At 44.9% G+C, this 144,179-nt stretch overlaps 2 protein-coding genes across 6 annotated transcripts in view; both read left to right on the top strand.

The window, feature by feature from the left end:
- Positions 1–39,397: 39,397 nt before the first annotated feature.
- Positions 39,398–91,190, top strand: slc37a1 (solute carrier family 37 member 1). Of its 5 annotated transcripts, none has more exons than XM_034109994.2 (21): positions 39,398–39,547; positions 40,807–41,137; positions 42,732–42,813; positions 53,508–53,634; positions 53,898–53,976; positions 54,563–54,698; positions 57,397–57,473; positions 61,414–61,580; positions 66,791–66,843; positions 78,687–78,767; positions 79,245–79,283; positions 80,262–80,384; positions 81,272–81,362; positions 86,983–87,045; positions 87,300–87,385; positions 87,738–87,786; positions 88,714–88,787; positions 88,889–88,967; positions 89,271–89,368; positions 89,727–89,791; positions 91,115–91,190. In XM_034109994.2, the coding sequence occupies exons 2-21, from the start codon at positions 41,082–41,084 to the stop codon at positions 91,128–91,130; spliced, it is 1,641 nt and encodes a 546-aa protein (XP_033965885.1). In that variant the 5' UTR covers positions 39,398–39,547; positions 40,807–41,081; the 3' UTR covers positions 91,131–91,190. The 5 variants fall into 5 exon arrangements, with proteins under 5 accessions (XP_033965885.1, XP_033965888.1, XP_033965886.1 ...); XM_034109997.2 differs by having other exon boundaries at positions 78,690–78,767; XM_034109995.2 differs by having other exon boundaries at positions 40,869–41,137.
- A 38,183-nt stretch (positions 91,191–129,373) lies between these two features.
- pde9aa (phosphodiesterase 9aa) overlaps positions 129,374–144,179 on the top strand; it is a 56,388-nt gene continuing 41,582 nt past the window's right edge. The window contains 1 exon segment of the mRNA XM_034110331.1: positions 129,374–129,722. Within this exon segment, the coding sequence (XP_033966222.1) occupies positions 129,660–129,722 (63 nt within the window). The 5' untranslated portion in view covers positions 129,374–129,659.

Below are 144,179 nucleotides of genomic sequence, written 5' to 3' on the forward strand. Positions count from 1 at the left end.
CGATCAGCTGCTGATTAGCTGTGCAGACGACAGGGAGAAGAGAGAAACACACGAGGGAAGGAAAACCACACATGTACAGCCTGCCTGGCACGTAACACCCCCACACATATAAATCCAAACAGTATGTTTGGCCCTTACAATGAACATTCTATTTACATAGCACGAGCTAGTGCATCGGCAATAACATTATCGGACCCCTTTTTATAACCTCTCTCTTAACTGGGTTAACTCTGTATGCATGGTGTTTGATGGGCGAGGGGTTGGTCAAAACCACATCATGAGCTAGGACAGAAGTTTGTGTGGGAGTGTCATTAAAAAGACATGCAAAGTCAAATATCAGTTTCTGTATATCACTTCCTTGGATATCAAGAAGATGAGACAAGTAATTGGGCAAATCAGCTAATACCTCAGTATTGCTTAGTCTTCCCCCCTGTGGTGTTGCACTGCGCATCACCAACTCATCCTCATCCTCATTTGAGCTCACCTTTGAGACTGAAGCCATCGGAGAGACGGTTGTCTCCACCTGGTGAGCTTTAGAAGACTCACTTTGGTCTTCCCTGGTGCAGTACTTCTTTAGCATGTTGATATGACACACTCTGGTAGGACGTCTGCGGTCAGGTGTTTGAATGACGTAGTTTGTTTCACCGAGCTTCTTATCTACAACATAAGGACCAGCAAATTTAGTAGACAGAGCAGAACCAGGTACAGGCAATAGAACCATCACCTTGTCACCTGGCTGAAACAAGCGCTCTACCGCCTTCTGGCCGTAGCGTTTCTTCATGTTCCCCTGGGTAGAGGTCAGAGCTTCCCTAGCCAAGGAGCAAGCACGATGTAGACGATCCTTAAGTTTGGCGACATACTCCGGGATACTGCAAACTGTTTTCGTGGGCATGATCAAATGCTCTTTAAGAACTCTTAAAGGACCTCTGACCTCATGTCCAAACACTAGCTCAGCAGGACTAAAACCTAGAGACTCTTGAACAGCTTCACGGGCAGCAAATAACACTAAAGGAACACCGTCATCCCAATCTTTATGAGACTCATGGCAATGTTTTCTTAATATGCATTTCATAGTCTGGTGAAACCTCTCTAATGCCCCCTGACTTTCAGGATGATATGGGCTGGATGTCACATGCTTGATACCTAAGGTGTCAAGTACCCGGGCAAACACTTTAGACATGAAGTTGGTACCTTGGTCTGTTTGAACTACCTTCGGTAGACCAAACATGGAGAAAAACTTCAGAAGTGCCTTGGTGATGACCGGGGCAGTAATTGTCCGTAGTGGGATGGCTTCTGGGAACCTAGTGGAAGCACACATGACAGTTAAGAGAAACTGGTTTCCAGTTTTAGTTTTATGTAAGGGTCCCACACAATCCACAATCACCCTTTCAAATGGCTCTCCCATTACCAGAATAGGAATGAGAGGAGCAGGGTGAATCACCTGATTCGGTTTACCAACAACTTGGCACACATGACATGTTCGACAATAAAGAACTACATCAGACTTAAGTCCTGGCCAAAAGAAGTGTTTTAAAACTCTTTGATATGTTTTTGTTACCCCCATGTGACCTGACCATGGATGATCATGAGCCAAGGATATCACCTGAGAACCTCCTGTGTCCCTAAGTACCTGTACTGGCAGCTGGTCTTTAGGATCCCCTGTTAAAGAAACAAAGCCCTTGGAAATAAAGGGTTTGAAACAGGGATCAGGTACATTATCTTCCTGGGACATTTCTATGTCTGATAGGGAAACTCCTTTAATGAGTCCCATGCCTTTTGGCGTTTGAAAGCGTTGCGAAAATTGTTGTTTACACTTTAAGAAATGACACCCTGAAATAAGGTGTCCTGTTTTATGGCAGTAGTTACACTCACGGGGCCCCCGTGGAGGTGATGGTGGTCCTCTAGACCTTTCAAAAGTTGTTGGGCCAAGATCAGGTCTTCCGGTTAGTGATATTGAAGCACTATCTGGGCGCAAGGGTGAAGAAAACACAGTCTTGTGAGTGAGCATAAATTCATCTGCTAAAACAGCTGCCTTAGCCAGTGAAGTAACCTTCTGTTCATTTAAGAATATCACCATCCTTTCAGGCAAAGAATTCTTAAAATCTTCCAAGAGAAGTAACTGACGAAGACTCTCAAAATGATCCTTCACTTCATTAGCCGCACACCATTTATCAAAGAGAATGCCCTTCTCTCGCGCAAACTCAACAAATGTCTGCGTAGCAGACTTTTTATGGTTTCTGAACTTTTGTCTGTAGGCCTCCAGCACAAGCTCATAAGCACGCAATATCGACTCTTTAAGCACTTCGTACTGCAAGCTTTCTTCCAAAGAAAGTGAAGATACCACTTCCTGAGCCTTACCTACTAATTTGCACTGAAGTAGGATTGGCCACATGTCTTTAGGCCAGACCAGTGCGGTAGCAATTCTCTCAAAAGCACAAAAATATGAGTCAACCTCTGACTCTCTAAAAGTTGGCACTAAAGCAATATTTTTACTAACATCAAAACTCTTTGTATGAGAGACTGTCTGTGAAGGTCTTGACCTCTCAAATGTCTGCTCTGAAGAGATTCTCAGGGCATCAACTTCAAGCCGCTTTAACGTGATTTCTTTCTCAGCTTCTATCTCTAACTTGGGAATCTGCAGCCTGTGTTCATAGTCCGCTCTACGCTCCTTTTCCTGGCCCTCCATCTGAAGACGGACAAGACGAACTTTTAGTTTGGCATCACTACTTGCACCTAAGCTACCCGGAGAGAAAGCCTCAAACCTAGGAAGCGTTGCAGGAGGAGCTTGAGGACTAAACTTGTCAACTCTAGGTGTAGCTAATACTCTTTCCCTATCATCTTCAATAGACACCTCAGCCCTAGGCTGAGTTGACATGCTTGGGATTACAAGAATCTTTAACTCCTCTAGTTTTTGCAGGATTTTCTCTCTTATCTCTTTTTTTACTTTATACTTGTCTACTGTAATGTTAAAGTGAGCTGCGATACATAACATGTCATCTTTGCGACAGGAATACAACGTATCAACACTTGGACTTTCAATAAAGTCCTGTAAGTCAAAACCCATTTTTCAGCCAATGTACAACACCTACAATGACTTCTCAATTATTGGTTGTTTTTATTTCAGGAAAATAGATATCCCGGACGAGCCCCCATTTGTTACGTCCCCACTAAGGTCTAGGGGACCTGGAGACAATAACGTACAACCAATAATTATGAGAGAGTCAGAGTAAAGGTTGACAAAAGGTTTATTCCTTGTAACCTATCATATAATACAATTAAACAGAAACTCTGTTTGTGAGGAGGAGGAGGAGTCAAAGGATTGTGCCAAACAAAAGAAACAAGCATATGAAAACCAGGCCTATCTCTACAACTATCCTTTGAAATCAAACTCAAACAAAAACCCTCACTAACTAACTACAAAGAATTTGACAAAACAATATACAGGGGTGGCAACAATCCGCTTACCTAGTGTGTCTAAACAATAGTTAGCTCGGTGGTGAGAAATGTACAGGGTACCCCAGACTTACCTAACTCCTCCACCTCTCAACAGACACACATTAACAAAGTTCAGATTATTCAAATAGCTTTAGTTGCTAAACACAGCCGTGTTCCTTCCTCAGCAACAGGCCCAGAGTGAGAGAGAGAAGACTTCCTGGGTGCCTCCTTTATGGTCGGCCCTGGTTGCTGATAGGCCAGCTGAGGGTGAGAGGATCCAATCAGCCATCAGACTCAGGTGCACAGGCAGATACCGATCAGCTGCTGATTAGCTGTGCAGACGACAGGGAGAAGAGAGAAACACAGGAGGGAAGGAAAACCACACATGTACAGCCTGCCTGGCACGTAACATGCTCTCACGGTCATGGCTTTTCTCCATGGAGATATTTTCTTCCCAGTCACTTCCTTTACCTTAGTTGGAGCAATGGCATCTATAACATTTTTTATTTTTGAATTAAAATGATCTACTAGCTCAGTACACGAGCTGCAGCATTTTGAATCAGCTGAAGCGACTTGACTAACTTCTTGGTACACCCTGATAATAAGGAGTTACAATAATCCAGCCTTGAAGTAACAAATGCATGGACTAGTTTCTCTGCATCGTTTTGAGGCAAGATATGCCTGATTTTTGCAATGTTACGTCGATGGAAGTAGGCGGTCCTTGAAATTGATTTTATGTGGGCGTTAAAGGATAAATCCTGATCAAATATAACACCAAGATTCCTTACAGTCTCACTGGAGGCCAAATTAATGCCATCCATAGTTAGTATATATTTAGATAATTTGTTTCGTAGATTCTTTGGGCCGAGTACAATAACTTCAGTTTTAGCCGTGTTTAACATCAAAAAGTTTAAGGTCATCCACGTTTTTAAGTCCTTAAGGCAGTCTTGAATTTTATTTTGATGATTAATTTCATCAGGCTTGATGGATAAATATAGTTGAGTATCATCCGCATAACAGTGGAAATGTACAAAATGATTCCTTATAATATTGCCTAGCGGAAGCATGTATAGGAGGTGTCACAATCTTAAGGAGAACCCAAATGCAGCACTCGAGAAACCAAGGAGAATTGGTAATATACTTTATTGGAGATTCCACTGGATCGGAGGAATACCAACCGGGCAGTATAACGCACCGGAGGACAGCGGGCAGAAGGTGAGTCAGGGACAAGCAGAGGGTCAGGGAGTAAGCGAGGCGGTCAGCGTGGATACAGGCAGGGTCGGATAACAGGCCAGGCAGGATAGTCGAGGGACAGGCAGGATCAGGAAACAGGCAGAGCAGGCAGGTCGGGGACAGGCAGGGTCGGAACCGGGTAGGCAATCTAGTTTTGAACGCGGGAGAGACAAGCATGAGGCAAAGTACAATCTGGCAAAGAGTGTGTGTAAGGTGCGGGTTTAAATACTGGCAGAAGCTAATGGGTGCAGAAGAGAAAGAGAGTGAGTTAACGAGTGGGTGTGGAAAACAGGTGAGTCAGGTGAATGGAAAACTACTGGTGAATGATGGAGCAGACTATGACAGAACCCCCCCCTTAATGGACGGCTCCTGACGTCCCTAAATGCTAATCTACAGATGAGAGTGGGAGGTGGGATTAGTACTCATCTGAAAAAGTTCTTTCCGCCTCCCTCTCCTGCCCCCTGTGGGAATCTGCATCCTCATCAGAAGCCTGCCCCTCGCTGTCCTCCTCTGAAGAGCTGACGGTAAGAGGAGAGACTCTCCCTGTGTCTCTGCCCATCGACGTGACGGTCTTAGATGGTTGCTCGGGATTACGCCGATGGAACTCCCTGATGAGCCGGGGGTCCAACACATGACGAGCTGGAACCCAAGACCTCTCCTCAGGGCCGTAACCCTTCCAGTCCACCAGGTACTGGACTCCTCTTCCTCTGCGACGGGAACGAAGAAGTCGTCGGAGAGTGTACGTAGGCCCGCCGTCAATCATCCGGGGGGGTGGTGGGGGAGGGATCGCAGGAACCAAGGCACTCTCTCGGACAGGTTTGATCCTGGAAACGTGGAAGGTGGGATGGATCCGCAGAGTCCGAGGCAGTCTTAGCCTTACTGCTGCAGGATTGATTATCCTGACAATCTCAAACGGTCCAATGAATTTAGGTGCAAGTTTCTTCGAATCCACCCGTAAAGGAATATCCCGGGAGGAAAGCCATACCTTTTGGCCCACCTGGTAGACAGGTGCTTCGGAACGTCGGCGGTTGGCAGAGGAGGCGTACCGGTTGGCCGAACAGACGAGAGTTCTCCGGGCTTGATTCCAGGTCCGTCGACAACGACGGATGAAAGCCTGGATGGACGGACAGGTAACCTCCCTCTCCAGGGCCGGAAACAGAGGGGGTTGAAGCCCATAAGCACACTGAAATGGGGACAGCTTGGTGGCCGAACTGACCAGAGTGTTGTGGGCGTACTCGACCCAGAGCAGCTGTTTAGCCCAGGCCGCTGGGTTCTTGGAGACTATACAGCGTAAGGTCGTCTCCATCTCCTGGTTCTTTCTTTCCAGACTGACCGTGGCCCCAAGGAGCGTGCAGAATTCCCTCCAGAACACCGAGGTAAATTGAGGACCACGATCGGAAACCACATCAGTAGGCAGCCCATGGAGCCGGAACACATGGAGCAGGACCAGCTCCGCCGTCTCTTTAGCTGAGGGGAGCTTGGGTATCGGCACAAAATGAGCCATCTTACTGAATCGGTCTACCACCGTCAAGATGGCAGTGTGTCCGTTGGACGGTGGCAGACCAGTAACAAAGTCCAAAGAAATGTGAGACCAGGGGCGATGAGGGATAGGCAGAGGTCGTAGGAGACCAGCAGGAGCTTGGTGAGAAGACTTGTTCTGATTGCAAACGGGGCAGGCATTAACAAATTCCCTGGTGTCCTCCTTAAGTGTTGCCCACCAGAACCTTTGCTGGACTACCTCCCATGTGCGTTGGATCCCAGGATGGCAGGTGAGTCTGGAGTTATGAGCCAACTGGAGAACATCAGACCTCAACGTCTGCGGAACGAACAGGCGGTTCGGAGGACAGGCACTGGGTCCCGGCTGGTCCTGCTGGGCGGCCTTGACCCTCTCCTCCACCTCCCAGATGAGGGCGGCGACGAGCTGAGAAGTCGGAAGGATGGTGTCCAAGCCCCTGGGAATCTTACCTCCCTCTCCAAACTGACGAGAAAGAGCGTCAGCCTTAATGTTCCGAGAACCAGGGCGGTAGGAGAGGGAGAAATTGAACCGAGTGAAGAAAAGGGCCCATCTAGCCTGTCGGGAATTCAGTCTGCGGGCCGACCGGATGTACTCCAAATTCTTGTGGTCGGTCCACACCAGGAAAGGTTGACTGGTCCCCTCGAGCCAGTGACGCCACTCCTCCAGAGCCAACATCACTGCTAGCAGCTCCCGGTTTCCCACATCATAATTCCTTTCCGCTGGAGTCAAACGCTTTGAAAAGAAAGCACAGGGATGGAGTCTTTGGCTGTCCATTGCTCACTGAGACAGGATGGCTCCCACCCCCATATCAGAAGCATCCACCTCCAAAACAAACTGTCTTACAGGATCAGGTACTCGGAGGATGGGGGCGGAGGTGAACCTGGCCTTAAGGTTCTGGAATGCCTCCTCAGCCGAGGAGGACCACTGGAACATGACCTTAGAGGAGGTCAGGGCTGTGAGAGGAGCGGCCAAGGTATCCACGAATGAACCTCCGGTAGAAGTTGGCGAACCCGAGGAACTGTTGTAGCCGCTTCCGGGAATCTGGAACCGGCCAGGAAGTGACTGCATCAACCTTGGAAGGATCCATCTCGATGCTCCCTTGTCCCACGATGTATCCCAGAAAAGAGACAGAGGATGTGTGAAACTCGCACTTCTCCGTTTTAACAAACAGCGAGTTCTCGAGTAATCTCCTGAGAACCGCCTGGACGTGGTGCACGTGTTCTTTCAGCGTCTTGGAAAAGAACAGGATGTCATCCAAGTACGCATCACTAAGCCACCAGGGTGGGAGGAGGGGGTCAGGAGGACGGGACTGAACTGACCGCCCAGGGGCACGGCAGAGGACCAGGAAGGGGTCTCGGGCGGACGGCCCGGGGGCAAGGCAGAGGACCAGGAAGGGGTCTCGGGCAGACTGCCCGGGGGCAAGGCAGAGGACCAGGAAGGGGTCTCGGGCGGACGACCCGGGGGTAAGGCAGAGTCCAAAAAGGGGGATTCGGGCGGACGGCCCGGGGGAAAGGCAGAGGAGCAGGAAGGGGTCTCGGGCGGACGGCCCGGGGGTAAGGCAGAGTCCAAAAAGGGAGATTCGGGCGGACGGCCCGGGGGCAAGACAGAGTCCAAGGTGGGGACCATGGAGGGGCGAAGGCAGCGGCAGGAAAAGTCAGGGGGCCGGGCCCGAGGCCGAAGACCACTGCACTCAGGGGGCCGGGCTAGAGGGCGAAGACCAGACAGCTCCGCAGGCCGGGCAGGAAGGCGCTGACGGGACAGTGCCGGAGGCCGGGCAGGACCCGGTGTCGGAGCTGGTGGGACAGGCCTCGGCAGGATCCCCCACCGAAGTGGACCAGGACACGGGATTGGCAGGACCCCCGGCAGGAGAGCAGTCGGCGGGGCCTCAAACAGCACAGGACAAAGGGTTGGCAGGACCCCCGGCAGGAGAGCAGTCGGCGGGACCCCCAACGAGACAGGACAAGGAGCCGGCAGGACCCCCGGCAGGAGAGCAGTCGGCGGGGCCTCCAACGGCACAGGACAAAGGGTTGGCAGGACCCCCGGCAGGAGAGTAGTCGGCGGGGCCTCCAACGGCACAGGACTAAGAGTTGGCAGGACCCCCGGCAGGAGAGCAGTCGGCGGGACCACCAACGAGACAGGACAAGGAGCTGGCAGGACCCCCGGCAGGACAGCAGTCGGCTGGACCCCCAACATGACAGGACATGGAGTTGGCAGGACCCCCGGCAGAAGAGCAGTCTGCGGGACCTCCAACGGCACAGGACATGGGGTTGGCAGGACCCCCGGCAGAAGAGTAGTCTGCGGGACCTCCAACGGCACAGGACCTGGGGTTGGCAGGACCCCCGGCAGAAGAGTAGTCTGCGGGACCTCCAACAGCACTTCAGTAGGGACTTGAGATGGGACTAGAGAAGGGACTAGGAAAGTGACCTGAGGAGGGACTAGGGAAGGGACTACAGAGGGGACTAGAGGACGGACCAGAGGAGGAACTAGAGAACGAAACTCGAGAGGAGACTCGAGAGGGGAACTAGAGAGGGGACTCGAGGAGGGACTAAAGGAGGGACTAGAGGAGGGAACTCGAGAGGGGACTCGAGAGGGGACTAGAGGAGGGACTAGAGGAGGGACTAGAGGAGGGAACTTGAGAGGGGACTCAAGAGGGGAACTAGAGAGGGGACTAAAGGAGGGACTAGAGGAGGGACTCGAGGAGGGAACTCGAGAGTAGTCTGGAGAGGGGACTCGAGAAGTGACTAGAGGAGGGACTAGAGATGGGACTAGGGAATTGACTAGAGGCGGGACTAGAGATGGAACTTGAGAGGTGACTCGAGAGGGGACTCGAGAGGGAACTGGAGATGGAACTAGAGAAGGGACTTGGGAAGGGACTAGAGGAGAGACTAGAGGAGGAGCTCGGGAAGGGACCAGAGGAGGGACTAGAGAGGGGACTAGAGAGGTGACTAAATGGGGGACTGGAGAAGGGACTAGGGAAGTGACTAGAGGAGGGACTTGAGAAAGGAATTGAGTAGGGACTATGGCAGCTGGGACCAGGACTGGGGCCGGAACCATGGCTGCTGGGGCCAGAACTGGTTCTGGAACCCTGGCCCTTTGGGCTCGTGCTGCCAACCTGGCCTTGCGACCCCTTCCTTTAGGAGCCGTTTGGAGGCTCCGTGGACCTCCAAAGGCCAGACGAGTACCAGCGAATGGCTCCTGGACAGTAGCAAACACTGGGTGAGAAGCAGGGGCTGACGCCAGACGGACCACACCGATGCGTGTGGTGTCAAAGCAGGAGTTGGGAGACCTGGGTCTGTCAGGATCGGGAAAACAAATTGTGAGGTAATCTAAAAGCCTGGCAGGTAAGAATTTCACCAAACTTTGATTCCTCAGTGTAAGGTGGACTGCTTCTGCCAGAGCAGCATCTCGCTGCTGAACCCTGACCGCTCCTATCCATAGATCAGAGCAGGTAGCCAAAGAAAAAGTAAAGTCCAATAACTCCTGCTCAAAAGGATCTGCTGGGCCCATATTTCTGGTCGGGTTGTAATGTTACGGTGTGTGAAGCAAGTAGGACCCAAATGCAGATTAAAGTCAAAATAATTCCTTTATTTCAAGGCTATACAGACAGAACACTCACCGAGGACAAGCCAAATCACAAGACAACCCGACAAAGAGAGACAGAAAACCCAGAACTTAAATACACCCAGGACTAATCACATAAACACGAGACAGGTGAGGAGGGAGGAGAAAACACATAGGTACCAGGTGAACACAATTGGGTAATCAGAGAGGGAAACCGACAGAAAGCAAACAGGCAGGAAACGGGGGTGAACACTTTACAAAATAAAATAGGAAACCCAAAGATAGAAAAGGACACGAAAAATACAAACACAGACAAATCCTAACACCTGATGAGGACGGGCGAATAATCCCAGCCGCCAGAGCGTCATTGATATAAGTCTCCATGGAAACTCTTTCCGGAGCAGACAGGGAGTACAATCGACCCCTGGGAGGGCTGGTGCCGGGATGCAGGTCGATGGCACAGTCGTAGGGCCGGTGTGGTGGTAGGGAAGTAGCCCTTGACTTGCTGAATACTTCCTTGAAGTCCAGATATTCCGGTGGAACTCCTGTAACATCCAGAACTTGGCTGGGGTTCCCCGAGCGTTGAGGCGCGGCAGCCTGTTTCAGACAGATCTGATGACAAGAGGGGCTCCATCCCAAAATGGCTCCCGTCTCCCAGTCAATGTTAGGGTTGTGGCGGCGGAGCCATGGGTAACCCAGGATAAGCGGGATATGTGGAGACCGGAGAACATGAAACTGAATAGTCTCGTGATGGTTCCCAGACAGGAGCATGTGAACGGGTACAGTCTGATGAGTCACTGTCCCCAGCAGGTGACCGTCTAAGGCGTTGGCTGGAACTGGGCGAGATAAGGGAACCCGGTCTATTCCCAACTGCAGCATAAGCTCTTCATCCATAATACTCGCGTCCGAACCAGAGTCAATAAAAACTGCAAGAGCCTGAGAGCTATCCGGTAATAGCAACCTGGCGTGGCTCAATGGTCTCTGAGTGGGAACAAATCCAGGGGTTTGGCTCACCAGTATGTTCCCCATTACTGCTGAGCCTTGCCTTTTACCGGGCAGTGAGAAACAAAATGGCCGGCCCGGCCGCAGTAGAGACACAGGTTACGACGTCTGCGATGCTCACGTTCATCCAAAGTGAGGTTGGTGCGATCAAATGATCAAATGACACCAGCTCGTCTTTAATGTAATCCGCCAACCCACGCAGATAGGCGTCACACTGGGCTGCAGAATTCCAGTTGCTGAGGCGGCTCCGGGTGCGAAACTCAATGGCATAATCCACTATAGATCCATTACCCTGGCTCAGGTTCAATAGTCCTCCTGCAGCGTCTGGACCCACAGACACGGGTCCAAACATCTTGCGCAGCTCCGCAGAAAAAGCGGGGAACGAAGAGCAGGCGGGTGTTTGTTGCTCCCATTCCGCTGTGCCCCACAGTCGGGCTTTCCCAGTCAAATGATTGACCGTGAACGCCACACGAGCAGCTTCAGAAGCGAAAGTGTGTGGCTGCAGTGCAAACAGGATAGAACAGTTCGTAAGAAACGGGCTGCAGGCCTCCGGTTCCCCGGCGTAGCGCTCCGGAGTTCCCACCCGAGGCTCCGGGGGGAAATCCCATCAGAGGTGATGCAGAAGCGGGTGTCGACGGCATAGGAAGAGGCGCTGGAGTGGCCACTCCTGCCACTAGCTGCTGCACCGTAGCCGTTAGCTGCTGTAGCTGCGCAGCTAAATAGGTTAGCGTCTGGTCCTGTGAAAATGTAGCATGATGAGCCTCGGTGGCCAGGATGGCTATCGAGGCTTCCTGCCTCTGGAGAGCGTCCTCAACTCTCTCGAAACGGTCTCTTGGTGAAAAGGAGTGCGCTGGGTCCATGTTCTGGCCAGATTGTTCTGTCACAATCTTAAGGAGAACCCAAATGCAGCACTCGAGAAACCAAGGAGAATTGGTAATATACTTTATTGGAGATTCCACTGGATCGGAGGAATACCAACCGGGCAGTATAACGCACCGGAGGACAGCGGCAGAAGGTGAGTCAGGGACAGGTCAGGGAGTAAGCGAGGCGGTCAGCGTGGATACAGGCAGGGTCGGATAACAGGCCAGGCAGGATAGTCGAGGGACAGGCAGGATCAGGAAACAGGCAGAGCAGGCAGGTCGGGGACAGGCAGGGTCGGAACCGGGTAGGCAATCTAGTTTTGAACGCGGGAGAGACAAGCATGAGGCAAAGTACAATCTGGCAAAGAGTGTGTGTAAGGTGCGGGTTTAAATACTGGCAGAAGCTAATGGGTGCAGAAGAGAAAGAGAGTGAGTTAACGAGTGGGTGTGGAAAACAGGTGAGACAGGTGAATGGAAAACTACTGGTGAATGATGGAGCAGACTATGACAGTAGGGATGTAACGATACCATAAAGATTGAGATTGCTATGACTATAGAATAAATAGACACAATCACTAATCCCAGGTTCTGATGGGTTAGATACCAACGAGGGGAATAGTCAGAAGAAAGTTTGGCTTGCAATATTGAAAGTAGCAAGGTCGAGTGCAGAGACTGAGAGAACACAAAGAGGTAGTCAGAACAGCACATTGCACCGGCCTTGACTTTGTATGGTTTCCCGCTATATCTGAAGAAACGTTAGAGAAAATAAATTAGTATGATGGTGCCAGAGTAGGGAGGGACTTCCACAGGCCGGCCGAATGCCGATTGGAGGATCGTGTTGCCAAGAGACTCTATCTGAGTCTGCGCACCAACCAAAGAGAACCAAGTCTAAACCGTGGTATCTCTTCAGCTAGTCTTGACCAATCATAAATGTACGGGCAACGCCCTGTGTAATAAAATGTATTGTCGCACGAGGTTCGAGTCTCTTGACGTATTTGATGGTTACAGATTACAGCTTTGCTGCCTGTGATTCCCAAAGATGTGATGAGTCCTTGGCCAAGTAATATATATATTTTGCTCTCTTTACAATAAATAGTTCAACTTAGAAGTTGTCTCTCTTTTCTGGAATTCTGAACCCAACAAAATGGTGACCCACGACGTGATTCCAGAAAGACGATTGGGAACTCCCGTCTTCGAGTCCGAGGGACTGAAGGACACGGAGACCTCCTTCGGATTCCTATCAATACTCATAGGGCCAAAATCAAAGGTAAGCAGAAGCCTGTTGCTTCTGCACATCACTTTTTTGCCCTGGTTCTCAAAGGAGCACCTGGAGATGTTGCTTGGTGCTCATCCTTAAAATGAAATAAACCGTAATTTTGAGGGGGTCTTGACTTTATTTGCCAGACACACATCACTGAACACATGCAGAGGTGAACACAGAACACACATGCAGAGGTGAACACAGAACACACATGCAGAGGTGAACACAAGACAACATTAGCACGACCAGTAATCCTACAAGCTGTCATCACTCCCCTCCTGACTGTTCTCCTCTCTGTTCTCCTATCTGTCTTCCTCTCTGTTCTCCTCTCTGTTTTCCTCTCTGTTCTCCTGACTGTTCTCCTCTCTGTCAGACATGGTAGCTGATGATGTAGGCCTACTTCTTTCTCTCTGGTTGAGTCTGCGATTAGCTGCTTGCATCCACAAGTCAACAGCTGGGTTTGGGTCGAAAGTCTCTGTTGTCATCTTAGACAAGTGGATGTAATCAAATAAGTATGTGAACATAACCAATAACCTACTATAGCCAATAACAAATGAATGCAACTTATTTTATTTGTGTTGTTCATTCATATCTTATTTTACCTTAACATTTATTTATGCATTTTTTTTTTTTAATCTCTCCAGTTTTAAAGGATATTTTTGCTTACTGTCCTATAGTATGCATTGGAATGATTTCACACCTGTTTATCCCAATAATTATAAAGGAGTGCCTTAGAAATATGTGTTTACATGAATTGTGACCAAACTGTTTGAACTTAGACTAAAGTGAACTAAACACTCAAGAGTCCTTTACCTCACTGACCTGTAGTTATCTGCTTCTCAGTCTGACTGGAGAGGACTCTCCCTCCACATTATTGTAGAAACATCTTCTTCTTACATCCGTTAGAGCAGCTAGCACCAGCTTCTAATAACGGTGCGCCCTTCTCTCTCTCCCTCGCTCACTCGCATTTTGGCTGTGAGCTGCGGGCGCCAGATAAGCCAACATCCCCCATTTTCATCACTTACAGCGCCCATCGTACAGGGAAAATAAAATATGTAACCGGGGTGAAAAGGGTGTTACATTTACTTAATTATGAATGTTGTTACATCAAGGCCGACAATTAGGATGAGCCCCAACGGTCAAAAGTGTTTTTTTCCCTCCCAGAGCTGCCAGCGCAGCGCCTCCCCAGATCTAGCGCCCTAGGCGAACATCTATAGCGCCATAGGCGAACATCTATAACGCCAGTGCTACGGGCCGACCCTGAGTTCATATGCAACTCGCAAATATCTCTCTCTCCTCTCTCCTCTCTTTTCTCTTCTCCCTTCTCTCTCTTCTCTCTCGCACCTGCGCACCAGTTATGTGCAGCCCTGTATAACTACCAACATTCTGCATAGGTAGAATAGGACTGTTAGAACTGTGAGTGTTGGTGGATGAACAGAGGAGGTAATGTAAAACATATGAGACAACTGAAGTGTTCAACCTGATCACGGGGTTTGTCAACTAATTTAATAAAAAAAAAAAAAAATTCGTCTGTAGTCCCTGGACAGATGTTAAAAGTCATCCTAAAAACAAAAATTCACTTCAAATAACAGGTAAATACAATCAGTAAAACAACATTCAACAGAGATACTTATATTATGATAAAAGCATATATAAAAACATAAACACTAAACTAAAATACAAGCATATACATAAAAACTAAACTAAAATACAAATTCACAAAGCAGACATATACAGGTCAAGGCATATAAACAGAGCGTTGTCATGTACAGATTGTGTCAGTGTTGACAGAGCTGACTTTCCACTAACCATGTTTTTAAGTTAGATTTAAATAAACTGCAGGTGTTTTGTTCTCTAATCTTTACTGGGATTGAGTTCCACTGTTGTGCAGCTTTAAAAGAAAAAGAAGATTGGCTGAATGAACTCTTCCTTAATGGAACAACGCATTCTCCTCTTGTTGCAGCTCTTGTTGACCTAGTTACAGGTGTGCGTATGGTGATAAAATGTCTGAGCGGAGGTGAGGTAAGGCCGTGTATTATTTTGTACATGAGGCAAGCATTTGCATATCTCATTACATTTTCCCAGCTCAACAAGTTATATTTTGTGAGTATTGGGCAATGATGAGAATAAACTGACTTCTTATCTACTATTTTAAGTGTTTGTTTGTATAATGATTCCAGGGGTTTAAGAGTGGTTGTACAGGCATGTGACCAGGTTGTTAAGCAGTATGTGATATGAGATAGAACCATAGAGTGCATGTACATCTGAGCGCCTCTGTTGACATGCAGTTCCGGGTAAACCTCAAATTGAACAGACTGTATTTGACCCTGTTTGAACCTTTTTCACCTGAGCCTTAAAATTGAGTCTTGAATCAATTAAGACCCCCAGGTATTTGTACTGTGAGACCACCTGTAGCCTCTCCCCGGACACAAACACATCTGGCTCAACGCAGGAGGACTTGGTTTTGGTGAAGAACATACATACAGTTTTACTGACATTTAGTTGCAGACAGCATTGCTCCAACCAAGCTGTTACATGAACCATCTTGTTCGTCAGTTCATTAGCCACTTGTGTCAGACTGCCTCCGTGAACATACATGACAGTATCATCAGCATACATTTGGATGTTTGTGTCAGGACAAATCGATGGTAAGTCGTTTATATACAATGAAAATAACAATGGACCCAGAATTGACCCTTGTGGGACACCTGTGGACAGCTGGAGGTTAGATTATTGATTATTCTGTACTCTGACATACTGAGAATGGTTGAACAAATGTGATTCTATCCATTTAAGTGTTAGTGTGGAGAAGTTAATGCTGGATAGCTTAGATATGAGTTTGTTGTGATTAACAGTGTCAAAGGCCTTCTTTAAGTCGAGAAACACTGCTCCTACAACACCACCTTTATCCATTTTGGATTTGATTTCTTCTGTGAAGAAACAGTTGGCTGTTTCTGTAGAGTATTTGGCCCTAAAGCCAAATTGCATTGGATGCAGAGAAAAAGCACTGTTATTCAGATGGTTCATAATTTGTTCAGCTACAAGTTTTTCAACGACTTTTGATACTGTAGGAAGGATACTAATTTGCCTGTAGTTATTGGTAGACATTGGGTCTCCACCTTTAAAGATTGGGATAACTACAGCCGGCTTCCAGACATTTGGAAACATTCCTTGACAGAAATAGAGGTTGATGATATTGGCAATAGGATGAGAAAGAGTTGTACTGAGGTCTTTGAGCATAGCTGCATCCATACCAAATATATCCTTTGCCTTAGATGGTTTAAGGGATTTAATTACTCTTTTAACTTCTGCTTCAGTTGTGTTTCTTAAGCTGAAAGCTGGCTCCATTGTATCAATTTGACAATTACTTGTGCAGTCAGGAGAAAAACACTGTGCAATGTTAGCAACAGAATCAATAAAATAGTGATTTAAAACTTCAGCTACATCGCCTGGAGTGTTTATAAGCTTCCCATTTACTTTAAGTTCAAACTGTTTTCTTTCCCTATGTTGATGACCAGTTAATGTTTTTAACTGGTCCCAGATCAGTTTCGAATTACCTCCTGCCTTGTCTATTATAGTTAAAAAGAAATCTGCCTTAGCTTTCCTTACTTTCTTTAAAACTTTATTCCTAAGCATAGTAAAATGACTTCTGTCATGACTTAATTTAGTTTTGATTGTTTGTCGTCCAAAATGTAGAGTTTAAAATAAAATTAAAAACAGTTCAATTTAATTTTGAAAAAGCAATTTCATTGGAAGTAAACAAATGTGGGGCCTTGGATCACCCATTGTAATGGTGCATATTGTTGACGACCAATAAGGAGAAGGGGTCACTCGACCCACCCTGCAGTGGTTTTTAAAATCTTACTTGCAGCTTCACAGGGAGCGCACGGCACCAGATTATGAGTTTAAAAGACAAGCGTCACCACCTCCTAATGGACATCCATTTAATTAGTAATTAACTGACATTTAGAGATGTTAAAGAGTAAAAACATACCTACCATAAGTGATCATTCCTAAATTCAACTACAAACCATTGATGAAATGACTTCTGTTTTTAAATCCTTGACAAAGGAGTGATTGTTACATGTTCGTACACCCAAGGTTCCACGCACTGTTAAAGAGGTTAACATTGTTCTTTAAGTGGACCAGAATTGAAGATAAATGAATATGAGTTATGAAATACATGGCAGAGCTTTACAGATCCTAATAATGTTTTGACTCAAGAATCACATCACATCACTAAGCCACCATGGTGGGTGGAGGGGGTCAGGAGGACGGGACTGAGCTGACCGCCCAGGGGCACAGCAGAGGACCAGGAAGGGATCTCGGGCGGACGGCCCGGGGGCAAGGCGGAAGCCGAGAAGGGGGACTCGGGCGGACGGCCCGGGGGCAAGACAGAGTCCAATGTGGGGGTTATGGAGGGGCGAAGGCCACCGCGGGCGAACTCAGGGGGCCGAGCATGAGGACGAGGGCCCCGGCCGGGAAAGTCAGGGGGCCGGGCTCGAGGGCGAAGAATGCGGCTCACAGGGGGCTGGGCTCGAGGGTGAAGACCAGACAGCTCCAGAGGCCGAGCAGAGCCCAGTGTCGGCCGAACAGGAACTGGAGCCGGTGGGATAGGCCTCGGCAGGATCCCCCACGGAAGAGGACCAGGAGAGTAGTTGGCGGGGCCTCCAACGGCACAGGACATAGGGTTGGCAGGACCCCCGGCAGGAGAGTAGTCGGTGGGACCCCCAACGGGACAGGACATAGGGTTGGCAGGACCCCCGGCAGGAGAGTAGTTGGTGGGACCCCCAATGGGACAGGACAAAGGGTTGGCAGGACCCCCAGCGGAACCTTCAACGGTACAGGACATAGTGTTGGCAGGACCCCCGGCAGGAGAGCAGTCGGCGGGACCCCCAACGGGACAGGACAAAGGGTTGGCAGGACCCCCAGCGGAACCTCCAACGGTACAGGACATAGGGTTGGCAGGACCCCCGGCAGAAGAGTAGTCTGCGGGGCCTCCAACGGCTCAGGACATGGGGTTGGCAGGACCCCCGGCAGAAGAGTAGTCTGCGGGACCTCCAACGGCACATGAGTAGGGACTTGAGTGGGAACTCGAGAGAGGGCTTGAGAGGGAACTCGAGAGGAAACTTGAACGGAGACTCGAGAGGTGACTGGAGAGGAATTTCGAGAGGAGACTCGAGAGGGGACTCGAGAGGTGACCCGAGAGGGAACTCGAGAGATGACTTGAGAGGAAACTGGAGAGGGAACTCCAGAAGAAACTGGAGAGGGGACTCGAGAGGGAACTTGAGAAGGGACTAGAGAAGTGACTAAAGGAGGGACTGGAGAAGGAACTAGAGAAGGGACTTGAGAAGGGACTATAGAGTAGGACTATAGAGTAGGGACTAGAGATGGGACTAGAGTTGGTACCTGAGAAGTGACTAGAGAAGTGACTAGAGGTGGGACTGTAGAAGGGACTAGAGAGGTGACCTGAGGAGGTACTAGGGAAGGGACTTGGGAAGGGACTAGAGAGGGGACCAGAGAAGGGACAAGAGATGGGATTATGGCTGCTGGGGCCAGAACTGGGTCTGGAACCATGGCTGCTGGGGCCAGAACTGGGTCTGGAACCATGGCTACTGGGGCCAGAATTGGGTCTGGAACCATGGCTACTGGGGCCGGAACCATGGCTGCTGGGGCCGGAACCAGGACCGGAAACATGGCCGCTGGGGCCAGAACTGGGTCTGGGACCATGGCTGCTGGGGCCGGAACTGGTTCTGGAACCATGGCTGCTGAGGCCAGTACTGGAGTCGGAACTGGAGCCGGAATTGAAGCCAGAATCATGGCTGTAACGTCTGGTTCTGAAGCCGGAAACATGGCTGTAAGGTCCGGTTCTGGAGCCGGAAACATGGCTGTAAGGTCCGGTTCTGGAGCCGGAAACATGGCTTTAAGGTCCGGTTCTGGAGCCGGAAACATGGCTGTAAGGTCCGGTTCTGGAGCCGGAAACATGGCTGAATGGGCCGGCTCTAGAGCCGGAATTGAAGCCAGAATCATGGCTGTAAGGTCCGGTTCTGAAGCCGGAAACATGGCTGTAAGGTCCGGTTCTGGAGCCGGAAACATGGCTGAATGGGCCGGCTCTGGAGCCATGGCTGCCGGGACCGGTTCTGGAGCAAGAACCATGGCTGCTGGGGCCAGAACTGGGTCTGTAACCATGGCCCTTTGGGCTCGTGCTGCTAACCTTGCGACTCATTCTCTTAGGAGCCGTTTGGAGGCTCCGTGGACCTCCAAAAGCCAGACGAGTACCAGCGAATGGCTCCTGGACTGTAGCAAACACTGGGTGAGAAGCAGGGGCTGACGCCAAACGGACCACACCGATGCGTGTGGTATCAAAAAGGGAGTTGGGAGACCTGGGTCTGTCAGGAGACCTGGGTCTATCTGGAGACCTGGGTCTGTCTGGAGACCTGGGTCTGTCAGGATCGGGAAAACAAATCGTGAGGTAATCCAAAAGCCAGGCAGGTAAGAATTTAACCACATCCTGACTCTTCATCGTAAGGTGGACTGCATCTGCCAGAGCAGCCTCTCGCTGCTGAACCCTGACCGCTCCTATCCATTAGAGATGTTAAGATTCACCGATTCGCATCGGTGCACCGGCATAAACGTTCAAGATGCGAGTGCACCGGTTGAAAGAGTGCACATCGGCTACAGTTTGGGTTGAACTCGCGATGCATCGATTGCGTAGCGTCTTTGCATCGGTAAAAAACCGATTCAAAATCCCCTCATCTTGTCAACGCTCAGCAGAGACGATCTTTGATATTTGCTTCGCCACTACGGAGGCCGAGAGTCTCAGTTATCAACACACACGGAAGTTGAGGAGAAAGAGAAACACAGCGCACCGAAAGATACCTACAAATCAAACGTTTGGTAACACTTCGGATTGTTCCAGAAAGACGGTGTAATAGTCCTTTATGCTATATAGTTGACCGCAGGTCATGGAGAGTAATAAGGTATCCGTAGACCTTTGTATGAGGTATCTTTATTACTCAACAGGTCTCCAGCCATGATACATAGATCCGTCCTAGATGCGGGCTTGCATACACACAGTATCACTCCGCAGCCGCACCCCATCAGTAACGTCCTGATGGTATGTGTGCGCGGCACTATATACTACAGACGGTCAACTTGAAAAATCGCTCGCAAATTGTTAACGATGCCGAGCCGCTTTAAAGTACACACGTAGTACGAGGAACTTAGCGACGCACATAAGAGGCGACACGGGGTCTGCGGCTGAAAAGAGAAACCTGAAAGTTAGACATGAGTTAAATCACTCAGTGAGGCGTTCTGTCAGAGAGAGGTGTTTAGTTTACAGCAGCCTGTGACGGCCAATCACAGCTCAATGTCTTCCTTACTGTCAGCAGTTATGAAAGAGCTGTTTGTGAAAGAGGTTATTTGTATTCTTTATTGTTCCCATAGAACCCACTGCTTCCTGCTCTCTGGTGAGTCAGCCTCTGGATGAGTGTTCAGCACATCAGGCTGGCAGCTGGATGGGCATGGCTCTGTGGTAGCTGTTATTTGCACATTGTTAATCATGAGCAATGCATCCTTACATTGTGTAACTATGAGGTGTTATCACATGACCTCTGGAGAGCTTTTAAAGGTAAAAAAATAAACGGCATGATGGGATGTGAAGTATCAAATATGTAAAGCACTTTTTTGTTAATGTATGATTTGCTGCATATAAGGAATAAAACTAAAATCCTCTGTCGTACCAAATTGAAGTATCATTATTTTTGCATAGTGTTGAATCGCATCGTATCGCATAATGTTGAATCAAATCGTATCGAACTGTATTGCAACAGGGGTGAATCGTATCGTATCGCATCGCCTGGTGTTTCAAATGTATCGTTAATGTATCGTATCCTGGCAACGTATCGAGATGCGCATCGCATCGGCCTCAGTGATGGAGATGCACATCCCTACTATCCATCGATGAGCGCAGTTAGTCAAAGAGAAGGTAGGCTGGGCCCATATCTCTGGTCGGTTGGTTCTGTTACGCTGTGTGTAGGAAGCAGGACCCAAATGCAGATTCAAGTGACAAAAATAACTCCTTTATTTCAAGGCTAAACGATTTAACAAAGACTGAACAGAACACTCAATAGAAAAATATAAACAAAGTTACATTTTAGAAACATAATAGTCCACCTTACTGATCCCCACAAAGAAAGGACCCCAAGGCTTTCAAACAAATTTCAACAAAATCTCAGCTTACATGAAGCATTCTCAAATATAGCAGAAACATGTTCAAACCATCAAGTACTCTATATCCCATCTTCCATTTCCCACATCTCTCACAGTCTCAGTAATCGCACATATTGTTTTCAATTCACCATCCCCAATTCCCTTCATCCACGTCTACCCGAGTGACAGCTCTCGCCTTTACTTCTCTCTTTCCCCACATGTCCCTCCACATCGCCACGGTTTCCCCTCCCTCCCCCCAAACGCCCTTTGCCTAACCCTGAGGTGACGCACGTCCTCCTTGCACTCCACCCAGCAACACATCCTCACTCCCAGGTCGGCCTATGTTGACGTTATGTCAAGTCCCCTGCCGGCTTTTTCCAACGCAAGGGGGGGGGTCTTAGCGTCCATTTTCAACGCAAGGGTGGGGGGCCTTAGCGTCCATTTTCAGCTTTCCGGGATGTCCATGTGCTTCTATGGACGCTCATGGAAGCACGGCATTCGTTTGTGTCGACTGCCCTTAAAGGCAATGTGAGCGTCCATTCTCATTGGATAGCGGAGAATTGTACACCCGGAAGTAAATATTCCCCTTACTGACGATTGATTTTACAGTGATATCTGCACTACTCATCGACTAAAAAAACACCAGATTATCCTTGTTAATTACACAACATTGATTGGTTTAAATTGTGTGCAATGCTTTTGTATTTTTCCCCTTCGATTCGGAGAAACAAATCTTTTTTCGGAGTAAAGGATGGCAGAAGACACTACACTACCCAGAATCCCCAGCTATCATTTCTCCCTGCAGAAAAAGAAAACATGGCCGAACTTCGTTTTATTCTGGGTGTAAAATGCCTATTTTAAAGTTAGTTTGGCCATTAAAATGCGTTTTGATGTCATTTGATGAGAGAAATATGAGTTGTTATTTCAGATTATGTGTGCAGTGGATGTACATGATCTTTAGTTTGCTAGTTATTACGAAGATTACTTCAGGAAATTGCGTCCAACGTTTTCATTGTTACCAAGGTGGTTGCTAGGGACGCTGCTATCGATATTATTTCTGTTATGTTGTGTAACTGTTTAATGGTGTTATCTTTATTGCTACCCCCTTCCCCGTCAATGTATAGTGTTGGTCCACAGCGCAAACATATTAGTTTAACAAAATCCGCATCTAAAGATACGTTATTTCCCCCTCTGCAATTCCAGTCTCACATCTCACAGCACATCGTCATTAACAAATACCGGAAACAGACCGAAAACATTTAAAAAAAATAAAATACCTTATTCCGAGTGTGCTTGCTTTTCTCTTTGAAAGTCATCACATAACGGCATTGTAATACACGGTTCGGCTGCATTACATATTACATATCTGCTGTAGTTCTGTATTTATAGTCCTGATGAGAAGACAAACATGAGGAACTGAAAACGTGACGTGGATCATAAATATATCAGCCATTAAACAACATCTTACATTTCTTTTCACACAATACGTCTCCTTGCCGCATCAACACTAATTCGGCTCACTTTTATATTTGATCCAATTGGTAGATAGGCTGTATTTACACCATAAAGGTGCACAGATGATATAAAGAGACACCTGGTGGTTAAAGCATGTTATTGAATTTCATTATTTTTATTATTAGATATTAATAGGATCCCTATAAAGTATATTCATTACTCGTTATTCTCTACTAATAGTTAATTAAAGACTGTATATAATGACTATTTTGCACATCCCTTTCAAGATTTCAAGATGTTCTAAGGTTTATTGACATATCATATAGGCCTACACAACTATGGTGTAGTTCTGCACTGAATGAAAAACTTGGGTCGCAGGTTCCTCAACAGTGCATTACAAGACATCTATCAATATGTGTGCATACCTCCAGCAATGTTAACTATGTTGAAGCACTTATTTTAACTGATATTATACATAATGTATAATAATTATACTCTTATGATGTATGCAGATATTTCATCTCCGGCCTTGTCAGGTATTGAACAATCAATAAATAAAGAACACAGAATTGTTAAATATAAAACACAGAATTTGTGTGATTATACTAAATGATTTTCAAATAAACACCACTGCATATTTAACTGTTACACATGCTGATGTAACGCAAATGTTCCAACTTGGGATCAATAAAGTATATCTTATCTTAAGCTGATCGATGGCTACTGCCATATTTGCAAAATGTGCCTCTGAACCTTGACAAGTGCATGTTTCAGGCTTATCAATTAATGTAATGTAATGTTATCAATTAACAACAGGAGGGGTCACAAACATAAGTCCAGCTGTTAAATAAAGCTCTTCTGACCTTAGCTGGCGTGTGGGTATATATATTAATACTGCCCATTATGGGCACCAGCAATTTTCACCCATTTATTAATGATATGTTTTAAATGTGAGTGTTTCCTGTCCCCTAAACCTCCAGGGATGTACACAGTTTAATACTGGCAACTTCTTATTATGGGAAATACGAAAACGTCTTTTAAAACTACAACTCCCAGTAGAGACGTGCCATAGAGAACATGTTGCGAAACAGAATAGCCAGCATGTGTAGTTCTGGGTACGGGGTGGGGGAGGGGGGGGGACGCGGTGGACCCGTTCAAATCCAGTTTTGAACAGTCTGCCGTGGTTCCATCCCATTTCAAGTGCTGTTCGAGGCTCGGTAACCCTCGGAGCACACTCTCCAATCACAGAGCTTGAGGACTATCACGGGGTTTGTCAAACAGAGCACATGGTGTAGTCCAAACGATAGCTGGGGATTCTGGGTAGTGTAGTGTCTTCATTGCCTTTAAGGGCAGTTGACACAAACGAATGCCATGCTTCCATGAGCGTCCATAGAAGCACTTGACATCCCGGAAAGCTGAAAATGGACGCTAAGGGCCCCCCCCTTGCGTTGAAAATGGACGCTAAGGCCCCCCCCCTTGCGTTGAAAATGGACGCTAAGGCCCCCCCCCTTTGCGTTGGAAAAAGCCGGCAGGGGACTTGACATAACGTCAACATAGGCCGACCTGGGAGTGAGGATGTGTTGCACCCAGACACCTTCCTCATTACCTCCCCTATGTTCACTGAGATGCGCTTCCAGCCCTTGAGCTCCTCCCTCCTCGCCTTGTGGCTGCTTTCTCTCTTTCCTTCTTCCCCCCCCCCCCCATCTCCCTCTCAAATAGAAGGTCCTTTCCTTCTCCCCCCCCCCCCCCATCTCCCTCTCAACTAGAAGGTCCTTTTCCTTCTTCCCCCCCCCCCCCCATCTCCCTCTCAACTAGAAGGTCCTTTTCCTTCTTCCCCCCCCCCCCCCATCTCCCTCTCAACTAGAAGGTCCTTTTCCTTCTTCCCCCCCCCCATCTCCCTCTCAACTAGAAGGTCCTTTTCCTTCTTCCCCCCCCCCCCATCTCCCTCTCAACTAGAAGGTCCTTTTCCTTCTTCCCCCCCCCCCATCTCCCTCTCAACTAGAAGGTCCTTTTCCTTCTCCCCCCCCCCCCATCTCCCTCTCAACTAGAAGGTCCTTTTCCTTCTTCCCCCCCCCCATCTCCCTCTCAACTAGAAGGTCCTTTTCCTTCTTCCCCCCCCCCCCCATCTCCCTCTCAACTAGAAGGTCCTTTTCCTTCTCCCCCCCCCCCATCTCCCTCTCAACTAGAAGGTCCTTTTCCTTCTTCCCCCCCCCCCCATCTCCTCTCAAATAGAGGTCCTTTTCCTCCCCCCCCCCCCATCTCCCTCTCAACTAGAAGGTCCTTTCCTCCCCCCCCCCCCCATCTCCCTCTCAACTAGAAGGTCCTTTTCCTTCTCCCCCCCCCCCCCACCCATCTCCCTCTCAACTAGAAGGTCCTTTTCCTTCTCCCCCCCCCCCCCCCATCTCCCCTCTCAACTCACCACCACGTCATCATTCCTCTTCCCTCACCACCACGTCATCATTCCTCTTCCTCCTCTTCCTCCTCTTCCTCCTCCCTCACCACCACGTCATCATTCCTCTTCCTCCCCACTAACTCAACTTCGTCCTTTTTATGCCTCAAAATCTTCATTTCCATAAGCTCCTCCTCTCTCTCTCTCTCTCTCTCTCTCTCTCTGCTCCTCCTCATCTTCGTCCATCCCTTCCCCCCTCCTCTGACTGAACCTCCTCATCCTTTCCCCCTCTTGTCCTCCGCTCTCCCTTCCTCCCTTACTTCACCACCTCCTCCCCCCCTCAGTCTCCTCCATCTCAACATCATTTCCCCCCCAGTTCCCATATCTTCAGCTTCTTCTTCCTCCTTCTCACTCCTCTTTTTATCCTCCCTCTCAACAGCATACTCCCCACTCCTTCCCCCCGCATTGGCCGCACCCTCTTTTCCTTCATTTGACATCACATCCTCATCATCATTTATCAACTTGAACTTCTCCCCCATGTATTCATACTGTACTCCAATCATTCTCCCTCACCATCATCCTCACCCTCCCTTGCTTTCCATACCTCCCCTGAGTTGATAAGTATCGCCACCCCCCTAGCATGTACACTCCACCCATCCACTCCTTCTTTACCTCCTCCACCACACTCTCCCCATCCCAATGTGTTCCTGCAGACATGTGATGCTGGCCCCACATAGACGTAGCACCCGTTCTCTTCTGATCCTACTTTCGAGGCCATTGCCGTTAAAGGAGGAGATGGTTGCCATCAAAAGGGATGTTATTATAATAAGCGTCCTTAACATCGTTACCTTAAGCTGATTCCTTTCCCGAGCTCCCCCTCTGTTGAGCTCGCTCTCCTTTTCTCCATCTCCCTCTCCGCTTTGCGTCTAGCACTCCGCCCGGCGTTCTCTGCTGAGGTCTTCTTCTCATCCTCACGCTCGTTTCTCCTCGTGCCGCGGCCCCTCTGCTCATCCTTAGGGTTCCCGAAGACCATGGCGCCCACAGCGTCCTCCTCCAGCACCCCCTCCTCCATCTCTGATGCCTCCGAGATGTCCTCCACCACTCCAGGACTCCGACTCTTCTCCCCCCCGTCGCCGCTCCCTTCGGCGCCTCCGCCGCTCTGCCTTGCACTTTTCTTAGCTCCATCCTCACCTCCCGCCGCTCCCCCCAACTCAGGCCTTCATCCTCCTCGCTGACCTCCTCAAAGGGTCTTTTTTTCGCTCCTTCCGCCCCTTCCCCGTCCTCCTCATCTTGCTCCTCGTCTTCCTCCTTCTCTTCCTCCTCTTCCTCCTCTCTCTCCTCTCTCTCCGCCCTGAACCTGCACTCCCTGGCATAATGTCCTGTCTGGCCACACTTGTGGCACTTAAACTCCGGGCACTCCCTAAAGAAGTGACGGGCTGGATGCACAGCCTCCCCCCCCCCCCTCCCTCACTGTGTCTAACTCTGTGGAATAGGGGAGGGAGCTGACCTCGTCATTGAACCTTACTCTCAGGAATCTGGTGCCGTCTGTGATCTCTGTGCCCGGCCACACTCTTTTTTTGATTGCCGAGATGGGCTCGACCCCCCACTCTCCCAGTCTCTTGAGTATCATCCCATCAGGTACATATACCGGCAGATTTAGGAACGAGACAGTCAGATCTTTGTTCAAGAGGTCCTGTGCGTGCACCATGACCCCGTTCACCCTCAGCCCCTCCATTATTTTCATTTCCCCAGACAGGTCCTCATGGTGACTTCATATAGCCGCTCCCCTCTCACTCTGCACCCGTCCACAACCCCACACTTTGTTTGTATTCCCTTTAGTAAGTCCATCATTGTTACTGCGGCTCCTCCATCCACAGTTAGTTGTACCTCTCACTCCCCTTCTCCTTTCTCGTTTCCTCCTCTCCTGTTTTCTTGTTTTGTCCTTGCTCTTCGTTGGTATCCTCCTTTCTGTCCGTGTTGCCCCCCTCTTTCTCGTTGTCCATGATCCGCTTTGCCGTGGTCTTGTCCATTCCTGGCTCAGTTGCCATTGAATCTGTCATCAAAAAAAACCCAGCTCAGGGGAAGAACCCCCAGGGGGGGCGTTCAAAGAAACCCCACACCCGTTCGCCAAAGCAACGAATATGTAGGCTCCGTGAAAAAAACCTCACAAACGCTTTAAATCGTACTCTGTACACCACTTCTCCGTTCTCTACCACTCGTCAGCCGTTGGATCTGCAGGACCAAGTCATTGCACAAGACGAACCGACAAAGACAGACAGAAAAACCAGAACTTAAATACACACAAGACTAATCATACAAACAAGACACAGGTGAGGAGGGAGGAGAAAACACAGGGACACCAGGTGAACACAATCGGGTAAATTAGACACACCAGGGAAACTAACGACAGGGAACCACAGACAGATCTAAACAAGACAAAACACAACGCAGACAGGGAACCACAGACAGATCTAAACAAGACAAAACACAACGCAGACAGAAAACCAAAGACATATCTAGACAAAACACAACACAACACAGACAGATCGTGACACTATTAGACATGTTAATATAGATTAGGTGTTAATAAACTCAGTAGTAGTACTATGAGGAAGTGACATTTTTGGCTAACACATTTCAGGGTATGTGGGAAACAGCTGTTCTGATGAAAAGTTAGAGATATCTGGAAAATTATAGTTGTAATCGTGAATTAATAAATGATGGCGCTCCATATATGACAGATTTTTGTAGACAAAAGATACTGGCCTATGTTGACATGTCAAAGTCTCTGCAGAGCACGACACATGGCCAAAAAGACTGAGACCAAATGACCTTTGACCCTGACCGACAGTGTAACTTGAGAAGGCACTGTCAATGACTGACTCTGGGGTGAACCTGACCAAACTTGACTTTACAACCTGACAGTGTGAGTGTGAGTGTATGTCTGCATGTGATCAGTGCAACTGCATGATTTAAAACAATGACTAATCAAGCATGTTTTTGGACTTACACAGTATTCTGGCGCTCTGTGGGAAATGAGAGGTTTCCTACAATTCCACAGAATTGGAAAACCGCACTTGTGACCCGTTTCTAATCTACTTGATGATATGTCACTCCCACAGGAGGTGGCAGTTTGCAGAATGTGAAACTCAAACTAAAACATGAAGATTCTGTTTCTTTTAGGACTGAAAGATGGAGAGAAACACTTCATTTCACTGGAGTGTTTACTGTGGAAATGATGGATGTACATTTGTGAATAATGTTTGGTATTTTCTTATAATGAATTATTACCTGAAGGTTTTCTTCCCATACAGGATTTTGTTACACATGAGTTCATGTGTAAAAAGGGGGAGTGTGGGTATGATGTGTTATGTCAATATGGCTGTCAAATTCACAATCTACATCTTTCATTTAGGGACTGAAAGGAACCTGCCGCCCCAACTCGGATGTTCAATCTGACCATTGATTGACAGTTCTAGAATGAACCTGCTTCATGTCTGGGGATAAGATACTGTTTGATGGATGTTGACATGTCTCTATATTGATTGAGTTATAGCAGGTAGCACAGATGCAGAATCAGTGGCCAAGGGGCTACTGAGAGATGTAAGTCCAGAATGGGATACTGAAGAAGTTGACCTGATGAAACAATTTTGTAATGTAGATTTTTTTCAACAGATATTAGAGTAAGTGGGGTTTGAAATGTAGAACGAACATATTACAGTTAATTTAAGCTAAAACAAAGTAATGTAATGAGACCGAATTTAATTTAGACAACATCCTGTCTCTAGTCTGGTAAATAATTAGAAGTAAAAGCCAGACTTTATTATTCAGGTCATTATGGGGATAGAAATTAACACAAGACTAGTTTCACAAGGGCAATTTTAATTCATAACAGAAAGACATTTGATGACAGTTTGTTGGAATTCTGTATTCATGTTCTCAGCTTGATAATATCTAAGCACTGACAGGTAGAAGCAGTATCACCAGGGAATCATTCACTTTGACAGCATCATGATTCTAGTTGTTTTTGAATCCATAACATGAGTGTGTTTCTTTACCAGAAACATGAGCAGTTCATATTATATTTAGATTTTAAATAGGATTTCAAGGACTTGATTTCAGAATAACACAGATGCTCATCAGAAATTCAGAGCTATTTAAATATGTTATTTAGTTCACCTAAAGATGTTGAAGTTTAACTTTGTTGGCACAGTCCAAGTATTAAGATTCTGAAGCTGCACTGGCAGATAGGAGGTCTACAATTAATTTAGAAAACATTAACATTAGAAATAATAAGCACACCATTTATAATTTACAGAGATAAGAAAAGACGTGGTCTAAACAGAAAATTAAGATGAAGAGAATGTGAGATTTAAAGCGAAAAGTGTAAATGAAAGAGCAAGTGTTTGACATGTGAAAGTATGAAATGATACTAGAATATCTAATGAACAATCAAAGGGCTGTAACTCAATCTTAAATGAACCATACTCGCAGAACACCCCACAGACAGCAGAACACCCCACAGACAGCGGAACACTCCACAGACAGCAGAACACCCCGCAAACAGCGGAACACTCCACAGACAGCAGAACACCCCGCAGACAGCGGAACACCCCGCAGACAGCAGAACACCCCACAGACAGCGGAACACCCCACAGACAGCAGAACACTCCACAGACAGCAGAACACTCCACAGACAGCAGAACACTCCACAGACAGCGGAACACCCCACAGACAGCAGAACACTCCACAGACAGCAGAACACTCCACAGACAGCGGAACACTCCGCAGACAGCGGAACACCCCGCAGACAGCGGAACACTCCACAGACAGCGGAACACTCCACAGACAGCGGAACACCCCACAGACAGCGGAACACCCCACAGACAGCAGAACACTCCACAGACAGCAGAACACTCCACAGACAGCGGAACACCCCACAGACAGCAGAACACCCCGCAGACAGCAGAACACCCCACAGACAGCAGAACACTCCACAGACAGCAGAACACTCCACAGACAGCAGAACACTCCACAGACAGCGGAACACCCCGCAGACAGCGGAACACTCCACAGACAGCGGAACACTCCACAGACAGCGGAACACCCCACAGACAGCGGAACACCCCACAGACAGCAGAACACTCCACAGACAGCAGAACACCCCACAGACAGCAGAACACTCCACAGACAGCGGAACACTCCACAGACAGCGGAACACCCCACAGACAGCAGAACACTCCACAGACAGCAGAACACTCCACAGACAGCAGAACACTCCACAGACAGCAGAACACTCCACAGACAGCGGAACACCCCACAGACAGCAGAACACTCCACAGACAGCGGAACACTCCACAGACAGCGGAACACCCCACAGACAGCAGAACACTCCACAGACAGCAGAACACTCCACAGACAGCAGAACACTCCACAGACAGCGGAACACCCCACAGACAGCAGAACACTCCACAGACAGCGGAACACTCCACAGACAGCGGAACACCCCACAGACAGCGGAACACCCCACAGACAGCAGAACACTCCACAGACAGCGGAACACCCCACAGACAGCAGAACTACATGATCCCAGGAGGGAGTTTTTAAGCTAAAGACAGCATTAGGGACTCCTGATGAGTTTAAAGATAGAAACCAAATATCAGCAGGTTTTGAAGTAATATTCCTCTGTCCCACAATCAACAAGGATGTGGGTGGGCTGAGCTATATCTACTATAACCAGCAGAGATTCATAAATTACACCAGAGACGCAGTAAAAATAGACGTAGATTAGATTCACACCTTAAAAGGTGTCAAAGGAGAGATTTGTGGAGTCTATTTTTATATAACATTACAAGACTGATTCTTATTATTACATGATACGCTTATTGTGCTCATGAGATTGCTATGACTATAGAATAAATAGACACAATCACTAATCCCAGGTTCTGATGGGTTAGATACCAACGAGGGGAATAGTCAGAAGAAAGTTTGGCTTGCAATATTGAAAGTAGCAAGGTCGAGTGCAGAGACTGAGAGAACACAAAGAGGTAGTCAGAACAGCACATCGCACCGGCCTTCACTTTGTATGGTTTCCCGCTATATCTGAAGAAACGTTAGAGAAAACAAATGAGTATGATGGTGCCAGAGTAGGGAGGGACTTCCACAGGCCGGCCAAATGCCGATTGGAGGATCGTGTTGCCAAGAGACTCTATCTGAGTCTGCGCACCAACCAAAGAGAACCAAGTCTAAACCGTGGTATCTCTTCAGCTAGTCTTGACCAATCATAAATGTACGGGCAACGCCCTGTGTAATAAAATGTATTGTCGCACGAGGTTCGAGTCTCTTGACGTATTTGGTGGTTACAGATTACAGCTTTGCTGCCTGTGATTCCCAAAGACGTGATGAGTCCTTGGCCAAGTAATATATATATTTTGCTCTCTTTACAATAAATAGTTCAACTTCGAAGTTGTCTCTCTTTTCTGGAATTCTGAGCCCAACAATCAGAGCATGGTGCAGAGTCTCTAGATGAGTTTACAGTAGTCCCTCGTTCTTATTGAACATCCAAGTTGTAGTCCGCTGTATAGAAAACTGTGGTTTCCATAGTTCCTCCACAGCAGCAGACGCACATTCATGACGTCCGCTGGCGCATCATAAACACGTCGGATAGTGAAAGTGCAGTCGGATTCTCTAAAGTACCGCATTCTTCTCCTAACCCCTCATTTCCACCGGGTCCGTCTGCGTCGCATTACGGCCGCACCGCGGCGTTCGCAGAGATCGCGGCCATTCTAGTCAATGGGTGCTATTCCACCACATGCTGCGCGTTGCGGCTCAGAAGCGTCCCAGAAGCGTCTCGGTGCAGGGCTTCTCTAAAATTAGGATGAATCCTATTTTTGACGCAAAGCAGCCGTAAGGGAATGTCGGGCAGGCAGGAAGTGCACGTTCAGAGCATATATATATATATATATAGCATATATAAATATATATACACACACACACAAACTAATGTTGCAGACCCTATCCCTCCGTAGTCTTTCAAGTAGGAGGAGAAAGGCCAGTGTTCTCCTCCGATTTACAGGCACTGTGTCAATTATATATATAGAATCATTATGACGATGAATGCATTTTTTTACCACTAAAATACAGCAACACATCTTTGATTCATGTCGTTTATAACTGGGATATTACAATTATTATTAACTTTGTCTGCACAAAGTAGTCTGTCCAGGAAATATGCCCAAATCAACAAAAACTGCGAGCCGGCAGGCAAGACGCTCCGCTTCTGAAATGCTTCTGAAACACGCCGGTGGGTTATGACGCTGGAGGAGGTCGGACCAAAACCACGGCGCAGCCGTAACGCGGCGCAGACGGACCCGGTGGAAACCAGGGGTAAGTCCATTTGAATTCTCCTATTCACTATCCCTTAACCCTGTGACGTTTCACACAGAGGTCAAGGGATAGACGATAGGAGCAGATTTTTGGACTATTCGACCGCAACCTGCGTCTCACTTCTCTTATTTTTAATTTCCTCACTCCTCGGTCTCGGTATCACCAGAAGTTGATTTGTCTGCGCCATCTTGAGTAGCGTCCCAGTGGTCTTATTTCTGCCGGAGGAGCGAGGAGCGATAATCGAGGAACTATCAAACCATCCTCCGGTGAAATCCTCAGACACTCGCCCCGCCCCCTTACTGTGTATCGCTCACTGATTGGACGATGCAGCGCATGCACTGATCTGATGCTTCTTGACATGAGAGCAGTTTCCCAGCGGAGTGAAGAAAACACATGAACCTCACGAGAGACTCTCCTCAGTTTATACCGTGCTTTGTTTCAATTCATGTTTCATTTAGTTACAAACATGTGATATATCTGAACAACAACGTGGTCAACAATCATTTTATTCATTTTTTGGAAACATTTTCATGATCGCTTTTTTTGTTTTACATTTTCATTTATTGTCATTTCCATTCAGTCATTAAGTGCTATTAAAATGTTAATGTGCTACATATCCACACAAACAGACAAAGGGTGCAGTCCAATGAATGTTAATCTAACTGGGTTTTGATAGATAACATATCTCTTTTTCTTCTCTCTATTATTTTATTTATATTGTGCACTCTAATCAATATTAATCTAACTATTGTTCGTTTATACATTTTAAGAATGGCGTTTATCTTTTTTGAGAATGAGTTCTTATTTAATTGGGTCTACAACAGATGATACAAATGTTTGTGTCAGTAAATGTGTTATAACAGAGGCGGGGGCCCTTTCTCATTTCACTAATCCCCCTCCTCGACTCGACTCCCCTCCTCGACTCCCCTCCTCGACTCCCCTCCTCGACTCCTATCCTCGACTCCTATCCTCGAGTCTTAGGCCCTTTCTCATTTCACTAATCCCCCTCCTCGACTCGACTCCCCTCCTCGACTCCCCTCCTCGACTCCTATCCTCGAGTCTTAGGCCCTTTCTCATTTCTCTAACTCCCCTCCTCGACTCCCCTCCTCGACTCCTATCCTCGAGACCTAGTCCCGCCCACAGGAGATGCGAGCGGAGTAGCCGAGGAGGGGAGCCGAGGAGAGAGGAGGGGAAGCAGCAGGTGCTTAGAGAAATGAGAACTCCTCTCCTCTGAGCGGTCATTTTAAAGAGACGTCCATTAATGATGACAGGAGGCACAGCAGCCCTCTGTCTGATGGACAGATGTGTTCATGATGACTTATATTTACTTTGATTCATTCACAGTGCGGTGTAATGAGACAATAACAGGCTACAGATGCGGACACACATATACACACACTCCCTAAGCGTCCAGGAGTGACGTTTGGCGTGCAGTTGTGACGCTCCTAGGCTCCTTCAGCTTCATAAAGGGACGCAAATAGCTTTCAACTGATTGCAATGTATTCCCATCTGCGTCGGGATGTGACGCTCATGGAAGCACGGCATTCGTTTGTGTCGGCTGCCCTTAAAGGTAATGTGAGCGTCCATTCTCATTGGATAACGGAGAATTGTACACCCGGAAGTAAGTATTCCTCTTACTGTCGATTGATTTTACAGTGATATCTGCACTACTCATTGACTAAAAAACACCAGATTATCCTTGTTAATTACACAACATTGATTGGTTTAAATTGTGTGCAATGCTTTTGTATTTTCCCCCTTCGATTCGGAGAAACAAATATTTTTTCTGAGTAAAGGATGGCAGAAGACACTACACTACCCAGAATCCCCAGCTATCGTTTGGACTACACCATGTGCTCTGTTTGACAAACCCAGTGATAGTCCTCAAGCTCTGTGATTGGAGAGTGTGCTCCGATGGTTAAGCCGATTCTCGAACAGCACTTGAAATGGGATGGAACCACGGCAGACTGTCCAAAACTGGATTTGAACGGGTCCACCGCGTCCCCCCTCCCCCACCCCGTCCCCAGAACTACACATGCTGGCTATTCTGTTTCGCAACATGTTCTCTATGGCAAGTCTCTACTGGGAGTTGTAGTTTTAAAAGACGTTTTCGTATTTCCCATAATAAGAAGTTGCCAGTATTAAACTGTGTACATCCCTGGAGGTTTAGGGGATAGGAAACACTCACATTTAAAATGTATAATTAATAAATCGGTGAAAATTGCTTGTGCCCATAATGGGCAGTATTAATATATATACACACATGCCAGCTAAGGTCAGAAGAGCTTTATTTAACAGCTGGTCTTATGTTTGTGACCCCTCCTCTTGTTCATTGATAACATTACATTAATTGATAAGCCTGAAACATGCACTTTTCAAGTTTCAGAGGCACATTTTGAAAATATGGCAGTAGCCATCGATCAGCTTAAGATAAGATATACTTTATTGATCCCAAGTTGGAACATTTGCGTTACATCAGCATGTGTAACAGTTGTAAATATGCAGTGGTGTTTATTTGAAAATCATTTAGTATAATCACATAAATTCTGTGTTTTATATTTAACAATTCTGTGTTCTTTATTTATTGATTGTTCAATACCTGACAAGGCCGGAGATGAAATATCTGCATACATCTTATAAGAGTATAATACATTATGTATAATATCAGTTAAAATAAGTGCTTCAACATAGTTAACATTGCTGGAGGTATGCACACATATTGATAGATGTCTTGTAATGCACTATTGAGGAACCTGCGACCCAAGTTTTTCATTCAGTGCAGAACTACACCACAGTTGTGTAGGCCTATATGATATGTCAATAAACCTTAGAAAATCTTGAAATCTTGAAAGGGATGTGCAAAATAGTCATTACATACAGTCTTTAATTAACTAATAGTAGAGAATAACGAGTAATGAATATACTTTATAGGGATCCTATTAATATCTAATAATAAAAATAATGAAATTCAATAACATGCTTTAACCACTAGGTGTCCCTTTATATCAGCTGTGCACCTTTATGGTGTAAATACAGCCTATCTACCAATTGGATCAAATATAAAAGTGAGCCGAATTAGTGTTGATACTGCAAGGAGACGTATTGTGTGAAAATAAATGTAAGATGTTGTTTAATGGCTGATATATTTATGATCCACGTCACATTTTCAGTTCTTCATGTTTGTCTAGAGGTCTTCTCATCAGGGCTCTATAAATACAGAACTACGGCAGATATGTAATATTTAATGCAGCCGAACCGTGTATTACAATGCCGTTATGTGATCACTTTCAAAGAGAAAAGCAAGCATACTCGGAATAAAGTATTATTATATTTTTTTTTTTAATGTTTTCGGTCTGTTTCCGGTATTTGTTAATGACGATGTGCTGTGAGATGTGAGACTGGAATTGCACAGGGGAAAATAACGTAGGCTATCTTTAGATGCGGATTTTGTTAAACTAATATGTTTGCGCTGTGGACCAACACTATACATTGACGGGGAAGGGGGTAGCAATAAAGATAACACCATTAAACAGTTACACAACATCAGTGGCGTTTCTATATGTACAAAAGTGGTGGGGCACAAAAAACTCTGCAGAGAGGTTCATGGCTGGTGAGGCACTGGCACTGACTCTTCAGGTTTACAAATATATTAAATCAAAATATAATATTATTTTCTAAAGCTTTTTTTGTCTGATGCTTCAATTACTTTTAAACAGACAGTTCAACAGAAGGATACCCAAAAAAATATAATTTTATCATTTAAATATTGAATTGTTCTCTCTTTGTAAGATCCCATTTTCAATAAAATTGCAGTCTTACCTTGACATGAAGTCCATTTGCCTATCCTTCTGGAGAAAAATCTCTATTACTTTTTTGTAAAAGTCCTCCTTATCTTCTTGTAGTTTCAAAAGTCTATCATAAATCTAATCTAATCAATAGATTTTTGATTCGAAAATGATAAAAGTAGGGTAGACATGTGGATATTATCCGGCTGAACAAAACGTACATTTATCTAACAGCTACGTTTCCCACAGATCTTATTTTGAGCTATTTTCTAAAATCCTATGGAGAAATCTCGTTGCTTTTTTGTGGAGGGAAGCCATGCACAGCTTACTTCCTGGTTTTAGGACGCCTCACTGCAGCTCTCTCTCCTCCTCTTCACACACCACACTTTTCGCGGCACACGTACTTACAGCCAATCAGCTCTGAATTATGTGAGATGACGTATGGATGGCAGCACTTTGCCCCTATGGTCATTATTTTTTGCCACACACATTAAATAGGAAAATACTCTGAGCATGCGCAGTGTAGTTTTTGCAGTCACCGTTCACTTAGACAGTCAGAGGGAGGGGCAGGATCAGGTTTTGTCCCACATGGCTCTAAACAGCTCAATAGGCACACACTGTAGACACTAATTAGAAGAACACATACTAAAACAGCAATGTGCAGACGAATCAGATGATTAAACATGAACTTAAAATATATTTTATATATTTTTTAATTAATGTTTTGCATTTTGTTGTAATCATTATTTTAATACTTTCTGCTGACACTAGGTGGGGCTGTGCCCCACCTGCCCCTAATGACCAGTCGCCACTGCACAACATAACAGAAATAATATCATAGCAGCGTCCCTAGCAACCACCTTGGTATGAATGAAAACGTCGCGATTTCCTGAAGTAATCTTCGTAATAACTAGCAAACTAAAGATCATGTACATCCACTGCACACATAGTCTGAAATAACAACTAATATTTCTCGCATCAAATGACATCAAAACGCATTTTAATCGCCAAACTAACTTTAAAATAGGCATTTTCCACCGAGAATAAAACTAAGTTCGGCCATGTTTTCTTTTTCTGCAGGGAGAAATTTGAAGATCACGTGACATAGACGCCAGCCATTGGAATGAATGGTGAAAAAAAACGGGGTTTATCAAACAGAGCGCATGGTGTAGTCCAAACGATAGCTGGGGATTCTGGGTAGTGTAGTGTCTTCTGCCATCCTTTACTCAGAAAAAATATTTGTTTCTCTGAATCGAAGGGGAAAAATACAAAAGCATTGCACACAATTTAAACCAATCAATGTTGTGTAATTAACAAGGATAATCTGGTGTTTTTTAGTCGATGAGTAGCGCAGATATCACTGTAAAATCAATCGACAGTAAGGGGAATACTTACTTCCGGATGTACAATTATCCGTTATCCAATGGGAATGGATGCTCACATTGCCTTTAAGGGCAGCCGACACAAACGAATGCCGTGCTTCCATGAGCGTCAAATCCCGACGCAGATGGGAATACATTGCAATCAGTTGAAAGCTATTTGCGTCCCTTTATGAAGCTGAAGGAGCCTAGGAGCGTCACAATTGGACGCCACGGACACTGACCAAACGTCGCTCCTGGACGCTTAGGGAGTGAGAGTGTGTTGATTTAGGAGCTAGATGTGTGTGGTACAGTGTGTAGGTGTGTGTGTTGTACAGTGTGTACTTATATTTTAAATTTTTGATGACAATCAAACATGTGGGAAGAGGGGGGGGCGGCGCCCCTAGCGCCCCTATGGGCCGGCCGCTACTGGGTATGAACCAATGAGCTTTGTTCTTGAAAGTTGACCATTAAACTAAAATATATTATAAAATAACTAAATAAATAATAAATTATTATTAACAAACAAAATACAAGAACCTTGTAACCTTGGTTTATCCAGTCAGTGGGTTACATACAATTTATACACCATGAATAGGAACCATTTTTATCGCCATTTATTTTGCCCCAGAATTGCCTTGATCTAATTCTGGGTCCTGTTGATGTATTCTGCACATGTCAGGGTCATGTCAGATCAGGCCCGGTTCCAGAACAAAATGACTCAGGGTGCATCTGAGATTAGAGAGGGTGCAGGGGTAAAGTGCTATTTTTATAAGTGGGGAGTGGACCTAACACCTTCTAGGAGGGTCCTCACTTCCTCTAGGGGGGTCCGGGGGCATGCTCCCCCGGGAAGATATTTTTTACAATATTGAAGTTAAAAGCATCAATCTGGTGCACTTTGAGAGCAACATTAAGAGATCTATGGATCTATGTGCTCTTTGCTTGATTCATGCCTTCTCAGTCCCTTATCACATAGCCTATAAGAGCATGGTGCCAGTTGTTGTAGCAAGTTGTGGTGAAGGCATCTGACTTACTTGAACTGAAATGTCTACATGCATAGCAGAAGATGGCATATTTTTTACATGAATATTCCAGCCAATCTCTGTTTTGAAACCATGAGCTGCAAAATGAGCGCCTCACCCCACTGTACAGGCGAGTTGAGTACTTTTTTAAATATACCTGGGCAGGCTCTGTTTTGCCGAGGTCTTCTGGCATTTGCGGGCCACTGAGGGGTGGTGGTGTTTGGAGCAACGAAGACGGCTGCAGCTGCTCCGCCTCCGTGGGCGAGGCGAGCAAAGCCGGCGAGACGGGCGGGAGGACTGTCCACGACAGTGGCCGCGGGTAATGTAATGTCCAGATGATCTGAACTGTTATTACCTGCAGTAGATGCAGTGTTACTGCTGGCGATAAGGGCTGGTTGTTTTAACCATTTTCTGATGTCCATCATTGACTGCTGTGTAAGCACCTTGCAGATGATGAACGTGCAGCGGCACAGGTCACGCGCACCTGACATAATAACGTTACTTACCGTTTAAATTGACCAAATAAATGCAGCAGACAATGTAACCATAATTAAAATTTATTTTATTTTAACTATTTTCTTCTTCTTATTATTATTACTACTATTATTATTACAAACATGTCATATTTTTCACTTTTTTTTTTTTTTTTTCACTTTTCAAATGAGGGTGCACAACGACTCAATTGAGGGTGCAATGCACCCTTATGCACCCCCGTAGAACCGGGCCTGTGTCAGATTCTGTGGTGTCGGCCTGGGCTTCAGGAACGATTGCTGTGATGCGGTTATATTGTAAAGGGAGTAAGCCGCCATAATGATGGAAACTATGAATGACTCAGAGAAAGGCTCTGGTCAAAGATCAGAGAACACTCTGAATGTGACGTCAGAGCAGCGCGTGCGCCGCCTGCTCCCTGCCCAGCTGTGTGTGTGTGTGTGTGTGTGTGTGTGTGTGTTTGTGAAAAAGTGTCTATGTATGAGGTGACAGTCGCTGCTAGCTTTCACACAACAAGGAAGTAGAAGATATATCGCTCAACTGAAGGCACAAGCATCACAAAATCTTCGACTGTCCCGTCCGAGGTAAGCTCCTCAGAGGTGGCGGGTTTCGGGTCGGTTCTGAGCAGAAACCAACCGCCGGACCGCCGCGGAGCGTGTGATCCGCCGCGGTGGTGTAGCAGCTAGCTGTGAACGAGCAGGAAGCGTATTGTTTCCAGCATAGGGACACACGTAGCCTAATGTAGGCTACGGTCTTTTTACGTCTCTCCTTTGATATGCATTCGCTTTGTCGATACATTATTGATAGCCGGAGCTTCTGTTTTGTTTCTAAATATTTGGTGTACTATTCGACATAGAATACACAGAGGGAATAACCGTATAGTTCCTGCTGTAGCTCCGGATACAGCCAGATGCTCTCAGCCTCAGTAAACACTGGGGGGCTAAGTCAACATAATGATCTAAGGTCTCATTCACTGCCAGCGCTGTTTCTCTGGATGGGTTGTATGTCGTTTGGGCATTATTGCCGGGAGATAGACACGTTGCAGCACAACACACCAGTTTGTTGGGATACACCCCCCAAGCTAAAGGGCTGTGCTTTGGAGTTAATTGCCATCAAATCAAGCTTCACTGGTAAAGCAGGGAAGGTATGGCAGGAAGCCGTGTATGTCACTGAGATGATCTACAGTGTATATGGCAGCAGTGATTGAGCTCCCGGACTGGGATAGATTCCCCGGCTGTTACGTGGCCTCGCTGCCTGCTCTCTGCTGCAGCACAGAGGAGCGTTTATGCAGCTAAAGCAGCTTCTGGAACACCAAGTCTCTCTGCAGAGCATTCCAGGGCTGCTCGGAGACCAGCTGCTCCTCCCCAGCAGACTGTAGCCCAGACTGTGTTTCACTATATTCAGGTAAGGGGATAAGGATTCCCTAGAGTCTAGACGATCATTCAGGGTCACCATTGTTAATAACCAGTTTACATTGCACATTTCCAATACACGACTTTAAAAAAGTAACCAATTATTAATATGTTCTGATAGCTCCTCGACATCTCAGAGCTTTGCTTTCGGCTTTATTACAGACGGTAGTGGTCCTTCTCAGAGTTTCACTGTCCTTTAATAAATGTGTGACACACTTTGACATGTGAGTCTGATCTAGTGCTCTGATGGACACAGGCAGCATGTGGGCTGAGCTATACAAACCCACATGTCAAATGACTCCAGCTGGGAAAACGTGCACTTGCTTATTGTGTGGTACATCCTCAATTTCTTCATTCCCCGTCTACCTCTCACTTCTCTATCAACTCCACCATTTCTCCTCTCATCATTTTTTTTCTTCCTTCCTCCTCAGATCCCTTTTACTCGCCCCTCTCCCTGTCTTGTCATCTTCTCAGACTCCGATTCTCCTTCCAGCTCCAGCGCATTCCGTGTCAGACATGTGTCCTCTTGCTGATGATCTCCCAGGAGTGTCCTCTGAGATGTAGTTGAGCAGAAGCGCCATGTCTGCATGTACCCCATCAGCCTCTTCATCCTGAGCCCATCAGCCTCTTCATCCTGAGCCCATCAGCCTCTTCATCCTGAGCCCATCATCTGCCGTCCTGAAATTGTCAATATCTGTGTACAAACATGGCCGCTGTTCCTCCTGGGATTCGCATGCTGGTGTCCTTCGACAGGGACCAGTGGTGAGTGCAGTAATAGGTGTCTTAGAAGTACAAAGTAACATAACATTAAAATACTCAGGTATAGTAAAAAAAAAATGTACTTAAATACCATACTTGAGTAAATGTATTTGATTTACATTCCTTCAATGCAAATGTGTCTAACTTGACGACACGCACGCACACACACACCACACACACACACACACACACCACACACACACACACCACACACACCCACACACACACACACACACACACACACACACACACACACACACACACACACACACACACACACACACACATACACATACACATACACATATACACACACACACACCTGGGTTTGGTTGTCCTTGTATTGATGATACACTTCAGTGTGTCCATCATTTACTCCGTTCCAGCTCTTGGTTGGAACCTGCTTGAAGACCAAATAAACACATTATTACTCACACAAGCTCAAGGTCATGTTTTCAGCGATCAAAATGATAGATACCGTGTTGTAGACATGGTACTTTGTGTGTGTGCGTGCGTGTGTGCGTGTGTGTGTGTCAGAGTTGCCACTTCAGATATCTTCTGTTGGAGGCAAACGTGTGGAGACTGTAGCTATGGTGACTGTTGCCATGCTTCATGTTGAGTGCCCTCCATGGAAGTGGGTTAAATATGCTTATTCATCAGAACCTCTGCATGTGAGCCAAGCTGCCCAGGTGACTTTGATAAACCAGTGAATGTATCTATCTCAATCCATCCAGAACTCGAGTCCTGCAGGCATCAGTTGGGCACCAATCTCTAAACTGTACCCCACTCCATCCCTTAGAATCACAATCAGGAGTATACCCGTAGTAAGTTTACAGTGTAAACATGGGTAAGGGACAAAGCTAACAGTGATTTGCAAAAGCACACATCTAAGTTACAGGACATCCTGTATGTATAAAAACGTAGGAAGGTGTAACCTTGAAAACATGATAGTGGTAATGCGTGTGAACTGCCTGACCAGCTTGTAATCCAGCTGCCTCATACATTGTGTATATGTGGTCAGCATCTGTCTTTTACAGGGAGACAGGATAACAGACTCATATAGAGATGTTGAGATAGCTGTCAGCAGCTGATTAACACATTCTAAACACACAGCATTTAAAGTTGGCCCTTCCCTCCCGGCTTCGCCAGCCAGCACGAGAGAGGAGTGAGGCGGTAGAGCGAGCTTCAGTGTGAATAAAAGAGGGAGCCACCTCAAGAACACAACAGTGATTCAGAGGAATACAATGTTCATCTGGGAGTGTTTCACAGCACCTATAACCCAAGGTGTGTGTGTGTGTGTGTCCATTCCTTTGACATCACTACATTTACACACACAGCCACACATTGATGGAAGACTGCAAACTACTCATCCTTCAATTACACACACACACACACACACACACACACACACACACACACACACACACACACACACACACACACACAACACACACACACACACACACACCACACACACACACACACACACACACACTATCTCCCCCCCCCCCCCCCCCCCCAGCTGACAGCCTGCATGTTCCTGACAGAGCCCTGTCAGGAACATGCAGTGACGCCCTCTTGTGTTTCTTCTGTGCAGGTACAGGGTGCTCACATTCATCCTCACCTTCCTGCTCTACACCAGCTTCCACCTCTCCAGGAAACCCATTAGCATCGTCAAGGTAACATAGCCTCATGACTTTTGAATACCACTGAAAACTATATCTCATTGATGATCTCAAATGCCTCATCCTTTACTTAAGTACAAGTAAAAAATACTCTATAACAAGTACAAATATAAAATTCTCAATGTTACTTATGTAGAAGTATTAACAGCTAAATGTACTCCAAACATCAAAACTAAATGTATTTAGTATGCAGAACAGCTCTTTTCACAGTTTTATGTTGGCATAGAATATTTAATTTTATCGTGTTTTTATCACAACAAATACACAGATGGGCATTTTATATTGTAGTTTGTCAATGTGGAGCCAATTGAATGTACTTTTTAGGATATGGGGTTGTATTTATATAGTACAGAACTCCATTTTATGTTATCTTGTAAATATATCACATGTTTTAATATTTAACTAGTAATTATGAGATGTTAAGTAAATAGTGAGTAAAGTACAATATTTGTCTCAAAAATGTTGTGGAGTAGAAGTATATAGTAGTGTAGTGGCATCCAATGTTTCCTTTTGCCACTATAGAGCGGGGTTGACGACACGCAATCCAAAGCAATAAGCAGCCGAAGGTTTTCAGTTAAAAAAAAGCATTTTGAATCTTGTGTTGATTCAGGTCTTTAAGAGGCAGCTCTTTCTGTGCTCCCACAACGTTTGTGCCGTTGTCTGTCCTGATGCTTGTGCCGTTGTCTGTCCTGATGCTTGTGCCGTTGTCGGTCCTGATGCTTGTGCCGTTGTCGGACCTGATGCTTGTGGCCGTTGTCGGTCCTAGATGCTTGTGCCGTTGTCGGTCCTGATGCTTGTGGCCGTTGTCGGTCCTGATGCTTGTGCCGTTGTCTGTCTGATGCTTGTGCCGTTGTCGGTCCTGATGCTTGTGCCGTTGTCGGTCCGGATGCTTGTGCCGTTGTCGGTACCTGATGCTTGTGCCGTTGTCTGTCCTGATGCTTGTGCCGTTGTCGGTCCTGATGCTTGTGCCGTTGTCGGTCCTGATGCTTGTGCCGTTGTCTGTCCTGATGCTTGTCACCTGCCCTCTGCAATATATGAATCTGCGCAAAGCATTGATTCAGGAGTCAGTGTCCAATGAGCTTGAAACTTCCAGATGTATGGTGGTGAAGATCACTCCCCAACGTTTTACATTTTCTCTGCCTCGTTTAACCTCCAGGGGTCCAAAGAAGTCAATACCAACATGAGTAAAGGGTGGTAGATCTGGAGACACCCGATCCTCGGGGAGGTCAGCCATTTTCTGCTCTCCAACTGTGGCTAGCATTCTTCGGCAGAAAAACACAGGCTCTGATTATCTATTCTGGCTGCCGAGTTAGCACGAGGCAAGGATAATGGGGTTCTTCAGATCCATTGGCATTGCTGATTTGCTTATTCGTCCTCCCACTCTTAGCATGCCTTCAACTAAGATTGGGTCCAGCTTCCTGATAGAGCTGCTTGCTCTTACTTGCCTTCCTTTCTCCAAAAGTGCAAGTTCCTGAGAGAAGTGACGTCTTTGCTCAGAGTGAATTATTGACCTTTCAGCTTCTCTAATGTCCTCCACAGACAGATGCTGTGATCCAAATGTCAACTTTAGCTTGTTCATTTTGTCCTTTAAGGATTTCAAAAGAGTCCAATCTGGGGCAAGGTCTGCCTTTGCATATTTCCTTCTTTGATTTAGCAGAAGAAGAATTCCCCTTAATTTAAGTATCCAAGCAACCCCTCTCTGCAGTCTGCTCCATGATGAGTAATACTCAAACAGTTGGTTTGGTGGACACTCAAACTATTAACTGCTACATCCTTTCTAACCTCTGGGTCCTCTGATGGAATGAGGCCCAGGTTCTTAGGTGTTTTTGGCCAATATTCCTTTTCCTTTTCCAGATACTTAGGTCCTGTTATCCACCTTGATGTCTTTAGAAAGTCTTCTACATGCAGCCCACGGGACGCGTCGTCGGCAGGGTTGTCTATGGAGCTCACATGCCTCCACTGCTTCTCCTGAGACAGGTCCTTGATCACTGAAACTCTGTTTGCCACAAATGTATGATATCGTTTAGCCTGGTTGTTGATGTATCCGAGGACAGAGGTGCTATTCTGTCCAGAAGGTTGAGTCGTTGAGGAGGATCTTTTTTTAAGGACAACCTCACCTATATAACCTGATAGTTATTTATTTCAGGGAGGGGGGTGAGGTAATCAGGTAAACGGAGTGATACGAAACGAGACGAAAAGAGACGAAGAGGGACGGCGGGAACCCCTTGAGTCCTTGTTGATTACACAACATTGGTTGGTTTAAATTGTGTACAATGCTTTGTAATTTCCCCCCTTCGATTCGGAGAAACAAATATTTGTTCAGTTTAGGATGGCCGAAGACACTACACCCAGAATCCTCAGCTATTGTCTGCGTTGCCTTAAGCTCTGGTGATTGGTTGACTGCATTCCATATGAAAAAAAACGTTTCGTAAAGATAAATCATACTTTATTCAGCAGTGCTTGCTTTACTCTTTGAAAGTCATCACATGAATGCATTGTAATAAATGGTTTGGCTGCATTAATATTACACATCTGTCGTAGTTCTGTATTTGTATTTATCTACAGAGATCTGGCTCAGAATAGACCGGAAAACTATTCTTTTACCGTTCTGTTTTAATTTCACAATAAAGTTAGTAGTAATAATTTTGTTTTTTGATATTATTGTTTTTTATTAACTACTCATGTTAAGACCATCTTTTCTGTGTTGCTGTGGGTTTTTCCATCGCTTTTGTGTTACAAATATCAAAACAATAACTAAATATATCCGTCGTAAACTAAACCAGAAACAGCAGTATATTTTATTTTGTTAACACTGTAAACTTGACAGATTTTTAACCTATGTTTTTAACCCAAACCACCTACTGGTTAAAGCACGTTATTACACGTTTAGAGTAATATTGAAATCTTGAAAAGGGATGTCCAAAAATAGCAATTATATACAGTTTTTAATTAACTATTTGTAGAGAATAACGAGTAATGTATATACTTTATGGGATCTGCAGATACATATTTAGTCTTCTCAAGCACCAACATCATTACATTACATTACATTGCATTTAGCCGACGCTTTATTCCAAAGCGACTTACAATAAGTGCGTTCGACCAACAAAATACAAGCTTGAAGGAAAACAGAAGTCATAAAGTACATCAGGTTTCATAGAGCCAAAACATTTCAAGTGCTACTCAACTGGCTTTAGATAAGCCAGTCCCTCCAATCAAATATCTCTCCTGATTGTTGGCACTTGACAATCACCTTCCCTGAATTGTTACTCAGGGTGTAACTAAAGTCTGCTTTAAGGGGTTGTTTCTATTTCACATCATTAATCAGAATCTGTAAAGTAACTAAATAAATGTAGTGGAGTAAAAAATACCTGGTTAACCTTAAAGAAAGCCCTCAGGATTATAAAAGGACCCCCATCACCCCAGCAGAGCCGGTGACACCAGCAGGATCAATAAAGTGATCCGGAAAGCTGGGTCTGTCATCGGCATCAAGCTGGACCCCTTTGAAGCGTGTGGTGGAGGAGGAGGACACTGAATAGGCTGTCTGTCCATCATGGATAACCCACCCATCCTCTCCACCTGCAGCTGGACAGTCAACGGAGCTCCTTCTCCAACAGACTGCTGCAGCTCCGCTGTCACAAGGACCGATACAGGAACACATTCCTGCCCACTGCAATAACTCTGCTACAATTAAACTCACCTCTGGCTGGAAGAGAGAACTCTCTGCTCCATAGCTTCTCTAATACAACCTCGCTGTACATTGTACACATTATCATCTGTTCAATATTTGATATTCCATATTCCATTGTCATATATTTTTGAATATGTATATTTGCATATATAATATCTACATGTATATTTTCTATTTCAACACGTATATTTTCTATTTTTTTTTTTTTCTTTCTATTCTTGTTTATTTGTGGTTTTGTTTTATTGTAAAATGCCTTGTCTTTTATATGCTGCTGCAACAAAAACAATGTCTCAAATTGGGATCAATAAAGTACCATATTATCTTATCTTATCTTACATCCGACCAAACCACCAGACTAGGGACAGTTTCATCCCACAGGCCATAAGACTATTAAACACCTGAACTTTGAGACGTTCGATTCCTGTTTGAATAGTGTGCCGTCGATGGGTTTAATTCCATTTCAAAATGCTGTTTGTCGTAAACTTCAACATTGTCAAGCAAGCACATGGTGTAGTCCCAAACGATAGCTGAGGATTCTGGTAGTGTGTGTCTTCGGCCATCCTAAACTGAACAAATGTTTGTTTCTCCGAATCGAAGGGGAAAATTACAAAAGCATTGCACACAATTTAAACCAATCAATGTTTGTAATCAACAAGGATAATCTGGTGTTTTTTAGTTGATGAGTAATGCAAGCTGGCACTGTAAAATCAATCGACAGAGAATACTTACTTCCGGGTGTAAAATCCTGCGTTATCCAATGGGAATGGATGCTCACATTGCTCTCCGTAATACAATAAAGGGGACATGATCAATCGGAATATAATGTTCTTTTAAAAAACGTTAACTAAGGGAACAATCTATTTGACACAGCTGAAGCTCTGGCCTTCCTTAAAAACGAACTAATGTAATAAAAATCACAGTAGTATTACACACAATGCAGTGTTTTTTGAGACCAAAAATTCGTAACTAATGCACCATAATACATTCTGACGAAAAATAAAAATTATTATGAATACAAATAAAATAAAAGAAGCCTCCCGTGAGTTACTACAAGCTATAAAGTAGATTTTAAAAACGTTGTATAGAATAAAAGCTCACTGCGGGACGTTGTAGAAATGCGTGTGTGCACCACGACAAAGGAGCCTCATTCACTTTACATTGGGGTTGTTTGCGTGGTGCAGGACACGTAAATGTAACAAGTTCGTGAAACCACCACGCAATGCGGTGTTTAAGGAGTCGTGGTGGAGTCACGCATTCTGGTGAGATCAGGTTGCCTAGTCCAGCAATACTAGCCTTTTAGGGCTGTTTTCGACAGATGAGCGTGTGTATGCCAGTTTAATTAGTTGAGCTAATAGAACACCCCCAATTCTCTATTGTACGTCATAATAGCTACCATTTAGTTTGGACGCGATTGCGTTAATTAATAAGGTCACACTGTGTCAGTAAATACATGTGTGAGCTAGTAATCTGGTAGTGCTGCAATATTTACCTCTCTCTCGGCAGCTGAAGCAACTCGTTGGTGGCTCGAACTTCACGTTTGTTGACACTGTCATTGTCTTGCGCGGCCGACGTGCTGGGACGGTCGGTGTTCCCGACTGCATACGTTGAGAAATCGAATATTGTGGGAACAGATCCTGGCTTCAAATCCAATGTTTTGTTTTGAACCAGGCATCCAGACTGGACTTTGAGCAGCTTCTCATCCTTTAGTGGCAGCCTATGGAAATGTACTTCTTCCTTCTTCGTATAAAATCCATTTGTGCAGCCTGGGGCAATACAATAAACTCCTGACGACGACCGTTTTCTTTTAATGCACTACTGGTGCATTGCACGCCATGTTGTTTGTTATTGAGCTTTGGCCCAGGAAGCCGTACCCACTCAGTGACGTCACTGGAAAAGTCCCGGAGCAATGGAAGCGCCCATGGTCATTAGGCACGTATTTCAAAAAGTAAATTTGCGTATCTCGATCGTTTACATTGGATATAGACTAGATAAATACATTTCCTAATGGGGATATTGTCGCATGGAAAGCAGTTTGAAAAGTGTTTCCATTTCCCTTTAAGCTCCCTTTTCAACATCCTGTCCACCTTTACTGCAAGTGTTGCTGCAGTAAGCTCCAATCTGGGAATAGTGATCTGCTTGAGTGGAGTCTCTCTGGATTTCCCCAAAGTAAATGAAACATGGACCCTTCCCATACTGTTTGTAAAGCGAAGATAGCTGGTGGTGCCCTAACCTTTTTCGCTTGCGTCACAGAAGTGATGAAGCTCTGCAGTCCTGATTGGTCCAAAGTTCTCAGGTTTCATACACCTGTCCTCTTGAAATCTGCTAAGCTGCTCCAACTCTGTGATCCATGTCTGCCATTGCTTTGAGTATTCTTCTGGGATGGTTTCATCCCATCCACACTTGATCCTGCATAGCTCCTGGAGGATCTGCCTGGCTTTAAGGATACATGGGGAGAGGAATCCTAACGGGTCGTAGATGGAACTGACTGTAGAGAGGATCCCTCTCCTGGTAAGAGCTCTGTTTTTGATATTGACTTTGAATATGAAGGAGTCTTTCTCTGTATCCCATTGGATTCCAAGTGCTCTTTCAATTGGCAGGTTTTCCCTGTCAAAGTCCAGATCCTTGAATAGCTTTGCTCTGTGATGCTCAGGTATACTTGCAAGCACTTCACGGTTGTTACAGACCCATTTGGTCAATGAGAAACCTCCTTTGGCGCATGCGTCTCTGAGGTCTCTGATAAGCTTAATAGCTTGTTCAACTGTGGCCACTGATTTGAGGCAATCATCAACGTAAAAGTTGGAATTGATTGTTTCAGTTACCTCTTCGTCGTACTTGAAGCTGTTGTCTTCTGCCACTTGTCTGAGAGCATAGTTAGCAATGCTAGGTGAGGACACAGCGCCAAAGAGGTGGACCTTCATTCTATATGCCTCCAATGAATTTGTAGTGTCTCAATCTGGCCACCACAGAAACCTAAGGAAGTCTTTGTGCTCTCTCTGGACTTGCACTTGATAGAACATTGCCTCGATGTCCCCCATGAAAGCAATTTGTTCTTGGCGGAATCTAAGCAGAACTCCAATGAGAGTGTTCGCCAGGTCTGGACCTTGGAGAAGTTCCTTGTTAAGAGATGTGCCTTTGCATGATGCAGTGCAGTCAAACACAACTCTAAGTTTGCGCTTTTGTTGATGGTAAACACTGTGGTGAGGTATGTACCATATCTGTCCATCATTCCTGTTAAGCTGTTCTGGTGGCACTCTCTCTGCATAACCCTTTTTAACACATCCTCCATGAATGTTTTGTATTCCATGGCATATTCTGCATCCCTCTTAAACCTCTTTAGGAGATTTAGAGTACGTTGTTTTACCATTTCGTAGTTGTCAGGCATAACTATGTCCTTTTTTCGAAAAGGCAAGGGTAGGTGATAGTGTCCATCCTTGAGTTCTACGGAGCTTGATGCTATCTCCATGAACCTTTTGTCTTCCCCTGACATTTTCTTCTCTTCATAATCTTTTTCTGAGAAGTCCTGATTGTATTGTGTGATGAGGAGATCATTCAGGTTGGCTACTGATATTCTGTTGACCATTGTGACCACAGGTCCGGATTCCACAGCAGTACAAGCGTTGAGTGGTCCATTCACCACCCATCCAAACACTGTCCTGACTGCATATGGTCCATTTCCTTGACTTCTTATTATGTCCCAAGGTTCCATTGCCTTAGGAACATCAACTCCTTTAGAAGCTCTATGTCAGCATCAATTTCTTCAGCTGTATGTCACTTAGATAAGGCCATCTTTCCAGATCCTTTTGGGTAGGTACACTTTCTTTTGAGACAGGAATCTTACTCTGTGTGTACACCTGAGGTATGTCAAGGTAAGTACTGCCATCTAAATGTCCTATCTCCAATCCTTTGAGTTCGTAACTCTTTACAAGTCGTTCCTGACCCATTGTTCGTAGAACGACTGTCGTTTTTCGTGCTTTGGGATTCAGCTGTCTCATTAGATTCTCTGTGCAGAATGACGCTGAACTGCCGAGATCAAGAAAAGCCTAGGTTGAGATAAACTTATCTCCTTTGTGAACCTTGACTCGAACAGGCACTATGGCTAGGGCACAATCCCTACCGGCCCCAGTGGCTTCACCCGCCGAGACAAGTGCACTGTTGACCCAAGCTCCTGTTGTTTCAGTAGGGGGAGGCTTTTGTAGAAGTGGACTGTCAGTGGACTGTCAATGTGAACCCTCATCAAACATCCAAAACAATAACCATTTATCTTCAAAAAGTCAACCTTTTCCTTGTGTGGATGATGTTTGAACTGATGGCAATCAGTCAGCACGTGCTTGCCTTTACAAAAGTAGCAAAAAGAGGCAGGACTGCCCCCTTGTGGCTGTTTGAAGGTGCCGCGCTGCTCTGTGTTTGACGGTGCAGCGCTGCTCTCCTGGTCACATGCTGCTGCGATGATGGTTGCGAAGCTGCTGCCTCTACTTTTAGGTGTTTCTGTGGCTCATGGGTTGGCTCCTAGTGGCCATCCTTGGGCTAGAGATGTGGCGATCCTGTGTATCCCCAAACAATGGGTCCAGGAGTATTTTAGCTTGTTTTTCCATAAGCTCCACAAGGTCACGAAATCTAGCTCTCTCCTTTGTTCTCTGTAATATATCCTAAGCCACTGTCCGCCATGTTTCTCGCAGTTTGTAAGGGAGTTTAGATATTATTGATCTTATATTAGAAGGAATATCTAGTTCATCCATGTACTTTACATCTTGCATAGCATTGCAGCATCCTCTTAAATACATTGCATATGCCTGAAGCGCTTTGCCGTCATCCGGTCTAATTGATGTCCAGTTCATTGCCTTTTCCAAATAGGCGCTGGTTACTTTGATCTCGTCCCCAAAGTGCTCCTTTAACAGCTGTTTGGCTTCTGTGTAACCTCTTTGGGTATCCATATGCAGGCAGCTGCGAACGAGATCTTTGGGCTGGCCGGAAGTGCACTGGTCGAGAAAGTAGAGCCTGTCATGACTGCTAGCTGTTTATCCCCGATAAGGTGTTCGAAAGCTCGCATAAAGGACTGATATTCAAGTGGATCACCATCAAACACTTTTATCTCCATTGTTGGCAACAAGGTAAGTTTCTGCTGCATAATGATGAGGTCAGCAATATCTCTCTGTCTCTGTATAACAGTGTCCAGGTTATCATGGGTTTCATTGCGTTGGGTGGAGCTATGCATTGTGGGCATTTTGAAAGGTCTAAACGGTGTTGTGGGTTGCTGAGGGCTGCGAAGATTAGTGACAGTCCTCTGAAGTGGTGTTTTAGGCACTGCACCCAATGGCATGGGCTCCATGGCTGAGGTTTCAGGATCCAAAGTGTCTGTGCTTCTTTCTTTGCTTTCCTCCAGATAAGCATTCATTCCATCTTGAATTTGATCATCCATTTTTTCCTCCACGTCAATGCTTTGCAGAACCTTTATTTTAGCTGCAATTTCTGTGTCCAGTTCCATTTGTTCCAGTTCCATTTGTTCCAGTTCAGCTTGTAGTGTTGCTTGTTGTAATAGCAGTGCATGTTTGGCCTTTAGCTGCTCTAGCTAGCAAGCAGCCTTTCAGCAGACGCTCTTCTACATGCTGAGGAGACTGAAGAGGTGTTTGAGCTCCTGGACTTGTGTGAAACATTAGAGGTGCAGTCATGGGGATGAATCTTTGATTGTGCAATTCTTTCTCTTTTGCACACATCCACATCTTTCATACAATATTCAAAATGTGTCATTTTTGGCTCAAACCAGTCCACATGATCCTCCTCTCTCTCCTCCTCTGATAAAAGCTGCTGTACGGATCCATGAATACTGCACACGTCACTTATATTTTGTTTGAACATTTCCAAAGCTTCATTCACATGTTCCACATTCCCATCCTCCCAAGCAAGGCCTTCATTTCGTTCATTTCGTTCATTGTCCTGGTGCATGCTCCTAATTTCCCACTGCGGGAGGCTTTGAGTGATTTTAACAATGTTTCTGCGTCAGCAGAAGTCCTGGGATCGTCCGACATTATTTATTTGTTTGTTTTTAGGCCGTGCGTGAAAGACGTTGCGCTCCTTTAATGAGTCTCACGGAGCTCGCCTACTGGCTTCCTTTGTTGCACAAACAAATTGAATCACATTCTTTTCACAGACGATCCACAGGTGATTACAATCCTCCTCCAAAGTGTGCATCGCCGTTATGATCTCCTCTTAGACTTTAACACGACGACATTCCATTCAATGCCTATACGCATTTATTCCCTTTATTTACTCACGACCGGCCCGGTCTGTCCGCTCCGGCGTGTCCCTCTTCTCCGGTGATCCAAACGGTGTGTGTCTCTTCCTTACGGAGTTGTTCGACTTGATGTAGTGGTTTCCTCTTGCCACTACAGAGCGGGTTGACGACACGCAATCCAGAGCAATAAGCAGCCGAAGGTTTTCAGTCAAAAAATGTAATTTATTAACAAAAAAGTATTGACTTAAATAGTCTCAAAATAACAAATCTAAACCTATACTTTCTTATGTAAACTATACTTTGCAGTCCAATTTGCAACACTAATCTCTGTTTAAAATGTGCGGTCGAAAAACGGTTCCGCTCCCCGTCTCATGAGGTCTCAGAGCACCGCGGCCGTCCTCAATTACCTCACTTAAATACACACCGGAAGGTACAAGGAAACAGATCCTATTTACGATTTAAAATAAACAATCATTTCATCAGAACATATTCACCATGGCGATATAAATCCTTTTCCATCATTAATTCATTTATCAAACTATGAAGCAAAATAATAACGTTGACTTCATTGTGGCTCTAACAAGTAGCACTAAATGTAAATACTTAAGTACAAATATGTCTAAATAGTACTTTAGTGTGAAAGTAATTAGTTACTTTCCACCACTGGGAAGAAGAGCCTCTATAGCAAGGACTCATGTTTGAAGTCTAACTGGTATGGATAGTAAACACAGGTCTGTTCACTGAAGCTGCTCTCATTGTCTTTGACAGAGCGAGCTCCATAAGAACTGCTCCTCTGTCAGTGAGATCGCCACCTTAGCCTCCAGCAGCGGCAGCCCGCAGCCCCCCCCGCAGCCCCCCATCCACGCAGACATGGACTGCAGCTGGAAGCCTTTCGGTCTGTATATGCTTCACTCCTCACTTCTGTGTGTGTGTGTGTGTGTGTGTGTGTGTGTGTGTGTGTGTGTGTGTGTGTGTGTGTGTGTGTGTGTGTGTGTGTGTGTGTGTGGTGTGTGTGTGTGTGTGTGTGTGTGTGTGTGTGTGTGTGTGTGTGTGTGTGTGTGTGTGTGTGTGTGTGTGTGTGTTAAAAAGAGTATACTTACCCTTAAGCATACATGTTTGTGTAAATAGAAAGAAATCTTATATGTGTTTTGTTCTCAGACAAAAAGAACTACAGACAGCTGCTGGGAGCCATGGACTACTCCTTCCTCTGTGCCTATGCTGTGGGAATGTACCTCAGGTAGGAAAGCAAGAAGAACCAAATTCAATTAATACAATAACTGGACATAAATAATCAAAACATAAAGCTGTTGACAATCAGTGAAATCCGTTAACCAGATACATGTGTTATTAGGGAAGGGCATTCAACCCTTTTATATATCTAAATAAATACAAACAACTCACATTTACACCTCAAACACTGAACATACAATCTGTTTCTGGCCACATAATGAAAATAATGTGAATGCATGCATATGTTTGAGTTATGTGTACACGCAGTCCATCCAGCATGACCACATTCTGAAGACATAGACTGCTCCTCTTCCTGCTCGCACATCTTTCCAGCACTTCCAGATACGCATGACATGTTTTTCCAGGGGTAAGATGATATCCACTGTATACAAAAATAAAACCCAATCAACAGTTTGAATTTATCAATTTTTGCATCATTTGCTTTGGATCTGAGTGCTGTGAGGCTGTGCAGTGCTCTGACTGAACATACAGAAGGTTGTGAAACAAAGCTTCATGTAGGGAGACACTTACCAACATTATTGATGAGTTAGAAGTTGGGCCTCACATGATGTCACCACTGTGCACCCATGCAGCGGCATCATCGGTGAGCGCCTGCCTATCCGCCTGTACCTGACCGTGGGCATGCTGAGTAGCGGCCTGTTCACCTGCCTGTTTGGACTGGGTTACGTCTACAACATCCACAACATGGGCTTCTATGTGTTTGTGCAGGTGAGTTGCATCAGTGAGTCGTGAAGCTGCACTCGAGCCCACAGAGGCACACAGGGAACACACAGGGAACACACAGGGAACACACACACAGGGAACACACAGGGAACACACACACAGGGAACACACAGGGAACACACACACAGGGAACACACAGGGAACACACACACAGGGAACACACACAGGGAACACACAGGGAACACACAGGGAACACACACACAGGGAACACACACACAGGGAACACACAGGGGAACACACACACAGGGAACACACACAGGGAACACACAGGGAACACACAGGGAACACACACACAGGGAACACACACACAGGGAACACACACACAGGGAACACACAGGGAACACACAGGGGAACACACAGAGAACACACAGGGAACACACAGGGAACACACACACAGGGAACACACAGGGAACACACACACAGGGAACACACACACAGGGAACACACACAGGGAACACACACAGGGAACACACACAGGGAACACACAGGGAACACACAGGGAACACACACACAGGGAACACACAGGGAACACACACACAGGGAACACACACACAGGGAACACACAGAGAACACACAGGGAACACACAGGGAACACACAGGGAACACACACACAGGGAACACACAGGGAACACACACACAGGGAACACACACAGGGAACACACAGAGAACACACAGGGAACACACACACAGGGAACACACAGGGAACACACACACAGGGAACACACACACAGGAACACACACACAGGGAACACACAGGGAACACACAGAGAACACACAGGGAACACACAGGGAACACACACACAGGGAACACACAGGGAACACACACACAGGGAACACACACACAGGGAACACACACAGGGAACACACAGGGAACACACAGGGAACACACAGGGAACACACAGGGAAACACACAGGGAACACGCAGGGAACACACACAGGGAACACACAGGGAACACACACACAGGGAACACACACAGGGAACACACAGGGAACACACACAGGGAACACACAGGGAACACACAGGGAACACACACAGGGAACACACACAGGGAACACACAGGGAACACACACAGGGAACACACAGGGAACACACACACAGGGAACACACACAGGGAACACACACACACACACACACACACACACACACACACACACCACACACACAGGGAACACACACACACACACACACCACACACACACACACACACACACAACACACACACACACACAGGGAAACACACAGGAACACACACACAGGGAACACACACAGGGAACACACACAGGGAACACACAGGGAACACACAGGGAACACACAGGGAACACACACACAGGGAACACACATGGAACACACAGGGAACACACACAGGGAACACACAGGGAACACACACACAGGGAACACACACACAGGGAACACACAGGGAACACACACACAGGGAACACACAGGGAACACACACAGGGGAACACACACAGGAACACACACACAGGGAAACCACACCCACACAGGGACACACACACAGGAACACACACACACAGGGACACACACAGGAACAACAGGGAACACACACACAGGGAACACACCACAGGGGAACACACAGGGAACACACACACACAGGGAACACACAGGGAACACACACCACAGGAACACACACCACAGGGAACACCACCAACACACAGGGAACACACACACACAGGAACACACAGGGGAACACACACACAGGGAACACACACAGGAAACACACACACACACACACACACACACACACACACCACACACACACACACACACACACACACACAGGGAACACACAGGGAACACACACACACAGGGAACACACAGGGAACACACAGGGAACACACACACAGGGAACACACACACAGGGAACACACACACACACACACACACACACACACACACACACACACACACACACACACCCACACACACACACACACACACCACACACACACACACACACAGGAACACACAGGGAACACACACACAGTGAACACACAGGGAACACACACACAGGGAACACACACACAGGGAACACACACACAGGGAACACACACACAGGGAACCCCAGCTGCATCGCTACAGGGGAAACCCTCGTCAGCGCTCTGCAGGAGAGATGTCTGTTGGTTCATGATAGAAACTGTTAGGATAAAGTCTCTTTCACAAGGACCATCTAGACTCTAGGGTGTCTTACCAAATGGTTACTGGCCTGCCTGTTTGAATATCTTTCCCAGTCTTTGTAACCCCTCAAAGTGCTTTTACATAAAAGTCAGCATTCACGCACATTCATACACAGGCAGAGGCCACACAAGGTGCCCCTGCCCAAGGAATATGACATTCGTCGACACACTGTTGGCCATCGAGAGCAATTTGATGTTGAGTATAATGGACAAGGAAACATCAACATGTAGACTGCAGATGATCGAACCACCAATCTTCTGATTGGAGGACAACCACAGCCGCCCACAGGAGAGAATTCATAAACTTTCCTGCAACTCCAAATTCCTAGAGAATCACAGATGAATATTCACACAAAAAAGGGAACGCACACATAGACAGTACACGTGCATAGTCCCAGGTGCATTTACCCATGCATCAACAGAGCAATAATACAGGGTGTGTATCTCACTGTTAAACCAATATGTCGATTCATCCTCTTGTGATTTCAGGTGGCCAATGGCTTAGTCCAGACCACCGGCTGGCCCAGTGTCGTAACTTGCATCAGCAACTGGTTTGGAAAAGGAAGGTAAGGTCAAACCCTCACGTTCATTATGGATTTGGATGTGGCTTCTGGTTGGAAGTACAGTGTTTCATGAACAGTTAGTGGTGTTGTGTGATTTCCATGACAGTATGTAAGGTTGGTTTATTCTAAGTATATAATGGCTTTAATTTGATATTTGACAGTGTTATATCACTACAATAACATCAGCAGCTGGTGTCATACAGACATGCTCCACCTCGAAAGGAGAAATTACCAATTAGTTGGTTTATGATTGCATCCACTGTATACATGAACCAGTGATGTAGTTACTTTTCATGTAGCCAGTTAAAACATTGTATGTAAAATATTAGATCAAACAATGACCAACACTGCTCTCAACGGGGACACTGAGCACAGACTACATACGTGGACATATCTTGTGTTGAATCTGTTGTTGAGTGATCAAAGACACATTTACCAGTGAACCTGCCCTGCTGCTGCTTTGTTAGAAGACCTGATAAGTCAGTCACCAATAATAATCATGTGTTTTATTTATTGCCACATTTCAGTACACCTAAAGCCCTGAATGGTTCAGGGAAGAAATACATGTGTGACCTCCTGCTAAATGATGAACCATCCAGAACTCTCAGGTCTTCAGGGACTGGTCTGCTTTCTGTCAGAACTAAACATGGAGAAGTTATTCAGTTATTATGCTCCAAACATCTGGAACAAACTCCCAGAAACCTGCAGGTCCGCTGCAACTCTGACTATTGTTAAATCCCTGCTGCTTGCTCTGCCTTGCCTTGCCTAAAATAAATAATCAAGCAGAGAAAACAGCAAGACATGTGATGACAAAAGCACAAGCAGAGCAATGAGTGTGAAGGTATGAGGGTAGTAGGTTAGTTAGCATGTTACAAGCAGAGATGGGGTGTTACTAAAAAAAAGTAATATATTACATATTACATATTACTTTAAAAAAAAATATATATATATTACACTACTTCGTTACTCTCTACATAAAGTAATTCGTTACTTTATTTGTTACTTTACTCGTTACTTTAGTCGCAGGGCCGGCCCGACCCTCCCTGCAGGCAGATCACGCAGACTGCTAAAGTTTTAAATGTTCTCTTTAGTTCAGTTTCCATTGTCGCATAAGACTGATCCAGATAGCTCCTGAATGTTTTCCTATCTGACCGTGGCTGTCCTCTGTCTCCTGCTATCTGACCGTGGCTGTCCTCTGTCTCCTGCTATCTGACCGTGGCTGTCCTCTGTCTCCTGCTATCTGACCGTGGCTGTCCTTTGTCTCCTGCTATCTGACCGTGGCTGTCCTCTGTCTCCTGCTATCTGACCGTGGCTGTCCTCTGTCTCCTGCTATCTGACCGTGGCTGTCCTCTGTCTCCTGCTATCTGACCGTGGCTGTCCTCTGTCTCCTGCTATCTGACCGTGGCTGTCCTCTGTCTCCTGCTATCTGACCGTGGCTGTCCTCTGTCTCCTGCTATCTGACCGTGGCTGTCCTCTGTCTCCTGCTATCTGACCGTGGCTGTCCTCTGTCTCCTGCTATCTGACCATGGCTGTCCTCTGTCTCCTGCTATCTGACCGTGGCTGTCCTCTGTCTCCTGCTATCTGACCGTGGCTGTCCTCTGTCTCCTGCTATCTGACCTTGGCTGTCCTCTGTCTCCTGCTATCTGTATATTTTGCACAGTCTATCTCTGCTCACGCTGTTGCGTCAGCGTGTTCTCCTGCGTGTTGGCCATGTGTTGCACTGGAGCCAGACTGGAGCACACCGCAAAGACTTCAGCCGAGCACGTACGAACTGCGCATGCGTGAGTGGCAATAACTCTCCTTACCAGCAGGCGGCGGTAGTGTGTATTTGTCATTCAAAACAGGCAACAACCGGAAAACAGAGAAGAAGAACGTGTGAGATATAAATAAACAACAGCTATGTGCGTTAGCTTCACCTTAGCATGTGTTCTTTGCAGGTGTTTGTTGAGGTTTGATTATGACTGATTTGAGTAAGTAACGAAGTAACGCGTGTCGGAGCAATGTTAGTAACTGTAGTGTGATTACTGAATTATAAAAGTAGCGCGTTACACTACTCCGTTACCGACAAAGTAATATTATTACAGTAACGCGTTACTTCGCTCAGAGCCCGACTGCTGCTGCGTCGTCATGACATCACCGTTTACGTCGCTGATTTTCTCCCCAACGCCGCTCACAACAACAACAATGGGGGACTGCGTTGATGATCGTGTTGCTTTTAAATCTTACGAAGCCAGATTAAATTAAAGAACTCATTCTCAACCCTTACACTTTTCTCCAAGAGTGCCGTGGTTCATTGTTTATTAATGTGGTTCAGCGGCATTTACCGACCACTGCTCGTCCACTGGAGTTTAGTCTACCGTTTAGTAGTCTACCGTTTAGTCTACCGTTTAGTAGTCTACCGTTTAGTAGTCTACCGTTTAGTCTACCGTTTAGTAGTCTACCGTTTAGTAGTCTACCGTTTAGTAGTCTACCGTTTAGTCTACCGTTTAGTAGTCTACCGTTTAGTCTACCGTTTAGTAGTCTACCGTTTAGTAGTCTACCGTTTAGTCTACCGTTTAGTCTACCGTTACCTCACGGCAGGATCAGCTGGAATGTATTCACTGTATTGTTTTATCTACAAGATGGCAGGCTGCAGTCTAACACCTAAACTGTGTATTTGTCTTTATGATTTAACTTGTGTAGCCTGTACATGGACTGATTCCACCCGACAGCTGCTCTAATAAAAAACAACAGGAAATCGTATGAGGCAGTGTGCTGGTCTTCAAAACGGGAAATATCAGAGAACGGATGGTCGTTAAAGTAGGGTAAAAACAAACGGCATCACACTATGCCTGGTTAGTGTTGACTGGCTTTAGAGAAGTGTGTTTTTGTAAGTGTGTGGTCTAGTCACTTTGCTCAGCACTCCTGGCCCGCCTCAGACATAAGCGTGACGTATTTGGTTTGTGGTTCTTGACGGGCAGTCGAGTGGGGCCAGATAAGAACGGGGCCGCTGCGTTGGAAACAGGAAGAACCGGTGCTTAATCGGGCACTAGCTCCGAACTGACCCTGGAACTGCTTTGGTGGTAAAGGGGCAATTGTGCCTCTACTCTGGTCCACTCACGGAGATAAATTAGTACTCCTGTTTTACCCCAAGACATTTGCCTTTGTTTTCAATAATGAAACAACTTATGTGCTATAGAGGACATGATGAATCTAATTAAACGAGTGCAGACAGGGGTGTCAGTTTGGACACCCCTGACACAATCAGGGGTGTCCAAACTCTTTTAACCGAGGGCCACATACAGAAAAATATACGAAGGACTGGGCCACTAACTAGAGGTTTATTGCCTCATAAGTTCAGTTTATGTTAGCAAAATAATCAAATGTATGTCAATTATGAGTGTTGGCAGCTCATCCCTTAAAACAGAAGCCTCATAATAAGGAGAAATAGGAAGGGTGTATTTCAAGCTTGTTATGTAAATAAGTCATTAGGCTTTTTTCTTATCTTATCTTGTTAGAAAAATGTGTCCAACTTTAATTGACTGAATTTATTTGAAAAGTGGTCTTATTAACACATGAATACTACTGTGTTAATAAGACCACTTGTCCATGTTCCATTATACTTCATTTGCTGAGGGCTGATTCAAAATGGTCCGTGGGCCGCATTTGGCCCCCAGGCCGTAGTTTGGACACCCCTGGTGTAAAGCATTTCTCTATTTCAACTATAATGATTCAGATAGTGGCTACTGCATGCAACACCAGAACATAAAGCAGCACCTGTGTGTGTGTGTGTGTGTGTGTGTGTGTGTGTGTGTGTGTGTGTGTGTGTGTGTGTGTGTGTGTGTGTGTGTGTGTGTGTGTGTGTGTGTGTGTGTGTGTGTGTGTGTGTGTGTGTGTGTGTGTGTGTGTGTGTGTGTGTGTGTGTGTGTGTGTGTGTGTGTGTGTGTGTGTGTGTGTGTGTCAGGCGGGGACTCGTCATGGGGCTGTGGAACTCTCACACCTCAGTCGGAAACATCCTGGGCTCTCTGATTGCCGGCTACTGGGTCTCCTCCAACTGGGGCATGTCCTTCATCGTCCCGGGGATCATCATCGCAGTCATGGGCGTTGTCTGCTTCTTCTTCCTCATTGAGCGTGAGTGCAGCCCCCCCTCCAGGGCTACGATATGAATGGTTTGTGTGTGGCCGTAATGAGTTGTTCCTCGTGTATGCACTTTGCACATGTTGTAACACATAAAGAAGTTGGTGTAACTCGCTGTGGGAGGAGTTACCTAGTTGCTTTCTGCAGCTGTTTCTGCAGCTTGCTGGCTCACTGAAGAACAGAATGGGCTGTGAGCACGACGTGACTTCACCTGTGTATGGAAAGCCTCTTTATGCCATGTTTCCCCTCTTCAGATCCTAATGACCTGAAAAGCCTCTTTATGCCATGTTTCCCCTCTTCAGATCCAAATGACCTGAAAAGCATCTTTATGCCATGTTTCCCCTCTTCAGATCCTAATGACCTGAAAAGCCTCTTTATGCCATGTTTCCCCTCTTCAGATCCTAATGACCTGAAAAGCATCTTTATGCCATGTTTCCCCTCTTCAGATCCTAATGACCTGAAAAGCCTCTTTATGCCATGTTTCCCCTCTTCAGATCCAAATGACCTGAAAAGCATCTTTATGCCATGTTTCCCCTCTTCAGATCCTAATGACCTGAAAAGCCTCTTTATGCCATGTTTCCCCTCTTCAGATCCTAATGACCTGAAAAGCATCTTTATGCCATGTTTCCCCTCTTCAGATCCTAATGACCTGAACAGCCTCTTTATGCCATGTTTCCCCTCTTCAGATCCTAATGACCTGAAAATCATCTTTATGCCATGTTTCCCCTCTTCAGATCCTAATGACCTAAAAAGCCTCTTTATGCCATGTTTCCCCTCTTCAGATCCAAATGACCTGAAAAGCATCTTTATGCCATGTTTCCCCTCTTCAGATCCTAATGACCTGAAAAGCCTCTTTATGCCATGTTTCCCCTCTTCAGATCCAATGACCTGAAAAGCCTCTTTATGCCATGTTTCCCCTCTTCAGATCCTAATGACCTGAAAAGCCTCTTTATGCCATGTTTCCCTCTTCAGATCTTAATGACCTGAAAAGCCTCTTTATGCCATGTTTCCCCTCTTCAGATCCAATGACCTGAAAAGCGTCTTTATGCCGTGTTTCCCCTCTTCAGATCCTAATGACCTGAAAAGCCTCTTTATGCCATGTTTCCCTCTTCAGATCCAATGACCTGAAAAGCGTCTTTATGCCATGTTTCCCCTCTTCAGATCCAAATGACCTGAAAAGCGTCTTTATGCCATGTTTCCCCTCTTCAGATCCTAATGACCTGAAAAGCCTCTTTATGCCATGTTTCCCTCTTCAGATCCAATGACCTGAAAAGCGTCTTTATGCCATGTTTCCCCTCTTCAGATCCAAATGACCTGAAAAGCATCTTTATGCCATGTTTCCCCTCTTCAGATCCTAATGACCTGAAAAGCCTCTTTATGCCATGTTTCCCCTCTTCAGATCCAAATGACCTGAAAAGCGTCTTTATGCCATGTTTCCCCTCTTCAGATCCTAATGACCTGAAAAGCCTCTTTATGCCATGTTTCCCTCTTCAGATCCTAATGACCTGAAAAGCCTCTTTATGCCATGTTTCCCCTCTTCAGATCCAATGACCTGAAAAGCGTCTTTATGCCATGTTTCCCTCTTCAGATCCAATGACCTGAAAAGCGTCTTTATGCCATGTTTCCCCTCTTCAGATCCAAATGACCTGAAAAGCGTCTTTATGCCATGTTTCCCCTCTTCAGATCCTAATGACCTGAAAAGCCTCTTTATGCCATGTTTCCCCTCTTCAGATCCTAATGACCTGAAAAGCCTCTTTATGCCATGTTTCCCCTCTTCAGATCCTAATGACCTGAAAAGCCTCTTTATGCCATGTTTCCCCTCTTCAGATCCTAATGACCTGAAAAGCCTCTTTATGCCATGTTTCCCCTCTTCAGATCCTAATGACCTGAAAAGCCTCTTTATGCCATGTTTCCCCTCTTCAGATCCAATGACCTGAAAAGCCTCTTTATGCCATGTTTCCCCTCTTCAGATCCAAATGACCTGAAAGCCTCTTTATGCCATGTTTCCCCTCTTCAGATCCAAATGACCTGAAAAGTATCTTTATGCCATGTTTCCCCTCTTCAGATCCTAATGACCTGAAAGCCTCTTTATGCCATGTTTCCCCTCTTCAGATCCAAATGACCTGAAAAGCGTCTTTATGCCATGTTTCCCCTCTTCAGATCCAAATGACCTGAAAAGCATCTTTATGCCATGTTTCCCCTCTTCAGATCCAAATGACCTGAAAAGTATCTTTATGCCATGTTTCCCCTCTTCAGATCCTAATGACCTGAAAGCCTCTTTATGCCATGTTTCCCCTCTTCAGATCCAAATGACCTGAAAAGCGTCTTTATGCCATGTTTCCCCTCTTCAGATCCAAATGACCTGAAAAGTATCTTTATGCCATGTTTCCCCTCTTCAGATCCAATGACCTGAAAAGCCTCTTTATGCCATGTTTCCCCTCTTCAGATCCTAATGACCTGAAAAGCCTCTTTATGCCATGTTTCCCCTCTTCAGATCCTAATGACCTGAAAAGTATCTTTATGCCATGTTTCCCCTCTTCAGATCCAAATGACCTGAAAAGCATCTTTATGCCATGTTTCCCCTCTTCAGATCCTAATGACCTGAAAAGCCTCTTTATGCCATGTTTCCCCTCTTCAGATCCAATGACCTGAAAAGCCTCTTTATGCCATGTTTCCCCTCTTCAGATCCTAATGACCTGAAAAGCCTCTTTATGCCATGTTTCCCTCTTCAGATCTTAATGACCTGAAAAGCCTCTTTATGCCATGTTTCCCCTCTTCAGATCCAATGACCTGAAAAGCGTCTTTTATGCCGTGTTTCCCCTCTTCAGATCCTAATGACCTGAAAAGCCTCTTTATGCCATGTTTCCCTCTTCAGATCCAATGACCTGAAAAGCGCCTTTATGCCATGTTTCCCCTCTTCAGATCCAAATGACCTGAAAAGCGTCTTTATGCCATGTTTCCCCTCTTCAGATCCTAATGACCTGAAAAGCCTCTTTATGCCATGTTTCCCTCTTCAGATCCAATGACCTGAAAAGCGTCTTTATGCCATGTTTCCCCTCTTCAGATCCAAATGACCTGAAAAGCATCTTTATGGCATGTTTCCCCTCTTCAGATCCTAATGACCTGAAAAGCCTCTTTATTCCATGTTTCCCCTCTTCAGATCCAATGACCTGAAAAGCGTCTTTATGCCATGTTTCCCCTCTTCAGATCCTAATGACCTGAAAAGCCTCTTTATGGCATGTTTCCCCTCTTCAGATCCTAATGACCTGAAAAGCCTCTTTATTCCATGTTTCCCCTCTTCAGATCCAATGACCTGAAAAGCCTCTTTATGCCATGTTTCCCCTCTTCAGATCCTAATGACCTGAAAAGCCTCTTTATGCCATGTTTCCCCTCTTCAGATCCTAATGACCTGAAAAGCCTCTTTATGCCATGTTTCCCCTCTTCAGATCCTAATGACCTGAAAAGCCTCTTTATGCCATGTTTCCCCTCTTCAGATCCAATGACCTGAAAAGCCTCTTTATGCCATGTTTCCCCTATTCAGATCCAAATGACCTGAAAGCCTCTTTATGCCATGTTTCCCCTCTTCAGATCCAAATGACCTGAAAAGCATCTTTATGCCATGTTTCCCCTCTTCAGATCCTAATGACCTGAAAAGCCTCTTTATGCCATGTTTCCCCTCTTCAGATCCAATGACCTGAAAAGCCTCTTTATGCCATGTTTCCCCTCTTCAGATCCTAATGACCTGAAAAGCCTCTTTATGCCATGTTTCCCCTCTTCAGATCTTAATGACCTGAAAAGCCTCTTTATGCCATGTTTCCCCTCTTCAGATCCAAATGACCTGAAAAGCCTCTTTATGCCATGTTTCCCCTCTTCAGATCCAAATGACCTGAAAAGTATCTTTATGCCATGTTTCCCCTCTTCAGATCCTAATGACCTGAAAGCCTCTTTATGCCATGTTTCCCCTCTTCAGATCCAAATGACCTGAAAAGCCTCTTTATGCCATGTTTCCCCTCTTCAGATCCAAATGACCTGAAAAGCATCTTTATGCCATGTTTCCCCTCTTCAGATCCTAATGACCTGAAAAGCCTCTTTATGCCATGTTTCCCTCTTCAGATCCAAATGACCTGAAAAGCATCTTTATGCCATGTTTCCCCTCTTCAGATCCAAATGACCTGAAAGCGTCTTTATGCCATGTTTCCCCTCTTCAGATCCCAATGACCTGAAAAGCATCTTTATGACATGTTTCCCCTCTTCAGATCCCAATGACCTGAAAAGCCTCTTTATGCCATGTTTCCCTCTTCAGATCCAAATGACCTGAAAAGCCTCTTTATGCCATGTTTCCCTCTTCAGATCCTAATGACCTGAAAAGCCTCTTTATGCCATGTTTCCCCTCTTCAGATCCAAATGACCTGAAAAGCCTATTTATGCCATGTTTCCCTCTTCAGATCCAAATGACCTGAAAAGCATCTTTATGCCATGTTTCCCCTCTTCAGATCCTAATGACCTAAAAAGCCTCTTTATGACATGTTTCCCCTCTTCAGATCCTAATGACCTGAAAAGCCTCTTTATGCCATGTTTCCCTCTTCAGATCCAAATGACCTGAAAAGCCTCTTTATGCCATGTTTCCCTCTTCAGGTCCAAATGACCTGAAAAGCGTCTTTATGCCATGTTTCGCCTCTTCAGATCCAAATGACCTGAAAAGCCTCTTTATGCCATGTTTCCCTCTTCAGTTCCAAATGACCTGAAAAGCGTCTTTATGCCATGTTTCCCCTCTTCAGATCCAAATGACCTGAAAAGCGTCTTTATGCCATGTTTCCCCTCTTCAGATCCAAATGACCTGAAAAGCCTCTTTATGCCATGTTTCCCTCTTCAGATTCAAATGACCTGAAAAGCGTCTTTATGCCATGTTTCCCTCTTCAGATCCAAATGACCTGAAAAGCATCTTTATGCCATGTTTCCTTCTTCAGATCCAAATGACCTGAAAAGCCTCTTTATGCTATGTTTCCCTCTTCAGATCCAAATGACCTGAAAAGCATCTTTATGCCATGTTTCCCCTCTTCAGATCCAAATGACCTGAAAGCCTCTTTATGCCATGTTTCCCCTCTTCAGATCCAAATGACCTGAAAAACCTCTTTATGCCATGTTTCCCCTCTTCAGATCCAAATGACCTGAAAGCCTCTTTATGCCATGTTTCCCCTCTTCAGATCCAAATGACCTGAAAAGCATGTATGCTCAAAATACGTCTCCAGGCAAGCGTGTGAGTAGAGCTTCTTTCTTTGCTAATTGGACACTTTGGATTGCCTTCTTTCGTTGTATTCAGGCTGTGAATTCTTGTAACAACTCAAATAATAGAATCAGGATCAGAATCCAGTTTATTATTATATATTATTCATATATAATTTACTTTGCTGAATAAATGGAGCATACATAAACACAATAAGGGCAAAACGGATGTTCAAAGAAAAAAAGTATGTTGCCATTTTTTTAGAATTGAACAACTTTTATAACATCAAAAAAGAAAGTATATTGAGAAACTGACACTTACTTTGACAATACAGCATGTGTAACAGTAATCTGTACCTGTGCCTCAGTGTGTTCCATTACTGTGGAATCGTGCGTGCGTGCGTTAGTTTTAACCTGTTAAACCCCGAGCCTGTTTTTCAGGTTTCAGGCTCGAAAATGACATTCCCAGAACAAATGACTGTAACTTCACTTCTAAAAGGTTTATATGAATAATTGTTGTTATCAAAGCAAGGTTACATCTGTGAGTTGGATGTAGAAGTGTCAGAATCAATATAGATGTTTCTGTGTCAGAGTAAATTCAGATGGAACATAGCAAAAAAATGTAAATTCCTGTCTCCGCCTAAAGAAAACCCATTACTTATAGTGAAGACCAACCTTGAATGATGGGTTAGTAGCCTAAAAGCTTTAGGAATCCAAATTATAACATATAATAAGTACCCTGTATCAAGATTGAGGCAAAACAAGTGACATTTGACCTTTTTAGAGAGGTTTATGAAAATAAAGTCCAGGCGGAATAAGCTTTGGGCACATTTGGTTCCATCAGTGCCATTTAACCTTTTTCAGATACCAGACTATAAAAATCATTGTATTACATTGAATAATCACTATAGGTATTCATTCCATTAAAAAATTTTTTTTTTTAAATATTTAAATAAAAAAAAATATTCTTAAAAAAATATTAAAAATATTTGTGTGAGTGTGTATAAAAAAAATCAGGGTCCCCGTCGGCGGGGACCTTCGGGCTAAGAACCCATAGAGCTCAGTTTAGAACTCGAACCCCGACCAAGCCGTGTAATACAAGTTGTTAGTAGCCTTAAGGGCCTACACAGTTGTTATGCTAAACCACATCGCCCTTCACTGGATGTATAATGAGCTGCACTAAACTACATTATAGCATTTAAAATAACTAGCCATTCTTTTGCGGTGATTTTGGTGAAAGTAACTAAAAAGTAACTAAAGTAGTGTAACTCATTACATTTCAGAGACAGTAATATTGTAATGTAACTTATTACTTTCAAAAGAGAGTAATAATTAATATGTAATATATTACATTTTGGAAGTAACTTGCTTTGCTTTGCTCACTGTGTGTGTCCGACACCGACACCGGCATTTGTTTTCAAATGACCATGAACAGTAATTTACACACATCTGGCCAAATCCATCGTGTATTCCCAAGTGACAGAAGTTTGTTTAATCTTAATCTCCATGTAGTGCTTAGTCCTGTCGGAGTGCACCGGCACGAACAACACTATCCTAATATCTTCTGAAAACACATACGCGCACGTACGCACGCACGCACACGCACACACACACGCCCTGGCGACCAGACATCTTCATAAAACTAATAATATGGCGGTAATCGGGCAGTTCGTGGTCTAACCATAAGAAAGTATATCGTGCTCACGAGAAAGTTATTTATTCAGCCGTTTGCTGTTTAATCTGATATATCATTCAAAAGAGAGATAAAAGCTTTGAAAACGGCGAACGCTCAAAACAGGCGATGACGTCACCTTTGCGCGTCCCCGCGAACAGGGCTTCAATCCACGGCAAGGCTTCAATCTACGGCATGAATTTTTGTTTTGTTTTTGCGGAGGGATCTAGATCGGCATGAAGGCACACTATGCAATGTGCAATGTGGACATTATCCCGCTTATTACACATGGCCACATTCTCAACAAAGTAACGACATGACTCCCAATAATAATTGAAATGCTTTTATGGATTTATAAAAATATTTTATTGATTTAAAAAATAGTTTTATGTATTGATTTAAATTGACATGCATCCGCTAAGAAAAGTAGTCCGTTGTTACTGTTTGAACTAACGTAGCAACGGCAGGAACTGCTTCTATAGTGTTTTTGAGGAGCTTTTTGATTACAGATTTGAAAACATCGTTGCTTGCTTTAAAAGTAGCACAATTCATTATGTCAAACCTTGAAAGATATCCCTGCCCTAATGCCAAAAGTAACTGGCAACTGAATATGTGTCGCCGTAGCTATGATGTCTATGTCTGGACCGCTGCGTAAAAAGGAGGGTTTCTGACCCATTACTTCTCTTCTTACTTCTATAAGAATAAAACACGGAGGACGGAGATCTCTTTTTGTCCCCCTCTTCTCCCCGCTGCAGCCTAGCAGTTAATCTCAAAGCACGCTCCCCTCTCCTGCAGGGAGAAAAACGATAGTTACGGCTGTAACTACGGTTCTATGAGTCCCGGATGACTTTAGCACTGGATATGTCCATCGCGCGCATGCGCAGCTCGAGTACCAATAACAACAAAGTTACCCGTGACACCGGCTATATCAGCCGGTATTGTCAGAGGATCTGTTCCCCGAATCTTCTCGGGAGCACACAAGAATTCTGAGTGACAGGGAACTCTGGCGGTCATCCGGGACTCATAGAACCGTAGTTACAGCCGTAACTATCGTTCTATTTCGTCCCTACTGACCGCCAGAGGCGGTGCTTTAGCACTGGATGACCTATACCAACAATGTCATGAAGAATCCAAGCCCTTGCTCACCACTGGAAGCAGCGGAGCTCGGCAAAAGGACCACGCCCAAGAATGGGGAGTGGCGACATTGACCTGATGACAACTGGAGAATGTGCCAGAAGACGCCCACGACGCCGCGGCGCAGATGGTCTCCAGGTGCACCCCTCTCAGGGCAGCCCAATATGTTGAGATGCTCCTTGTAGAGTGGCATCTCAGCCTCGTGGCAGGGGGCGGCCACTGGCCCCGTAAGCCTGTGAGATGGTATCGACAACCCAGTGGGGCAGCCACTGGTTAGAGGGCCTAACCTCCTTTAGTGCCGCCAGGGCAAACTCAAGAGTTGCTCCTCCTGCCGTATACAGGCAGTAGCCTTGATATACGCCCTTTGGGCACCCCCCGGGCACAGCAACTTCGATGTGCCGTACTCCTGAATGTCAAAGCGTGCCAGCTGGGCAGGCTGATTGAAGTGAGTTTGTGGAAGGACCCCGGGCGGGAATGCCACATTTGCCCAAAGGGCAACGCTTGAGAGTCTCACCTCGGGCATGTATTGTTTATGGAGAGGACATGCAACTCCCCGACTCACTTCCCTGAGGCTATGGCAAGCAGAAATGCTGCCTTTGTGGGCAGCCACCTAAGCCCCACCTGGGCCAGGGGCTCGAAGGGAGGAGGTGATAGGGCATCCGGCAGCAAGGGCAGGTCCCAAGCCGGAGCCCTCGGGGTGCAAGGGGGACGCTGCCGTAAAGCCCCTCTCATAAAGAGGGACACCGACCTGTGGCACCCCGCCGTGGCGCCGTCGACCCGAACATGTTGGGCAGAATCGCGGCCACATAAATTCAGAGTGGAGTGAGAACGTCCACTATCTAGAAGGGACTGTTGTCTAAGCAACAATGTACATGCTGTCCCCAAGGAACACGCACATTCTTGCCCCCCAGTTGGGGTAGAAAGTGCGTGAGTGCAAGCTGCCCGGCCCGAAGCTCTAGCACGTTGACCCGGCACGCACTCTGCTGGGCAGACCACTGACCCTGAACGGTCCTGCCCTGCCGCACTGCACCCCACCCTGAGAGACATGCACCTATGGTGATGGTCTCCTGGCGGGATGGGATGGCGCCCATGGGCACGCCTACCAGAGATAGGCCCTGCCCCTCCAGCATGACGGAGAGTGGAGCAATGCTGCGACACCCTGACTTCACTGTGCCTGTGCCACTTGGCGTCCAAGTGAAGGCTGTTCAGCCACATCTGCATGGGGCACAACGACAGCGGGCCTAAGGGCCCAGCGGCCGAGGCAGCTGCCAGTCTGCCCAAGGGCCGGAGGAACTGAATATAAGGCACCCTCTTGCCCGGCCCACGTGGAAGTAGGCATCCCTCGGTTGGGAACCACTCCACCTGTGCGTATGCAGTAGTCAGCATATAGAATGGCAGCACCTTCAGGAATCTGTTGATTCCTCTGAGGTCCAAGATCGGGCGAAATCCGCCGACTTTCTTGCTCACGAGAAAGTATGCCGAGTAGAACCCCCTGGCTAAGCAGAGGGTCTTACTGGGTTGATTGCGTCCTTGGACAAAAGGACGGACAACTCTTGGCCCAGAGGTAGGGCCCCTGCCGGATCGCTGACGACTGTCAATTAGACCCAGCCGAAGGCTAGGGGCCGGAGCTGCGGTCCGTACCCCTGGGTTAAGGTGAAAACCACCCAAGGGACGGAAGTACAGACTGCCCAGAACTGAGCTGCTGCTGGGAAAGCAGCCGCCGACCACCCCCGGGATTTCAAAGCCCAGCCCCCCGGACCCTGGAGCCTCTTGGGGGGTTCCGGTAAGGCTCTGGGGCACGAGGCCGCCTGGAAGGCGGGCGACATGGGGCACGAAAGTCATTGGGAGGCGGTTGAGTGGGCCGCTAAGACCTCTGCAGACCACCCCTGTAATCCAGCGGCTGAGTGCGGCTGCTAGAGCGGCCCCTGGGCCTGCTGGGAGTGGGCACAGGTCTGCGAGGACCCGAGTGCTGCTGCCTGGTCTGCCTAGCTTGGGCGGCACACTCCAGTGCCTCCAGGGCAGCTGATCTAAACAGCTCCCCTGGCTCGACTGGTACGCGACGGAGGACTCTCCGTCAACCGGAGGAGGTGCGTCAGCCGAAGGAGAGGCGCCAACCGAAGGAGGGGCGCCAACCGATCGGCAGCTAGCCGATCCACTTTTAGAGGACAGCCTATTTCTAGTCCTTCTATTGGGGGGAGCACACGCCATCGCTCCCTCAAGTCGCCGGGAACGGCCGAATTGATCTGGAGGAGTACGTGACAAGGAGAGGTGTCTGTTGGCTGCTGCCAGACGTTCCACCTCAGTGATTCGAGCCACTCTGAGCACCCGAGGCATGCAGCTACAGCTCATGCAGGCGTTTACCGTGAGAACCTCCCTCAGATGCTCGAATTTCGTCCCCACTGACCGCCAGAAGCGGCCGAGGCAGGAGGGGCAGCGGTCGTGGCCGTCCTCGGGCTCAAGAGAAACCCTAAAGGCGCTACATGAATGAACCATTCTGTAGGTAGCCAGATGCAGCGTAGCCGGGAGCGGGTGCGGGAACACAGCCTTCACCAGCTACCTGCTTAATGGAAAGAGTAGAGCGTTGCTGCTACTCGCCGAACAGAAGAGGGATGTAATTACACCCACGTTACGGCAGAGGGAGCGGAAGCGAGATCACTGCCTTCACCTAGCTGGATTAGTAAATATGGCAGTTTACCAAGAGCGGGGGCGAAAACACTGCTTTCACTGGCTGAGCTAGAGGCGAGTGCCAGATGCAGCGGGAGCGGGTGCGGGAACACAGCCTTCACCAGCTACCTGCTTAACGGAACCAGGCAGTTTAGCGTCCACCAGGAGCGGCGGCGAGAACACTGCCTTCACTGGTTAAATTAAGACGAATGCCAGATGCAGCGTAACCGGGAGCGGGTGTGGGAACACAGCCTTCACCAGCTACCTGCTTAACGGAATAAACAAGGCAGTTTAGCGTCTACCAGGAGCGGGGGCGAGAACACTGCCTTCACTGGTTGAGTTAGAGACGAATGCCAGATGCAGCGTAACCGGGAGCGGGTGCGGGAACACAGCCTTCACCAACTACCTGCTTAACAGAAAAACAAGGCAGTTTGGCGTCTACCAGGAGCGGGGGCGAGAACTGCCTTCACTGGTTGAGTTAGAGACGAATGCCAGATGCAGTGTAACCGGGAGCGGGTGCGGGAACACAGCCTTCACCAGCTACCTGCTTAACAGAAAAACAAGGCAGTTTGGCGTCTACCAGGAGCGGGGGCGAGAACTGCCTTCACTGGTTGAGTTAGAGACGAATGCCAGATGCAGTGTAACCGGGAGCGGGTGCGGGAACACAGCCTTCACCGGCTACCTGCTTAACGGAGAAACAAGGCAGTTCCGCGTCTACCAGGAGCGGGGGCGAGAACACTGCCTTCACTGGTCGAGTTAGAGACGAATGCCAGATGCAGCGTAACCGGGAGCGGGTGCGGGAACACAGCCTTCACCAGCTACCTGCTTAACAGAAAAAACAAGGCGGTTTGGCGTCTACCAGGAGCGGGGGCGAGAACTGCCTTCACTGGTTGAGTTAGAGACGAATGCCAGATGCAGTGTAACCGGGAGCGGGTGCGGGAACACAGCCTTCACCGGCTACCTGCTTAACGGAAAAAACGAGGCCGTTTGGCGTCTACCAGGAGTGGGGGCGAGAACTGCCTTCACTGGTTAAGTTAGAGTCGAACGCCAGATGCAGTGTAACCGGGAGCGGGTGCGGGAACACAGCCTTCACCGGCTACCTGCTTAACGGGAAGAGTAGAGCGGTGCTACTACTCGCCGAACAGAAAAAGGGATGTAGCTACATCCGCATTACCGGTAGAGGGAGCGGGAGCGAGAGCACTGCCTTCACCTAGCTGGGTAAAATAAAGAAGCTAACAGTATACGCAAGACGTTAGCCGAGCGGCTGCTGCTAACGATCAAGCGAGATCAAGTCAAATAACACACATGTTTAAGACCAGATAACTAGCTTCTAAAGAATAGAATAGCACAGAGCCGTAGTTACAGCAGTAACCATGGCCAGGGCTCACACGGCATCTAACCGTAGTTACAGTAGTAACTATGGCCAGTACTTACACGGCTTAGAACCGTAGTTACAGTCGTAACTCTGGCCAGTACTTGCACGGCTTGGATACTTACACAGCATAGAGCCGTAGTTACAGTAGTAACTCTGGCCAGTACTTGCACGGCTTGGATACTTACACAGCATAGAGCCGTAGTTACAGTAGTAACTCTGGCCAGTACTTGCACGGCTTGGAACCGTAGTTACAGTAGTAACTATGGCCAGTACTTACATGGTTTAGAACGGTAGTTACAGTAGTAACTATGGCCAGTACTTACACGGCATAGAGCCGTAGTTACGGTATTGCCTATGGCCAGTACGTGCACGGCTTGGAACCGTAGTTACAGTAGTAACTATGGCCAGTACTTACGGCTTAACCCCGTAGTTACAGTATTAACTATGGCCAGTACTTACACAGCTTGGAACCGTAGTTACAGTAGTAATTATGGCCAGTACTTACGGCTTAGAACCTTAGTTACAATAGTAACTGTGGCCGGTGCCTAAAAGTGTCAGCCAACGGCTGCCCACTAGACAATATAATATTGGGAGGATGAAATCCTCCTTAATGGCCATACATGCAGAATACACGGCACACACAGTGAAGATTGTTCTCTGCATATCGTCCTAGTGCTAGGAGTCTAGTACTAGGAGCAGTAAATACCACGATATAGCGCTACTGCAACCATACCATGCGTTTACCGGGAGCAGCAGCGAGAGCACTGCCCTCACCGGCTGAGTTAAATAATGAAGCTTAACCGTACATGCAAGGTGTTAGCCAAGCGGCTGCTGCTAACAATCAAGCAACAAAGTCAGAACACAATGTTAAGACCAGATAATTAGCTTCTAAGAAGAGAACAGCCCGCATAGAACTGTGTCTGGTTACAGTAGTAACCGCACATGCCGAGCACACAGCGTCCGCCGTGAAGATGTTCTCTGCATATCATCCTAGTGCTAGGAGTCTAGTACTAGGAGCAGTAATACAACGAACTAGCGCTACTGCAATCAAACCCTATGCTACAGGGAGCGGGAGCACCGCCCTGAGTTAATAGTTAAGCTCAACAGCAAGGTGTTAGCCAAGCGGCTGCTGCTAACAATCAAGCGACCAAGTCAGAACACAAATGTTAAGACCAGATAATAGCTTCTAGAAAATAGAAAGTACTTACCTTACTTTCTGCATCTAAACGAAAAACGGGTTTAAAGTATGACACTCTTGGCTTTCCATACTAAATCGAATGAGGGACGCAGCCAAAGCTGGGACTCAAATGCTAATGATAGCTCGGGCACAACGCCACAAGCAGAACTTTCAAAAGAGCATAAGGGCAGCTTTATGGGAGAGGAAGCGGGAACACTGTCGTCACCAGAAAGTCTAAGCCACAAACAATAAGACGGTAATCAGGACAACTTGGCTGGGAGCGGGTGTGGAAACACAGCCATCACTAGCAACAAGCTGACACAAACCTGTCTGTCGAGGCTCTGCACAGCCGGCGCAGCTCCTGGAGGACGCGTCTAACGACCCGTAGCTCCGACTGTCAGTCGCGAAGCTTCACGCGGCCAGCTGTTTGCAGAGAAATCCCTCAGATCAAACGTTCAAACCTGAACGCTGTAGGCTACGAAAACGTAGCCACGGTACCCTCGCGCAGCGAGAAGATGAAAAGGAACAGATCCTCTGACAATACCGGCTGATATAGCCGGTGTCACGTGGGTCACGGGTGACTTTGTTGTTATTGGTACTCGAGCTGCGCATGCGCGCGATGGACATATCCAGTGCTAAAGCACCGCCTCTGGCGGTCAGTAGGGACGAAATAGAACTATATTTATATACTTTATATAGGTTGATACAGTAGCCCCTTTTTTAAAATAGTTTTTATAGGTGTTGCCATTTGTTTTGTGTAGCGTGGTTCTACAAGCAAGTCAATGCATTCATTGGGTGGTATCAGAGAGTTACACGGGTCTGTAAATGCAATGAAAACAATTGGCCACAGCAAATAATTTATATTAAACATGTAATTTTTACTTTTGAATACTTTAGTACAAAGGATGTATTGAATAATTTAAGTGATATATGTGTACACATATAAATCATTAGTCAAAACAGCGCTACATTTGATTTAATTAAAAGGTATAATATGTGGTAAACTGAAGAGCCCTTTGGGAGCCGAAAGAGCCAGCTCTTCTTGGTGAGCCAAATGATCCGGCTCACCAAGAAGAGCCGGAATTCCCATCACTAGAAGGAATGACTTCTTCTGGGAGGATTTATAAAAGCAGCTGGAATCCCTTAAATTGCTATTGGATAAAAAAAGTTAGGAAACGCCCCTATAGGAAACGGAGGATCCGCCTCCTTGCTGCGGTCTGCAGCCAGACCCATCTCGCTCGAGGGGGTAAAAAGGTTCGCATTAACTCATTTTAGTACCGGCTCTTTTTGGTGTGAACGCGATCATGAACTAAGTTCGCATGAACCTTTGTGGGAAAAGTACCGCAGTGTGAATGCGCCTTATGCGTCTTGTAGCTGTTGCCATGTGATGTGATGTGACTTGTGAGTGCCCAGACAGCACTCTCCACCACTATCTAACAACACCAAATAAGGACATATCTTTTGGAAGATAATCTTAACCCAGGGTTGCCAACTTTGGGTACCTGGCTGGAGTGAGATTTTGATATCATGGGTTTAAATACACATATGCGCACAAAATGACTGCTATCGTGTCAAAAGCGGGACCTTAGCATACAGGATATATATATACAATATATACAAATACACAATATTGTACACAGACTATAAAGGGCACACAGTTTCATTCACTAATGAAAGTCAAACACATGTTTGTTTCCACTGTTTTATTGTGTGCCTGTCGTGATAAGCAATTAATTGACTTATCGTACGATAAATAAAAATGAACTCGATAAATTGCCATTTCCATGAGGATGTGACTAGCAGTTTGAAAGGATGTACTTGAATTATTTTTATATATTATATATATGTCAGGGGTCTAAAATGGTCATACAACGGTGCCGACAATAATTTCCGGTAAAATGTATCCAACAAAATGAATTATCGTGAGAGGCCTATACATGAAACACACACACACACACACACACACACACACACACACACACACACACACACACACACACACACACACACACACACACACACACACACACACACACACACACACACACACACACACACACACACACACACACACACACAAACAAATCTACAGACTTACTCCAAACTGCCAAATATATTAATTAACACACTCTCACTCTCATATACTCTTTGACTCTATTTTGGCCTAGTAGAACAATAAGCAGCAGACTTTTACTTTTTTATCATTTCGACTGGATCTTAGATCTGCGCATGCGCAATACGGGTCGGCAGTTGCGGCTCCAGAGTATTTTTGTTGGGTAACCAACTATGGCTAACCCATACAGTGGTGGGGCTCAAGTCAGTATTTGCAATGTAATACACGCTCCCCTTGACAGTGAAACGTCACACGTGAGGTTTAGATTATTTCCATGTCTCAATCCAAATTGAACTGTATGAAATAAAAAGGCACATTTGTCTTGTAGTAAATAAAAAGGGCGACCTGGAGCCAATCCTGCAATTTCCCTCCCCACAGGTGAAAGAGTTGACATGCTGAAACCCAACCCCTGCAGGGGGGTCTGGGGGGATTCTCCCCCAAGGAGATTTTTAAAAAATACACATTCTGGTACTCTCTTGAGAAGACAAATAAATAAATCTATTACTACACGACATATTTAAAAAAATCAATGCCATTTTAGTTTTTTGTTACTTTGTTCTGAAAGCTGAACCTGCTGCTCCTCACAGAGAGAAGAGGGAAGAGGCTGTGAATGACTTTACATTGTGGATAAGGGTGGATAGCCCCCATTGTTCTGTGTGTCAAAATGAAAGACAGCCCACACACCTATCAATCATCAAACCGTGGGGTCTTATTTCATTACGAGTTGATTTCTATCAACACGTAATGTTGTATCGATATATATAGAGATGTACTACCGCAAAAGTATTCTCCGTCGTGACTTCCTGCAACAACACCACGCCGTTATCTTGATTCTCATTGGCCAGAAGACATTATCAAAGATGTTCTATTGAGAAGACGATCACTACGTGACAAAAGTTTTCAAAACCGTTTCTAGTCTTCGGTATTCTTGTTTTTGGCGTGAGAATAGTTTGGGCAGCGTGAGAGCGTGAGATTGAGGGTGAAAGCGTGTGTCACACGCCAGATGCGTGAGAGTTGGCAACCCTGTCTTAACCCTTCCATAGACACGATGCATTAATGCACATCACACGAGCCATTCCTCATTCTCCATTATACAAGCCTTGCTCAATTCTGTATAAAAGTCATTTGTAATATTCTTATTGTATATCCTTGTTTTCTATATTAAATATATATATTCATATGTGTTAATTTTATAATTGTTGTTTAAACAGTTTTTTCAACATTTCTGTATTTGCTCCTAATTTATAGCTCAATTCCTCTTATTGTGTTTATGTACGCACTATTATACACCAAAGCAATTTCCTTGTAAGTGTAAACTTACTAAGGGTATACTCCTGATTGTGATTCTAAGGGATGGTGTGGGGTACAGTTTAGAGATTGGTGCCCAACTGATGCCTGCAGGCCTCGAGTTCTGGATGGATTGAGATAGATACATTCACTGGTTTATCAAAGTCACCTGGGCAGCTTGGCTCACATGCAGAGGTTCTGATGAATAAGCATATTTAACCCACTTCCATGGAGGGCACTCAACATGACGCATGGCAACAGTCACCATAGCTACAGTCTCCACACGTTTGCCTCCAACAGAAGATATCTGAAGTGGCAACTCTGACACACACACACGCACACACGCACGCACACACACAAAGTACCATGTCTACAACACGGTATCTATCATTTTGATCGCTGAAAACATGACCTTGAGCTTGTGTGAGTAATAATGTGTTTATTTGGTCTTCAAGCAGGTTCCAACCAAGAGCTGGAACGGAGTAAATGATGGACACACTGAAGTGTATCATCAATACAAGGACAACCAAACCCAGGTAGGTGTGTGTGTGTGTGTGTGTGTGTGTGTGTGTGTGTGTGTGTGTGTGTGTGTGTGTGTGTGTGTGTGTGTGTGTGTGTGTGTGTGTGTGTGTGTGTGTGTGTGTGTGTGTGTGTGTGTGTGTGTGTGTGTGTGTGTGTGTGTGTGTGTGTGTGTGTGTGTGTGTGTGTGTGTGTGTGTGTGTGTGTGAACCTGAACGCATACTGCATTAACATTTGATTGTAATCCATATACATGTCCGGCATTGGCTCAGTCAGACTGGGAACCGAGGGTCGCAGGTTCAAGTCCCCGATCAGACTTAAAATATGGACCCCACCCCTCCGCTCCCCATTGCTCCCCGGTGCTGTACAATAGCTGCCCACTGCTCCTAGCACTAAGATGGGTTAGATGCTGAGACCGCAGTTCACTGTTTGTGCTGTGTGCATGTATGTGTGACCATCACAGAGGGTTTCATCCTCCAATTCTTCTCATTTAGGCACACTGCTATTATGAGGATAGTATTCAAAACAGGAAGGTCAGTTGTGTCAGTGCTTCCCGCTGTTTGTTTCCTGGCTGCTTCAGCAGAGGCCACCTTCAGACTTCGTGGGGGGCTGAAGGAACTCAAATAAATGATACTCAGGCTGAATCCAAATGCGCTCCTCTGGACTTGTGGACTGAGCTAGGCCGGTCATGGTCACTACAATAATTAATAAAACATGTATCAAATAAAACCACACAACTAACAAAGTAAATGAAATAGACTCTCTAGCTATTTTCAATTCAATGTCTTAAAGTGTTGGTGAAAACCCTGATGATTAAGGTATACATACAACAGGCAATATGGAGGGCAGCAAAAATGCTTGAGCTTTCGTTCATATATTGTACGATAAATCCGCAATGTAAAAATGATCGAGGTCATGTTCCTATATTAACTTTGAACTATTTTCACAGACATATACTGAACCTTTGTGGCACATCGTTAACACATACAGTATCATAGAATCCATGTTACCTTGAGAAATATGATATATTTTTATTAAAAACGGCAAAGCCCACCAGTGTGCAGCTGTGGGGACATTTGGGTTCAGCCTCAGGGTTTCTGGGACCTCTTTGGAAATATAGTTGGGTCGGGTTTATGCAATTGCTCTGTCCACTTGAGTTGTGTCTTTCTGTCACCTGATGCATTGGTCGACATGTTCCTGTTCCTCCATTACACCTAAAGAGTCAACAGGCTGATTAATGCTTGCATTTCAATTTTTTTGACAAAGGTGTGTAACTGGTGACTTATTTGGATCAAATCCTCTCTATAACTCCTCAAGCCCATTACGCCTCTGTTCCCCTCTTTGATTTACTACCAGAGGTTCAAATGATCCTGTTCCTGCATGGTCTTTCTGCCTAAAGATTCACTGACAAATATAAAAGCAGGGTACTGTCTACGATTGGGTGTTGACTTCATTGTCCATGTGAGGGGTGTTTCCCCTGTGGCCCTGATGCTTCTGCCCCTCTCCTGCAGAGTTACGACACAGAGCTGTTGTTGCCCAGCGACAGTTTGTGTGTCCCCGCGCAGACCGTCGTGGTGGTGAAGAGGGAATCCGAACCGTCCGCCATCAGCTTCATGGGAGCTCTACGTATACCAGTCAGTGACACACACACACACACACACACACACACACACACACACACACACACACACACACACACACACACACACACACACACACACACACACACACACACACACACACACACACACACACACACACACTATCAATGTTTACAGGTTACTAGTAATAGTATAATCATTGTTAGGGAAATAATTGTCCTCGACTCCTAGATATGACGTGCAGGACCAACCCTGACGTCTGTTATCTCCTTTAAGGAGATAGGCTGCTTCAGCCATAATGTTGTTGTTCCCATTCGATGACCGGGCAACCCTAGGTCACAGATGGTTTATTGTTGTGGGTACACTGGGACACTTCCTTCTCGGTGTTTGTGGACTCCAAGGTGTGACATCTTCGAGGCCATAAGTGTCAGACCCAGGTGACTCAGTGTTCCCAGCTGTTTGTTATCTTCTCAAACATGTTGATGACTCTGTGAACCCAGTTAAATGGGCTGACGAGAGAGAGGCGCTCCAGAGTTGACGTGGCAACGCTCCCGTGCAGTCAGACCGTGGCTGCTGTGATTGTGATGTGAATCCTCCGGCCGTACCTCCTAAATAAACCATCAGTGTTTGACATCGAAGCTCCAGCTCACCCCGTGTCTCCTTCCTGAGTTGGTGACTCCCACTGCATTGCTGCTGCACACAAGTTTCCCCCACAATAATAATAATATAATGCATTGTTATAGTAACCCTTTATGTCTCGTGGAAACATATGCTGCCAGATGTGTCTGTATGAGACTGGTCCATCAGGTCAAGGTCTCTACCGTGGGATGTTTTACTGATAATGACAGTTGTCATTCAGTCACAATAAATCAACTCTTCCAAACAACCTTTATTAGTGTGTGTGCTCTTTGTCTCTGCAGGGAGTGATCGAGTTCTCTCTGTGTCTGCTGTTTGCAAAGCTGGTCAGCTACACCTTCCTCTTCTGGCTGCCGCTCTACATCACCAAGACTGGTGAGGATCTCTTACTGGTAAAACGAATCAAAGTAATGTCAATCAATCAATCAATCAATCAATCAATCAATCAATCAATCAATCAATCAATCAATCAATCAATCAATGTTTATTTATATAGCCCAATATCACACATGTTACATTTGTCTCAGTGGTCTTCACAGTGTGTACAGAATATCAGTATGACAATACGACACCCTCTGTCCTTAGACCCTCACATCGTACAAGGAAAAACTTCCGAAGAAAACCCACAGACATGTCAAGACAATATAAATCCATTGAATCCTTTTTCTTTTCTTTTTTCTGTATGTGCCTGTTCTCAATGTTTAACTGATACAATATTAAACATTAGGGCATACAGTATTTACCCAAGGAGGTGGACATATTCTTAGAGCTATAGAGAGGCGAAGTCCCGCCCATCTACTTCCGACCCATGGGACCTTATTTTGGAAAAATTATTTATTGAAGTCAATGGAGAGAGAAAACGTATCTTTCGATCCCGTTTGAATTGTGCCACGAATTACACATATGATGTTTGTCAATCTTAACAAATAATTTCCATGTCAAAAAGGTCACAGTTTGTCGTAAAACTGTTGAAATATAAGACTATGAAAAATACGCAGCAAGAAAGACTACAAATCCCAGAATCCCGGTCCAGTGACATTTGTTCTCTGCATTTATCCCATCATAGTACCAGGAGTCTAGTACTGGGAGCCGTGGGCAGCTATTGTACAGCGCCCGGGGAGCAATGGAGTGAGGGGGGAAGAGGGGTGTCCGGTGCCTTGCTCAAGGGCATCACGGCAGGGCCCAGGAGGTGAACTGGGACCTCTCCAAGTACCAGTCCACACTCCATATTTTAGATCTGGTCGGGGACTTGAACCGGCAGCTACAGCTCCCAGTCCAAGCCCCTACTGACTGAGCCACTGCCGGACTAACCTCTGCATTTGACCCATCCTATTGTTAGGAGCAGTGAGCAGCCATTAGGTCGGTGCTCGGAGCAGTATAGGGACAGCACCTTGCTCAGGGGCACCTCGGTAGTCACTTGGTCGTTCCGAGACTCAAACTGGTAATATGATTATACAATCAGACAATATGCGTTAAGAACATTATAACGCATATAATGAGAGACGTTCTACAGTAAGGAGGAGGTTTCACCGACGACAGGTGGCTCTGAATTGTATGTATAGATGACGGAGCATTTTTACTTTTACACAACACTTCAATCTGCTTCACTCTTTCGCTAAAGATTTTGAAGATATCCCCGTTCTTGTGACAAGTAAATACTACGCTTCCTATGTTTTGGTGCGGACTGCGTTCACACCAGCGATGAACCTCTCCAGAGTTCACTTGCAAGCGGTCCGAGACCACCTCTTTTAAGCGGACCAGAGTCCTGTTGTTTAGTTCACTTCAGAGGTCTCGGAATGTGTTCACACCGACCCAAACGAACCGTACCAAGCGGCTAAACGCACCAGGGTTCGATTCAACCGGACTAAACAAGGCTGGTGTGATAAGCTAAGAGAGATTACAGTTGTTGATTTAAGTTAAAGGGGACCTATTATGCAAAATTCACTTTTTGATGTGAATTTTGAACAACCCTCTCTCTTTTCCTCCGTGCGCAAATCTCTAAAAACGTTTTTTTTTTTTTTACAACAACGGAGCTGATCCAGATTTGCTGCCGATATGACGTAATATCAGAAATGTGGGCATGCTTTAGACCTACGGTCCTATCAGAAATGTTGCTATCAGAAACAATGCACAACTGTTTTGGACGTAATATGGTCTCTGTTTACATTAGCATCGCTAACACTCAGAGCTAACCTGTACTGGAGAGAGTATGTGTACAAAATCAGGATAAAAAAGGAACTCACCTTGTGGTAAACCCGCAAGAGAAAAAGCATTTGAGCTCCATACTGTTTCAGAAATAATCCTTGATGTGGTTTTGAACATGATATGGCGTTTAATCACAGCAGTGTTTAGCTGACAATCTGCCAGTAGAATCTCCCGCATGAGCAGGCATAAGCTTTATACCATCATAGATGAGAGTAACACCTACACTTCCAGGTGAAAATTACGGAAGATCCAAAAATCAATGGTTTTCTTAAATTTCTGATCGGCTTGGCTAAAACTTCAGAATTTGTATTGACCGCCATTCAAATGACAGCTTTGTTGTCCCCCAAAAGTGGGCGGAGCTGTTATTTTTGCCTGGAAGTGTGTTACTCTCATGTATCAGCACTTTTGTAACAGGGTTGAAATAAGGGGTTTGAGGCATGGCTAGAATGGGTGATCTGTTTGGTATTTTGAGCAAAACACTTCATAGACATGTTTTTTATATCGGATCAGATCAGAATCAGAATACCTTTATTAGTCCCTCAGAGGGGAAATGTACGTTGTTACAGCAGAAAAAGAGCCAAAGACAGCTTAATGTTACATAGAAGCATGCATAACATATTTTTCTTTTGAATAAAATAAAAAGTTACACAATTTACAAAATACACATCCTGTAACAGTTCTTAGGATTTAGCAGCCAGGTATATATATATGTATATATATATATATATATGATACAACTGACTCTGTTACAGTGTTGTTGGATTCCTTAAAACAGCTGAGTAATAATACCTTAATTGGCGCTGACCCTGCAGCATTGTTGTTGTGACCTCATGTTGAAGTCAGGTTTTATTCCGAGAGGGCCACATGTTAAGCCCATCAGACCAGTGTAAAGAGGTATTGTCTGAGAGGGGCCTTTCACTGACCTCTCCACACTGTAATATAGCTGTGATGTGATCAGCACACTGATACACAGCTGAGTGACGCCACTGTGTTATTGTGCTGTGAGTGAAGGCAGAGCAGCGCACTCAGTTTAATACCAACATGTACCGTGTGCAGAGATGGCAAAAGTACACACATCCTTTACTCAAGTAGAAGTACACATCTTCGTGTTTAAAAATACTCTGGTAAAAGTAGAAGTACTGACTAAACTTCTTTACTCAAGTAAAAGTAAAGAAGTATGGGCTTCGAAATGTACTTAAAGGGGAACTATCATGCAAAATGCACCTTTGTACATCTTTTATGTATGAATATGTCCCCCCGGTGTGTCAGGGAACTCACCAAGTGTCAGAAAACACAACCCTCTCTTTTCCTCCATACCCAAATCTCTAAAAACGGGGCTGCAATGGATCTGATACAGACTGATACAGATTTGAAATATCTCTGACGTCAGAAACAAGGAGCTCCGCCTATATGGGCAACCCTCCACCTATCAGGGGAATGAGGGGATGCCGTGGCATGGTAACAGCATGGTAACAGCATGGTAACATGACGCTCGTGCCTCGCCCCCCTCCTTTGCAGGGGGTGTGGTCAGAATCACCCCTTGCAAAAACAGGGCTAGAATACAGCAAATGGAGCGAAATGAGGCATGGCTAAAATGCATGATCTGTTTGGTATTTTGAAAAAAAACTTCACAGACATGTTTTATATAGGTATGGCCCTACAGTATATTATTCAAATATAGCATGATAGGTCCACTTTAAGTAAAAAGTACCCATAACTACCAACTGACCTCACTTTATAGAGTGGCGAAGTCACGCCCATCTGCTTCCGGTCCATGGGACCTTATTTCGGAAAAATTATGTATTGAAGTCAATGAAGAGAGAAAACTTATCTTTCGTTCCCGTTTGAATTGTGCCATGAATTACACATATGATGTTTGTCAATCTTAAAAAATAATTTCCATGTCAAAAAAGTCAGTTTGTTGTAAAACTGTTGAAATATAAGACTATGAAAAATCCGCAACTAGAAAGACTACAAATCCCAGAGTCGCGTAAGTGATGTCACAATTGCTTTCCTCCACCAAATAAGAGATAGCTAAGATAAGATAACTTTAACAAGATGCCTGTGTGCTTAGTACCAGGTTGTTATCATACCAGCAATGGGTCTTACTCGTTATTTCGCTTCCCGTCTGATGAAAGGACCAGCGGTGGCTGGATCAAGTTAGCTACCTAGCTAGTAGCTAGCACGTTAGTTAGCATTGCAGTCTTAGCCTTGTCATTTTTATTAGCCTTATCATCAAGTAACATCAAGTAACCCAAAATGTTAAACAGTAAGAGTAGTAGTCATATTTCGTGAACCCTTTGAAGAGTACTGTCACACCGGTGTGAGCATTCTATAATACACCATGTAAGCCCGGGGGAGAAATGCTAATGCTAACGCTGTATTAGCATTGGCGATCTTTTCTACTTCATGCTATCTGCACAAAACAAATGGTTGACATTAAACATTAAAAAGATCAGGCAGTTCAGAGAGAATCAAAGACAGGCAGGCAGGCAGCTTTGCATGACATTCTTCTGGACGTGTGTTACGTCCCCAGCTCGTTTAGGGTAAAAGGGAAGCTACACGAAACCAGATGTTCTTGGTAAGAGGTTGATTTTAATAATAAACTCAAATATCGGCTCTTTAAACAAGGAGCTGTCTAGGTATAATATAAGTAAACAAAAGGAGGCCACAGATTATCACAAACACAGAACAACATGGGCTCTTAAGGCGAAAATAGTGAGGCGTCTAGCACAAATGCAACGGCGTCACAGAACATACAGAAAAATGTGGAGAGTAGCGTGGCGTACTGGCACAAATCCAGCGCCCCTTAAGTAGCGTCATCCCACGTCATCCCACGTCATCCCACGTCATCCCGCGTCATCAAGCGTCGTCCAGACCTCTTCCGGTGGGAGGAACTAAACAACGTCACACCAACGCGGTAACCATAGTACCTAAAGGCAGTCATATACACACACACACACACACACACACACACACACACACACACACACACACACACACACACACACACACACACACACACACACACACATATATACACACAGAGAATGCTCACTGGCCGGTTAATGCAGAAGGCAAGGCGACAGCCGTCACAACGTGTTTCATTGTGGTGATAGTGAGGGTAGTCAATCCCTTTTTTGACAAGACAGTAGTGACGGCCATCTTGGTGACGTGTGTTGTTCTGCGAGACCAGAGATGTAGTTCATTCAGTGTTTCACACAAAAAATGTGTTACTTCACAATTTTACGACACATTTTTATTTTTTTTATTTGCAAAATGATCTTTTAAATTGACAAACATCATATGTGTAATTTGTGGCACAATTCAAACGGGATCGAAAGATAATCTTTCTCTCTCCATTGACTTCAATACATATTTTTTCCGAAATAAGGTCCCATGGAGGTCCACCGGAAAGGGAGGGACTTCACCACTCTATATGAATAGAACAATAATGTCATTGTTAGCTAATGAATGTTTCCATGCTGAACAACGGCAACATGACAACGTTTCCATTGGTCCCTCTTCTTTAGAGAAGACCAGGAAGTGATGGATACACGGATCGTGTTCAAATCAATAGGCACGCAATGACTCTAAGAATAATGATCTGTGTGTGTGTGTGTGTGTGTGTGTGTGTGTGTGTGTGTGTGTGTGTGTGTGTGTGTGTGTGTGTGTGTGTGTGTGTGTGTGTGTGTGTGTGTGTGTGTGTGTGTGTGTGTGTGTGTGTGTGTGTGTGTGTGTGTGTGTGTGTGTGTGTGTGTGTGTGTGTGTGTGTGTGTGTGTCTCTCAGCTCACCTCGATGCAAAGAAGGCTGGAGATCTCTCCACCCTGTTTGATGTGGGAGGAATAGTGGGTAGGTGCTTTTGTTCAAACTTTAATATGTTTATCTTGCTCTTATCTAGACAAAGAGACAGATTAGTGTGGGTGCGTGCATCGACAGTAACTATTCTTCTATATGCTGTGTGTGTGTGTGTGCGTGTGTGCGTGCGTGTGTGTGTGCGTGCGTGTGTGTGTGTGTGCGTGCGTGTGTGTGTGTGTGTGCGTGTGTGTGTGTGTGTGTGTGTGTGTGCGTGCGTGCGTGTGTGTGCGTGTGTGTGTGTGTTGCAGGGGGGATCCTGGCAGGCGTGATCTCTGATAGGCTGGGGAAGAGAGCCACCACCTGTGCGGTCATGCTGCTGCTGGCTGCTCCCACAGTGAGTGTCGTACACCAAACATAGTGGCTTCTAACTATGTTAGTAATTCAACATTGTTAGATTTCTCTTCCTTATGGTTCAGACTCACGGTTTAAACATGCTCCTCCTGCTGTGCTGCACTGTCTTAGTGAGGCCACATGTGTTGTTTGTTAGACAGATGTCAGTGACAGTGTCTTTGTTTGTGTCCATGAAGAGGAGGCGTAGGTAGTGCACAGTGTGGACCAATGACAGCCAGAGATGCTCTTTACATTTCTGCTTTCACTTGAAATGAAGGAAACATCAGGCTGGTGAACATGTGAGCAGTGACTGAGCATGTGCGTGTTTGACCTCGTGTTTTCTCTCTGTCCTGCAGCTGTATGGCTTCTCCATGATCAGCGAGTTTGGGTTTGGACCAACCATCGGTAAGATCTCTCTCCGCTGAGGACGGGACGTCCGTTAGTGTTTACTCACTGCTTCTGTAGAGCAGCAATGTTTCAGAAAAGACCCCCCAATGCTGTGGTTATGTGCTCATTTCATGAATGCTTGCTTCTGGTGGGGGAGCAGAATTCATACAGATGTATTTAGTATTAAGTGAGGATTAAAAAGGTTTGTTATGATGCAAAAAGGACCTTGTTCAAACGAGAAATGTTTTGCATGCACTTTTATTTCGTTTTAGAAATACACTTCAGAATACAGTGAGTCACTTCCTACAGTGAGGGAAGCAGTGCCAGAAGCTCTGGTGGGACAGGGCGTGCAGGAAGGAGTAACCTCTGACCTAACCTTTTCCCGATGATATGGTCAAATCAGAAACAAAGTGTTTACACACTCCTTCCCAGTTGTTTGGTTTGTAAAAGCAAAGCTTTTTCAGATAGGTGTGTGTTTTAATAATGCTGTCTTCTCTTAACAGTCCTGAACACAGTTTAGGATTTATATTACTAAATCAACAGACATACCAACACACCAGCAAATCATCCCTCTGTGTGTCCAGCTGCTCGTTATGGGTCCAGATGAAAAGGTCCCATGATGACCTGGCTCCATTGATCCCACGCTCATTGGTTGATAAGTTGTAATGAGCATCAGCGTCTCCCTGACGACGCTCTGATCAGTCACACCGAGCTGCAGCTCATTACCTCACCACACCTGCAGGGAGATGGTGATGAGCTGCAGTATCAATATGACAACACACTCTGGCATCAGGGAAGCATAGCTGCTGCTGTCCTGCTCGCAGCTCCAAGCTGAAGCACCATGCACTTGATCAAAAGGCCAGATGTATTTTCAGCATGAGGGGGAATATTGAGTCAGTGGACGTGGGTGGCTGCGCTCCGTAACTCCATGACTGTGTGTTCCAGGCATGCTGCTGGTGTGTGGAGGGTTAGTCAATGGACCATACTCCCTCATCACAACGGCAGTTTCTGCTGATTTGGTAAGTGTGTGTAACTCGAACTCCAGTCTGATGAATTGTACACAGTTATAAACTAAATCAGCTCAGCTCCTCTTATTTCCTTCCTTGACCTTTGACCCTAGGGCACCCACAAGAGTCTGAAAGGCAACGCCAGAGCGTTGTCCACTGTGACTGCCATCATCGATGGCACAGGATCTATAGGTCAGTATCACTACTCTTCACTCTGTGTCTGTACTGAAACACAGAGGGAAGAACCGAGCAGCACGTTGTGAGACTTCCTGCTCACACGAGAAGAGGGTGCTGCGAGAACACACATCTAAGTCAAACATAGCAAATGTTTCTCAATGTCAAAATGTTAAGATAAAGCTAACCAACAATGTGTCCGTCCTACCATCACCAACATTAGATGTGCATGTTCTGCTCAGTGGTGTTCGACTTCACACATCTCCTCTTACCCTAATGTTAAGATAATACACACTCACACCCTTTTGTTTGTGCCGTCAGGTGCAGCACTGGGCCCCCTGCTGGCGGGGCTGCTGTCTGCAGGGGGGTGGGATCAGGTGTTCTACATGCTGATGACTGCTGACTTCCTGGCTCTGTTGGTGAGTGTTTAAGAAGTCTGTCCCAGCTGTTAGTCTGTCCTCCAGCTGCTCTACAGCAGGTGTAGCTAGTTAACATAGTTGAGCAGTTAGCATTTACAGAGCCAAAAAGCTCTGCTTGGTGGAGACCATGAACAGAGTGAGTGTTGGACATAACATTCATCACGTGGACACAAAGATGACTCAAAAGGATGTTGAATTGGCCATAATCACTTTATTAGGTGATCAGATACTTTGCCGCCAAATCACCAAATAAAAGTAATCAATACATGACGTTTTTGAATTCAGCACTAGAAAATAGGAATATGTTTCAAATAATGACTGGCTAATGGTTAATATTGAACTTTGTGTCTGTGTGCAGTGCTTGTTACGGCTTGTGACAAAGGAGCTGACATCATCTAAATCCCCTCCCACCTCGGCTGTAGAGTGAGTCGTGCTTCTGCCATCATGTCACTCAAGCTTCTGTTTCTATTGAATGATCTCGCCCATGTCTCTCAGATGCTCGTTATGAATTCATTTGATTTAATATCTAAATGTGCATGTCCAATTGTTCTCCACTTATATTAAGTCGAAGTATTTAAAATGTAATTGTGAAAAGTCTCAATTTTGTTTTTAAACGAATTATGTTATATATTTGAAAGCTAGGAACAAATTGTTCATGCTTCAAAAGAAAACACGTTTACTGGTGAGGGGCATTGAAACCTGAAAGAAGGGATTCTGCAAACAGATCAGGGGGCGGAGAGGGAACAGTGTTTGTGTTTTAGTCAAACAAATACATAGATTCTATAAACCACTGACAACATTTGTTTACATCTGTTTACCATTTAGGGAGCTTTAATCTTCATAAAAGGAAAAGGAAAACTAAAAAGAAGCAGTGTTATCAGACCTTGAATCAAATATATGCTCTAAATGAAAGTAATAATAGTCTTTTTTATTGAGGAGAAAAATTGTTTATAGAACAAAACGTTTTTTTACTCAAACACAAACCGTACAACCAGAGAAACAGATCATTTTGATTTGGAATAGTTTAGAAATCAAGACACAAACTGAACATTCTGCAAAACAAGAAACACATTCACTGGAGAGTGGTGTGTATCGATTTAAAAACAATATTTATCATTTGATAGCTTTCTCCTCTTTAGCGAAAACAACCTAAGGAGAAATAATGTTCATAAAATGTTTTTATTCTGGGAAAAGACGAGGGCAGGTGGGTAGAGATTCTACCCAGGCCCTTCTGCTTCTCCTTCCCGACAGCAGCGGCTACACAGTCACGCTGTGGCCATCACATTGTACAGGAATATCTTCACGTGCCACAAGATGGCAACTCAATCCATCTTTATCGCAGAGTATTCATCATTTCATTTAACAGTGCATACGTTTATTGAGATATGATACCATCAGGCCACAGCATGTAAGATGAAGGATTCACCAGCAGTAGGGTCCTATACTTCAGAGAACACGGTGCCACCATGAGAATCGCTCATAGAAAAGAAGGCAACGACTTCAGGATTGGATGGCACTTAACGTTTTAGATGTAGGGGTCTTTTAGGATCTCCACATTAGGACATGTTTAATACATCAGTGAAACCCTGCCTTGATGACTTGTTGTTAAAGTATATAGAGCCTTCCTCAGTCATTGTGTTCTTCATGGACAACAAGTTCCGCTTTCAGAGTGTGTTGCTCCACACTGTAAGACTTAATGACACCCAACTTCTCAATATGGTGTTAATGTTTGTCTCTACTCCACAGGTTGAAGGAGCACTGAGCACACACACACACACACACACACACACACACACACACACACACACACACACACACACACCACACACACACACACACACACACACACACACACACCACACACACACACACACACACACACACACACACACACACACACACACACACACACACACACACACACACACACACACACACACACACACACACACACACACACACACACACAGGTGTGTTGCTGTGCAGAGCTGAAGTGCAGCAGGGTTCCTCTGCAGCAGTCATCCACACACACTGGATGTGCACACAGGAACACACACATGCTTCCTGGTCATTGTCTGGATGTAAGTTGACCTGATGGCAGTCAGGTTGAGTGTGAACACACTGACTGTTCATTCTACTTAGGATTTGTAGATAAATAAAACTAGCCTTACTTTAAAGTCTATCAGAACTAGAAGTGACTTGAAATGTTTATTTTGGGAGCAATCTTTGAAACAGCAACTTCCATGTGTCCAAAGAGATCCTTCCGTGCCATCATTCTCCTTATAAGCACACCATGCCTGAACTTACCATAACCATCTTTTACATCTATATTACCCAAACTATTATACCTAGATGTGTATGTTGTTCAAAATCAGCTTATAGAAGAATGCTCTGTTTCAAATTAACCCCCCCCCCCCCACAGCAGTTCCATGTCTCTTCAAAGAACAGTAGTCCTACTTAGAAGAGTTGACTGCATGTTCAGTGGGTTATTAAGAATAGCACAAACACTGTCTCTGCATCCACAGGTTGTATTAATAATGTCCACAACTGTCTCCATCGAAGGAGTGTGTGTGTCAGCGATCTACGTTCACACTGTTGAGCTGGGGATGAAAACAGAAAGACGTTATGTGAGGAAGGAGCACACACCAACACCACGACATGTCCCAAACACCCCCGCCCCCTCCCACTGTGGAAGCTGCTGTTTCAAGGTCACCTTTGCCTTACTGAACCAAAGAGACTGTGGGTGTCATGCTATTTAAGTCCTTTAATTTATTCCTATATTTTGTGCGGTGGTTTCTGAGTTTGCGATGAAATGAAGGCACCAAAGTTGTATTGTATGTAAACCTGCAGATAAGGATGTATGTTTTTGGTGGGTATGTGGTTGGGGATCTATAGGGAGATATTATGAATGTAATGGTTTTGTCAAATTTAGATGACTGACTTGATGTCAAAGTTCTTATGGATATATTTTGCTGTGCAATGTTGATACATAAGGTTAATGAGAAATATACTGGTAATATATCTTCCAATATCTGATCATTCTTTCCAAGATTGTATTAAGCATTTAACTAACTATATTCTGTTAATGGATTGGATGTAAAAATGGTATCTAAGTAAATGCACAAAACACAAACCCATTTTTATTTAAAACGTTGTGATGGTAGCCTTGAGACATCATCATCATGCCTTCCTCAGAACACATGTTGTGTATTTGTGCCAGTGGTAGGGACAGTACTTGATACATTGTGTGCCTTGTTTGTTGTTGGTCTTTTTGCTGGGCAGTTGAATTTGTAAAGACAAAACAAATCCAAATGTTTGATTAAGGATGGACCTGCTTTGGGAATGGTTCACTCCCAAGCATTGAGTAAAATAAATAAACTTTTAAAAAATGGTTTTCTTTGCCTAACTGTTCTGAGGGGGTGTTTGTGACGACTCGTGTTTGTGAAGGCTCGTCTTTGTTGCGTACTTTTACAGGTCAGCTAAATCGGTCTGACTCATGGCATGGAGGGGCCTCGAGTCTCAGCTGGAGGTGGCAGGTGTCAGAAACCCACTTAGTGACACAAGCAGCCACACAAGCAGCCACACACACACACACACACACACACACACACACACACACACACACACACACACACACACACACACACACACACACACACACACACACACACACACAGGTTAGAAAGGGGTATGTTCCAGACCTCTGCATTCAAGAAAGAGAATGAAATAGATAGGGGACCTATCATGCAAAATGCACCTTTGTACGTCTTTTATACCTGAATATGTGTCCCCGGTGTGTCAGGGAACTCACCAAGTGTCAGAAAACACAACCCTCTCTCTTTTCCTCCATACCCAAATCTCTAAAAACGGGGCTGCAACGGATCTGATACAGACTGATACAGATTTGAAATTGTTCTGATGTCAGAAGCGGGGTGCTCCGCCTATATGGGCAACTCTCCACCTATCAGGGGAATGAGCGGTTGAGTGGCATGGTAACAGCATGGTAACAGCATGGTAACATGACGCTCATGCCTCGCCCCCTCCTTTGTAAACCAAAAATATCGTTTAAAACTGGAGAAATAAAAATGTGTATTAATAAGATATGAATGAACAAACAAAAAAAAAGTTACATGTATTTGTTATTGGCTATGGTAGGTTATTGGTTATGTTCACATACTTATTTGATTATTAAAATGTAAACCGATCTTTTTCATATGGGTGTTTTAGAGTTGTACCCCCTAGATCTAGTCTCTAGTAATTGTGTGCTCAAAGTGCACCAGATTGAAGCGTTTTACTTTAAAATGTTCAAACATTTTTTCCCGGGGGGGCTAACCCACGGACCCCCTCAGAGGATGTGATGTCCACCCCCCAATTCAAACATGTTCATACAATACTGAATACATTTGAAGCCTTTTTGATGTATATTACTCTATGTCAATACGTTTCTGTTTTGTAGTGTCTTCTGTAGAGATTTTTCATGTATTCTTTATATATTCTATAGGGGGAGGGGGGCACCAGCAAAAATCTCGCCTAGGGCATCAAATTGGCTAGAGCCGGCCCTGCTTTCATATCATGTGATACCTTGCCTGGTGAGCGAACCGTTTAATCAACCTATACTGTACTGTAGCTAGCAGCAGCAAGTTCGGCAGCATTATAAAAAATGTAATAGCTTGCATTTATAATGTACAGCAAACCAAAGCACAAGAGTGGCGCTCAAAAGAGAAAGGACAAGAGAGAGTGTATGTCCGTGCGTGTGTGAGTGCATTAGCGTGCGCTTATGTTTTGGGGCGATGGGGGGGGGCTTGATCTTCCCAACGTGGAATGTAGGGTGGACCCGCAGGAACCTGAGGAGTCGCAGGCGCACAGACACAGGGTTCACAATCTTCGTTATTGGAAAGGGACCAACAAACCTGGGAGCTAATTTTCTTGAAGCGACATGGAGGGGTAGGTCTTTCGTGGACAACCAAACCTTCTGCCCAGGCTGGTACACTGGAGCTGGCCGGCGGTGTCGGTCAGCCCCCCTTTTCATTGAAGAGAACTCCTTAGAAGGGTTCGATGGGCAGCCGTCCAGATGCGGTGGCAACGTCTGACCAGGGCATGTGCAGAAGGGACCAAGACCTCCTTTTCAGTCTCAGCAAACACGGGTGGTTGGTAGCCAAAGATGCACTGGAAGGGAGTCAGACCTGTGGCAGAGGTGGGAAGAGAATTGTGGGCGTATTCCACCCAGGTTAGATGCTTGCTCCACGATGAGGGATTCTGAGCCACCAAGCACCTCAGACATGTCTCCAACACTTGATTTAATCTCTCCGTTTGTCCGTTGGACTGGGGGTGATACCCAGAGGAGAGGCTAGCGGTGGCTCCAATGAGACTGCAGAACTCTTTCCAGAACTTGGAAACAAACTGTGGGCCCCGGTCTGACACAATATCCCTGGGAAATCCATGTATCCGGAACACATTGATCATCATAATTTCTGCCGTTTCCTTGACCGAGGGTAGTTTGGTCAATGGAATAAAATGAGTCATTTTAGAAAAACGATCCACCACTGTTAGCACAGTGGTATTACCTTGAGACACCGGGAGTCCAATAACAAAGTCCATGGATATGTCAGACCAGGGCCGTTGAGGAATGGGCAACGGCTGCAGCAACCCAGCCTGAGACCTGGAAGAAGTTTTGCTGCGAGCACAAACAGGACAGGCATTCACATATTCACCAACATCTTTAGCCATGGACGGCCACCAGAAATGCTGCTTAAGTGCGAACATGGTTCCTCTAACCCCAGGATGGCAAGTGAGCAAGGACGTGTGAACCCAGTGAATGATCTTGGAGCGTAAGGGCACTGTAACAAACAGCCTATTAGGCGGACACTCATTAGGTGCTGGGCTCTCAACATTTGCTTGCTGCACCTCTTTTTCTATCTGCCAAGTTACCGCTCCTACCACACGGTTCAGTGGTTGGATGGGTTCTGGTTCCTTGGCAGAAGGCTCAGGGTCAAACAGACGGGACAAGGCATCTGGCTTGGTGTTCTGGGAGCCAGGTCTAAATGACAAGGTAAAATCAAAACAACTGAAAAAAAGTCTTTCTTATGTATTTGAGGTTCTTATGGTCTGTCCACCACCGGTCTGCCGGTGCGTTTGTCAAGCCAAAAGGCATCACTAGGTACTCATAGTGTCCACTAGGTGTGTTAAATCCAGTCTTCCATTCGTCCCCCTCCCTGATTCTCACCAAATGATAAGCATTCCTTAAATCCAGTTTGGTGAAAATGTTGGCGTCTTGCAAAAGTTGAAAGGCGGAGGAGATGAGTGGGAGAGGGTACCTGTTTTTGATGGTGATTGTGTTCTGAGGGCTGTAGTCTATACAGGGCCGGAGTGATCCATCCTTTTTGTCTACGAAAAAGAAGCCCGCTCCCGCTGGTGACGAGGAAGGGCGAATGAGTCCGGCCTGCAAGGAGGTCTCAATATAATTGTTCATGGCCTCCCTTTCAGGTCCGGAAAGAGAGTAGTTCCCCTTGGGAATGGGGGAGCCAGGTACCAAGTTTATAGCACAGTCATTAGGCCTATGTGGTGGCAGGGCAGTGGCTCGGGCTTTACTAAAAACTTCCTTCAGGTCCCAATAGCAACTGGGCACCTTGGACTTGTCAGGGAAATCTTGCTTCTGTAGCCTCAGTCATTTCTGTACATGCAATCTGAACAACAGCTTGGGTCTCAATCCTTCTAGCATGGGGAGTGTTGTCACCAGTCTTATTGTCTCTCAAACAGACATGCTTGCAGTCCTCTCCCCATCCCTTAACTCTCCCAGATCTCCAGTCTATGTGTGGGTTGTGCTTGACTAACCATGGGTAACCAATAATAAGTGGATGCTGAGCAGAGTCAAATAAATGGAAAGTCATGTGTTCAGTATGTGTTGCATTTACGGTTATTTCAATGGGCATAGTACAGTGGGTAACGGTAAACAATAACCGACCATTCAGAGCAGAGGCCTTTAACGGTTGCCACGGAATTACCACGCAGTTACACTTCTTGGCCAACCCCCAATCCATTAAACTTCCATCTGCACCAGAGTCTATGAGAACATCCTGAGTTAAAACATGTCTGTCTACTTTTACTTGTACCTGTGTCAAGGTACGAGGAGGGAATCCAGATGACAGTCGGCTCACCAGAGTCCTCCTCGTCCCTGATGAGCCCGATCTTTTGCTGTACATGAAGCCAGGAGGTGTCCCTGCTCCCCACAGTAAAAACACCTGCCCTCCTGAATGCGCCGAAGACGTTCCTCCGGAGTCAACTTAGCCCGACCCAACTGCATGGGCTCCTCTGAGACACTAGGGAGCACTCTTCTCTCAGGAGGAGTTTCGGCAGGAGGTCTCCAGGCGGGACGATGGCTTGGTGTGTCCCCTTGGTGTCGAGGCAGACGTGCCACCAGGGGCGGCGCCAGGGGGTATCTAGGAGTTGCTATAGCAACTCCAACAATTGGCCTAGCAACGGCTTAGCAACCCCATTGTTTTGATATGAAAATGTATCATATTTTCGAAAATCATATTTATACACATTCTCGCGGGCTGCGAGAATGTGTATAAATATGATTTTCGCGGGATCTATCAGGGGCGGGTCGTTGTAATTTACTGCGTGAACTGTTACTTGGCTAATTCTCAGTAGATTGAAAATGGAAACATTTCTCACAGTCACAAGTCAGCGTAAACGACCGCGATCTCCAACGGAGCCGGTCCAGCCGGACAACCCTGCTATCCACAAGGATCCCGATGTTCACTATGAAAACCGGGAGGATTGGGACCACGAAGAACAGGTGCCCCCGCCAACTGACCCGCTGCACCCGCAGCAGCAGGACCAGCTAGCTGCTACCACGAGCTGCAGTGGAACTAGCGCTGCTCCTCTCCGCACCGTGATGATCCACTGCCCTCATTTCCTCCACCCTGCTATCTGCAGAGCTCCACTCCAGAATATACAAATTCTGCTAGTCAGTGATTCTCAGACACAGCGTCTCACCCTTTGAGCATCTCGGCAGAAATGAGCAGTCACTCCTCTCAGTTACAAATTGTCCTTTTAAATGAATCAAGAATGTGTGTATTTTCCGACATGGCGCATTGTTCGAGGCGTGCTGACAGTGAGATCTAACACGGGGAATTGTGAATGAGGAGAAGAGAACTGAGAATGAGGAAGAGGAGGAGAGTCACAGAAGAGGGAGAGACCGCCCCTTCCAGGTGTGTGTATGTGTGTACGTTTTCCGGTGTGTGTCACGTGAAAGTCATGAGTGTTACACGATTGATTGGTTCTGTAAATAAAGAGAACGTTTTCGACATTGAAGGCTTGAGTGATCTTGAATAGCGGTGAACGCTCCAATATGAACAGGATCGTGCTTGGCCCAATGGTATTATTTGTTTATTTTGAAAATTAACTAGCAACGCCGTGCTGTCATATAGCAACTGCTAAGCTACTGCAGAAAAAAAATCCTGGCGCCGCCCATGCGTGCCACATTCTTGAACCTTTCTTTTTGTCTTTCGGCCAGTCTATTGTCTATTCGAACTGCCAGTGCAATGACAGAATCCAAGTCTTCTGGGAGGTCCAAAGGTATTAACTGGTATTTAATGGAATCCGAAAGATCAGACAAAAAGGCGTCTAGCAGTGCTGAAGAATTCCAGCCACTATCTGCTGCAAGGGTCCTGAACTCAATGGCATAGTCCGATACTCTGCGCTGACTCTGCTTAATCTGCATCAGTGCTCTGGCTGCCTCCCTTCCAGGAGCCGTGCGATTAAACACCTTGGTGAGAGTGTCTGTAAATACATCCAGAGAATTACAGGTAGGTGAATCTTTCGCCCATCCGGACGTAGCCCAGGCCGCTGCTCTCCCCGTTAAGTGGCTCACCATGAAGGCCACTTTGGAGTGATCAGTGGTGAACGCAGCAGGGTTATATTTATAATGGAAATTACAATGAACAATGAAAGGGCGACAGTCACCGGAATCTCTGGAGAATCGCTCTGGAGATGCCAGACGAGGCGGTGGAGCATGGAGTGGCACATGGTCAGCTGGAACAATAGGTGTGTAAGCAACAGCAGGGTGCTGAGGGGATGAACCAGCTTCCAGGTGAGCGAGGACACGGTGCAGCTGTTCGGCAAGGTGATTCACCTGAGTATTGACGGAGGCTTGAACATTTTCCTGACGGCCGGTCAGGTCCCTCACCCCCAGGTTGATGGCGCCCAGCTGCTCCTCATGCTGCTGTAGTCTCATTCCTTGAGCTCGCAGAGCTATCTTCACTGTATTTTGGTCAGTTCGTACTGTTATGAACCGAGATACAGGACGCAGGACCCAAAAGCAGGACTCGGAGACAGTTGTCCAAAAATAGAGTGTTCTTTAATAACAAAAACTAAATCGTACTTTCAAAAAAGTAGTTAAAAAGCCAAAACTAAGTTGTCCAGCAACACAAAAACTCACTTGGCAAAAGGTCTAAATCTCAAGTGAAACATATTCTCATTCTGATTGGCTGTTAAGTGGTGCCCACTGATTGTTACAGAGTCATCTCTGGAATCCATCGATCTGATTGATTAGCGGAGCAAATGATCAAAATAGTTTAGAGGGAAGATATTTTCGTTTGGATTACTGGTCTGGGGGAAGCTCACGTGTGTGTGTGTGTGTGTGTGTGTGTGTGTGTGTGTGTGTGTGTGTGTGTGTGTGTGTGTGTGTGTGTGTGTGTGTGTGTGTGTGTGTGTGTGTGTGTGTGTGTGTGTGTGTGTGTGTGTGTGTGTGTGTGTGTGTGTGTGTGTACGTGTGTGTGTTTGTGTATTTTTGCGTTTGTGTGTATTGTGTTTATTTCCCGGGGAAAAAACGTCACGAGAAACACCGGCTGTTGTTGTGCCTGCTGTGACGTAGTTACTCCGTTCTCCGCTTGTAATTATGCCGAAGCTTCAAAGTTGTATTTATCATCTGAATTTGCCGAAACAAATTTAATATTCTGAAAGCCAAGACTTTGTTTATTTGAAATCAGATGAAAACAAACTGTAACGGACCCTGCCATGTTTATCTATGATTACTATACCTTACATATACCTTACCTTACTATGCCTTACATTCGTAATTTCAGCGGAGGGAGGGGAAGCGGCGCTGCGGAAGAGCAGAGTGGCGAGGGAGAGCTCTCTTCTTCCCTTTACAAGATTCAAAAATGTATTTATCGTGTGATTTTGGAAATAAAAGTTTCATATTCTGAAAGCCAAGACTTTGTTTATTTAAAAAAAATGAAAAACACCCAAAAAAAAACATTTTACATTTTTGTATTGGCCCCCGATCTCCGTAGGCCCCTGCAGCCCGTTCATTAAGGCGGCCCTGCACACACCGCCTGACTGCTCAAACATGTGGATCAGTCCTGATTTTTTTTGCTTAGATGTCACTGGTAAGCGATGTGAAAAAAATATCTCTTTTTAAATTGTAATGAGAGTAAATTGAGGTCTGGTAAATCAACCCTGTCTGCTAAAAATGACGTTCCCACAGAACTAAACTGCATTCTCAATTACGTTTAGCTAGAAACGTATTTTCTCCCACGTTACATTAGTTATGAACGTATCTTAAAAACGTTTATTTTCTACATATCTTTGCCATTTATTGTCTTGCTTATAATAATGATAATAGTCATTTATAAATATCATTTTAGAGCACACATTTGAAATCGACAATCGGGCTCGATCTATGGTTAAATTAAAATCAGTAGGCGAGGTTGTACTTTTGCCAGCTGTTACTCTCATGAGCGAGGCAGAACATAATAGTTTTAACATGCCAAAAAGCTGCTGTGTCGTTTGTTGCACCTCAAACATTAAAACAATCCAGAGTTACGTGTTTCTGTACTTCCTCTAAGAAGAAAGGACAGTAACAGAAGATCTCTGTGGCTTCAGGCTTGATCGCCGTTCAAATGACAGCGTTGGTTTCCCCAAAAGTGGGCGGGGCTGTAAAGTGACGTCGATTTTACTCTCATCTATTATTCAAAACCATTCTATTTATTCTAACGTAAATTACATGCCAGTGTTTTATCTTTTTATTTATTTGTTTTTATTTTAAATCGTATAATGTCGGACTTTTTTTGCCGTCTGTGAGGAAAAGAAATGGCTCAGAGCCTCAAAATCCTGAAATCTGCATTTTTTTCCTTCTAATTTGTTATTATGTTCTAAATAACACACTGTTATTTACTCAACAATAACACACAATTATACTTGTTTTTATTTATTCGTTTCATTCTATAATCTTAATAATAATAATAGCTGCGATTTCTATAGCGCCTTTCAAGGGACCCAAGGTCGCTTTACAGGAATAGGGCAAGCACAAACAAAACAAAACAAAACAAAGGTCAGACAGACAAAACAACAGATAGATTTAAGGGCCGAAAGCCTTGATGAACAGATGGGACTTGAGGGCCCTTTTGAAGGCGTCCAGTGTGGGGATGTTGCGAATCTCCGCAGGGAGAGCGTTCCAGAGGGTGGGGGCTGCCACACTGAAGGCTCTGTCCCCGAAGGTTCTCAGTTTGGTGCGGGGGGTGGTGAGCAGGCCAGAGTCTGAAGACCGCAGGTTCCGGGGTGGGGCATGCGGGTGAAGGATGTCCGATAGGTACTGGGGGGCAAGGGCATGGAGGGACTTGTAGGTCAGGAGGAGGACTTTATAAGTTATGCGGAACTTGACCGGCAACCAGTGGAGGTGGATGAGGGTGGGAGTGATGTGCTGCCAGGGCTTTGTGTGTGTGAGGACCCGAGCTGCACAATTTTGGACATACTGGAGCCTGTCCGGGGTTTTGTTGGGAACCCCGAACAGGACACCATTGCAGTAGTCCAAGCGGGTGGTGACAAATGCATGCACCAGGGTCTCGGCAACCGACTCCGAGAGTGACGGTCGGAGTCTGGAAATGTTCCGCAGGTGGTAGAAAGCCGATTTGGTTACAGACTTGACGTGGGAATGGAAGGAAAGGGTGGAGTCGAGGATCACACCCAGGTTGCGGGCTTCAGGAGATGGGGAGATGGAGCAGCCGTCGACCTCAAGGACGAAGTCACCAACCTTCTGGAGCAATGCCTAGGGTGCCACAACCATGAGCTCTGTTTTACCGCTGTTCAGCTTCAGATAGTTTGAGGACATCCATGTCTTGATGTCATGCAGGCAGTTGATGAGAGACTGAGGGGGGAGCTGGGAAGATGGAGTGGTGCTGAGATAAAGTTGGGTATCATCAGCGTAGCAGTGGAAGTTGAGTCCATGATGTCGGATGATCTGGCCGAGGGGGAGCATGTAAATGGTGAACAGGAGGGGACCAAGTACAGAGCCCTGGGGTACACCGTGGTGGACTGGGGCCGGGGTGAGTTTGAGCCACTGATGGATCTTGGGCTTTTTAACATGCTTTTTAGCCGTAAATAAAGTCACCGAAAACAGACGGGACATTTCGAGCGATACAGGCCGTTTCTCAATCTTGAGGATGCTGGCTTGGTAGTCGCGTATACTTCCAAGTCACTTCCTTCAGAAACGAAGCAAGTATACTTCCAAGCCACGGCTTCGGAAAACAAAGAAGAATGGATCAGGCTAACAAGTGTGCCACTCTCTCTAACGGTTTCAACATAAACTGTACCGAAAATAAATACCTCACGATGTCTATCTAATTATGAACTTGCTTTACTTTCACAGAACACATTTTTCGTGATAACAAACAAATGTAACAAAGTAACACATTTACCAACACATGTTCTACGCCACTACATACTTACATTTAAATGTGTGCTGCGTCGGTTCGGCCATTCTCCGCAAGGGTTTTTGAATTTGGTCCGTGTGCAAAGCATTGTGGGGATTTTAAGGACGCGAAGTCCACATGTGCAGCCTCGAAATTTCCCCCAAACCAAGGACGCAGCCTCGGTGGAATTCCAAGTATGCTGGAGATTGGAACAGTACTTCGGCGGCACTCGATGACGTAGCATCCTTGAAATATTGGCTTGGAAGCCAGTATCCTCGAGATTGAGAAACGGCCACAGGCTGCATCTCACCCCCTAATCCCACCAGGAGCGTCTGCGCTGCGCTGCCGTTTTTTCATTTAGTTTCAGTAATCCCCTGGTAATTGAGGACACAAGTTATCTAAATGACTAATGTCATCTTTATGGCTTTCAGAAAGGACAGGAGACCGACAGGTGACTATCAAAGGACTAGCAGCAGCAGCAGCATGATGATGATGATGATGATGATGATGATGATGATGATGATGATGATGATGATGATGATGTTAAATGTGTTGTTTTAGGAACATCCATTGCAAATACATGGGATTCAATAAACATTGAATAGCATATCATGCAGTTTGTCGGTGCCTTTTCCTCCGTGTTGTCCTGGTTTGCTGTGCTGCCTCCTAGTCGCCACCATGGTTTGCTGTGCTGCCTGGGCCTACGAATGTACGGCTTCCCCACTGACACGGAGCGGAGGAAGCAGGAGCAATTTCACGACCAACAGCAAAAAAATATGTGAGGTAATTATATACAAACACTGCATTTGCACTTTTTCACAAAACGAAAACCACACCATTGGGAAAGCTTAATGTTTTGTTTAATACAAAAAAAAACAGGGAAAGGTTTGAAAAACTGTTTGAGACTCAGGGTGCAGGGTGAGGGTCTCAGTGCAGGTATTCAGGCTCCATTGAATCCCCCTCTGGTTCTTGTGCTGAAAGAGGGAGTAACAGACAGGAGAAAGGGTTATACACACCTATATAGCACACCTATTGGATGGGAAATTGCCTTGGGGAGATAAGGTGTGGTCTTTGTTCCCAACTGAAGTTATGGAACTTTATTATTTGTGAGTTTAACAAAGTATGACATCAGTAACAGATGTGATATGAATTTCTATAAAGTTGTCTCACATTCTTGGTCATATTTTATATAGAGTATGTAATGAGTATAACATGTCCAGTAAGTATAACGTGTTTCAACCACTATGGCATATGTATGTGGGCAGACAAAACTGAGTTGTTCTGTGTGTGAAGTAACCACAAGTCACTCCGCAGGCACATTTTGAAGAAGACCAGTTTGTCAAGACAAAAAAGGGCAAGACTAGACTGAGAGCAGAGGCTATACCCACCATCTTCGTGCATCGCCCTGTGGTCAAAAAGAGAAGGGCCCCTGCACCACGATTCACCCCGGGACCTGTATCTACAAAGCCCATAGCTCATGATCACAGCTATAGTGTGAAAAGTGACACAGTTATAATAAGTATAATAAGTATGAACTCTTAGTAACAAAAGTAATATTTCTTATTTTGAAGTGGTATAATATTTTAAATGTTTGAAAATGTACAGTGCCATGTCTTCTACTTACATTAGTCTCAAAGATTGAGGGAAGAAGGGATGAGGAGACTGAGAGAAAGGAAAGTGAGGGTGAAGAAAGAGAGGACATGGCTAGTGAGGAGAGACAAGGAGGGCGGACACCACCCACTCAGCCAGTCAGCATACGAGGGAACCAGCAGCCAGTCAGCATACGAGGGAACCAGCAGCCAGTCAGCATACAAGGGAACCAGCAGCCAGTCAGCATACGAGGGAACCAGCAGCCTTCTTCTTTCGTATAATGTTAGATGTCCAACTCGGTGTCGTGCAGCCATGCCCGCATCTCTGGTCCTAGGTCGAAGAGGCTGGCTTCCGAGGGTGGTCTATATAAGGGGAAGATGGTGATTATATGGACAGCGGTCTGCTCAGGGTCACCGCACTCTCATGCCGCACTGTCCGCCAAGCCCCACGTCTTCATCGAGGTTTTAAAGCGACCGACCCCAGTTCGTAGACGGTTCAGAGTGGTCCACTGCCGGCGCGGTAGGTCGTGTCCTCCAATGGTGCCATCTCCTGGGTCCCAGATGTAACGGTGGATTCGGGAGGGCCCGGCTGACTCCCACTCCTGCTTCCAAGCTGCTGCCAACCATGCATCTCTGGAGATGTCCTCAGAGGTGGAGTTAAGCATCTCTTGAGCTGCTATGTTGTAGGGGTGGCGGGACTTGAGTCTGTTTGGAGGTGCTGGAGTTATTGTGGTGTTGTGCAGGATGTGCCAGTCATACTTTTGTGCCTTCCTTGCCAGGGCGAGGGTGGCAGCCTCCCGTCGGAGGCCGGCCGGTGCTATTCCCGCGAGGACTGGCAAGAGGGACACAGGGGTAGGCTTTAAGCATCCAGTTATTATTCTGAGGGAGGTATTGATAGCCACGTCGACCTTTCATGCATGAGGGCTTCTTGCTCCAGACTGGGGCGCAGTATTCCGCTACAGCGAAGACCAGGCAGCTAGTCAGCATATGAGGGAACCAGCAGCCAGTCAGCATACAAGGGAACCAGCAGCCAGTCAGCATACAAGGGAACCAGCAGCCAGTCAGCATACAAGGGAACCAGCAGCCAGTCATCATACGAGGGAACCAGCAGCCAGTCAGCATACGAGGGAACCAGCAGCCAGTCAGCATACGAGGGAACCAGCAGCCAGTCATCATACTAGAGAACCAGCAGCCAGTCAGCATACGAGGGAACCAGCAGCCAGTCATCATATGAGAGAACCAGCAGCCAGTCAGCATACGAGGGAACCAGCAGCCAGTCAGCATACAAGGGAACCAGCAGCCAGTCAAACAGATCTATTAAAAAAATTAAAGAGAAAATTAAAGAGCCAAGAAGGAATCACCAAAAAAGCAAAGGCTGCACTAAGAAAAATCAGGAAGAAAAATGCAGCTCTCAAGAAAACAATGAAAATTAGGGACAAGAAATATAAGAAAACGTTTTCAAAAGACCAACTTAAAGAGCCTGTGACACGAGTTTCCCCCATCATCCAAACCCATCAATTTGAGTAAATATTGTCCCCTTGAAAACCGTTACTGAACTGATTTTGGATATTTGTACTTTGATAACCATTAATCTGCCCTTCAATGTTGACAATTTTCTGGATCTTCTCGGGGATTCTTCAAGTCCCGCCAAATGATGTGTGACGTCATTGCGGGCACAGCGCTCCAGCTGCACCGTTCAGGATCCCAGCTTCTGCATGTAAACACACGATGGTGCACACAGCAGCAAGCTCAGACAGCGATGACAGTTTAATTTTGAACGTGTCTGAGAGCTCATATGAGGCTGAAGGATCGGTTTATGTTGTATCTGTTAGAAGTTTAGGAATGAGGTGCGTCAATATGGGCGATCATACGGTCATGTAGCCAGTGGTGGAATGGGACTAAAAATCATCCCGGGACTCTCGACCGGCCCACTTCGGTACCGCTAGTAAATTGTCAACGGGGGAGTGGGGGATGTCAGGGGCGACGGGTGCTGTAGATAGTAAATGTAAATATGTAAATATTTGTGTCACTGCATCCTGGTAAAATACAAATATAATGTATAATGTCTGTGTCTTTGACATTAGCGCTGTGAGCCACCTGTGCCCTGTACTACGAAGCCAGTTCAACATACCCTGGATATGTTTGAGTAACAAACAAACTAACAACAACAAACTAACAAACAAGATCTCGCTAAGCGGTCCTACGACGCCGGTTATCAACTCGGTAAATCAAGCCAGGGTTTCTCTCTCCAGCTGAGAGCGCGTTCACGTCTAAGACACGAGTGGATCTGACTTTAATTACATTTGTCTCGAGTGTTTCGTCAACATAATGTGTTGCTTAAAATAATACTTCTGCATACAGTATGTGACACTGTGAGTGTTGCACGGCCAGATACGGCTCAGCTGACTCAGATAAGGAAATATATGATATATTATGATATTATATGATCGATGATCTGATTGATGATGTAATATGAATGATAAGTGCGACACGTCGGCGTCTTCTCTGCATACAGCAGTTTAAACTGTATTTCCTTTATCCTGTAATGTGACTTGAGAGATTTAAACTCTGCACACTGAGTTGATCTCTTTTCTATAGACGCCGGAGGCGGGCAGCGGCAGGTAAAAAAAGTTATTTAGCCTTCCCAAACCTGAGCCTCACGCGCCGCCTATGGGGGATTTGCTAGTGACTTATCCGACCGGCCCACTTCGGACTGTCAACGGGGGGAGCCTCGCTGCGGGGAAACGGTGGACCTTGTGTCCCGATCGGAGTGGGAATAAGAATAATAATAATAATCTGTGCATTTTATCCATTAATTTCCCCAACATTGTGGTAAAAAAACCACACGTTTAATCCATGTTGGTGTACTACAACTACAAAAAGCATCGGTTTTCTCATCAGGAAATGCAGACCGGCACAAACAAACGATTTTTAAATCATCATCCTCACGATCATTTAATGTATCATATGTTCGCTGAATTTACATGAAAGCACTAATAAATGTAGTTTCATCCACTTGAGTTTACAACTACAAAAATAATCGATTTGTTTTTATATCACATCCTACGGGAGGAAATTCAGCAGCTCTCACTACCGATTTGTAATCCTAATGTAATCTTCATCTTCACCACGATCATCTATATTTATGTCGCCGAATTGACATGAAAGCACTGACACATATGAATATACTGTAGTCAACTTCATTACAACGTTATTAACGTGCCTAAACTCAGTAATTCACCATTTCTAAGCATGACAACACACTTTGTCCGTGTTTGGCTCTCTCGCCGCACAGTGAAGCGTTCCCGCATTGACGTCACTTCCGGCTTCCCCCAAAACTTCAAAATGAGTCGAAGGAATTTCCCCGCGATGTTCGAAATTATTGATATTTAACGGAACGGTATTGCTTTTTCTTTTTTAAACTGACGGTTCGAGATTACTAGGAGCCCAATATTTCATTGCACAACAGCTGTTGGGATGCTGTCACAGGCTCTTTAAGGCATTAGGCAGACTCACCACAAAGGGGATTAAATGGAGCAATGAGACAATTAAGAAGGCTTTAAAAATTCGCTTTGCGTGCGGACCAACGGGTTACAAAACTCTGCAGGAATTGCAGATTCCCCTTCCAGGAATAAGGACACTGCAAAGAAGGATGCAATGTGTTAAGTTTGAGCCTGGTGTGTTGACAGAGGTCTTTGATTTCCTAAAATTGAAGGCAGATTGATTGACAGACCTTGAAAGGGAGTGTGTGTTAACCTTGGATGAAATGGCAATCACACCAAGTGTGGAGTTAGACATGATTACAGGCAAACTGTATGGTGATATGACTTTACCAGGTCACACAGGGGTGGCAACACATGCTTGTGTGTTTATGTTGGCTGGAAACACAACACGGTGGAAGCAAGTAGTGGCATATCATTACACTGGCAATTCTACCAATGGAGCAGAGTACAGGCCAATCATTATTGATATAATACAGAGGGCAGCATCCATATGTGCTTGATGTCACCACCGACATGGGTAGCCCTAACCGAGCCATGTGGAAATCCTTTGAGGTGGACCAAAATAAAACATCGGTGCCACATCCAGCAACACCAGACAGGCAGCTTTATTTCATGCCCGATGTCCCACATCTGGTAACATTTTTAAAAAGTGCCCTTGTCCGAATTAAAATCACTCAATCATTCAAAATCACTCCATCAGTCAGAGTGAACAGAGCAGCAGCACCTGACCTCACAAACACTGAGAAATGTATTCTCTTCCATCTTGCAGGCTACATCGTCCACAAAATCATCAAGTTTGCCAGCATCTGTGAAAAATGTAAAATTGCAACAGAGCACCATGATGAGAGTCCTTCTGGTGGCAACAGCTTGTTAGTGGACTTGAAAGACTTCAAGGCAGGTGCTCTTTGTCATCCCTCCCAAGAAGCCTTTGACTTCATTCACCAAATTGAGGAACTATTTAGGACCAAGACTGGTTCCTCCCTCATGCAGCTCCCCAACGCAGTGGGTGTCTTGGAGAAAGAAGCTCAGGTCCTCTCCAGCAGGCTTCCGTCATGCTGTGGAGTACAACAAAAACTCGTAAAAAGATTCATACGGCTGAGGCTGATAATTGAGGCCAAACAAATCAGAAATGACAGAAAAAAAATAAAATTAAAAGATGTCCATTTTGGAAGCAAGAGCCAATCCAAAAAGGTGAAAAGGAACAACAGCAGCCAAGCTACCACATCCAGTAACCCCCAAACAGATGCACAGCTGCAATCATTTCCATTAGTCGTTGCAATGGAAATATTTGGACTAAACATTGCTCTTCCACCTGCCAGCACCCAGCTAACATCACTGCCCCTCCACCCGTAACATCACTGCCCTCCACCTGCCAACATCACTGCCCTCCACCTGCCAGCACCCAGCCAGAGGAGCGCAAACAACAAAAACAAGCAAGGTGTCCCATCATGTACCTGGAAGTTTGGGTTGGCAAAATGGAGTAAGAGGGGGACTTGAAAAACCTTGGTGGCTCTCTACTCAGGTTGTTACAATTGTCTTGATTACAGCTCTCAAGTTTTGTTTTTTTTGTTGTCATTTCCACATCTTTAGTAAATATGAAATAAAAAAATTGAAGTGAAATCAACCTCTTCTCTGGAGAACAAACTTTGATTTCTCTGTCTTGTGAGTTTGCAGTCTTGCAGTTTTGCTCCTCCACCTGTAACATCACTGCCCCTCCACCTGCCATACAGTAGGTTACTAACAAGATTACTTATATAATACAGTGATATAATACATGTTTAGTATGCTTACTTATATAAAACAGTAGTATTACACTTACCTTGTGTTTTCACTCTCACTTAAGTCCCTCTCCCTTTGCCATCAATCCAAAATCAGCTGAGCTGCAACATTATACAGACAGGTAATAATCAACAGAATCACAAGGACACAATATGGCTCTGCTAAAAACACTCACTCTTACACGCACCAAAGTTATATTTATCTAATATTTAACTCCCTCCACAATTCCGTTTAGAAGCCCCTCTTCTCTAATTCAACAACGTTGGACCAAATAGACATTAAGAGAACGGAATTTACAATTAAAAGGCTGTTCAACGTGTGTTGCTAACTTTCTTCGGTATCCTAGCTTAATCTGTTATCTGTAAACGTTCCCTAAATCTAATTTAGGGATAATCCACTGACGTCCTTTAATGCACATGTTAATTTGAATCAGATGTACTGATAATATCCGCAATATAAATCTTTAAACTTCTTCTCACCTTTAAAAGTCCGTCACGAACGGTCTATTATGCTGCAACTCTACAGCTCTGCTAGCCTTGGCGCTAACTTCCGGGGAACGATTGAGAGGCTCCACGATCCGCCATTGCTGTAAAAAAGTGGTCCATTGGAGTGAACGGAGATGTCGTAACCCTCAGTCTATATGGCGCTGGCGCAGACAAATCAACTTCCGGTGATACCGAGGACCGACGAGCGAGGAAAGGAAAATAGTCGACCTGAGACACAGCCATACACCACAAACCCACTGAACTGATTACCCAAGATCCTCAGCTTGAAGCTCGTTGATTGGATGTTTTAGCTGCAATGCACACTGGGATGTGGTGTTAATAAGATACTAGCCTCATCCCAATACCCCTCCTCGACTCCTCTCTTCCCCTCCTCCGGGACTTGACCCGGAAATCGATCAAGACACGCCATTTTGAAGGACGTCCCAATAGCTGAAATGCACACGGAGGAGTCGAGGAGGGGTGAGGGAGGAGGGGTGTGGGAGGAGACGAAAGGGAGGATACTAGGGGTGTAACGGTACACGTACCGAAATTATTCGGTACGGGCCCTTCGGTTCGGTACACGTGTGTACCGAAGTGTACCGAACGAATATAACGTTAAACGTAAAAAATTGAGAACGTGAACAACTTCTTGGAAGTAATCTCAGGTGCTGCGTCGCAGCATTCAGAGTAATTTGCTCCCATTGTGTTCAACGCGTCATAGAGCGAGCAAGTCATTTCATTGGACGAGCTGGTCAGAGGGATGCGTTCAAATGTAGTCAGTAATTTGAGGAACTGTCGAAATGTCGAACGCAGATAAAGTTGAGCTCGAAAATCCTCCAGCATCATTGAAGTCTCCGGTTTGGGAACATTTTGGTTTCGCAGTTACGTACAAGGATGACGGACAAAGACAGGTGGACCGAACCAAAGCTGTTTGTCGGCATTGTGCAACTAAAATTGGTTACGCGGCTGGCAATACATCAAACTTGCACACTCATTTGAAAAGGCATCACCCGATCGTGAATATCACCGGTACCAAAAGGAAAAAGACTGAAGTGCAAACCCAACTCCCGCTAGCATTTAAGCCTCCACCACTCGCAAAAAGTTCAGACCGAGCCAAAGCTATTACAAATGGCAAATATCCTTATGTTGCCATGTTAGCAAAGCGCTACCTGGCTGTATCTGCTACTACCTCTGTCCCTAGAGAGAGGGTGTGTTCTCCACAGCAGGAGACATTGCTAGTGCCAGCAGATCTGCCCTTTCGGCAAGCAATGTGGACAAGTTCATCTTTCTTTAAAGAAAAATGAAAATACAATGACAAGCAAGTCATAATGTCAAACTGGCTGCTTCGGTACTAGTACAGTACAGTTCAAATACAGATTATTTCAGTTCATCGAAAAGCTGCACCTTAATGTTTATTTTATTATATTTTATATTTATTTGAGTGAATATTCATAGTTTAATAATAATTAAAACCCCAAAACTAATAGTTTATGTTTTGTGAGTACTAGTACAGTAAAGTTCAAATACAGATTATTTCAGTTCATCGAAATGCTGCACCTTAATGTTTATTTTATTATATTTTGTATTTATTTGAGTGAATACATTATTCACAGTTTAATAATAATTTAAAAAAATATGTTATGTTTTGTGATAATTTTTTCTGCTGTACCGAAAACGTACCGAACCGAACCGTGACCTAAAAACCGAGGTACGTACCGAACCGAAAAGGTTTGTGAACCGTTACACCCCTAGAGGATACACAAGAGCAGACTACCGGAAGTGTTTTCACTACTCACGTATAAAAGCCCCGCCCCCACCTTCACAGCTGGTCGATTTCAATAGAGGAAAACCGACAACTGGAAGATGAGTGGAAAAGCGTCACATAAATGTCTAAGTGCTCACAGCTCCGTGGGAATAATTATGTGCAATTCATTTCTTAAGGTTATACTAACAATTTAAGTCATGTTTAATGATCTTTAACGTCACTAAAACATAGCTATTAAGAAAGCTATTTCATAAATGGCTAGATCTAGATAAATAACAAGTATTTGTATTGTTTTGTGTTAAGATAATCAGGAGTTACATTATTTAAAATGCAGTCCTGAATGTGGGTTTGTGGTGAATGTGGGGATCTACAGGACACACATTTTCAGAGTAAAGGCTTTCACATTACTATAATTATATTTTTATTTAAATGTAGGCTACATTTTACACCAAAACGGAACAACCATCATACATTGAATTCATTGACTAACAAGAGAAAGATTCATCATTTAAATAAATATTTAACCAGAAATGGGCCGGTTCTAAGGGTTCTTCAGTTAAGCCAGATGAGAGGGGATACAGCTGTGCACATGTCATCATTAACAGACGTCGTTTAAAAGTGACGTTTGAGTGAATGAGGACATTCCAATTAATATCTGAGGACTCCTCTGTCCTCACGTCTCCTCCTCGTGTCTCTCGCTCACATCTTACGGAGGCGGAGCTAAGATCACTGCTGATCGCGTCCTACGCTGTCATTGGAGGCAGTCGCAATGTCTACAGGCTCGCACTACCAGTTAGCATCTGTTAGCATCTAGCTCTCCTGCTTACAAACTGTTAGCCATCCCTGCTTATACAAGTAGTTTTAGTTGTCTGCGATCTGCCGAGGCCTACTCCCACCTGTCGAGTACGGCTGTACTGAGGTGTTTTTCCTCCGGAGACGTCGCGAAGAGACGGAGCGGCTCCACGCTTCGAGCTTGGCCTGCTTCCACCGGGCGTGTGCTGCTGTGCGGAGGAGGATTTTAACACGGCTGGGGCCTGCTTTCCACCTGTCCTGGTTCTGCTGTTGCAGAGACCTGCTTTCACCCCGGGGATACCACGGAGGGACCGGAGCGCTTCCACGCTGCTGTTTTCGCCTGTCCTTTGCTGCTGTGGTGTTTTTGCTCCAGGAACATTGCGGATACTGTGTGCTGGTCTGGGAAAATGGCCCATATCGGGATTCTGCTGTGCCTGTTAACTGTTTTGGACTATGAGAAGATCTCTAGTCATTCTGAGAAGTCTACTGGATTCAGGTCTGTTCTGCCACCCGCAGTGGGCATCCAGTGCAAAGGTTCGGATGTGTTGCTCAAACAATTACCGGTTGCCTTGTCACAGACAATCTGCTCGACAAAATATGTTTGTCTTTTTTGTTTTCCTGCGATGATGGTTCTTCAGGACTGCTTCTTAAGCTCAAATCACACTCTCGCAGACTTTTCCGGTGATTCTAAAGTAGATGACAATGTATGTGTGTCGCTTAAGAGGAAAAGATGCCTGGTTTTTGTTGTTGTTATTACTGTCAGGAAATGTACAACCTTACCCTGGTCCGCCCAGTAGTAGTAGTCAGATCGCTACTCCTGCTGATTTTAAAGCTAGCTCTGGGTTGGATTTCATCCACTTGAATGTTCGCAGTCTGTTAGGTAAACTAGATTGTGTCCGTATCTGGGCTAGACTGACGCTGACGTCATTGTTTTATCAGAAACATGGCTAAATAAATCTATTTTGGCCTCTGACATTGCCTTAAATGGTTATAATGTGTATCGTACCGACCGGCCTAATAAAGGTGGTGGCGTTGCCATTTATGTTAAGAATAAGTTCAGTGTAACCACATTAGTTTCCAAATCTAGCAGTAAGCAATTCTAATTTTTAGCCTTAAATATAGAAGTGGCAATGACTGGCAATGACTCCTTGTCTTCGCTAGCAAATCTTTTATCGCAGCTAGACTACAAGGAAATAGTGCTACTTGGAGATTTTAACTGGGACTGGTTAACTGCAGTGTCAGAGGATTTTAAAAACCTTTGTATCTCTTTAAATGTTACTCAGATTGTGGACAGTCCTACTCGCCCTAACATTAAGTCCCCTAATAAATCCTCCCTAGTTGATCTCATTTTAACTAATGTTCCCCATAAATATTCATCTGTGGGAGTATTTGCAAATGATCTGAGTGATCACTGTGTTGTAGCTCCAATTAGGGACACTAATGGCGCGTTTCCACTGCAGCGGGTAGCTCGCTTTAAGCGCGCCGAGCTGTGCGGGGCCCGTTTTTGGTTGTGTTTCCACTTGGCCTAGTTTTGGCCCGAGGCTACTTTTTCACCCTTTTTCTGGCCCGACTAAATCGTGGTTCTATCGAGGCCAACAAGCGGGGCCAACAACCGGGCGGAATATGCTAAACTAGTGACGACTGCTGATTGGTCAGAGAAAATCGTCAGAGAAAATCGTCACAATTCTCGCGCGACTTAATCCCTAGTGTCGCATATATTAAGGGATGCTTGCAGCATTTTTGTAAACCTAAGAAAATGACAAAGAAAAGCATACCGTGGTCGATTGACGAAGTTGCGACGTTCCTCCAGCTGATTGCAGATGATAAAATCCAGCGGGAGCTCGACGGCACAACTCGCAACCTAAAGGTTTTCAGGAGGTCTCTGCACTGTTGTCCGAACGCGGATTCTCAAGGACTTTCCAGCAGTGTAGGGAAAAACTGAAAAAGCTTAAGAGTGAGTATAGAGCCGTGAAGGACCACAACGGCCGGAGTGGTTCCGATAGGAAAAGCTGGAAGTGGTTCGACCTGTTGGACGCTATTTATGGCCATAGACCGGCCAACGTTGGGAGGGAGGGAGGCCTGAACTCTGCAACCGCGTTACTGGAGTCCCTGCATGGTAAGTCTTTGCTAACGCTCTGTTATTAGCTTGAAAGCGTTGTGTCCCTATCTATTCTAAAGCTCACTTCTAACAAACAAGTATTTTATCCTTACATTTATGTTCGACAACCCATGCTTGTATGGAGCCCCGAAGAGCTACATAGCTAGCTAAGGCAGATAGCATTAGCTAGAGCTATTGTTTGCTAACACCACATGCACCATTGTTTAGGTTCTTCTTTTCTACAGTTGTTGTTGCTATTTAGTATTGTGCTACAGTAGTGGAATTAACAAGTCATGTTGCTGTTCTAGATGATGCCATTGGGACTAGTGAGGAGGAACAGTCCCGAACACCGGGTGGTGGCAGTGTTCCGTCTTCAACATCAGAACGGACCTCAACTCGACCACAGACACCAGCCGAGGAGGAATCGACACCAACGCCGAGTGCCATCACGACACCGCAGCGTGTGGTTCTAGGTAAGAAATAGGCATGGCAAAACGACTAGAATTGTGACTTTTTTTTAAACTTTAGATCATCCATCGTCATTAAGTAAAATAAGCTATACCACTGTGTGGAAATGCTCTGTTACAAACTAGCTAGTACGCAGCTAGCACAATTGTGTGTGACATCCTATTATATACATATATTTATAATCATTATCAACAGGCTGGACATAATGTAATTCACTTTCACAATCATTGTAAACATCTAGGGCATAACGGTCTTTAGTTCATCCTTACTGTTGTTCTGCTTATACATTTTATTATATCCTTGTGTGACCTGTACCTGTCCTGTGTTTTTCATTGTTATTGCTAATTCTTATTGCTATAATTATCTTATCGTCATACAGGCAAGAGGAAACGAGGAGGAGACGAGCACCTAGCACAGCAGGCACAGCACCATGAACAGAGCCTGGCCCAGGTGGATCGGCACTGGCAGCTGACCATGGAGGCTGTTGCCCGGGCGAGGGAGGAGGAAATGGCCTTGAGAAGAGAGGAGAACGCTCAAACTCATGCGTTTAACCTAGCCTTCCTGCGCACTCTCGGCCAGGTTCTAGGGGGCAGCCGACGTGGCCCGTCTCCTCAGGAAGACGAACCACCTCTGTAATTTTAATATTATTCAGTTTCATCTCTCTTGTTTTTGTTAATTCTTGTTTATTTCTTATCTTTCCTTTTTTATATATATATAATGTCTTTTTATGCTGCTGCAATACAAACATTTTTTTATTTTGTATTTGTACAATGCCATGCCTTTTTATGCTGCTGCAACAAATATATATATCTTTTTTATTTCTATTGTACATGCCATGCAAAAAACACTTCCCAAATTGGGATTCAATAAAGTACTTCTCATTTTATCTCTTGTTGATAAATGCATCATCTGATTTCCTGCATCTGATTAACAAACTGATTTCCGTGAGCATGTAAACAAAGTCACTGGGTTGCCACTCACACACACAATTACAGTTTTGGAATCCAATCAAACTGAAATGTACAATTAAAGGGCTTTAAATCAGCAGAACAAAAACTCAGATTCACATGAGGTAGAAGTTATAGGCCTATATTTTTCCTAAATAAAAATAGGCTACAACTAATACCATTACTAATAATATTTGTGGATCGTTAACAAAAAAACCAATATCACTCAAACAATTGTAAAAATAGCCCAATTAAGATCTAGAGATATAAACATGCAATAAGAAACACCATCAGTTAGGAAAAAGCCCATAAGATAAAAGTTAATTTTAAGAGATTTAAAGCAAGAAATTGAGTTTGCCTGCTTGAGGTCCTCCTAAAACATTATTTGGTAACTGACATTACTTAAAGTAAAAGATTTCCTTTTACAAATAAACTGGAAGGGGGTATTTAGAAAAAAACAGAAAGAGAAGGGGGATAAGAGATCATTTGTATTCCATCTACAACTCCTTGAAGGATGATGGAGTGCCAGCCTTTTCGGTTGAAATAGTCACAGTGGTATTCCTGTGGTGCCAAGATGGGTATGTGTGATCCATCAATAGCACCTACACACTGAGGGAGCCCCCACCTGTTCTCAGTGTAGGCAGCCATTTCTGCAAACTTCTGCCGGTCTGGTGAACGAATTAGCAGCAGCACAGAAATCTTGCACACACCGGCACACAGTAGTCCTGCTCACTCCGAAAAGATGTCCAATGATTCTGTACTCTGAGCCGGTCGCAAGCTTCCACAGTGCGATGGCCACCCTTTTCCTTAAAGGTATACACTCGCGGAATGGTGTGTCCTGTCTCTCCATCGCTGGCCGCAGTTTATTGCACAGGTAGACGTAGGTTTCCTCAGACATCCTGAAGTTCTCCACCCACTGAGTGTGTGTGAAAGATGGAACAATCACACCCCACCACTCGGTTGCACGGTCAAGCATCCAAACACATGGTCTGCGGTGGCAACCTAACTTCTGAAATACACAAACAAAAGCATACATATTTTAATACGTAAAAGTGGTAGCTACAATTAATTAAATACTTGAAACACTTTTGTCATATAATGAGCGTGAAACACTTTGGTCGTATAGTGAGCGTGAAACACATTGCTAGTTAGCTAACGTTAGCTTACCGAGTAGCGTTGTCGTTGAGTCGTCCTGGAGTAGTCTCTGCCGCGTTGTACGATTGCCATAAGTCTCCCCTCAGCTTCTTCTGTATTCCGTCTTTTCCGAAACAAAGTTTTCCTTCATGCTGTGATAAAAAACCACATACCAAGAAGCAAGGATACGATGGCTTCCACATGCTCCATTGTTGTTATGTGAGTTGTGTCGCATTGAAGATGACCTCACGGCAGTTGTATGCAGCGTCGCTCCGCCCGCCAAAAAGCTGATCGCCCCGCCTACACTGCGTTACTATAGTAACTACCCCAGTTCCTAAACTGTAATGGAAACGCAGCATTAAAGTGAGCCGGACCTAATAAGGCCAAACCAAACCGAGCGAGGCCTGCAGTGGAAACGCGCCATAAGGTCCAAAAGGTTAAACCTCGCATTATCATTAAGAGAGACAAAAAACAGTTTGTGGAGCAGGGTTTTTTACATGATCTGTTTGATTTTGATTGGGGTAAAATCGATCTGTGTGCTGATGTAGAATCCGCATGGTCTTATTTGTATCTTGGTTTTATGGAGATCATTGATAGACATGCACCCCTGCGTACATTTAGAGTGAAGGGACGAGACAATCCTTGGTTTCCTGCTGAGCTGTCTAGTCTCCTTCATGAGAGAAACAAGGCCTGGGCAAAGGCTAGGAAATCAGGCTCAGAGGTAGAATGGCTGCGTTTTAGGCAGCTAAGGAATAGCTTCACTTCTCAAATCAAAAGTGCTAAATCAAAGTACTATCTGTCAGTTACCACAAAGAACCTGAATAATCCTGGAACATTTTGGAAAGCCATTAAATCGTTATCCACCGGCGATATCCGTAATGAGCTACCTCCGTGCATTACCACAGCATCTGGCTCTATATCGGACAGGGCTACTATGCTAAATTGCTTTAATGAGCATTTTGTGTCCTGTGGTTCTCTGTTTGATTCTGTCACTAACTCTGCTTCTGTGAACACTACAGTATGTGACTCTGAAAAACGTGGTCTGGAAAACCCTTTTAGTTTTACCCTTTTTACTGTTGATGTTGTTCGTGAAGCTTTAACCAAGTTAGATCCTAGGAAACCGGCTGGCCCGGACAACGTAGAACCTTTCTTTTTAAAGATAGCTGCAGATGTTATTGCTCCACCTCTCACTACTCTTTTTAACCTCTCCCTCAGCACGAACACAATTCCAAAAGTATGGAAGTCAGCGTATGTCCTGCCTTTGCTAAAAGGAGGGGAGGCCACCTTATTAAATAACTATAGGCCAATCTCTAAGTTGTCAGTTCTGGCTAAGGTTCTTGAACGCTTAGTACGTGAACAGGTAAAGGTGTTTTTATGTACAAATGACATCCTGTCTAAACATCAGTCAGGATTCAGAAAGCAACACAGCACCATCACTGCCACAATGAATGTGGTGAATGATGTGGCGAGTATTTTAGATAATAAGCAGAGTTGTGCAGCTCTATTTATTGACCTTTCCAAAGCGTTTGACACCGTCGATCATCGCATTTTAAAGCAGAGGCTACTCAGTATCGGCATGTCCAGCCTTGCAGTGGGTGGTTTGTGAACTACCTCTCTGAAAGGTCCCAATGTGTTCATTTTGATGGGCTGTCTTCTGAGTGGTTAAACATTACTAATGGTGTTCCCCAAGGTTCTGTTTTAGGTCCACTTTTATTCTCCATCTACATCAACAGTTTAGGTGAAAATGTGGATGAAGCTACTTTACATCTGTATGCGGATGATACTGTGATGTACTGTGCAGGTCCCTCCATTAAAGAGGCTGTTGTTAAATTACAGGCTGTTTTTAACACTATTCAGACTCAGCTCTCTGAACTAAAGCTTCTTTTAAATGTGGATAAAACCAAGGTAATGCTCTTTTCTAAAGCTAAAAAGACACCAGAGCCTGTTTTAGATATTGTAACTACGCAAGGAACAAAACTTGAAGTGGTAACCTGTTACAAATACCTTGGTATCTGGCTTGATGATTGTCTCACTTTTAAACTTCATGTCAATAACCTGCTTAAAAAACTGAGGGTTAGGCTAGGTTTCTTCTACAGAAACAAGTCCTGTTTCTCGCTTGAGGCCAGGAAAAGGCTAGTCACTGTGACCTTTTTACCTGCGCTGGACTCTGGGGATCTGGTCTATATGAATGCACCTGCCAATTGCCTGGTCAAGTTAGATGCTGCGTATCACAGTCCACTGAGATTTGTGACAAACTGTAAAGCATTAACCCATCACTGTACCCTGTATGCAAGGGCTGGTTTGCTTTCACTAACTGACTGGAGGCTCAGTCACTGGTACATTTTTATATACAAAGCCATGTTAGGGAAACTTCCATCTTATATCTGCTCCCTGATCTCACGGAGAATTGTAAGTGGCTACTGCCTGAGATTGAATGCTGTGGTTTTATTAAATGTGCCAACTGCTAGGACTGTCTTAGGGAAGCAGCTTTTAGATGTGCAGCTCCTCTGTCTTGGAACAGTCTGCAAATTAAATGGAAACTGAACAATCTGGTGCCACTAAATGTTTTTAAAGCTCGGTTGGATGCTACTCAATCGGAAGCTATTGGTACCTGTTTATGTGGATAATTATGTAAATGATGCTGTATGATGTCCTTTTGTTGTTCTATTTATGTTTTTATGTTTCAATCAATCAATCAATCAATGTTTATTTATATAGCCCAATATCACAAATGTTACATTTGTCTCAGTGGTCTTCACAGTGTGTACAGAATATCAGTATGACAATATGACACCCTCTGTCCTTAGACCCTCTGTCCTCAGACCCTCTGTCCTTAGACCCTCACATCGTACAAGGAAAAACTTCCGAAGAAAACCCACAGTTTAAGGGGAAAAATGGGAGAAATCTCAGGGAGAGCAACAGAGGAGGGATCCCTCTCCCAGGACGGACAGACATGCAATAGATACCGTGTGTAAATTGAAAAGATAATACATTTGCAACATAGGTAGTCCAAATGTTTGGAAATGCATGTGTGTATAATAGGAAGATGAATCCACGAGGATATCCATCCAGGACCGATGATCCAGGACCACAGCCACGACTCGCGATCCAGGGCTCGCGATCCAGGACACAGGACCGCAGGATCATCCATGACTCCGGATCCCGGCGTATATAGACACCAAAATTCAAGTTTCATGTGGAACTTCTTGAGCAGGTCTCCCTTGAAAAAGAGATCAATGATCTCAATGGGATTTATCTGTATAAATAAAGGTTTGAAATGAAATGAAGACGCAAGGAAGGGACGCGAGTGAGGGAAAGGAGGAGTCGAGGAGGGGTATTGGGATGAGGCTACGATATCCGAAAAAAAATCAGAGTTTAGGATGGCCGAAGACACTACACTACCCATAATCCCCATCTATGGTTTGGGACTACAGTCCCGTTGACAAACGCCATGATTAATCTTCAAGCTCTGGGATTGGATGTTGGAGTGGCAGACAGCTCTTTGAAATGAAACGAAACCACGGCAGACTATTCAAAACTGGACTCGAACGCCCCCCGAGAACTACACATGCTGGCTATTGTGTTTCGCAACATGTTCTCTATGGCACGTATCTACTGGGAATTGTAGTTTTAAAAGACGTTTTCGTTTTTCCCAAAATTAGAAGTTGACACTGACAGTATTAAACTGTGTACAGCCCTGGAGGTTTAGGCGATAGGAAACAAATTGGTGTTATCAAATGTAAAACATATAATTACTAAATGGGTGAAAATCGCTTGTGTCCATAATGCGCAGCATTAATATATACCCACATGACAGCTCATTGTTACTTTGTAATTCTACTCCACTACAATTCAGAGGTTAACCTGGTATTTTTACTCCACTACATTTATTTTAGTTACTTTGCAGATTCTGATTAATGATGTGAAATATAAACAACCCTTAAATCAGACTTTAGTTACACCTGAGTCAAATTCAGGGAAGGTGATTGTCAAGTGCCAACAATCAGGAGAGATATTTGATAGTTGGTGCTTGAGAAGACTAAACATTTATCTGCAGATCTCTATAAAGTATATTCATTACTCTTTATTCTCTACAAATAGTTAATTAAAGACTATATTATGGCTATTTTGCACATCCTTTTCAAGATTTCAAGATTTCCAAAGGTTTATTGACATATCATATACACAACTACGGTGTAGTTATGCAATGAATGAAAAACTTGGGTCACAGGTTCCTCAACAGTGCATTACAAGACATCTATCAATATGTGTGTACCTCCACCATTAAACTGTCATATTCTGCACATTTCTTATTCTATCTACATACATAAGAGTATAATTAATGTGTATAATATCAGTTAAAATAAGTGCTTCAACATAGTTAACATTGCAGGAAAGCAAGATATTAGACGTTAAGTACACTCTAAAAACAAATGCCTTGGCTCAACAAAGAAAATCAACGCAACAGTTTGCATCAATGTTTATTGAGTTAAGACAACTTCTAATGAAATTGTCTTAAAGCAACAAAGTTATTTGAGTTAGGGGAGAAGGCTTTTCCTCTACAATCAGAGGTGTTTTTAATTACCACTTACTTAATAATTGGTATTATAAACACAAGTTTTGAAGTTGATTACTCAAAAGATTAAGTTGTTCCGACTTGTTTTACCCCATGATTTAAAAGGAATTTTAAGTTGTATGTACTTAATTACTATCATTGTGAACACACGTCTTTAAGTTGACAACCATTTATAAATGAAGTTGCTCCAAATATATTTTATTCAATAGTTTTTTTTCTTAGCTTTTTCATGTTTTTGCCTTTAAAGAAAGAAATGAATTGATTCTACAACAAACATATTAGGCAATTCACTTTTTATTTTGAACTGCAGTTGTTTATTTCAACACCTGATGTTTCAATCGGGAGAGAATTCATTTGTGAACCATTTTATAGTTTGGCTGCAGCTCGCTGATTGGCTGCTGGAGACATGGGGACACAGCAAATACATGCTGCCATCACATCGAAGTTAGAGGCCTTTGCATGTTTAAAACCAGAGGCAAATATGTAACATCTGTAAAGTTTTTGTAAAACTTGTACAGAAACAAACTCTCAATGGCCACCAGTCTGCAGATCTCACATCCATTTGACAAAAGATGTAACAAAGATGTTTGCACTGCCGACAGTCATTATTTCAAACAGTGTGAACACATTTAACGCAGAATGCTTGCTCATTCATTTGTTTCCCTCGACCACGATGGCTGCATCGTATGGTCAGATCCTGGGGTGGACCGGTCACTAGTGTTGGGTATCGTTTGAATTTCCACGATTCTGATTCCGATTCCGATTCCGATTCTACTTTTCGATTCCGGTTCTTAACGGTTCTCAATTCCGATTATTTGAGGGGCAGGGTAAAAAAATTATAAATTGCTTCTTCCACCAAACAAATTACATTTATTCGAGAAACTTTTAGAATAGAATAGAATAGAATTCCTTTATTGTCATCGCACCAGGTACAACGAAATTTAAAAAAGCAATCCTCGCAGTGAATTTCCACATAAAACGAATAAATATATATCTATATAAACATATACACACATAAACATATGCTCACACATCCATACCAACATACATACATGCCCGCACATTATTTAAATACAGTTTACAATACACAGGTTAGTTTACACAGTAATATTCACATGAATCAGTCTGTTTATATTCACTGCTATGTAACTGTAACCTGAGAACCACTGAAGCTACAACAGTGCAACAGTCCAACTTTTAAAAGAACCCCCCCATTTAAAAACAGTTATTGAGAAAAACAAGCATATCTGCCTTCTCAGGCATACCGGGAAGAAATGTTTGAACATTTTAAAGTAAAATGCTTCAATCTGGTGCACTTTAGGCAGAATTACTAGAGACTAGATCTAGGGGGTACAACTCTAAACACCCATATGAAAAAGATCGGTTTACATTTTAATAATCAAATAAGTATGTGAACATAACCAGTAACCTACCATAGCCAATAACAAATACATGTAACGTATTTTATTTTTGTTGTTCATTCATATCTTATTTTACTATTTTATTTATGCATATTTTTGTATCTCTCCAGTTTAAAACGATATGTCTGGTTTACTGTCCTATAGTATACATTGGAATGATTTCAAACCTGTTTTATCCCAATCATTATAAAGGAGAGCCTTGGAAATATGTGTTTACATAAATTGTGATCAAACCGTTTGAGACCCACTGAGATAACTTAGACTAAAGTGAACTATCTAAACACTCAGAGTCCTTTACCTCACTGAGCTGTAGTTATCAGCCTCAGTCTGACTGGAGAGGACTCTCCCTCCATATTATTGTAGAAACATCTTCTTCTTCCGTTAGAGCAGCTAGCACCAGATGCTAATAGCAACAGCGCCCTCCCTTTCTCCCTCGTTCGCTCCCACGCTCACTCGCACTTTGGCTGTGAGCTGTGGGTGTCAGATAAGCCAACATCCCCCATTTTCATCACTTACAGCGCCCATCATACAGGGCAAATGAAAAGTGTAACCGGGATGAAAAGGGTGTTACATTTACTTAATTATGAATGTTGTTACATCAAGGCCAAAAATTAGGATGAGCACCAACGGTCAAAACATTTTTTTTTTCTCCCAGAGCTGTCAGGGGCACCTCCACAGATCTGGCGCCCTAGGCGAACATCTATAACGCCAGTGCGACGGGCCGGCCCTGGTCTCAGGTTACGCTGTAGGAAGTGTAGGTTCAACCAGAGCCATATAATAGAAGAGTTACGACATCTCCGTTGACTCCAATGGAGCACTTTTTTACAGCAATGGCGGATCGTGGAGCCTCTCAATCGTTCCCCGGAAGTTAGCGCCAAGGCTAGCAGAGCTGTAGAGTTGCAACATAATAGACCGTTCGTGACGGACTTTTAAAGGTAAGAAGAAGTTTAAAGATTTATATTGCTGATATTATCAGTACATCTGATTCAAATTAACATGTGTATTAAAGGATGTCAGTGGATTATCCCTAAATTAGTAGATTTAGGGAACGTTTACAGATAACAGATTAAGCTAGGATACCGAAGCAAGTTAGCAACACACGTTGAACAGCCTTTTAATTGTAAATTCCGTTCTCTTAATGTCTATTTGGTCCAACGTTGTTGAATTAGAGAAGAGGGGCTTCTAAACGGGATTGTATGCGGGGGTGGAGGGAGTTAAATATTAGATAAATATAACTTTGGTGCGTGTAAGAGTGAGTGTTTTTAGCAGAGCCATATTGTGTCCTTGTGATTATGTTGATTATTACCTGTCTGTATAATGTTGCAGCTCAGCTGATTTTGGATTGATGGCAAAGGGAGAGGGACTTAAGTGAGAGTGAAAACACAAGGTAAGTTTAATACTACTATTTTATATAAGTAAGCATACTAAACATGTATTATATCACTGTATTATATAAGTAATCTTGTTAGTAACCTACTGTATGGCAGGTGGAGGGGCAGTGATGTTACAGGTGGAGGAGCAAAACTGCAAGACTGCAAACTCACAAGACAGAGAAATCAAAGTTTGTTCTCCAGAGAAGAGGTTGATTTCACTTCAATTTTTTATTTCATATTTTCTAAAGATGTGGAAATGGCAACAAAAAAAACTTGAGAGCTGTAACCAAGACAACTGTAACAACATGAGTAGAGAGCCACCAAGGTTTTTCAAGTCCCACTCTTACTCCATTTTTACCAGATGTGGGACATCGGGCATCTAATAAAGCTGCCTGTCTGCTGTTGCTGGATGTGGCACCGATGTTTTATTTTGGTCCACCCCAAAGGATTTCCACATGGCTCGGTTAGGGCTACCCATGTCGGTGGTGACATCAAGCACATGTAGCCCTATGGATGCTGCCCTCTGTATTATATCAATAATGATTGGCCTGTACTCTGCTCCATTGGTAGAATTGCCAGTGTAATGATATGCCACTACTTGCTTCCACCGTGTTGTGTTTCCAGGCAACATAAACACACAAGCATGTGTTGCCACCCCTGTGTGACCTGGTAAAGTCACATCACCGTACAGTTTGCCTGTAATCATGTCTAACTCCACACTTGGTGTGATTGCCATTTCATCCAAGGTCAACACACACTCCCTTTCAAGGTCTGTCAATCAATCTGCCTTCAATTTTAGGAAATCAAAGACCTCTGTCAACACACCAGGCTCAAACTTAACACATTGCATCCTTCTTTGCAGTGTCCTTATTCCTGGAAGGGGAATCTTCAATTCCTGCAGAGTTTTGTAACCCGTTGATCCGCACCCAAAGCGAATTTTTAAAGCCTTCTTAATTGTCTCATTGCTCCATTTAATCCCCTTTGTGGTGAGTCTGCCTAATGCCTTAAGTTGGTCTTTTGAAAACGTTTTCTTATATTTCTTGTCCCTAATTTTCATTGTTTTCTTGAGAGCTGCATTTTCCTTCCTGATTTTTCTTAGTGCAGCTTTTGCTTTTTTGGTGATTCCTTCTTGGCTCTTTAATTTTCTCTTTAATTGTTTTTAATAGATCTGTTTGACTGGCTGCTGGTTCTCTCGTATGCTGACTGGCTGCTGGTTCCCTCGTATGATGACTGCTGGTTCCCTTGTATGCTGACTGGCTGCTAGTTCCCTCGTATGCTGACTGGCTGCTGGTTCCCTCGTATGCTGACTGGCTGCTGGTTCCCTCGTATGCTGACTGGCTGCTGGTTCCCTCGTATGCTGACTGGCTGCTGGTTCCCTCGTATGCTGACTGGCTGCTGGTTCCCTCGTATGCTGACTGGCTGCTGGTTCCCTCGTATGATGACTGGCTGCTGTTTCCCTCGTATGCTGACTGGCTGCTGGTTCCCTCGTATGCTGACTGGCTGCTGGTTCCCTCGTATGCTGACTGGCTGCTGGTTCCCTCGTATGCTGACTGGCTGCTGGTTCCCTCATATGCTGACTGGCTGCTGGCTGAGTGGATGGTGTCCGCCCTCCCTGTCTCTGCTCACTAGCCATGTCCTCTCTTTCTTCACCCTCACTTTCCTTTCTCTCAGTCTCATCATCCCTTCTTCCCTCAATCTTTGAGACTAATGTAAGTAGAAGACATGGCACTGTAATTTTCGAACATTTTAAATATTATACCACTTAAAAATAAGAAATATTACTTTTGTTACTAAGAGTTCATACTTATTATACCTGTGTCACCTTTCACACTATAGCTGTGATCATGAGCTATGGGCTTTGTAGATACAGGTCCCGGGGTGAATCGTGGTGCAGGGGCCCTTCTCTTTTTGACCACAGGGCGATGCACGAAGATGGTGGGTATAGCCTCTGCTCTCAGCCTAGTCTTGCCCTTTTTTGTCTTGACAAACTGGTCTGCATCAAAATGTGCCTGCGGAGTGACTTGAGGTTACTTCACACACAGAACAACTGTGTCTGAATCTTGTCTGCCCACATACATATTCCATAGTGGTTGAATACACAGTATTAGGAAACACTTTATACTTACTGGACATGTTATACTCATTACATACTGTATATAAATATGACCAAGAATGTGAGACAACTTTATAGAAATTCATATCACATCTGTTACTGATGCCATTTGTCATACTTTGTTAAACTCACAAATAATAAAGTTCCATAACTTCAGTTGGGAACAAAGACCACACCTTATCTCCCCAAGGCATTTCCCATCCAATAGGTGTGCTGTGTGTGTATAACCCTTTCTCCTGTCTGTTACTCCCTCTTTCAGCACAAGAACCAGAGGGGGATTCAATGGAGCCTGAATACCTGCACTGAGACCCTCACCCTGCACCCTGAGTCTCAACTCTGTGTTTTTAAAGCCTTTCCCTGTTTTTTTGTATTAAACAAAACATTAAGCGTTCCCAATGGTGTGGTTTTCGTTTTGTGAAAAAGTGTTTGTATATAATTACATCACATATTTTTTTGCTGTTGGTCGTGAAATTGCTCCTACTGACTTGAGCCAGCCATTTGTTCCTCCGCTCTGTGTCAGTGGGGAAGCCGTACATTCGTATTCCTTTCTCGGAGCGATTTGAGCATCCCCAGGCAGCACAGCAAACCATGGTGGCGACTAGGAGGCAGCACAGCAAACCAGGACAACACGGAGGAAAAGGCACCGACAAACTGCATGATATGCTATTCAATGTTTATTGAATCCCATGTATTTGCAATGGATGTTCCTAAAACAACACATTTAACATCATCATCATCATCATGCTGCTGCTGCTGCTGCTGCTGCTAGTCCTTTGATAGTCGCCTGTCGGTCTCCTGTCCTTTCTGAAAGCCATAAAGATGACATTGACTTGACATGACTCTGTTCACTCGGGCCTTTGGCCTCAACTAATATACAGTCACTTATTTCCTGCTATTGCTCTGTATGATTATTATTACCTTTTGTTTTGTTACTTCCCATTGTAAAGCATCCTTGGGTTTCGTGAAAGGCGCTATATAAATTATTATTATTATTATTATTATTATTAGTCATTTAGATAACTTGTGTCCTCAATTACCAGGGGATTACTGAAACTACCATGAATTTAAGAAAATGGTAGAAATTAATCTAATCTGAATTTTAAAGCATTACTTTAGATCCCCTCCCTCTAAATGTATCAATAAACATTAGAAAGTGATGCTCCTGACTACCATGCAAGTTTAAGAAGATAATATTGGTTTTAAAGAATTCAAAGCTATAAATAAACAGCAACAGGCTCTTTAACCAAGGCACTGTTAGTAACATGTAAACTAGTTGTTCACACTAATCCTAATATTATCACTTAATATTAGCAAATTCTATTTTATTTTTTAAAACATATTCATGTAAATACATACACATATCGATTTGTTGTATAAATATTGCAAATCAAAACCTTTATTCACTAATAATTACCAAAAATCGTAGTTCTATCTCCTGTTATCAATGCATTCACATTGCCCGCCATGAACTTCCGGGGAACGATTCTCGTCTACATGAACCACGTGACGATAACCGTTTTTGGACTTCCGTTGTCGTAACTCTTCTATTATATGGCTCTGGGTACAACCATAGATATATATATAAACTGAACCGAGCCTCGTCGTTCTGATAGCTCCGCCCCTTCGCTCCAACCCCCCTCCCTCCCCCCACTTCTACAGGTGAAAATTACTTTTGCGACACATTTATCGCAAGAAGTGTAGCAAAAATCAAGACCGCAGATTCGTCGATTTATACTGCCACAGAGCAGATTCGTCAAGTTGTAATGGCTGATTTGAGAGGTTGTAAAAACCAAGTTGCAGTTGTAATGGAAAATATATTTAAAAAATATGTATTTTTCAGTGCAAGTGAACATTTCATCACTAAGTTCATTTTTTTCTACAAGCTACAAAACTTTTTTCTTCTTCTGCGACTTCAAATTTGGTTCACAGTTACGTAGATATTTTATACAAGTGTACATTTGATTCACAGTTACGTGGATATTTTATACAAGTGTACATTTGATTCACAGTTACGTGGATATTTTATACAAGTGTAAATGTATGCACACAAGCTCAGATTTTTTTTCTGCAAGTGCTCACATCAGGTTTTACACGCTCTCGCATTTTGCACCATATCTACCTTCATAGCAGATGTGTAATATGTAAAGCAGCCGAACCGTGTATTAAAATGCCGTTATCTGATGACTTTCAAAGAGAAAAGCAAGAACACTCGGAATAAAGTTTTTTTTTTTTTTTTAAATGTTTTCGGATATCATATTTTATTAACACCACATCTACGTCACTACGTCAGCCCCGCCCACTTTTGGGGAAACCAACGCTGTCATTTGAACGGCGATCAAGCCTGAAGGCACAGAGGTCTTCTGTTGCTGTCCTTTCTTCTTAGAGGAAGTACAGAAACACGTAACTCTGGATTTGTTTTAATGTGTGAGGTGCAATAAACGACACAGCAGCTTTTTGGCATGTTAAAACTATTATTTTCTGCCTCGCTCATGAGAGTAACAGCTGGCAAAATTACAGCCTCGCCTACTGATTTTAATTTAACCATATATCGAGCCCGATTGTCGATTTCAAATGTGTGCTCTAAAATGATATTTATAAATGACTATTATCATTATTATAAGCAAGACACTAAATGGCAAAGATATGTAGAACATAAACGTATTTAAGATACGTTCATAACTAACGTAACGTGGGAGAAAATATGTTTCTAGAATATATGTAGAAAATAAACGTAGGCCTATTTGAGATTCGTTGATAACTAACGTAACGTGGGAGAAAATACGTTTCTAGCTAAACGTAATTGAGAATGCAGTTTAGTTTAGTTTAGGGAACGTACTTTTTAGGAGACAGGGTTGGGTAAATCCTGAAGGTTCCTCCACTCCCTTCCACCAGATACCATCAGGTCAGACCTGTGAAGAAGACAATAAAGCTATTCTTAATTAAGATATGTTTGATCCCCGTAAGTAAATTCAGGAGTTACAGCAGACAGAGTAGTGAATTACAGGACTGTAAGATAATAGTTCACACAAGGAAAATACAATACAAAACAATGATATAAGTAACTGTTAAAACAAGATATCACAACAAGGCAAACAACAGATTGATCAGTTTAATCAACTTTGTGACTTTGTTTTGAAAAGTGCTGTATGATAAGGGGAGCGTGCCTTTAGGTGAGCGCGCGGCCCCAGGAGGTGTGCAGTGAGTGGGGCGGGGGCGCGCAGCTGGGCTTTATGAAATGCTGCAGAGAGGAGGCGACAGAGGGGGGGAGCTGAGACCGAGAGGGAGGTTGTGTGACAGAGAGTGTGTGTCGGTGTGTGACAGAGAGACGGGCAGCGGGCATGCTGTCGGACCGCTGACTCACTTTCTCCACCCTACTTTTGTGTAGTCGGATCGGAGCGGCGGCCCGGGGCCCGGAGCAGGAACCCAGAGGGGGGAGCAGGAGCCCGGAGCAGGAGCCCGGAGCAGGAGCCCGGAGGAGGGAGCAGGAGCCCGGAGCAGGAGCAGGAGCAGGAGCCGCGCAGTAACGCACCTCGCAGGGCAGAGGAGAGGGATCATGGGCTCCGCGTCCTCCTCCTACCGGGTGATTTACCTGGACGTGGACGGCAGGATTCAGAAGGTAGGACTCAGTGTGACCTGCACTGACCCCCTGAAATCACCAGTATTAATACATAATTTTTTTATATCAATAAATGCTTTTTCACAAGAAAAAGCGGAGGACTCTGGGTAAATATTTGGGGGAAGGGTATAATATACAACGAAAGTGACCATGAATGATTAAAAACGGGAGTTTCGAAAATGAGCATTTCCAAATAAAAGTTACCATAAGTACAAAAATAATAATTTGTACATCATTTTTAATATAAGTATTTCTTGTTTATAATTTGTTATTATCAAAATCAGCTTATATTAAAGGGGACCTATCATGCAAAATGCAATTTTTTATGTATTAAAATACATAAATAGGTGTCCCCGGTGTGTAAGGGAACTCACGCAGCGTCAGAAAATAAAACCCTCTCTTTTTTCCTCCGTACCCAAATCTCTAAAAACGGGGCTACAACGGAGCTGATCCAGATTTGCGTCCGATATGACGTAATATCGGAAATGTAGGCTGGCCTTACACCCACGACCCTATCAATCAATCAATCAATCAATCAATCAATCAATCAATCAATCAATCAATCAATCAATCAATCAATGTTTATTTATATAGCCCAATATCACAAATGTTACATTTGTCTCAGTGGTCTTCACAGTGTGTACAGAATATCAGTATGACAATACGACACCCTCTGTCCTTAGACCCTCACATCGTACAAGGAAAAACTTCCGAAGAAAACCCAGTTTAAAGGGAAAAATGGGAGAAACCTCAGGGAGAACAACAGAGGAGGGATCCCTCTCCCAGGACGGACAGACGTGCAATAGATGCCGTGTGTAAATTGAAAAGATAATACATTTGCAACAGAAACAATGCCCGACTGTTTTGGACGTAATATGGTCGGGCATGTTTACATTAGCATCGCTAACACTCAGAGCTTACCTGTACTGCACAGAGCATGTGTGTGAAGAGGCAGGAAATAAAAAGGAACTCACCTTGTGGTATAACCGGAGAGAGAAAGCCTTTGAGCTCCATACTGTTTCAGAAATAATCCTTGATAATCCATGATATGGTGTTTCATCACCGCAGTATCTGCCAGTAGAATCTCCCGCATGAGCTCAGCCCCCTCCTTTTTTTTTGTATCAATTACATTTTTTTAATTTAAAGCTTTATACCCCAAATCAGCACTTTTGAAACAGGAAGTGAAATAGAGGGATATGAGGCATGGCTAGAATGGGTGATCTGTTTGGTATTTTGAGCAAAACACTTCATAGACATGTTTTTTATTAATATTTAAAAATAGCATGATAGGTCCACTTTAACTTAGTCTTATTCAATATTATGTATATCGATACAAATATTATAGAATCGGAGGATGAAACCCTGTTTAATAGTAACACATACATGCACACAGTGAAATGTGTTCTCTGCTTTTAACTAGGAGCAGTGCACAGCGCCCGGGGAGCAATGGGGGGGGGGGTGTCCAGTGCCTTGCTCAGGACAGCCCCAGGAGGGTACCAGTCCACACTCCAAGTCTGCGACCCTACGGCTCCAGGTCCAAGCCCCTACTGACTGAGCCACTGCCCGACAATTATAATTTGAATCTAAAAGTCTTACTTATGTTTTTAAATGTGTAGTGATTACCAATTGATAAGTGTTACATAGAAAAGTGCGGCAGAATAGTCGGTCAAATTGTCAAATATTTTGCTGTTGGTAAAACCTTGAAATTCACACTGTGAGGAGGATACAACAAAACTAAAATATTATGTTACTTCAACTGCACTATTGAGCACCGCAGGGTAAACAAATGTCTGTGGGGTCTACAGTAAGTGAATTAATCAAATGTCTTTATGCATCAGTAAGTTCATGTATGGATTTTATAGAAATATGTGTTAGTTTTATTTATTAACAGGAGTTTCTTTTTGTGTCTTCACGATCTGACTCGACTAACTAAAGGAGAACTGTGACCCTGTGTCATAAAACACTAACAAAAACATATAGCAATACGTCAGCAATATTATAGTCCCCTGTTTGAGACATGGTGCTGCAGAGAGATCAGTTCCAAAGGGAGCACCAGGTCAGCCTTTACTGTTGTGTGCTGTGTATAGATGACAGTAAAGTGGTGGAATTATAAAACATTCTGGCATGGCCTATAACCTGAATGTCATGTCTGTTAACGGCATCACATTTAAATAGCTCTTTATTATCTAAACATAGTGCCATAGGCTTGTTTTACTATGTCATCACCAACACTGAGTTAGTTTACCCTTCCTGTGTTTCTTCCATGTCCCAGAGGGTGAAGGGTAACCCAGCCTCACACTGCACGATTCTTCTCTCACCTCAGAGCCTTTCTTTAGGGTTGGATGTTAATAATATCATATAATAAATCCTGCAAATAATCAAGGAAACAGAGACATGTTGTCGTAAAACAGCTGCTTGTGTCCTTCAGATTCTGCAAGACCTGAAACACTGATAAACTGACTCCTCAGCATGACTTATCTGAAGGAAAGATTGAAGTCGTGATTAGAGGACTCTCTGCTGATTTCAGCTGATTTCATTCATCTTTTCACCCACCAATCCATCTAATTAGCCCTAACCAACCCTAACCATCCACCATTTGGGGTGGTGGCGAAGTCCATAGGGGACTTGGCTTGGCAACTGGACGGTCACCAGTTCAAGTCCCGGAAGGACCAATTGCTACCGAGGTGTCCCTGAGCAAGGCACCGTTCCCTAAAACTGCTCCCCGGCAAATAGCAGGGGCAGATGGGGCTCATAGCCATGGAAGGCAACCCATCTAGGAGAAGGACACTCTGAACTAAAACCAGGACTGAGAGGAGTTGCGCCCCCCAGTCCTTAATCTGCATAGTAAAGCCAACCATGAAGAACAAAGTCATCCCAAATCCTATACTTCCAGCGGCGGGAGTCCGCAGGAACATCGCAGCGGATGGTGAACTGGCCAGATGGATGGAGAACCGGGATGACTGGAAGCTTCCAGTCTGAGGACGACCTAGAGATCCACCCACCCACAGTTCAATTGGAAACATGAGTCATGCCCTAATAAGACAAATCACTACTTCCTCAGTCTCAATGAGAAAAGTAAAATAATCCATTCAGCACAATAATCCAATATTGAAAATACAGCATGCTCTCATTATTCCACATAAACAGTGTACATTTCAGAATCAGAATAGTTTTTATTACAAATTTAAGTTTACACCAATGAGCAATATTTACACAAATGTATTTATTTTTTAACTTTTATTGTCATTGTAAGTAGGCCTACTTACTATGCAACAAAATGGTTCCTCTGCATTTGACCCATCCTAGGAGCAGTGTGCTGCCATTATGAACGGCGCCCGGGGAGCAGTGTGGGGAACGGTGCCTTGCTCAGGGACACCTCTGTAAAATATAAATATGTAAGAAACTGATTACAGTATAATAAAATATGACAAATACTATGTTCAAAGTATAGACCATTTGTCCCATTATGGCCCTTCTGAAGCCCCTCCCTGTTTACTCTGACAGACCAATGGAGGAGGAGCAGCCGCTCATAAAAGACCATATAATGAGTTTTATGCCTCCCCGGCACTTTGCATTTATTGTGTCGTGCCTTCTTTATGGAGTTCACACATGTGTGTGCTGCACATAACCAAGTCATTTCCTCATGCATACACTTTCTATATGCAACAGGGGAGGACATGCTCTTGTACAATAAAAAAAGCTTTTAATAGATCCTAATGTGTTTGAAGCAGGCAGAAGAAACATAGCCTGTGGATATATTTAAAAAAGTGATGTTTCCTATTTTGGAGAATGGTTGAACCTCAGAATGTTCTGTGTGTGTGTGTGTGTGTGTGTGTGTGTGTGTGTGTGTGTGTGTGTGTGTGTGTGTGTGTGTGTGTGTGTGTGTGTGTGTGTGTGTGTGTGTGTGTGTGTGTGTGTGTGTGTGTGCGTGCGTGCGTGCGCGTGCGTGCGTGCGTGCGTGTGTGTGTGTGTGTGTGTTTCCTGCAGCTGTATGTTTACATTGGCCTGTATTGTGTGCAGATGTATTGAGCTTGTATTGGCAGGTCGCAGGTCACATGTTGCTAGGCTGGCAATGCTGAGAGTCCCTGTAAGCTGTGTAACAGACACTTAGATTTACTATTGGATTACTTTATTAAGGTATTCTTTTATAAATGTATTAGATTAATTTCAGGTCCGGTAAGGTAATTGAAGATTATTCATTTGAGAGGATGACGGGTTGGAACACAGTAAGAGTGGAAGGTCCAGTGTGCATGTTTTTCATCTTAAACACATCATTTAATTTGTTTTGAATGAATCATCTGTTGCATATTCAGCTCTACTTCATACACGCGAGGTGAACAGCAGCTTCCAGTACGGAGCTGTGTGATGAGTGCGTGGTGCTGCAATCACACTTCTCTGTTGTTTGTTTCATGCTATTGTCCCCTGTTCTTATTCACGATGCTCACATTCTGGTTTGAGTGTCATGTTGAATATGCCGGCTTTTGTATTTGCATAACAGTGGATGTTTTATGGTGTAGGTTCATCGTCCTGGGTGCGTTCAGCAGCAGCAGGGGAGCCATTATGATAAAGAGTGCTTTCTTATGGAAATCAGTCATGGCATCTTAAAACAAGAACCTGAATATTTATCTCTTCTGTTCCTTCTCAGTAAAGCTGAGCATTGTTTTTGTTGTGAAATGGACAGTAAAGGATAACAAAGCAAATACATACTCTCTCTTTGCTCTGGCCCTCTCCAGATGCATGTGCATTCTGTATAGTGTGTATAACTGTGCATGTGTGCACCTATCTGTATACTGTGTGTGTACATATATTACACTTGCTTTTACACGTTTGTTTTTGGTAAGTGTTTATGTCGTTTTGTGTGCAGTTTTTCATTTCATTCCATCCATCCATCTTCTCCCGCTTATCCGTGGTCGGGTCTCGGGGTAGCAGTTCCAGCAGAGAGCCCCAAACGTTCTTTTCCCTGGCGACATCAACCAGCTCTGACTGGGGGATCCCAAGGCGCTCCCAGGCCAGCGAAGAGATATAATCCCTCCACCTGGTCCTAGGCCTACCCCTTGGTCTCTTCCCAGCTGGACGTGCCTGGAACACCTCCCTAGGGAGGCGCCCAGGTGGCATCCTAACTAGGTGCCCGAACCACCTCCACTGGCTCCTTTCGACGCGAAGGAGGAGCGGCTCTACTCCGAGTCCCTCCCTGATGACCGAACTTCTCACCTTATCCCTAAGGGAGACACCAGCCACCCTGCAGAGAAAACCCATCTCAGCCGCTTGTATCCGCGATCTGGTTCTTTCGGTCATGACCCATCCTTCATGACCATAGGTGAGGGTAGGAACGAAAATGGCCCGGTAGACAGAGAGCTTTGCCTTCTGGCTCAGCTCCCTTTTCGTCACAACGGTGCGGTAAAGCGACTGCAGTACCGCTCCCGCTGCTCCGATTCTCATTTCAAACCTTTATTTATACAGATAAAATCCCATTGAGATCATTGATCTCTTTTTCAAGGGAGACCTGCTCAAGTAGTTCCACATGAAACATAAAAGCATAAATAGAACAACAAAAGGACATCATACAGCATCATTTACATAATTATCCACATAAACAGGTACCAATAGCTTCTGATTGACTAGCATCCAACCAAGCTTTGAAAACATTTAGCGGCACCAGATTGCCAACCGTATGTCCTGTACCGTTGGAGGTTCCGCTGGGGGTCCTGCCAACCCTAAGTCCTGTGCCGTTGGAGGCTCCGCCGACTACTCTCCTGCCGGGGGTCCTGCCAACCCTGTGTCTTGTCCCATTGGAGGCCCCGCCGACTACTCTCCTGCCGGGGGTCCTGCCAACCCTGTGTCTTGTCCCGTTGGAGGCCCCGCCGACTACTCTCCTGCCGGGGGTCCTGCCAACCCTGTGTCCTGTCCCGTTGGAGGCCCTGCCGACTACTCTCCGGGCAGGGGTCCTGCCAACCCTGTGTCTTGTCCCGTTGGAGGCCCCGCCGACTACTGTCCTGCCAACCCTATGTCCTGTCCCGTTGGGGGTCCCGCCGACTACTCTCCTGCCGGGGGTCCTGCCAACCCTAAGTCCTGTGCTGTTGGAGGCCCCGCCGACTACTCTCCTGCCGGGGGTCCTGCCAACCCTGTGTCTCGTCCCGTTGGAGGCCCCGCCGACTACTCTCCTGCCGGGGGTCCTGCCAACCCTGTGTCTCGTCCCGTTGGAGGCCCCGCCGACTACTCTCCTGCCGGGGGTCCTGCCAACCCTATGTCCTGTCCCGTTGGAGGCCCCGCCGACTACTCTTCTGCCGGGGGTCCTGCCAACCCTAAGTCCTGTGCCGTTGGAGGCACTGCCGACTACTCTCCTGACGGGGGTCCTGTCAACCCTGTGTCCTGTCCCGTTGGAGGCCCCCCCAACTACTCTTCTGCCGGGGGTCCTGCCAACCCTAAGTCCTGTGCCGTTGGAGGCCCCGCCGACTACTCTTCTGCCGGGAGTCCTGACAATCCCTTGTCCTGTTCCGTTGGAGGTCCCGCCAACTACTCTTCTGCCGGGGGTCCTGCCAACTCTATGTCCCGTGCCTTTGGAGGTTCCGCTGGGGATCCTGCCAGCTCTATGTCCAGTCCAGTTGGAGTCCCCGCCATCACCTGTCCTGCCGGGGGTACTGCCAACCCCTTGTCCAGTTCCGTTGGAGGCCCCGCCATCATCTGTCTCGCCGGGGGTGCTGCCAACTCCTGGTCCTCTTCCGTGGGGGATCCTGCCGAAGCCTGTCCCACCGGCTCCGGTTCCTGTTCGGCCGACACCGGGTCCTGCCCGGCCTCCGGAGCTGTTTGGCCTTGTCCCCGGGCCGTCCGCCCGAGTCTCCCTTTTTGAACTCTGCCTTGTCTCTGGGCCGTCCGCCCGAGTCCCCCTTTTTGAACTCTGCCTTTCCCCCGGGCCGTCCGCCCGAGTCCCCCTTTGTGAACTCTGCCTTGCCCCCGGGCCATCCGCCCGAGACCCCTTCCTTGATCTCTGCCTTGCCCCCGGGCCGTCCGCCCGAGACCCCTTCCTTGATCTCTGCCTTGCCCCCGGGCCATCCGCCCGAGTCCCCCTTTTTGAACTCTGCCTTGCCCCCGGGCCGTCTGCCCGAGACCCCATCATTGATCTCTGCCTTGCCCCCGGGCCGTCCGCCCGAGACCCCTTCCGGGTCCTCCGCTGTCAGCCCAAGCCCGTCCTCCAGACCCCCTCCACCCACCCGGTTGGCCTTAGTTTTGTGAACAGAACAGACTCCAACCAACAGCTTCCTGCCAAAGACCCAACGGATCCCAGCGGCTGGGAATGTTAAGCCCTCCCACTATTTTCCAAGAGGGCGTTGCCAGATTTTCAATTTCAGGATTTAACCATTAGATGGCGCTTCATTCACAAATACAGAAAGACACATTTCATGGACTTTCAGTACTTCAGTTGTGTTTTGAAGAGCATTTGAACACATATGTGTTATGGTTTTCACAGGCTACTACAGTATAACAAAGAAACATCAATATTTTAGATCAAATAAAGTGTATCTAATCTTTTCATTCAATAATATATAGTCTTTATATATTAAATAATTATAATGTAAATGTTTACCCTTCTTTATTTGTTATGCTCATACTTTTACCTTTACAATAGTTTGCTTTAATATGCAGTATTTTTTTTGTAATGTTTTTTTGGTGTTTGCTTCCTCCTGCTCCCTTTCGGACACAAACTGTATGATTTATTATTAATATGAAGATATTATTAAGATAAGATGTTACTTTATTGATTGAACATTTTTGTTTAGAGTTCACTGGCTCACATTCGACCATTATTTAAAACAATAAGCGCCTTCACACCGTCAACCAGGGCCGGCCCTCGGCATAGGCAGTATAGGCGAATGCTAAGGGCGCATCAACCCATAGGGGGCGCCGAAAATTGAAAAAAGAAAGTTAGAAATCAAAAAAATATTATTATTTTTTATTTCATAACAACACAATTTCCCGATTTTGGATCAACAAAGGACATCTTATTATCTTATACTAACAGAACTACGCCTATATTGCATACAGTGCCCATAAACTATGGCACCCCCCCCCCCCCCAAAATCAAGTTGAACTGCCCCAGTCCCAGTAAAAACCAAAGGTTTATGTGAAATTGTTCTTTTTTTGAAATAATGGTTTTAGTGTGCAATTATAGGTTTTAATTTTGTATTTGTATTCATTTAAAATAAATCAAACTCCCAAAAAACGTACACAGCTTCTGTGTGCTTTTATTAACATTGGAATTTACTGTGTAAGCGGCCGCGGGGGGGAGCTTTAGAGAGCTCTCTCCTGAAAGACTGAGAGGCTCTGATAACCTCAGCTCAGTGAGGTAAAGGCACACCTTTATATGATCATTATAGTTATAAAAAAATAAGATAATAGGTGAAAAACAGGTATAAAATACTGACAGTACAAAAAAGTTGTTATTAATAAACAAGAATACAGTTTGAAAGAGGAGTGATTTGTAAAATATCCATAAAGAAAAAGAAAATCTGCTTACAGTTCTGTTTCATCTGGGTGTTGAGAGATGTATCCATAGATCTCCTAATGTTGCTCTCAAAGTGCACCAGATTTATGCTTTTAACAACACACTCTCACTCCCTAAGCGTCCAATAGTGACGTTTGGTCAGTGTCCGTGGCGTCCAATTGTGACGCTCCTAGGCTCCTTCAGCGTCATAAAGGGACGCAAATAGCTTTCAACTGATTGCAATGTATTCCCATCTGCGTCGGGATTTGACGCTCATGGAAGCACGGCATTCGTTTATGTCGGCTGCCCTTAAAGGTAATGTGAGCGTCCATTCCCAGGAGTAAAGGATGGCAGAAGACACTACACTACCCAGAATCCCCAGCTATCGTTTGGACTACACCATGTGCTCTTGACAAACCCCGTGATAGTCCTCAAGCTCTGTGATTGGAGAGTGTGCTCCGAGGGTTAAGCCGATTCTCGAACAGCACTTGAAATGGGATGGAACCACGGCAGACTGTCCAAAACTGGATTTGAACGGGTCCACCGCGTCCCCCCTCCCCACCCCGTCCCCAGAACTACACATGCTGGCTATTCTGTTTCGCAACATGTTCTCTATGGCACGTCTCTACTGGGAGTTGTAGTTTTAAAAGACGTTTTCGTATTTCCCATAATAAGAAGTTGCCAGTATTAAACTGTGTACATCCCTGGAGGTTTAGGGGACAGGAAACACTCACATTTAAAACATATAATTAATAAATGGGTGAAAATTGCTTGTGCCCATAATGGGCAGCATTAATATATATACACACATGCCAGCTAAGGTCAGAAGAGCTTTATTTAACAGCTGGTCTTATGTGTGTGACCCCTGTGATAACATTACATTACATTAATTGATAAGCCTGAAACATGCACTTGTCAAGGTTCAGAGGCACATTTGCAAATATGGCAGTAGCCATCGATCAGCTTAAGATAAGATATACTTTATTGATCCCAAGTTGGAACATTTGCGTTACATCAGCATGTGTAACAGACAGTTAAATATGCAGTTGTGTTTATTTGAAAATCATTTAGTATAATCACATAAATTCTGTGTTTTATATTCAACAATTCTGTGTTCTTTATTTATTGATTGTTCAATACCTGACAAGGCCGGAGATGAAATATCTACATACATCTTATAAGAGTCTAATACATTATGTATAATATCAGTTAAAATAAGTGCTTCAACATAGTTAACATTGCTGGAGGTATGCACACATATTGATAGATGTCTTGTAATGCACTATTGAGGAACCTGCAACCCAAGTTTTTCATTCAGTGCAGAACTACACCACAGTTGTGTAGGCCTATATGATATGTCAATAAACCTTAGAAAATCTTGAAATCTTGAAAGGGATGTGCAAAATAGTCATTACATACAGTCTTTAATTAACAATTAGTAGAGAATAACGAGTAATGAATATACTTTATAGGGATCGTATTAATATCTAATAATAAAAATATTGAAATTCAATAACATGCTTTAACCACCAGGTGTCCCTTTATATCAGCTATGCACCTTTATGGTGTAAATACAGCCTATCTACCAATTGGATCAAATATAATACTTGATACTGCAAGGAGACGTATTGTGTGAAAAGAAATGTAAGATGTTGTTTAATGACTGATATATTTATGATCCACCTCATGTTTGTCTTCTCATCAGGGCTCTATAAATACAGAACTACGGCAGATATGTAATATGTAATGCAGCCGAACCGTGTATTACAATGCCGTTATGTGATGACTTTCAAAGAGAAAAGCAAGCACACTCGGAATAAGGTATTATTATTATTTCGGTCTGTTTCCGGTATTTGTTAATGACGGTGTGCTCTGAGATGTGAGACTGGAATTGCACAGGGGGGAAATAACGTAGGCTATCTTTAGATGCGGATTTTGTTAAACTAATATGTTTAGGCTGTGGACCAACACTATACATTGACGGGGAAGGGGGTAGCAATAAAGATAACACAATTTAAACAGTTACACAACATAACAGAAATAATATCGATAGCAGCGTCCCTAGCAACCACCTTGGTAACAATGAAAACGTCGCGATTTCCTGAAGTAATCTTCGTAATAACTAGCAAACTAAAGATCATGTACATCCACTGCACACATAACCTGAAATAACAACTCATATTTCTCGCATCAAATGACATCAAAACGCATTTTAATAGCCAAACTAACTTTAAAATAGGCATTTTCTACCGAGAATAAAACGAATTTCGGCCATGTTTTCTTTTTCTGCAGGGAGAAATTTGAAGATCACGTGACATAGACGCCAGCCATCGGAATGAATGGTGAAAAAAACGGGGTTTGTCAAACAGAGTATAGTAGTGGTGTAGGCCAAACGATAGCTGGGGATTCTGGGTAGTGTAGTGTCTTCTGCCATCCTTTACTCAGAAAACATATTTGTTTCTCCGAATCGAAGGGGAAAAATACAAAAGCATTGCACACAATTTAAACCAATCAATGTTGTGTAATTAACAAGGATAATCTGGTGTTTTTTAGTCGATGAGTAGTGCAGATATCACTGTAAAATCAATCGACAGTAAGAGGAGTACTTACTTCCGGGTGTAAAATTCTCCGTTATCCAATGGGAATGGATGCTCACATTGCCTTTAAGGGCAGCCGGCATAAACGAATGCCGTGCTTCCATGAGCGTCAAATCCCGACGCAGATGGGAATACATTGCAATCAGTTGAAAGCTATTTGCGTCCCTTTATGACGCTGAAGGAGCCTAGGAGCGTCACAATTGGACGCCACGGACACTGACCAAACGTCGCTATTGGACGCTTAGGGAGTGAGAGTGTGTTGCTTTTAACTTCAATATTAAAAAAAAGTCTTCCCGGGGGTGCATGCCCCCGGACCCCCCTAGAGGAGGTGAGGTCCCCTCCCTACTTAAATCATGTTCAAATGGATAGGAAACTAAATACAGTTGCACACATCTTGTGTCAATATCTTTGTTTTTGTGGTCATGCCACAACCATGCACGTGCGAATCATAGTGAGTGTCTGCATTTTGGGGGGGGGCGCCAGCTAAAATCTTGCCTAGGGCGGCAAATTGGTCAGGGCCGGCCCTGCCGTCAACAGTTTGATTTGCATAGAGGGAGCTGTGGCTGAATGGCCGGCGATTAGGTGTGGCGCATTTATGATCAGAGCTAACTGCCTGCCGTCAGATTTCATTTAAAAAACAGGTCTTGACTTTGTTTAAAATCCAGAGTGTAACTTTGGTTTGAGAAGTGTGGGGGGGGGGGGGGCACACCAAACACAATAAAAAAAAAATCCGTTTTAACTCAATTTCCTGCCTTTCTACAAATATATTAGGGACTATGGTGTTAAAAAATCCAAGAAAAATGTGTAGTGTAGGGTTGGGAGGGTTACTTTGTAAATGTAATCAGTTACTTATTACTGAATAGGCCTACAGTAAAACTCCTGTCTCCTGTACACCAAAACATACCCATCACAGTATGTTTTGGTGAACAGGAGACACAAAAAGCAAAAGGAAACTGAACGTGTTTTTACTGTTTTAATGGCTTATCTCTTGATAAAAAACAGTAAAAACACAACTGAAACATAACATCTGAAACGATGTAACAACATTATACACACTTTTTGGGGATGCAGCTTGGGATGTGAGGAGTGAGGGACACGGCTTAGAACGGGCGTGTCGCCTTCTGTCCTGCCAGTGTTGGCAGGACATGAATTAAAATGTCGAACTCGGACTTCATTTTAAGGACATTTCGGCCAGGGGTGTAGAGCTATATTTGTTTAAGCCTATTGTATGATAGCTTCTTTTTTTTTGAGAAGAGAAATATGAATATGTTAGTGGCTGACCCAGCCCCATGGTCTGTCACAGTAGTGCGGGAAAGAAAAGTGCACTGTTTTGCCTGGCTGGACCTGTATTTTACAGGAAAGGAGTGAGCAGAGGGTGGAGTTGTCGATTCTTGTTCTGTTTTCTGTGAACAATCCTCACCCTCTCAGACTTTCAGTTGCGCGCGCTACTAAAGAGACGCGCTACCATGGAAACCAAACAATGGTGTGGGGGGGAGAGAGAGCTGTGCCTGACGGGCCGCTGAGAGCTGAGAGCTGCCGTTTCATTCAGACTGTTTAAAAAACGGTAATAACAGACTATTTTTCTTAGCGGATGCATGTCAATTTAAATCAATACATACAACATTTTCTAAATCCATAAAAGCATTTCAATTAATATTGGGAGTCATGTCGTTACATTGTTGAGAATGTGGCCATGGAATAAGTGGGATAATGTGCAGCGACTTGGTCATTATGGGGAAAATAACACCCTTCATCCAGATCAAGATCCCTCCGCGTCGGGATCCTGATCTGCCTGACGAGGCTCCATTAAAATATAAATATTTTTAGAACACATCATAGCACAGAGACGGCTCTGGTTAAAGTCACAAATGACATTTGAATAGCCTCAGACAAGGGACTTGTCTCTATTCTTGTTTTGCTCGATCTCAGTGCTGCATTTGATACTATTGACCATGATATCCTATTGCAAAGACTAGAGCACTTAGTTGGCATACAGGGAACTGCTTTAGGCTGGTTTAGGTCCTATCTATCTGAACGCTCTCAGTTTGTACGTGTTAACGATGAATCTTCCACGCAAACCAAAGTTAGCCATGGAGTGCCACAGGGTTCAGTGCTTGGACCTATTTTGTTCACATTATATATGCTTCCGTTTGGCAGTATTATAAGGAATCATTCTGTACATTGTCATTGTTATGCGGATGATACTCAACTATATTTATCAATCAAGCCTGATGAAATTAATCATCTAAATAAAATTCAAGACTGCCTTAAGGACTTAAAAATGTGGATGACCTTAAACTTGTTGATGATAAACACGACCAAAACTGAAGTTATTGTACTCGGCCCGAAGAATCTACGAAACAAATTATCTAAAGATATACTAACTATGGATGGCATTAATTTGGCCTCCAGTGAGACTGTAAGGAATCTTGGTGTTATATTTGATCAGGATTGATCCTTTAACGCTCACATAAAATCAATCTCAAGGACCGCCTACTTTCATCTACGTAACATTTCAAAAATCAGACATATCTTGCCTCAAAACGATGCAGAGAAACTAGTCCATGTATTTGTTACTTCTAGGCTGGATTATTGTAACTCCTTATTATCAGGGAGTACCAAGAAGTCAGTCAAGTGGCTTCAGCTGATTCAAAATGCTGCGGCTCCTGTTCTGGCTGCCTTACACTGGCTCCCTATAGAACACAGGATATCATTTAAAATTCTTCTTCTCGCCTACAAAGCCCTTAATGGGCAGGCGCCATCTTCCCTTAAAGAACTCATTATACCCTACTGGCCTACTAGGGCATTGCGTTCCAATAATGCAGGGTTGTTGGTTGTTCCTAGAGTCTCTAAAAGTACAATGGGAGCCAGAGCCTTTTCTTATCAAGCTCCACATTTGTGGAATCGGCTTCCAGTTTGTGTTCGGGCGGCAGACACCCTATCCGTTTTTAAGAGTGCGCTTAAGACCTTCCTTTTTGATAAAGCTTACAGTTAGGGCTGATTAGATTCAGCCCCTAGTTTTGCTGATATAGGCTTAGTCTGTCGGGGGACATCTTGCTTCTTCCTTCTCTCTGTCTTTACTTGTGTACTCTCATGTTCCCATTAACCCAGCTTCCCCAAATTTCTTTCTTTTTGGTGTCTATATACGCCGGGATCCGGAGACATGGATGATCCTGCGGTCCTGTGTCCTGGATCGCGAGCCCTGGATCGCGAGTCGTGGCTGTGGTCCTGGATCATCGGTCCTGGATGGATATCCTCGTGGATTCATCTTCCTATTATACACACAAGCATTTCCAAACTTTTAGACTACCTATGTTGCAGATGTATTATCTTTTCAATTTCCACACGGCATCTATTGAACGTCTGTCCGTCCTGGGAGAA

The sequence above is a fragment of the Pseudochaenichthys georgianus genome, chromosome 21 (genome assembly GCF_902827115.2).
Source record: "Pseudochaenichthys georgianus chromosome 21, fPseGeo1.2, whole genome shotgun sequence".
Taxonomy (NCBI): domain Eukaryota; kingdom Metazoa; phylum Chordata; class Actinopteri; order Perciformes; family Channichthyidae; genus Pseudochaenichthys; species Pseudochaenichthys georgianus.

What these genes read in the sequence shown, in the direction of transcription:
- slc37a1 (XM_034109994.2), top strand. Translation starts at nt 41,082, where the DNA reads ATGGCCGCTGTTCCTCCTGGGATTCGCATGCTGGTGTCCTTCGACAGG. An exon ending in TCCTTCGACAGGGACCAGTG is followed by an intron (nt 41,138 to 42,731) that starts GTGAGTGCAGTA and finishes TCTTCTGTGCAG; the next exon opens with GTACAGGGTGCTCACATTCA. An exon ending in AACTGGTTTGGAAAAGGAAG is followed by an intron (nt 57,474 to 61,413) that starts GTAAGGTCAAAC and finishes TGTGTGTGTCAG; the next exon opens with GCGGGGACTCGTCATGGGGC.